Source organism: Coturnix japonica, chromosome 14 (assembly GCF_001577835.2).
Source record: "Coturnix japonica isolate 7356 chromosome 14, Coturnix japonica 2.1, whole genome shotgun sequence".
Classification (NCBI taxonomy): domain Eukaryota; kingdom Metazoa; phylum Chordata; class Aves; order Galliformes; family Phasianidae; genus Coturnix; species Coturnix japonica.
Genome location: NC_029529.1, coordinates 6,079,501 through 6,216,076, shown reverse-complemented (window position 1 = coordinate 6,216,076; position 136,576 = coordinate 6,079,501). Strand labels below are relative to the sequence as shown.

Sequence of the window (136,576 nt, the reverse complement as noted above, 5' to 3'; positions counted from 1 at the left end):
ACAACAGCTCTGGGGAGTAACAGAGCGAAGTCGCAGCCAAGTCTTTTGTTTAGAGGAGTCATCAACACCCAAGTTATCGCTGCCATTTGCATTCAGCTGGGGAACATGGCTTTACCAGATGCTCAGTCCCTCCCCACTGCTGCATGGCCAGCACACAGGGCTGCTGGGGGGAGCAGACCCCACAGCCAGACCCTCTCTGGTGCACTGCATTCCATTTTCCTCCTTCACAGCCAAAGGCAAGCAATAAAGAGCTTAAAACAACTTCAGCTGTCATGCTTTACATTTAGACGATTTGAACGCATTCTGGGTATTAAAAGGAGGACACAAAACCGAAGCAATTGCCCATGACATCAAACCTCTTCTAACCAGAGCTCACTCCATAGCTGAACCCTATGGCCAAGTAACAGTGGGGCCAGGCTCAGTGTGCCTACCCCAAGGGCTCCGCAGTGACACAATGAGCCCTGCAGCATCTCACACTGTGCAGATCATGAGGCTGGTGGCATCTGGTGCTGGGTTTGTGCTGTCTGTGTATCCTCTCTGCAGCACTAAGAAGTGGAAAAGGGGTTGCCAGGGCCAGGACAGGAGTCGCTGCTGGGGAGGGAGTTCCCTACATTAACTGAAAACAGATGGGGCTTCATTCAAAGGAACAACAATGAGAATATTTTCATTCCCATAGCAAAGCTAGCGAGTGATTCACAGCCTCTGTCTGTTTTCCTATCACAAGGGGCATGCCAGTCCTCCACCACGGTGCCCCCATTTGCACAGGGGGCACAGAGCATCCCATGGGGCTCAGCCTGGGACACCTGCAGACCCAGAATACCCCAAATAAAAAACAGTAACAAAAGCCTAAATAACACAGGTAAGAAACAAGAGTGAAACTCTTCCAGTCCTTTCTCATCAGGAATAGGGACAGCAGGAAGCCAACCAGGCTGAATGCGAGCAAGGAAAAGAGCTTTGGTCACATTTGTCTTATGAGAATTGCTGGTGAGTAACAATAATAATAATAATAACAATAATAATAATAATAACAATAAAAAAAAAAAAAGGACTTTAAAATAAGCTTCATAAAAGCAACCAGTGAAGAGCAGAGCACAAAGCATCTCACTTGGACACTGCAGGAGAGCTATGGGCACCTCCAAACGTCCGGGCAGGGCAATGAGCACCGCCTCCAGCAGGGCTCAGAAATTGCTGAAGATCTCCCGTTTCTTGTTCCAGTCCATCTGCGGAGCCCTCTTCTTCACCCGCTTGGCCCTCACCTTCTCCTTGGCCTCAGCTGCTGTAGGGCTCAGGCTCAGCCCACTCTCCTCAAACGGGTCCCTCTTCTCTGAGTCTCCATCCTGCAGGGAGGGACAGATGGAGTCAATGGATGACCTTACTGGCATTGTTACTCTGGCTGTTGGAGCCACCAAGCAGCATCCAAGCCTTGTGCACCCAAGGCTCTGTCAGTGTCTAAGGATGAGAACATGGTCTTTGGGCACCTAACCTGGAACACTGGCACTTATGTCTGAACAAGGCTAGGAAATCAGGTAATTACCCAGGGGTTGGAACTGGATGTTCTTGTAAGTCTTTTCCAGTCCCATCATTCTATATTCTACATCACCACACTGCAACCAGTGCTGGGTCAGAGCCCCCACCCCACACTTTCTGTGGTTTAACCAGCATGGGAGCTGCAGGGCCACAATCACTACATTGCAGCTGGTGGCTCCTTCCTGCCCAGTTGGCTGCACCCAGGACATTCTCCTTTGGGCACTGTACAGAAAGATGCAGCTTTCTATCTTCCTGATAGAAGTACTTTATGGGAAGAAAATCAGTGACTTTCTAAAGTCACTGCCACTGTTGCAATGTGCCCTCAAGCCAGAAGCCCCCATTGCCTATAGGCTCCTCTCCCCTCCCTTGTCCCAGTAATAGATTAAAGATGACAAACACATTGTACCCAGGGGTACAATTAATGCACAAGTCCAAATGCTTTGTGCTAAACATGCAGCACTGGGTTATCTCAGCCCTCACCCTTCCTTGGAATCTACAGGGCAGAGAAGGACCAGCCCTGCTGGGTGCTGCACCAGAGCTGCTTTCAGTGGGTGAGCTCCAGAGCAGGTACAATGTGAAGCTCCTGCACCAGCACCATGTCTATGGTTTGGGTAGATGGTGCAGCTCCTGGTCTTAATGCCCGCAGAAGTGCCCCAGTGCAGTGCTTTGCCTGCCCCATACTCACATAAGCACAGCAGGCAAACACAGAGAACAAAGATCTCCACGTTTTAAAGCCTGTCCTGCCCTCTAGCATTGCTGCCCTCACACACACAGTGCTTCCTGCAAGAGGACCAGCTTTGCTCTGGCTCACAGATGCAAACCGGTTCACATGCACTGTGCAATTGGGCCATGCATTATTTAATGCTCAGAGCAAAAGGGAGCTTGCCAGCCTGTAGGCGCCTGGCTCAGCCCTGAACACAGCTGCTGCTCACAGCCCCCTGCCCGGCTGGCTGTGGGTGCTCAGGGGGTGCATCCCCTGCTGCAGGGCTCTGCTGGCAGCACAGCCATGTGGCACCACACACCTTCATCCCTGGTGAAGGGGAAGGAATGCACCTCACATGGATTTATAGGGCAGGGCATGACAGAAAACTCCCTGTATTGATTGCTGGGTGGATGCAGGTGTACCTAAGCCTTCAATTTGAAACTGAAATTGCATGCAAATATGATTTTACACAGTACCGTGGCATAAACATGTACATACATATGTGAAAAGAAGGCAGCACGTGTTTGGGGTTTTTACCTCGGATTCCTTCCCAGGACTTTGAAGGTCACTGTGAGATGAAGATGTGGAACCTCCATTCAGCTGTGGGAAACAGAAACATTAGCTCAGGTTGTGTGGGGGCAGAAACAATAAAACCCAATAACCACATGGGGACAAACATCACAGCCAGTCCCAGTGCAGCACCCTATGCCTGCAGGGACAATGGTACATGCAGGGTGCTACTCCTGGTGAAAAGGCACAAATGGGGCTGAGCCCAGTCTTGTGCAAGCCTGAAATTATAGCTACAGCAGGAAGCAATTCTAATTAGCCAGCAGCAGTTAATTGAGCTCAATGAGCCTCAGCAAGGCTAGGAGGTTCCCTCTGCTTTGAGGCAACCTGGGAGCAGGTGGGGACTCACCTGCATCTGTGCAGATCCATTCGTCATGGGCTGAGGCACCACACCTGCGGACCAGGCAGAGGAAACAGAGTGAGTGCACTCATGGGGACGGCCGGGCTGGGCTCCATCACAGGGGCTGCAGTCCCAACAAGGCCCCAGAAGCCCCATGTGCCCCCTACCCCAGAGATGCAGCCAGACCCAGTGTGTGCCCCCCAGAACCGCAATCCCAACCTCATTCAATTGCTGCTTTCATCAGGAGAAAGCCCCTTCCAGCAGGGGTACTAAACCACTTCCCTCCCTAAGCTCTGCATTCAGTGCACTCCTGTTTTTGACAGCGAAACCATTTTTCCTGGGAATTGTTTAATCGGAAATCTTACAGACCAGCCCAACATTCTTTGCTGAAATCAGCAACTTGTTGGTGTTGCAATAGCATGTAGCAAGCAACCCGCTGCCTTTCATGGACCTTGGCACATTGTTGCCCACTTCCAATAATTTGTGTTAGTAATCCTCCATACAATGGCAAATTCAATGCAGATGGGCTGCTAGTTCCCACAACCAAGTCACTGCTCAAGGCAGCCTGGGACAGATGAGACACGGTGCTACAGATGTGCCAGTTGTGACAGGGCTAGTGACTGAATTATACTTAGCACAAAGACTTCCTGGGGGCACAGACCCCATTCTGTGCCCCTCCGTCACCCCAGTGGGACCCCTGAGCAGCCCCCAGCCTACAGCAGCCAAGCAGAGAACAACACTGTGTGCTCATTGTGCAACACTGTACCCAGTGAAGCAAGAGCAGCTTGTAACTGCAGCAGCCCAGGGCTTCTAACTTACAGCTCTGCAGCCATTGTGCATCACAGCATCAATAAGGTTGGAAAAGACCTCCAAGATCACTAAGCCAACCCCCACTCCATCCCACCCTACCTACTGACCATGTCCCTCAGTGCCACATCTCCATAGTTCTTATCACCTTCAGAGACAGTGACCCCACCACTCCCTGGGCAACAGTGCCAGTTCCTGAGCACCCTTTCAGAGAAGAAATGTCCCCCAGTATCCAGCCTGAACCTCCCTTGGCATAACACAGTGCCATCACCTCTCATCCTATCGCTGTTACCTGAGAGAAGAGGCCAACTCCTACCTCACTAAACCCCCATCCTCCTGGTGCAGGGAGCAAGGAGCCAGCGCCCAGCACTCACACACCCACACGCATGGCCCTGGCTGTGTCCCTGCTGCTGGGAACAAGGGCTCCTTTGTGCCTGTGCCAGCAGACCGGGCTCACACCGCTCCTCTTTGAGCCCACTTGGAGCATCTGACACCGCTCTCAGCCCTCAGAACTCTTTGACTCAATTTCTCTGGACCAATCTTCCCACGGAGCACCTGACTGAGCTCGGGTCGGATGGTGACAGGGTGTGGAGTGGACAGACTACTTTCCCTGCCAGGTTCCAGCAGCAAGGGAAACATTCCCTGCAGCGGACATCTGTGATCGCTGCTGTGTGAAGCTCATCTCTGCGTGTGCACATGGGGGCTGTTCTTACTTCTCTCTGCGCCCTCAGGCTCCTTTGCCAAGGGTCATCACGCCCTGCAGCCCCACAGCAGTGCTCTGCTCCCAGACACCGAGCAGCCCTGGGTTGTGCCACCAAAGCATCCCCACAGCTGGACCACTTGCACCAAGTGCTGCTGCACCCATCGACACATCCCACGCAGCATCGTCACCCCACAGCCGCCTTCTGGCAGCCAGTCCCTATGTTAATTATTCACGGTGTAAAAATAATGAGTTGTTTTGTGGCTGGGAGTATTCTCACTGTTTATAAATAGCTGGGTGGTGCTCAGGAAACCGCTCAGGGATGAGACAAGGGAAACATGACTCTGTCACTCCTGAAATCCCACCCTTGTCCTGGTGAGTCACAGGGGCAGAACCAGGCTCTCACCTTTGGTGTGCTCCTCCGTGGGGGTCACCCCCAGCTTTTTGAAGTACTCATCTGTCTCAGGGTCCACCACCAACAACCTGGCTTCGCTCTCTCTGGCTTTGATATGGGACACCACTTCTGAGTGCCGCAGCCCCTCCACATTTATTCCGTTTACCTGCAAAAAACAGCAGTGTTGGACTGCAGCAGAGACATCTCTGACACCCAAAAAAACCTCTGCACAAGCTCCATCTGTCCATTACAGGGAGTTGGCCAAATGACCTTTAAAGGTCCATTCCAACTCAAAGGATTCTATGGCTCTAATTCCTGAATTCCACCGGACCCCCAAACTCTGCCACCTCCTAAACTACATGAGTGCTCAGGACCACATTGGTTCCCCTCTAGCAACTTCAAGCCCAGTATTCATCTTCAGTTTGCCCCCAAAACCTCATCCTGCCTGAGCTCATCCCCAATAAGGGATGAGGGAGGATATCCCTTGTCCCAGCAGCCAGGCAGAGCACAGTGCTTGTCTGTCCCTGACGTGCTGACTCATTTTCCCTTCATCGCACGCGACCTGGGAGCCACCAGCAGATGAGATTTCTCCTCCCAGGCAGAAAGGGAACAATTGTGATTTCTAGGCATTGTTTGTGCTCAGAAATGAACACACCCATTGCCTGGGGCTGGCGCAGACCCTGTAGGAGACACAGTCCCAAGGAGCCAGCCTGGCTTGTAGCCATGCTCCATCCCCACCATCACCCCATAGTCACCCCAATGTCACCCCAATGTCACCCCAACATCACCCCAATGTCACCCCAATATTACCCCAGTCCTGCCCCAGGACTCACCCTGACCCATAGGGAGACCCCAAAGGGGACTGCCCTGCTCTCCCACCCCAACACTGGTACAGCAGGGCTGGGAACATCAATTATTTATCAGAGCCCCAAAGAGCTGGAGCAGGGGGGGGATCAGGTTTCTGAGCTCTCCAGCTCACCCCTCGCTGCTTTGTGCATGCCGGGCACTTGGCCAATGGATGATAAATAAATAACAAAACACCTCGCTGCCATGAACCGCAGCCATGGGTGTCCCAGCCCCAGCATTACACTGCCACAGTGCCAGGGCAGAGCCAGGCTGGGGTATGGTGTGGAGCCCAGCTGGGAAACAAGTAATGTCTGTCCATCTGTCTGTGCTGCTTTAAATGGGGGAACTCATTCTTCAGTAAAAACACCAAGAGACAAACAAGGCGAGGGTGATTCTGTGCAACATCAAGAATTCTGTTGTTCGGCATTAAGCAAAATCGCTTCCAAGAGTGGTTTCTCCCCCCATCTTTCACAATCCTATGCTTTAAGATCTCTCTGCCAAGCGTTTCCCCTGGCTCCAAACTCCTGCCCAGCAGTATGATGGATCTGATGGAAAAGGGCACAGGACTGGGCCTGGATTCAGCATCACGCTTCCCAGCTGAGCATCACATCCCTTCTGCACTCCAGCTCCTCATTTCCAGGAGGATTCATGTTGGTAGGACCCAAAAATGCAACAAAAGAGCCCCAAAGCTCCATGCTGCATGTGCTGTTACCTCCACCAGGCGGTCCTGGGGCCGCAGACCTGCTCTGGATGCTGGTGAGTCAGGGTCAACCGAGCGGATGAACTGCCCTGGGCGGGACTTCTCACTGTGCAGGTTGAAGCCATAACCATTGGGACCTTTCTTCAGGTGGCAGAGGCGCGGACACAGCTCTTTCTGTCCATTTAAATCCTGATTTAAAAAAGAAAGATGATGGGGGGTGGTTACGCGGGGGGAGAGGATAAGATATTGTGTTTGATTTATCGGCTTGGTTTTGTTCTGAATCAGAATTAAGTTGAGAAGGAAGCAACATATCTGCACACCATCCCCTCCTTCCAGCTCAATGGGGACAGGTTAACAAATGGATTTCCTCTCATTGAGTTTATTTTAGAAAACTGATTGTCCAAAACCACTCCAGAGAAATTGAAACAACAACAACAAAAAATGCATTTCCTCAGCCAACAGCAGCCCAGACCCACCCACCCCCCCCCCCACCACCACCACCTTAACTCCCAGCACTGATTGATGTTAGCACCGTGCCTGGCTCCCAGTGACTCCAACACGGCTCAAGGCTTCATCCTCACCTTGCTACTCATCCCTCCCTGCAGGGATGTTCTGAGCAAGCTGGGTGATGCCCAGATCTGGAGCTGCATCTTTGGCCACTCTGGGGATGGCACCAGGGGATGGGCAGCCCTGTCCTGCAACCAGCTCAAAAATGATCATGCAGAACTGGGAGTACTGAGCCAACAGGGCAGAGAGGGATCATCTGTGTGCCCACCTGGAGCCATGTGGCACAGCTGCTCTGCAGTCACTTAGCAGTGAGCCTATGGAAACATTGATCTGGGCAGAGTGGGAAAGCCCTACAGAAGTCTTTGCAGAGAGGAAGCATCAACCCTGCACATGGTGCTGCCCAAGGTGCCCACAGCACGTCCAGGCTGAGCTCGCTGCAAATATTAGCAGAGCACGTGAGGGCTTTGGTGCTTCACCTCTATCACGTGCAAAATGTTTTATGGTTCCTTGGGGCTAACAGGAAGCAGCACACAGCAGGTTTTATCCCACTGCTGTTCTCGTGCACCAGGCACAGTGGCACAGCCATGTCCTGGGCAGGAGCTGCTAAGAAACAGAAGTGCCTTCGGGGCTTTTTTAGGGGGTCTATGGTTTAAGGAAAACATTTCCTGCAGCTGAGTTTTGAATCTGCATTGAAAGCAACACTGCTCCCACCTGCTATCAGACCTCAGGTATCTATCTATCAGTAGGACGATCTCTTACAACCTTACATTTAAAATAATAAAAACATGTGAGAATTTCCCCAATGTTCCCAACCAAAACAAAAAAAAATGCTGGTAATGAATCCCCATCCCCCAGCTAAAGGCAACTGGTAGAAGTGGATGGGGATCTCCTTTGGGTACTTCTACCCAAGAAACACACAGGGCTCCCTTTACCCCTATAAATCCACTCAGCAGTGACCCCTCCATGCTCATTTTCCCCAGAGGAAAAGCCCCCATACAGCACACACAGTGTGCAGTGCTCGGGGCTCACTGCAGGCTCAGCCCTGCGTTCCCATGCCCCCGCGCTGTGGGTTCACCCCATCTGCAAACACTTCCAGCTCTGCGACAGCCGAGGAAAACAGGAAATGATTCAATGCTGGAGCGGGCTCGGTGCGACCTCAAGGGATGCACAGGGCTGTAAGTGCTGGGAACAGGGGCTGCAGAAAGGAACACATCCAGAATCACCTAGTGGGGCTTAGAAATAACCTTTATGGGCCATTTTACTCCAGTTTTAAGCATTCACGGCTCCAGCAGTGGTTCCAAAGCACCAGTCACCAAATGAGCACAGTACCAACAAGCAGGACTTAAGGCTCTACCAGCATCATCCCTAAAATAAACTGCACAGAAACTGCTTGGGAGAGGACTTCTGCAGCAGCTTTGTGGGGTACCCAGCACTGTGCCCTGTGTGGGTATGCTCTGCTCCCACCACCACATCCTGAAGCCAAGATCCACCACTGAGATGATTCAAAATCGTTCTCGTTTCAGCCCCAGCATCAGCTCCAGAGCTCCCCAGAAAGACCTGTCTGAGTGCTGCCACTGCTCCCAGTGCTCCCAGCAGCGGCTGTCTTCAGCTTCTGGAACACATAGGGCTCCAACAAACTCCTCTGGGACTGAGCAAACCCTCTGCTCAGCCTCAAGCACATGATGAAGCCCTCTGCACCGATGCACTCTATTCCTCCTGCCAGCTCTGCTATTCATTCACTTCACAACCTGTGCCAACATTTCCCTGTCATGTGCTAGGAAGAAGTTTCCTGAGCTCCCAGGGGTGTTCTGCCTTTGGGGCACCCCAACCACACTCCTCCAGATCCCACCTGACCTCAAAGACCCACAGACACTCCATTCCTTCCCATAGCTGCACTCACACGCTGCAAAGCCAACAAAAAATGACCTTGTATTTCTCTCTTCGCACGCAATCAGCAATCTTCTTTGGGGGCATCCAGATGCTACAGCACCCACTGATCTCATACATGGGATTAAAAAGCCATGGATGTCACATTTGCCCTATATTGCTGCTCTGTGCACACACCCACTGGTACAGATGTGTCTGTGCAGATAAGAGCTGCACCAACACAAAGCTGCAGTGCCACAGCTCCAGGCACAACTCCACCATACCAGAAGGAAGCCGTGCATTAAAAAGGCACAAACAAGACATTAAGTAACAATGAAACACTTCCAATTAAAAAGGGGAAAATTAAATAAATAAATAAATCTGTTTAGACGTTGCCAGTTCTCATGATCTCATTGCAACACCTGAGGTTTCCAACACCACCATCCCCAAGTTTGGACCGGGGGCTGTGGGAGAAGCATCCCACCCTGCAACAAAGCCCATCTGCCCCCACGGAACTCCCAGAACTCATCATGTCTTCATGCAATGGGGCTCACCCTGCCGGGATGCTCAGAATTGAATACTGGTTTAGCATCACCCTCCAGCCACCCACACTTTGTAGGTGAACACTAAAGGCTAAAACCCCTTAAGAATCCACACTATAGGGGTTATCCCAGAAACACAGCATTGGATCCAGCATGGATGATGGATCCAGAATGAGGATGGAGCACACTTGTATCACTCCCCTGGAAAGGGACAAAAATGATGGAGCTCCTCAGTGCCAGGGGGCCTTAGCACAAGCCCCCAGCCTCATGACCACAAGCTCTTTTTATCTGATGCAGTCAAACCATCCACTGCTACAGGAGCTGGATACCCTCCAAGTGCAGATTTCCCCATGACACATCCAGCTTTTCCACCTCTCCTTCAGTGGAGTTGGAGAAAACACAGGCAGGATCACTCCTGCCTAATTTGCATTGCTCACATACTTTCTTTCAAGCCAGCCCCCATGGTGTTTACCCTCTCCTTTTTGCAGGCAGTTTTGGTCAGAAAATGCTCACTTTGCTCACCTGCTTTGCTCTCACCCTGATGGCAGCACCAGCACCAGGAGTTACCATGAAGGGGAGAACTCAAAGCAGGAAGGGATCAGGGCTGCAGCCCACAAAACAACAGCAAAGGATCCCCAGACAGAGCATCCCCTGGTCCGCTCACCCTCTACCCCAGCTATCAGCAGGGGTTTGCTGCTCAGCTTTGGGAAGCACAGGCACAGGATGCTGCAGGGCTGCCTGAACCCCCTGATTTAACCCGGGGTGCTGGAGTCTCCCTGCAGCAGCATATTTCACCCAGCTCCATCCCACAGCCCTGGAGGCAGCCAGAGCCAAACACAGCTCCAGATGTTGGTGGAAAGTTATAAATAACAAAGGGGAAGGGGGGAGGGCCAGTTGGATGTCAGGCCCATGGAAGCACAGCAGATGTTCCCTCCTCGTGGTGCCGGAGAGGAGCTGGGATGTGTGGGCTGCTTGGAAAGGCTCCGGGGAGGAAAGCAGCATTTCCAGCACTCAGAGGTGCCACAGCCACACGGTTCCCTTTATTGGCTCTAATTAAAAGGTTTGAATGGTTCCTCTCCCAGGCTGGGAATAACCCCAGGGCAGGAGCAGCTCAGCTTCTACATGGTAATCACCCTGCTGCCATTTTTATACAGCCATAGCCCTAAATACCACCCTGCTCATCATGTCCTGGCTCAGACAGCCACAGCCAGGAGTGAAAAATCTCACTTTGTTCTGCAGCACAGGCTGAGCAGCTGACTGACAGCTGCTCCACAGCTCCCTTCCTTAAAGCATCCTCCCCACACCAGAACAACACTGCAGCCAGGAGAAAGTTCTGTGCATTCCCCAGAGGACAAACATCAGCTGGAAGGTACAAAGTGCCAAAGGACCAATGTACAAAGGGTACAGCAGTGCTAATGGCACCCTGAAAGTGCAGCCCCTCAGACCCAAACAGTGCAAATAGGCAGAGACCTAAAAACATCCCAAATCAGCCAGCTGCCACCACATAGCCTGGGCATCTCTGGCACCATACATCACAAAGGGGAGGAGACAAGCACCAGGACCCAGCATCCCCATCCCAGCTTTGTCACTGCTGCCCCAAAGCAGACCACAACACCACTGCCAGCTCTAAACGTGAGCTCCAGGCTTCTGCAAACTATCACAATTACTTCCATTATTTAGATTGCTTTAATTACCTCAATTGCGCCAGCTGGGTTGGAGCGATAGAAGCACAAAAATACATATATATATTATTATTATTGTTTTTTTAAGGGCAAAAGTCATGATGTGGATTTGCACTGTTTTCTTTAACAGCTCTCCTCCTGCAAGCAGACCTGCAGCACGCAGGTGCTCGAGGAATGCAGCTCTGACAGTGCTGCTCCAGGCGCTGAGCACACAAACAAGGCACGGCGCCGGCTGGATGCTGCCCAATGCACAGCACAAAGGGAGCAAACGAGCATCGCAGGCAGGCTCACAGACAGCAAAGTGATTCCAATTAGCAGTGGAAAGCATCCAACCCGGGTACTCAGCGGGACCTACAGCCAACTGCTGCTGATAGTGGAATTTGGATATTTTTGGTGAGTGAGGTCTCAGCTCCTATCAGGTCTGCTGCAGTAGAGAAAGCACTGAGGTCAGGGTGGTGACAGCATTGTCCCCATCCAATTGCATATAGGGACTGAGAGCAGGCTCAGCACCCAGCCATAAAGCCCCAGAGCAGGTTTGTCACTCACCTGGTCCTGCTCCGCCCTCGGGCACAGCCCTGCAAGGATGGGATGAGCCATGTACCAAGCACTGCAGGCAGCAGGACACCCATGTGCAGCATAAGCACTCTGGTTCAGCACAAAGCCCCTAAGCCTCAGCTGCACGGGGCTGCATGTTGCTGTAAGATAACGTTCCCTGTGCCTGCCAGCCCCAACCCTGCCAGCTCTCGAGAGCAGAGGCAGTGCCAAAATGCTGTGCTTCCTGGAGAGCAGTGGGAACCTCACTAAGATCAGCACCACGCTGTGCATCACCATCCCCAAGCCATGCTCTGCAGCACCCAGGTCTCCCCTGAACTGCACTATGTTATGATGCAGAGCTGATCCCTGGCCACAGCCCCTCCTGGGATACCCAGGGTTGGTACCCTCAGAAAACACTAAGCAGGAGGGAGCACGAGCAGGATGCAAAGGGCAGGAGCAATGATGGAGTCCCAGCCCTGCTATGACAGTGCTGCCAGATTCAGGCCCCCATGGGCATCTCACACCAGGGAGAACGATGTGGGGAGCATTCCACTGGCAGCCTGATTTCCACCCACGTGTCACCTCCCAGTAACTTGCTGCCAAAGAAACAAGATCATGGCCTCACTGAGTGCTGATGTCCTAAGGAGCAGGGTTAAGCCTGGATTCACTTCTCTCCACACTCCCCAGAGCTTTTCTGCAGCACAACAAATCCCCACACAGCACAGGGCATGCAACTGGGTGCCACAGCCAGACAGGGCCCTGAGAGCAACGCAGCTGCCCTATGCTGGGCACCACCATCCTCACCATGCGCCATGAGCTCAGCCCAGGCCTGCTGATACAAGTGCCAAGCACTGCAATCTCCATGTCATTTCTCAGGAATTCTTGCTAGCTGGGGAATTTCCTAGCAAGACACTGCAAGATGCAGCCTTCTTCCCTCCCCCTTGGCTGGTGTTGGAACAGATTCGGACACTGAGGGAACCCCTCTCCCTCAGCACATGCATTCCTACCCGACGGGGAGGGTGCAGAAGCACGTGCTTGGCAGGGAGCAGCTGGCCCCAGTGGTGGAAGAAAATCAGAGGGGGCAGGACAGAGGAACAGAAAACGCCACGTGCATGTGTTTGCTTTCAGAGAGAGAAACTTTTCCAGTGCAATCTGCCAAGGAAACGCACAGCCGGGAAGCCCATGAGCTCTCTGCTCCAGAGGGGAATCGCTATAGGATAACAGGGCAGTAATGCAAGTCCTTGTGGGCTGGGAATGTATCCACAAAGAAAAACATGGGATCGACATTCTAGCAATCCAGCAGAGCCAGTGGAGCTGTGTCTGTGGGTAGGAGGAAAGCAAGGAGCAGTGGCTGCACTGTGCCAGGCTGAGGGGAGGGGGAAAATGTCTTTCCCACATCCTTCCCACACCCACCACGAACCCCTCTCTGTTCCAAAGCCCCACTGCCACCATGCCTCCACATCACCCAGCACTGCTCCAAGCGCAGGCAACAGAGCACAGACCTGCCACCTCACAAGGCAGAGCTCCAGCACATCCCACACACGGGCTGAGATTGCTGACGGAGGAGCTGGGACAACAGCTCTTGCCAGAGCCACCCCCGTAAAAGCACTGACCTCACAGCATCAGCTGCCCTTTGGACTCCCCAGCTTCTCACCAAGGCCAAGCCTTGAGCAATCACCACATCATTCATTAATGCTGACCCCGTTAACTGCCTTTAATAATCCTGGTCATTAGCAGGAATCCAGTCTTATCAGCTTCATGTACCCACTGCATGGGGGGAGCACTGGCTGTCACCACGATGTCCCCAGCCCCACACTGACAACAGCTGCTCATGAAAACCCTCCTGGGGGTGGCAGAGCTCCCCTGTGATGCTGCAGGGGTTCACGCCATGCAATGAACACTGCAAGGCCACTCACTGCTAAACCCCAGTGCCTGCAAAACATGGTATAGCGCACAGCCCAGGGCTCCCATCCCTGCTGACCCCATGCAGCCTCCTCCAGCCCTAGGGTAAAGCCAAAGGCACAACCATAGGTGCTGCTTGCAACGCACCCCATGCCTAGTGCCCACCCTGCAGCCCCAGTGCCCAGCCCCATGCACAGAGCAGGGGGAACAGGCATTGCTCTGTGAGCTCCAGGAGCACCGGGGAAGTTCAATAGTTTACCACCAATATTTGTCTTGGCCAGGCGGCACGGCTTGCTGGAGGAAACGGGGCGGGGGGGAGGGCTCCCTACATCCTCTGCATTCCTTAGAATGAAAGTAAAGGCAGTGCTGCAGCACCCATGCCGGGTGTTAGCTCAATGGAAGGCCTTTTTTGATTTAAAAGCCATGCAATGAAACAACTGGGGTTGCAGCACCCACAGAATGAGGTACCTCACCCCTGGCTCTCAGCATGTCCCACTAACCATCCCCTCCTCCTTAAGCCCCACAGCTCACAGCTTTTGCACCAAACCTGCCCACAGCAGAGCTGGGCACACTACCCACATCCTATAGTTCTGACAAAGCCTCTCCTCCATGTCTGTAACCCAGTCTCTTCTCAGGTGATGTGAAGGGACGTGAGCTGTCACCAGCATTGGGAGAACACAGGACTGAACTGAGAATTGACATGATGGGGAACAGAGCAGCTTCCCATACAGCTGCACCACTCCACTTCAAACCCACATTTTAAACCCAGCTCCAAATGGCTGCAGAAGATCATAGAAGGGCTGGGGTTGGAAGGGACATTAGCAATCACCTTTAAGGCTGCAGGGCACCAAGCATTTATCACCACCAAGGCTACTGTGCTGGGGCAGATAAGGGGTAGTTGTAGCACAGCACTGCATGCCGGGCACGTGCAGCACAAGCACAAGGAGCCCTGATAACCACTGGTGCCAGCACCAAGCCCCGGCTGCAGACATTGATAACCATGGGGAGGTGAGCACACGGTTCCCAGTGCTCAGTTGATGCTATTTCCCCTTTCTGAATCCCCCCTGCTGCAGGCTGCCTCTGTGGGAAGAGCAGAATAGAAATGAAAGCCCCAAAGCAGCAACAAAAGCAGCCCCCCCCCCCAGGCATGGCCTGGGCTGGCAGGGAAGGGTGAGGGTTCTGGGATGCTCAGCAACCACTGGGCAGCTTTTATTCCTGCATTGGGGATGCCCCTCTAACATACTGCACACACACCCCATCCCCAGGGCACACTCAGCACCCGTATCAATGCAAGCCCCGTGCTCATAAACAGCTTCCAGGCAAGAGCAGGGTGTTTTTCTAGGCAAAGTACTATTCATCCTTCTTAGTACTAATTAGGGCTTGTCTTAATTAAATTCTGCTAATCGTGAGCACCCGCAGGGCCAGAATTAACCGCTTTACCTGGGATGCTCTTTGGATACTCATGAGGGATGCTCAGCCCACAGGGATGGGAGCACTGGGCTTGAATGCCAAGCATGGCAGGAGCAGCTGAAGCCCCATGAGCCCCATCAGGCACTTGCAGGGGGGTGACACAGTCCCATTCCCAAGGAACACACTGGGACACAAGGTCGACCCATAGGGTAGTGAGCAGGGATTAGCCCACCCGCTGCCCTTTGTGCTGCTCATTTCTTCAAGGGGATTAGGCTCTGTAAATCCCTAAGAGGGTTTAGTGACACAACACCGGGGACTCCTGCAGGGACAGGGGCTGTACTTAATGGGATTGGCAGCACTGAGGGTCTATGTTGCAACCCCACCAACTCACCACTGCCTCACCTTCTCCATCTGCCACCCCAGCACCTTGTGGAGTGCAGGGCACAGCTCAGTGCCCCTCAGCAGAGGGGAGAGAGCACAAAGCCATCCTGCATGCTGCTGAAGCACCAGTACCCATTGGAAACAATTCTTCCCCCACTGGTGACACTGCTCTGAACGTCGCTTTCAGGACTCACTGCTAATGGATCTCTGCACTCACCCCATAACAGAATCACACACTGCTTTAGTGGGAAAAGAGACATTTGGCCAAAAACTCAGCTCCAAGTCTGGCTATGGCTCAAGCACACGCAGCAGAGGAACCAAAACACTGGGGGGTGCAGGCAATGGCAGCAGTGAGATTAAATTACAACATGGATCCTGCCAGAACTAATTACATCTACAACCCAGGTTTTAATTCCGTATGTATAGAAACCTATAGACCAGGAGAAGCCCTGTGCTGATTAAGAATTTCGTTTTCTTTCTTATTTCCCAGCCTGGAGCCTCCAGAGGCCACCGCCTGTAAAACCTCCATGCTGAGAGACAGAGCCAAGAGCTGAGAGCCAAAACTGGACCTGAATTGAATGTGCTGAGCTCTCCTGTAAAGTTGGGTGAACCACTAAACCTCTCAGTCTCAGTCTCCCCAACCAAAGAGCAGAACAAAACACATTGAGAAGCAATGAAACAGCTGCTGCATCTCACTCGTGCGCTATGATGGCTGCAATCAGGGCAGGGATATTGCTTTGCAGATTAAAGAGAGCTCTTTAAACCCCCATTTGGAAGCAGCCTGCCTGCCCAACAGCTGGAAGCCGCATCCCCCTCCAGCCCAGGAATGCATGCTGCAAAGCCACCACACGCTGCATATTAGCTCCATGTGTTTTCACTCCCTACAAGCACTGATGTCACCCTGACACCTTCCCCCGCGCCTGCTGCCTCCCTTGGTCACAGCAAATCTCCAGTCCCATGCACCAACACAGAGCTGGGATGTGCCCAGAGCATCACGCACAGTAACACCAGCACAGGAGCCAGACATGCACAGCTGGGCACTGGGGATGGTGTTGGAGAAGCAACAGGACTGCATGGTCCCCACATCTCATTGGAGGGGTCTTAGGAATAAGTAAGTGCAGCACAAAAGCAATGTGGTTTTAAAGCGATGAGCTCTGAAGTGTTGAGCATGTTAGAAATCAAAGTACTTACAAAAACAGACAGATTTGCACAGGAAAACAAACTCATCACAAGAAACATCCTGCAAAATTAATAACTAAAGTCTGCCCTGCTGATCTCCAGCCCCACAGATTGTGCCATCCATAAGAGCTGCAGCCCATGCACTACAATGGGACCACCACCCTGGACCCAAACTACTCCCAGGGACACAGCAGTCACAGCACAGGCACAGCACTGCTGCCAAGGCACATGCAGAAGGCCCAGCTGCTGCCAGAACGATTTCAATTTATTGGAAACCATTTAATAATCACACTATTGAACGGAACCTCCGAGCAGCTGGCAGGGAGCAGGCTGTTATTAAAGCAAGCTACTCAGAGCATCCCTATGAGCAAGAGGCCAGGGCTGGCTGTGCTGGAGCTTGCTGTGCTCTGAGCCACTTTGCATTGGGTACTGATGTTTCAAAACATTTTGAAGGAAAGCCTTCAATTACCCAGGGATGCAGTCAGGAGGGATCATGGAATGCAGGACCAGTGGGATGCAGCAGGCTCACATCTCTGGTATCAGCAGCGTCATCACTTCAGGATGCACTCACCCACCCACACTGCTTTCCCCTCATGGGTCTCCAGGGCTGACCCCTCTGTCCCCTTGGGAGCACACAAGCCCCAGGAACAAAGGCTCCCAGCAGGGCGCAGCTCCTCCTGGCGCTATCTGCCTCTTGCTTTTGTGTTTCACTAAAAATATCCCACAGAGGAAGTTTGAGCCATGGGGTGGATGCTCTCCTCCGGGGATGGGCTTCCTGCACCACCCGACAAGAAAATCCCCCCCAGTGAGCTGCACATTGCCTCCACTGCCCTGCAGAGCCCCTTCTCCCAGTGCTGTAGCAATGCCCAATGAACCCTTCTCCTCCACAGATTCATCACAACCTGTGGTTCCAGCACATCTCACACACCACAACACCAGCCTAAGGTTGACTGTAGAATGAATAAAGTTAGAAGTTAAACGATTGCTGTTGCGCAAGGAGAGATCAGAGAAGATTAGAAAGCACAAGGATGGGACTGCCCCTATCCCCAGCAAGGTAATGGGACACAGGCCCACCACAGATCCATATGGCCCTCAGTTGCTTGTACAGTGCTGCACTACTGAGAGCTGCAAAAATACATCCAGCTCCTGGAAAGGTACACTGCAAAAACACGTTTCATTCCCCACCTTTTCACTAAGCACCATTTTCCTGGGTGGTCAGGGAGGGCAATGGTTTGAAAAACGGCTATTTGTGTGCATTCCCCCAGTTCCCATACCACTGTGAGCTGGAGCTGCTCCCATGTCGAGCGACACACGATGCCGGCGAGCACAGCTCCATCAATAATGCAGTGGGGTCAGAGCCAGCACAGGGCTGCCGGCTTCCCCACATGCCAGCTCTGCCTCTGGGACTGGATTAACATGCTAATCCCAAAAGCGAGCCCAGCCTCAGCTCCTGGGGCTGAGCTCCAGCACCACAGGGCGATGCCCCCAGGCTCCTTGCAGCCTTTCCCAGCAGGACACCACACTCCATCTCAGACCAACAGCACACAGCAGAGAAGTAACCCAAACTGCCGAGGGCACTGATGATGCAGCAGCTCCAGAGCAGAAATGGCTTGGTAAGGTTGGTGCTCATAAAGGAGTGCTCCTACAGCCAGGCTGCATCCCTGCATCATGTCAGGCTGCAGCCTGAAGCAAACTCAAATGGAAATAAAGCTGCAACTACTGCAGTGTGCACAGAAAGATGCTGCAGGAAGAGCAGAGGTCACAGCTGGGATGCAGCCACAACTCCCCTGCTCCATGTTGGAGGGTTCATCCGAGCCTTTAAATGCCTTGGACAGGGGAACCAGCAGAGTCCCCTCCACTCTCAGCCACTGGGTCTGAGCAGCACAGGATGCTGCAGGGAAGTGCTTTAATTTAAGCCATACACTTATTTGAGTTTTGTCACTTTTTTTTTCTTCCTCCTTTCTCTCCAAAGTTCATAATTACTGCAGACACTTCTGCTCATGTCAGGCTTTATTACATCTCTGCGGTTATTCTACAAGCCCTAAATTTTGGGCCTCAACTGAATTGGCAAAGTTCTCCAAAAACATCTGCGCTATGTTACTCCTCTCTCAGCACTCCAGCAGAAAAGCTGGCGGCAGGAGATGTTGCAATGCAGAGTTTTGTTTGCAATAGAAACAAAGCTCTTATTCCTGACCCCAAACAGAGGGGTAAATATTTACCACCCTGAAGTCAGCACCGCCCACACCTGCAAGACCCCTGGGCTCAGTGCTACTTGGGGAGGAGCACAACCATCCCCAGGCTCGCAGTGTATGGTGGGCTGGTGGCACACAGTGCTGCCACTGCAATGCCCTAAGTCCAAAGGGATCGCCCATTTTCCTGCTTTTCGTGGCCTGTGAAGGGAGCAAAGCTAAGGCTGCACCATCCATACAGCATGACCAATTTCCTCCAGGATTTCCAGTATCAAGAGCTAAAGGACACCACTCAGCAACTGCCCACATCACTGCTTGCTCTGCACACAGACTGTGTGTGGTACGGCAATGGGATCAAACCTCTGCCCGCAGCACTGAGCCCAACACTCAGCCCCAGCAATGCAGCCAAGCCCAACATGCAGCACAGCCCCAGCATTCCCATTTAACACCTGGACACTAATTCCCCTGCATTAGAACTGTGAGAACAATAGGTTGTTTGAGGCCAGGAGCTACTAAAGATGCGTGCTCACTATCCAAATGATAAAGGAGTCACGGCAGATCCTCTGCATCCCCAAATCGTGCTTTGGTGTGACAACAACAGCAATGGGAGAACTGAATTATCCCAAGCACGTCCCAGAGGCCTTGCTGTTGTTCTTATTTTTCCTGCAAACACAGCTGGAGAACAACAAGGCACGGATCCCAACAGCCACAGGCAGCCCTACACAACAACCCTGGACCTTGGCTGCCCACGCACCGCAGCAAACAGCCCTGCTGCCTCGTCAGCCCAAGCATTCATTTAACAGCACTGCCCCAAAGGCACCTTCGCAATAACAGCAGCTCCCAGCAGGCACATAGAGCAACACTGCAGAGATGGGGTCACATCTCACCTCCCTGCACGAGGCATTGGGGTAACCGGCTCTGTTTGCCTACAAGGAAAACTGCACCACATGGCAGGATCCTTCCAGAGGAGATTTTGGGCACTCAGGAGTGTCTCCTCCAGCAGTAAGGGAGGCAGCATTGCAGAATGGGGCCTTGCAGTCCCTGTGGCATCACAGCCCTAAGTCCCCACGGTGCTGTGCTCCACTGGGCGCACACTGCTGGCAGCCAGCCCTGCCACCCTGCTCCCTGATTTTAAATAGGTGTTGAATTATTCATAGCACTACAGTGCTTGCTGGAGGCACCGAGTCCAACACACCAGGTTGCACCTTAACCTCACTGCCCAGAGCTGCTGGCACTTCTTGCTCTAAAACAAGCATGGGGGTGGGAAGCTCATCACATCCCTGCTTCCACATTTCCTTCCTCATTTCCAGTTGCTCCCTGCTGTACTGAACAACTGCCCAATGCCTAGGGCTGAACAGACCTGGTTTAGGGGAGTCCAACTGCAGGGCTATCAGCCTGTCTGAATCCAGCACTGCAGGATGCAGGATACTGTCCCCCTTAAGCAAGCAAGGCTGCAATGCACAGAGCCAGGTTCTGCAGATCTAGCCACCTGTGGCCCCACTGCAGCAGTGACCTTGGACAGGAAATCCCACAGCACTCAGCTGTTCAAAGTGCTGCTGCAGGAGCAAAAACAGAGGAGCCACTGCAAGCACCCAATGGGCTCAGATCCACTCAGCAGCCCCACAAAGAGCCTCAACAGGGAGAGTGACAGCTCCAGGAGTAGTCATGGCTCCCATGGATGGAATCTATCTGGAACAGCTCTGTCCTGAGCTCTCCCCAAGGCAAAGCCCCTATGGGTCACTATGTCCTGTTTGGGACCTGCATTGGCTGGATACCAGCATGGGTTCTGGCACCACCAGCCTCAAATACAGCAGTTGCTCCATGCACTTACCCTCACCAACCCCACAGCCCCTCTGCAGGGGGGTTCAAGCACTCCCTCCCACTGCACCCCCCTGCCTTCTCAGTTCTCCCTGTCCCACCCTCTCCTTGGAGGAGCCGAAACCCAAAGGCCGGAAGGGACCAGCCCGTTCTCCGCGCCCAACTTCCCGTCAGCACAAACTGTTGGATTTCACCCAGCAAAAGGAACAGAGACAGGATAGGAAACCCCCAGCCTGGGAAGCCATGCACGGCTGTTTGCACTGCAGCCCCCCTCTCTCCAGTTTCTTTCTCCTGTCCCACCAGCCACCCTGGGAGGTTATGAGCAGCACAACACTGACCTCCATTGCCACCCAGAGCTCTCTGAACACCTTCATACCACAGCCCATCCTCCAGCACCCCCAGAAAGGGCAGCCCCCTGGACCAGCACAGCTCTGCCTGACACAAGCAACTCCATATGAGGGGGGGAGGGTCAGAGGCAGAACCCCATGCATAACTCTGCTTTCTGCCCTACACATTATCCCCATGCAGAAATTGCTTGAGCTGTTACCCCACAAGGGCTCCTGAGGACAACGAGTGCTAAAGCTGGATTTGGAAGCAGGGAAAGCCTTGCACAGCCTGGTTATAAGCAGCACCACGGGGCTGCAGGATTCACCCCCTCAGTGATTAAAGTGGGGACAGTCAGCTGCATGGTGGTGGCTGCCACGTTCACATCCCATGCATGGACAGTGCCGGGGCTGAGTGCTGCCTATCTGTGCGTGCAAGGCTGTGCCATCACCGCCCTCCCAGCAGAGAGCCAGCCATGGAAACTGGACATCTTCCACCTCAAATTCTTTCCTTGCTGAAAAGGAGTTTACCAATAAAAGGCGCTTACTGCAAAATCACAGCCCAGACTCAGACCACTTGAAAAAGAGCTTATTTCCTTCCTATTCCAGCAAAAGCTGAGAACACATTCAACCCAGCTGTTCCCTCCATCCTAGAAGTAACACAGAAGAAATGGACTGAGTTAAGGAGTCCAGCTCCACCACATCCACAGCCTGTGCTGCCTGTCCCCAAACAAGGGACAAGGACATCAGCCAGGGCAGCCTGGTTGTCCCCAGGGGGCTGGGTGCCCACCTCAGCTCTCTGTAGCTCCTCCAGGAGCAGCCAACACTGCTTCCAACAGAGCAAACAAGGCCTTGTGCAGCTCACCCACAGCTTTGGGACACACTGAGACGCCCAGAGCCACATACAGAAGGTTTGCTAACGGGAAGCACATTTGCAATGGGATGCATCCTGCTGTCCAACCCCACGCTGTGCCACCAGCTCTGCCCTCACCTTCCTGCTGCCGTGTGAGGAGAAGCTGTGTGAGTGCCGCTGCAGGCTGCCTGCGCTCAGCTCCAGCTGTGGTTTCCACACCTCCCCGTTGTCGCTGCCCACTGACTTGGAGGGTGAGATGTTGGAGCCCAGCAGGATCCCACTGTGTGCCATCTCCTCTGTGCATGTCAGGCGCAGGCTGCACAGGTACTCATCTGTCTCCTTGTCCACCACCAGCAGGCGGGTCTCTGTCTCCACTGCCTTGATACGCTGCACCACCTGCAAAGGAGAAGGAGAAGTAGTGAGCAGAAGCCCAGAGACTCCCCAGTTCTTGGAGAGCTGTATCTCCAGACCCCTCTGCCCATTGGTGCTCTCCTGCAGCTTCCATTTCACTGCACGGTGCACATTCATTACTGTTTCTATAGGCAACAGGGGAGGAGGGCAGAGATTTGGGATCCTTCAAGATAGCACAGCCTGCAGCCATGGGTGACAGTGACAATTCCTTCCAACACCACCTAAATGATGGATCTGCCCATGGCAGCTGCATACACACAGGTGGACATCATCCCCTCTGCTCCACTTGCAAGCCTGCTGTTCCATCACACAACACACATCCTGAATCCTGCTGCCTAGCTTCATCCCTCACAAGGGACATGCAGTTCTACCACATAAACAGCCCTGCAAACCCTCACCCCTTTACCTGAGACTTCTTTCTCCCCCCACACCCAGGGACAGAGCTGAGAACTCAAGGTGGAAAGCTGGGTTGCACCAAGAACCAGAGCACAAATGCAATGTCTCAACTGCCTTTGCTGCACTCTTCCCATTTGGACACTTTCCCCCCTCCCACCTCCCCCCTTCCCAAGCAGATTTATAAAAGCAACAATCTGATCCGTGCATTCATCCCCCTGCGTGACAGGACAGCAGAGATAAGGGAAACCAGCACCAGGAGATGAGCCCATCCCTGCTGGTCTCCAGCTCCAGGCATGGCTGAAAGGGACCATTGTCCTCACACAGCCTCACTTTTTCACGTTTTTTTGTGTGACTGCAGATCCTCTGAAAGGAGCTGGCGGTGTCAGCCCAGCAGGGAGGAAGGGGAGCACGGGGCAGCTCACACGTGGGAAAGTAGAGAGCTGTGCTCAGCTCTAGGGCAGTCAAGCAAGCACATGAGTCCAGCACAGCAGGGCAGGGTAGGAATAGGGAATAACTGTGGATATATGAGGGAAGAAGGCAGAAAAAGACTCCAGAACCCCCTGCCTGCAGCCTCAGGGTGGTATCCCACAGGGCATCACCTGCTGCCTGCACAGGCCCTCATTCCAAAGAGGAAGACAGTACCACTGGCAATGCAGCTCTACCACTCTCCCCAGCTGCAGGGGGACACTGCCAGCACTCATGGCCCTGTGACACCCTATGTGTGCTGGGGAAACCCTGAAGCAGCACAGGGTTCCTTACAGCTCCTGCCCTATCTAGGTCAGGCCAGCCAGATACTGCAACTGCCAAGGTTAGAAGTGACAAACGAGCCTAATGTGCAATTAGCCAGCGTTTATTTACTCCCCTGCAAGCTCCATTCAAGGTCAGCAGAGCCAGTATCTGCAAATGAAAAAAATAAAAAACCACCAAGACAAAATTTATAGATTGCAGACATGGCTGTGTGTGCCGAGCAAACCAACCCAGCAAGCACCAATGCCCACCACCCTGCACCAGGAGGGTTCCTACCCATAACCTGCCTGCAGGGTGCTGCTCCACCAAACCCTGGAAAACCCATCTGCTCCTTCTCAGATCCATTTCTGTGCAACACCAGGCGATGCCACTGACACTGTCAGAGCAGCACCTGTACCAGGGCACACCTCCAGAAGGGAACTGGGAACAGACAGCTGATGTGCAGGAACAGGGGTTGCAGGTGGGCAGCAATGTGGGGAAGCATGCAGGAAAAGCAATGGCAGAGTCCTGCACATCCCTCCCTCCTTCTCAGGCCCTACAGTTTGGGTCCCGCAGGCCCTATTGCAGCACAGTAGTTCTCACTACTGTCAAGGAGAAAAGTCACACAGATCCAACACAGCACCACAGATCTGTCACCAGCACAGGAGCTGGGCTGGTCCCTGCCAAGCACCACACACTGGGGAAACCACAGCTGCCAGGGCATGTTCCTCAAAGCTGCTGCACAAAGCAAAGCATCCTCCTTTTGGGAGAACCCCCCACACTGCCAATGGAGCTCAAACATCGTGCAAACTGCACTGTGAGCACTGAGGAGCTCATATCACAAGACCCTCAGCACCCCCCAAGTCCTTCAAAAGAGCTGCAGCACTGGGACAGCAAAGCTGAACAGGACAGCAGAAGCGCCCCAACCCAATACAGGTACCATGAAGTGCCGCCCATGGCACAGCAGGCCAAGCTGCCTCCAGCTCCCATAAGAGAGACATCCTTAGAGATAGAGCAGCGGGACTGAGAACAAAGCAGGCACCCAGCAAAGCACCCCATCTCCTACCCGCCTCCGAGCCATGGCCAGCACCCAGACCCGCAGCTCTGAGGACAGCTCAGCCTCTGCTCTGCATCCGGCACCTCTGGATGTGCTCCGTACAGCTCCCTGCCCCACATCCTCCATAGCTCCACCCAAACCCGCTCCCACCCTGGGAGCCAGCACTGGCCCAGAGCAGAGTCCTGCAGCCCCAGAGAGGGTGCTGGCAGGAGTTCAGTTCTTCCCTTCCGCTCTGGATGCGCTGCCTCTACGCACACAGCTCTGTCACCAGACTGGACCTAGGGGCCTTCTTGTGCCACCAGCACAGCTTGGCCATCTCTGGACTTGCTTTGCTGGTGCAGATGCATGAGCAGAAGGCATTCTACATGATACCATCACAGCGCAAGTTCCCACACAGCCCAGGATGTGCCATAGCTGCACAAAGGAGCTGCTCTTGGCCACCAGCACTGTGGTGGGCACCCTGTGAGCTGTTACAGCCACAGGACACAAATGTGTCCCACACACAGCCCCATTTCAGCCCCTACAAGGTTTCACTGTGCCATGGGATCAGAAGTACAGCACCCAACTGCTCTGCCCACCACCTGAAGCAGGCTGCAGTGCAGCATCCCAGGCAGAACAGAACACCCTGGGAACACATTCTGCTCCTTATATTACTAGCATTGGCCAGAAACAATTACACTGAACAGCCAGGCCTTGTTTGCTTCCAGTGCCATCCTGTTGCAGCTTCAGATGTGCATGGTGAAGTGCTTCTTGTCCAAGGACAGCAATCGCAACAGTGTGAGGAGGAGAGGCTGCAGCAGTGCTCAGTTCCAGCTGTGCTGAAGCACCAGAGCAGCGTCACCCATCCTGCAGCATGACCGTGGTTGGCATTTTATTGGGGAATATCATCCTCCTTGGCTGGGCTGGGCAAGAAAAGCAGGTCCTGGGGCATGCTCAGACACTGGTGCCATCGCAGCAGGAATAATCCAGTGCTATTTGCTCCCCAATAGCCCCAGCAGGTCACCCCATCTTATGCTCCACAGCAGCAATGCCACAGACCCATCCCTCTTCTACCAGCTGGAAACAGAAGAGGGAAAGTCTCCCCCACTCCTCTTGGCCTTCAAGAAGCCCCTGCATGTTTCAAAGCCACAGCAGGCTGCCTCGGATCCGCTATCGCTCCTTCCCCAGCATCCGAATTCCAGCGGGGAGCTGCAATGCTTTCCAACAGGGGAGCGCCGCCCGCCTCGCTGCCCAGCGGGATCAAAGCACGGAGCCTCCTTGGGTGGTTTTGAAATCACATTCAAGACAAACATCAACTTTCACAGAGCTGGCTCAGATTATCCAAACAGGCAAAATCAGCATGGGAACCTATGAATGTAATCATGGCGGGGGGAGAACTGAGGGCTTTATTGGAGTCACCTGAGTTGCTCATGGTGCTCTGAGAGGTTCTGCCTTGAAGCACATCCATGGCTGTAGGTGGAACTCAGAACCCATACACAGACCCCAAAAGAGTGCTGGATCTGAAGGCTGCACAAGAATACATCACTGGCAGCAGCACCAGGCCCCTGTGCTAAAGCCCTGGACCCAATGCACCGTGGTGCCGTGCAGTGGCTGCCACAGCCACTGCTTGTTCTCTGTGCTGAACTATTTAATAAACATTTGGTTTTACAAGCAGAAATAGACACGGCCTGAAGCGTGCAGCTCCTCCTGCAGAGCTGGGACCCAACTTGCTTGGATTCCCTCCAGTTCTGCCCGTGCCCTATAGCAGACACTAAACCCTACAAAGCCCTATCACCTTTCAGCCACTCAAACCGCTGAACATCTGCGGGGCTCTATCTGTAGATTTGGAGACATCCTTGCCCGGCCCAAGCTGCAAAAGCAGCAGCTTGCCTAAAGTGGCCGAAAAAAGCACCGAGCAGAGCCGGAAATAAAACCCGGGTCTCCCAATTCCTTTTCGCCACAGATTGCATAACACAGCAGCGCCCTGCCCATGCCAAAACACCTTCGGCTCTCCCACCTCGCTCTCCTGGCTGCCACGATTACAACATCCTCCTGCAGCGGGGACACGGCCGTTCTCGTGGGAACGAGGTGTTCCGGGCTGCAAGAACTCCACGCAGGCCGAGCCCTATGTCGGGTCACCCACCCTGCAGGGCAGCCCCGGCACGGCGCTGGCAGGGGATGCTCCAAGGGGATGCTCCGAGGGGATCCGGGGTGATGCCCGCACGGGGCACCGCGGCCGAGGTCTCAGCCTGGGGGGGATCCCCACGTTCCTCTCCCTCCCCCCTCCCAGTTCCCGAAGCTCCGGACCTGGTGGTGCGTTTCCTGCTCCACGTTGAGCCCGTTCACCTCCACGACTCGGTCCCCAGCGCGCAGCCCCGCCGCTTCGGCGGGTGAACCGGGCTCCACTTTGCGGATGAACTGCCCGCTCTTGCCCTTCTCGCCATGCAGGTGGAAGCCGTAGCCGTTCTCCCCTTTCAGCATATGGCACAGCCGCGGTTTCAGCTGGTCCTTAGCCATGGCCGGGGCGGGCGGAGGAGAGCGGCGGAAAGGAGCGGAGCAGAACGGGGGCGGGCGGCCGCGGGGCCCTTTTATGCGCGGAGCGGGGCGGGCGCGGGGCGGCGGGGAGCGGAGGGGCGGGTCCGGGCCGGGGCCGCGGTCGGGGCCGGCGTTGGGGTCGGGGCGCAGCGCAGCGCGGCCATAATGCGCGCTGCCCGGGAGTGCGGAGAGTGGGGAGGGGATGGAGCCGGGGATGGGGACGGGAGGGGCGGAGCTGGGGATGGGGACGGGGCGGGCGGAGCCGGGAGCGGGGCGGACGGATCCGGTGGTGTCCCGGGGGCGGATGGTGAGGGGATGCCCGCCGCGCATCGTCGGGCTGCGAGGATCGGGGCCGTCCGGGACTGCTCCGAGCGGAGTCGATAGGGACCGTGCAGGGCGCGGGGCCGCTCGGAGCACCCCGGTCTGGAGGGAGCGGGGGCTCCCAGAAGGTACCGCAGCTGTGCCAGAGCCAGGCCCTAATCCTAATTCGATCCCCCACGGGATGGGGATGCATGGAACGCAGTGCGGGACTAGCACAGCTCTCCGGGGGTAGAAGGGGAGGGAATGGGGACCCCTTGCTCCCGGGGAGCTGCTGGGAGGTGATGGGTTTAGAGAGGGGAGGCTGCAGCCCAGCCTGGAGACGCAGAGCCCTTTTGGGATGTCTGCTGATCCACCCTGCTGGGCACCGACGAAGCTACTGGCCTGTCAAGCTCTGGATGTTCATGGGAAAGAGTTCTGAGGTGGCACACAGCTCTTTCACCAACGACCACCATGGGCTCAGCTGCCTCAATACCTTTCCCACATCCCACTTGCCTCTGTGTCTGCAGAGCACTGAGATTCCCCCAACACTCCCCCCAGCTTGGTCCATGTGGAGCCTTGGACCAAAGTTTGATGTCCCTCAATGCCAGGCTGCAAGGATGGGCTCATCAGCTCCAGCTTCCAACAGCAGATCTTTGCTGCACCCAGCTAAGCTGCCCTCAGCTCACTGCCATCAGCTGTGCTGGAACACAGAGATTCCCATCTTCACCCCTTTGCATCTCTGATTTCATTTCCTTGAAAGCTTTTAAAGGAGGAAATGACCCAGATCTGTTGTCACAGCACTGGTACCGTGGGTCTTGTTCCAGTGTCACAGGGGCTTGTATCAATGCCCTAACTGCTTTCCTAGCAGATGTTACAGACCAGAGGAGAGGAGAGGACTGAAGTTCTGCATTGTCACTTTTCAATGGGATATTCGAACCAAAAAGAATAAAATAGCATTATTTTTCCACCTGCATTTCTTGCGGGCAGTGAGGATGTTTGGGTGCTGCACACCAGCAGGGGCTGTGCTGGACACAACGAGGTGGTCGCAGTGCATTGGGTGCCAGCTCAGCTCCGTTGGGTTCATCCCTTGCAGTGCTGCTGCTGAGGGTGAGCAGAGAATCTGAAGAGCATTTTATCTGCTGTACAACATAACCACTCCCTCGAGCCTCTTTGTGGAGACCTGAAGCTTTTTTAATCAGTTTAGAGGAGTGCGAATAATTGATTTTTCCGCTCTCTGGCCAAACCAAAACCAACAATAACAAAAAAAAAAAACCACTGAAGGGAGGGAGAGAGGAGAAGGAATCGCTTCAAGTTTATCTGAACCAAAAGAAGTTTTTCTTTCTATTCAGTGCCATAAAAAACCAGAAGGGAGAAAATCTTCTGGGTGGTCAGACAGAATGTTTTAACCCCTTTGAATATGGCTTTATAGGATGTGTTGGTAGCTTACAGGGTACAAAGGGGGAGAAATACAGAGCTGAAGGCAGAGCTGGCAAAGGGCACAAAGACCCCAGGAGCTGCTGGCGATATTCAGCACATATTGCACAGATTCATTCTTTTTCCATTCAAATTTTGGTGTTTTTATTCACCTCAATGTCCGGATCCTAATTTTGCTGGGGAAATTGATGGAACCTGTGTGCTCGTGGGCCTGGGAGGGCTGGGAGCTCTTTCTATTTGACATGTGCTTACAGCCCACTCACTGCTTGAAGGAGTTACACAGAACTACACCTGTGTACAGCTCTGTTTGCTCTCGGCCTGACGACGTTGTGTAACTCATGTGAAACACACACACCGTGACGAGAGGTTGCAGCAGGGCAGCAATGTGGGCAGACCGGCGTGGGAGGAGCAGGACAGTCTCATGGCTCAGAGCTCTGCCTACGTCCAGCACATCTCTGCTCTGCAGCCCTGCCTTTGAGGCTGTTGGAAGGGCAGCGGGGCTGGAGGTGAAGGCTGGTGTGTCCAGGCTGACGATGGCCTGCAGTTTCAATGCAATTCAGGTTTTGCACACCTTTAGTCCTGCCGCAGCAGGTGGAAGGAGAGTGATGAAGGCTCCCAGTGCTTCCTTCCATAAGCAGTACTCATCAGAACCAGTTTGCATCTCTGGAGTTGGAACTGGCAGCTGCTGCCAGGGCGATGCTCTTCCTCTGTGCACTCTCTTCCTCCCCCTGCTCTGTCCAGCGTCAGCAACAATGTTCACTCATCCCCCGCAGGCAGTTGTGGATAATCCATTGTCACTGCTGTAATTATCCCTGGCCGTTAGTAAGTGCAGTCCCAGTGAAGTATTCACGCTGCAGGAGGAACAGGGAGTGAGAGGAAACCTCCTGAAACGCAGCGTCTCGTTTTCACAAGGTTTCTGTGTGTGGCACTATTGAGCTGTAAACAGGTGAGATTGATAGGGATGGAAGGAGGATTAATCATCAGGAGGATTAATAACATGCTTTGAGAGTTGTGAAAGTCCAGACAGCTCAGTGATGCTCCCGGGAGCTGGGAGATGCCTCTTTCACAAGCTGGCAGATGGGAATCTGCCCAGGTCCTTTGGGATTTGCAAGCAGAGAAGAGAGTTATCAGTGCTGTGTGCCAGAGAGGGACTGACTGCACTTGGTGTTGTGCAGAAATGTGGCTGGTGTCAGTCCAGCCCCACCCGTCCCTATCCAAGGAGTACCTGGATATCTGCAGTGTAAGGCAGAAAATACTCGAATGCAGTTCCTAGGAAGGCATTCTGCACTCTCCTGACTTGTTGTCTGCATCATTCCAGCACACTATAATCAGGGAGAACTGGGCACTAAAAGGGCCATGAATTTGGTTGGTGCCCTCAGGTGGTGCTGCAAGCCATAGCAGGAAGGGCCCCGGGCATACAGCAGTGCCTGGGTTCAATGAGCCCACAGGGATGCCCGGTGCCTCTCCGAGCCATGCTGCAGATGCTTGCAATTACAACCCTGCTCGGTTTGGCACAGCACCAAGAACAATAGGCTCAGCTACTAAGCAATTAGCCCCGTTCGTTTTATTAAATAGCCAGGCCGTGCTAATTGCTTGCTTTGCTTCAAGCTCAGTAAATCAGAGCTGGATATGAATAGAAAGGAGAGCAGCACCGAACCCTGCAGTGGGCTCTGGGGCACCCATTCCTGGGTGTACCCATTGCTGTAGCTCTCACCCTATGGGCACCCACCCCTGGGTGCACCCATCCCCAGAGCACCCACCCCAGGCGAGGCTGGCAGCTGAGCAGCACAGGTGACCACGTCCACGGAAATACCAACAGTGCAGAGGGGAACTCCCAGGGCAGGAATGTGCCTGCAAGGGCTCTGCCAGACCTGGAAGAGAAATTCAGTGTTAATCCACATTTCACTCGACTGTAGCTGCTTCCTCCTTTCATCGCAAGCAACAGGAGCTGGACTGGATCCAGACCAAGTCAGCCATGTGGAAGAGCAACAGAAGCAGCCTGAGCTGAGGGTGTCCTGGGATCAGCCCTGCCCCTTGCAGCAGGGGTGCCCATCCAGATGCAGGACACTGGGTTAACTCCACAAGCTCAGTTGAAGGAGATCTCTGCCCGTGTCTCTGAGCTGCTCTATCCTTATCAGCACTCTGGACAACTTTGGAATAGGCTAAAGCACAGAAAGCACAGAGATAACGTTATCTCCCTGCTCTCTACATCTCTTACCCCTTATCTCTGGCCTTTCAATTTCTCAAAGCAGCATAAAGTGCGATGGTGTGGACAGGTCACAGACCAGCCCCGCAGCTGCTGCAGACCAATGGGGTAGGGGCTGGTATGACCCAGCACAGCCTGGTATGGCCCAACACAGCCTGACACCACAGGGACATCCAGGTCCATCACCAAGCCACTGGGGCTACCAGCCCTGCCTAGGGATCTCCATCCCCACCATCCCCACACCATAGCAGGGCTCAGCCCAGCAGGGTGAGGAACAGATCCAAGAAGGGAGGAAATTCTTCAGGGAGTTTTCTTCCTCCAGAGCACATGGAGCCCTGCAACCATTGTGTACATGGAGCCCACGTCGGTTCCTCCTGGGCTGCTGGTTCCTGCCAAGCCTGGGCCCTGCTGTGCCCGCTGCCCTGCTCGATGCTGCTGGGCTCCTGGGAGAGGCTGGGAGCCAGGAAGGAAGCAGAACCGCCCCAGGCTTGGACTGGGTGGGGTGGGATGTCTTCCTGCCTGCTGCAGCCCCCAGGGTGCACCTGCTGCTGGGCTGGAACACGAAGCACCCACTGGCATGGAGAGGTGGGTGGCAGCATCACTGTGTCCACACATCACGCATGCAGAGCCCTGCATGGCATGAAAGGAGCCCCAGAACAGCCCCATCCCTGTGGCACTTACAGGATGAACCTCACCATAGCGGTACAGCCTCATGTTTCTGATAAGGACTCTGCAGAGAACAGACCCTGTGCTCTCCATGGGGACTGTGGCGTGGGGACATGGTGTCAGGATACAGACCTGTTTCTCCTGCCTCCTTCCTGCTCTCCCTCATTTCACAGCACCCCATGGCCACAAGATGGCATGGCAAAGCCATCAGGTGCCATTGCTCCCCCCTGGCACCTCCTGCTCTCAGCCTCCCCACAACCCCTGAGGCTACACTTCATTTCAGTGTCTCCACGGGACAGCTTCAGGGTTCCACATCCCATCCACAACCCATATGGCTGTGGGTAGGAAAGAGGCAGAGCTCTGCTGGGGCTGGTCATAAAGGAGGGATTGCTTCAGTGCCTGTGGGAGAGGAGTAATTAAACACCTTGGGAAGGCTTCTTCCTGTTGGCTGGGATTGCTGACCCCCAGGGAGGGCCCAGATCTCTGCAGAGCACAGAGGAAATCACTTTGTGACCCCAGGTGAGAAATAACCAGCCCATGCTTCACAGCTTCAGGAGGAACAATTTTATGAGGTGAGTAGTGGAAGGCTGGAGGTTAACCAAGCATCTCCCTGGGATTGCCCCAGTATTGGAGCACTGCAGTGCATTTTTGCTGCACAGTGCAGCCACATCACCCACCCCAGCTCCTTTCATCGCCCTCTCTGCATCCTCTGTTGAACACTGACTTTTGCATTTCCCACCTTCTGCAGTCACCTCCACAAGAGCAGCAATCTGCGGCAGCTCCAGTGCCTGATGGGCAGTGCAACAGACACAGCCTGTTCAAGTGCCCTAATGGGCAGTCACACATCATTTGTGCCATCTGTGTACCATACTGTACTGATGATGAACAGAAACTCTTAAACCTTGGGGAGATTGAGAGGGGACTCAGTAGGACCCCAGCACAGGAGTCAGCCTCAACCCTGGCTCAATCTTTGCCATCTGAACTGACAACCAGCCTGGCAGCAACTCCCTCACGGGCACTGAAAGCCATTCACTATAATACTGCAGGAAAAAGACTGTGTCGAGAAGTTAAATCATGTCAGAAAAATCTGGGAGTGACCAGAATGCTGCAGTGCCTGCCCTGGCCGAGCCACACCAACCTATGCTAAAAGGATAAGAACATTGCACAATGGTACAAGTTTCCTTTGATTGAGTCTCAGTTTAATGAGGGCAGGATCCTAGGAAGCAAACAGTGTTTGTGTCATATTGCAAACAAGCTAGTACAGAAATCGAAAATAAATAAATAAATATCTTCCCTGTTCATTTCTCCCCAAGTTCATAGCACTAAGTTGACCTGAAAACAAGATGAATTTACCACCGCATTTGGGCAGTGGGTGAGAAAAAGATCTGATATACATCATATTATTATTATTATTTTGAATGCAATTGTCTGTATGCTTTCAGAGGTCAGAGCAGCCAGAGAAGCACCGATGGAACTCAGCAGTCACTGAACAGTCCCCATCATGGGCAGCCGGCACTGCTCAGCTCCTGGAGCATCCCTGCCCAGCCTTCAGCGCAGCACAGCGGGGTCTTCAATGGGGCGAGGCTGCAAGAAGAAAAGGGACCCAGTGTTATGTGATTATTATATACCACCCATGCTTCGTGCTCCCTGCTGTGGGCTCAGAGCTCACCTGATGTCATCACAGAGCCATTCTGCCCCAGTAATACACTATGTATGCAGACTGAGCTCTGCAGCTGCAAGCGCCCCTATTAACAGCTCAATCCTTGGCTTGGCCCTGCCTCCAGAGGAGATTTTACCATGAAATCAGAGCACTTCACCCTACACACAGCTCTGGGTCACAGACGTGGTGCCCAGCACTGCTCTGCCCCTGTTTCCAGCCGGGTTTCCAGCCAGGACAGCACAGGCGTAGCACAGGGCTGAGCTGATATGCCTGAGCTTTCCCATAAAGGCCAAAAAAAGGAAGGGGAGGGGGGGTTGTGGCTATGAGTTTTGGGGCTGATCCAACATGTTGAAGCATCCTCAGATTTCAGCTGGATGTTGGATCCTTACTGACGTAAGAGGAAAGAGATTTAATGTTTGGAAACAGCCCTCAAACAGTCCCACGCGATTAAGCAAAGCAAAGAGGGCAGGGAGAGGGTATCTGGGAGGGGTGATGCTGGGAGCTGCTCACCCCCACAGACACCCCTCTGTGGCACAGACAGCTCAGGGTTCAAGCATGTCTCCCCTCCTGTGATGGGCACGGAAATCACCCGGCCCCTTATTTCACCCTAAAATCCAAGCATAACCTCTCTGAACAGGTCTGACCATCCCAGCTCACCGTGCTGGGACCTCGTGGACCATGTTTCAAAATGCAAACTCATACTATCACATCCACCCGGTGACGGGGATGGACCCCCCCACCCACCACCACAGTTGCCGGGCTGTCCCGCAGGGTCCCTTCACTCCAGAGCGGCCGGTGCTTGGATGCTGCAGGCAGCGAGATGCTGGCGGGCAGCTCCTCGCACCCATCTATGCTAAAGCTCCTGAACACCGACCCCGCGCCCTAAGCCCCACGCCGGCACCCCGGTGGCCGCTCTCCCCGTCGGTTCCCGGCTTTACCTGAGCTTCACGGGCGGAGGGCGGCGGCCGGGCGGGGGCAGGACGCGGCCCCCCCCAACCCCAGCCCCGGCGGAGCAGGCGCTGCAGGAGGTGGCCGGGACCCGGCGGCGGCGGAGGGTCCCCCGCGGGGCTCCCCGGGGGCTGCGGGGCGGCAGCGGGCGCGGTGCCGCCGGGGCGGTGCGGAGGTTCTGCCGGCAGCTCCCGGCGCCAGAGGTACGGGGAGCGGCGGACGCCCATCAGCAGCCCCGAGGCGCGTCCCACCGTGTGGTACCGGGGGCTGGCGACGTGCTTGTACCAAGCTCCCGCCGGTGCCGCCGGCAGCATCAGCCCCAACAGCACCAGAGTCCCCCAAGCGCCCCCCGACAGCTGCCCCCTCGCCATGGCTGCGGGCAGGAGGCGTCTGTGCGGCCCCGGGTACCCCAGAGAAGGCAGCCCCACGCCCGCGCCCCGCCGGTTTATACTGGAGCCGGGAGGGGCACCCCGCGGCTCCGCCCCGGCAGCCCCCCACCGCCCCCCGGCAGCCCCGGCCCCGCGGACCTCCTCCCCGCCGCCTGCCCCTCCTCGCCCCCTCCTGTGGCCCGGATCGTCCGTTGTGAACATCCCCTGCAGCACCGAGCATCATTCTCTCCTTGAGCATCCTCCTCACATCCCCAAGCATCTCCCCTACAGCTTCCAGCATCTCTCCTATCTGTGAGTATCTCTCTGTAGCCCCAAACATACAACACATGGTCCAAGCAACGTCCCTATGGTCCTCTTTACAGCCCTAAGGGTTTTCCATGCAAACCCTTAGCTTCCCATCTTCAGCTGTGAGCATCTTCTGCACGATCCCAAGCTTCTGTCCACAGCCCTGTGCACATCTCTTCAGCTCTGGATCTTATCTGCACCCCCAGAACCAGCCTGACAGCAGCAGGATTTATTGCTAGAGGAAGAGAAACATCTTAAACAGACTGAAAGTGAGGAACCACAGAGAGGATCTGCCCCCACCACCAGCCTCACTGAGGGCCAGCTGCAAGGCACAGGGACGTGGCCTGGAGGAGCCATTGCAACACCCGATTCCCATGGGACACCTTCCAACTTGTGTTCCTCTCCCCCAAACCTATTGCACTTCTGCTGCATTCACAGCTGTTTGCAGTGGGGTTCGTGAGTGCTGCTGCCCTTCCTCATCTGCAACTCAGTTCTTCTTAAATGGGTTATGATCACCAGTTTCACAACTTCCCTCAGGTGACTTTTCCCCTCTAGATTCCCTCATAGAACCAAGTAGGTCAAATTTATGCTCATCAGAGCAATTCCAGTTCCTTCTGTTTATTACTCAGTCTGTTGGCTTATGCTGATTTATGTCTAAACCATCTCTTGGAACAGCAACTTGATTCATTTTGCTCTCAGCATCTTGCATGCTCCCATGTGCCTATTTCATTCTCTGCTGTTATTTTAACCCATTCCCATGCAGGCAGGCTCCCATTACCCAGCTCCCAGCCTCTTCCTTCCAGCCCGTGGTGGGCAGAAGTTCCTCGGGAGCAAAGCTTTCTTGTGCCCATCATGCTCAGCACACACAGGTTCTGTGCCCCTCAAGAAGGGAGTGCAATTCCCTACTGCTAAGAGGAGGGTTCTGGCCTTCACCCATGCTAAGTACAAGAAGTCACGTGTGTGCAGAGCAGGAATTGTTATTGATCTAGAATCAGAGAGTCAAACTTATCCATGGCGTAACTTCTTGGAAGCACCCGGATTTACAATAAGGACTGAGCCTGGTTCCATCCTCCCCGAGCAGATCACTGATGGACAGGCTATTTTTGTCACACTTTGAGTGCTCTGGAGATGATGAAAGGCCCCATCGCTCCCATGTTTCAAGAGAGACATTAATGAATGGCAGTGGTACAGCACACAGACAATCACATCTCAGCCCTGGATGCCAAACCTCGGTTCACGATGGGACACGCATTATTTCCCTCAATAAAAAGTCATTATATTTCCTCTCACCCTGAGATCAGGAGCCCCAAGCAACTGATGTCAGGTCTGGAATAGGCAGAGTTTTGCCTCCTGCTCTGCCCCAGCTCCTGATCAAGCAGGTAGCTCAGCAGCTTGTGCAGTGCTACATCAATGTGCAGACGTGGGCTTAAACTTCCTACCAAGAGAGAAGATTTTGCATTCCCAGACATCTGCCTGGAGTGTCTCCTCCATGTATTTTTGGCATAACTTGAATAACGTGTCAAGCTGACAAGCTCTGGGAACTGAGCTGAACTCTTTCCTCACCCTCACCATGCAAGCAGGTTTCCTACAGTGCTGCTCCAAGGTGGCCCCCACTATTATGATTTCAGCCTTTCAGGTCACTCCTGTAACACCCAGGCAGAGTCCAGCCAGTCTCAAGCCTGCTTGAAACACCCTCCTTCTATGTTCTCAATTAACACAGTGAACCCCAACATCACATTTACCAACAACATGGGGGCTGGGGCAAGACTGCTCCATTCCCCCAGAGCTCAGGCAAACCACTGGTGAAGTTACTCCAAATAGGTAGAAGTGAAGAGGGTTGGGATTTAACCACCTGGCTGTGCTGCTGAAAGATTCTTCTTCTTCATTTTTGGACCAAAACATCTTTTTTGAGGGGAAGGCTCCGCTTCCTCCTGCTCATGGTTCAGTGCTTGGTTCCACATCTCTGCAGGGCTCGAGCATCAGAGCATGAACCAGAGCTTCAGTCTGCCAAACTGGGGGGCAAGAGGGGTGAGCAGCCTGAGCGTCATGCCTTAACTCCTGCAATAAACCCAGCCAGCTCTTGTCGGAGCCCTGCCGCCACCCGATGTAACACATCGCCTCCCACCACAAACATTACTGCACCCATTCAGGATTTGTGGCTTTTGAGAATGATCTAAATGAATTTGATGTCCCAGAAAGAGGCACTTGAAAAAGAAACCGGCGTGGTTTAATGGTAGCATTTTCCACATTTTTATTATAATGACTCTGGTGTTTATTGGAAGGTTAGCAACTCATCCGAGCATGAAAACAAGGCAATTTAAAAGGCCAGCCCTATGATGGGGTCTCTGGCGCACTCAGTCATTACTGCTCCTCCTGTATATGACACTTTTTGGCCATTTGAGCTCTCCAGCATCTCACTGTGGGTGTTCGATGGGAGGATGGAGGCTTCATTTTGGATGTACACAAGAAGAGAACCTGTCTTCCTCTGGCTGCAGGGCACTCTGCAGAGCTACACTTCTAACTCCTAAGGTCCTTTTCAACTGGACTAATTCTGCTCTGGCTTGTTCTATGTCCCTCTCAACTTCCATCCCACTCCCATCCCCATCCCATCCCATCCCATCCCATCCCATCCCCTCCACCCTATCCTATCCTATCCTATCCTATCCTATCCTATCCTATCCATATCTTCTATCCTATCCTAATCCTATCCTATCCTATCCTATCCTATCCTATCCTATCCCATCCCATCCCATCCCATCCCATCCTATCCCATCCCATCTTGATTAGATTCCATTCTGATCTGTTCTGTTCCACTCTATTCTGTTCCATTCCATCCCATCCTGTCCTGTTCTGTGCTGTGCTGTCCTATCCTATCCTATTACACTCCACTCCACTCCTTTCCATTCCATTCCATTCCATTCCATTCCATTCCATTCCATTCCATTCCATTCCATTCCAGCCTATCCTATCCTATCCTATCCTATCCTATCCTATCCTATCCTATCCTATCCTATCCTATCCTATCCTATCCTATCCTATCCTACCTTATCCCATTCTGTTCTGTTCTGTTCCATTCCGTTCCATTCTGTTCTGTTCTGTTTCATTCCATTCCATCCTACCCTATTTCCTTCTATTCCATTCTGTTCTTCTATTCCACATATGGTGACACTCCCTGAGGTTGCACAAAGCGCTGTACTTCAGGCAGGGTGTGAAGCTCAGCACCAAAACAACCAGAGGCACAGAGCCCACCAGAGGAGGTGAGCATGGTCAGTTCCCTGCTGCCCAGGACCACACTCCATCTCCTTGCACCAAATCACTGCTGCTCACCCCTCACCAACTTCTGCATTATTTCAACCCCGTGTGACTGCAGTTTAACAGCAAGAAGAAACAATTCCCACAGCTGTGGCTCAGCAAACCCTGGTGGTTCCCAATGCAGAGCTCACCATAGGATCATCCCATGCGTTCTGCTCAGAAGAATGAACCATGCAGCGAGTGGGACCCACAGGTACCCTGTTATAACAGTTGCCACTCCTCACATCTCCTCTGCATCCCAATGCAATAAATTCAGGTTCAGAAGTGATTCCTCTCACCAGTGATTCAGATCGTGCTGATTAAATGCTGTTTCTTTGTTCCCCTGAAGCAGAGCAGCCACAGCTGATCCAAACAAACTGCAGCATCGCACTGTGAGCAGAGCAGCACCTCGATGCTGAGACCTCCCGTGTGCTTTGGAGGCTCTGGGGAGAAAGCGGAAGCAGAAAATGGTGTTTCCTAATGTTTCAGCTCTTCCTATCCTAGTGCCCTGCATTCATTATTTTATTCCTAAGAAACAACATATTCATCCCTATTTTTAGGCTTGTGCACTATTTTGAGAGATTTTTTTCCAGGGTCCAGTCACATGGAAGTTAAACAGCGAGCAGCAAAAGTCTCCAAAGGATAATAAACTATCTCAAATTACTTTGCTCATGGAACAAAGCGTGCTGCAAATGTCACACACGCTATTACAAGAGCAGCAGAAACCTTTACATGAAACAATGGATCCACTAGCACTGAGCTCAAAAAAAAAAGAGCCCGGACTCGCAGCCCTTTCACATAGTTCCATAGAACTTGGGGCTCTGAGCCAAGGGAACTGTGTTTGTTCCCTCCAACAGTGCAGCTGAGCTCACACCACTGCACCCAGCCCCTTCGATCGCTGCAGATTTCGAAGCCCTGCACAGAGAGTAATTAAGCCCCATTGCACCCAATTGAATCAGTGGCACCCAGTTGAGTCAGTGGCTTTGGAACCGAGGGATGGAGAGGGATTGACTGAATCAGTGGTGGGAGACAAACCCTGGGCAGAGGCACATTGGGCTCATGGGTTCTGCCTGGCCCGGCTCTGCAGAACAGCTCAGCTCCGACGTGACTCACTGCCATGGCACCACCAAGAGCAGTACGGACATGGCACAGCAACACCAACAGTCATGATGGAGAATCACGAGGCTGTGCCATGACATTGCCTTCAAAAGCTGTAAGGAAGCAGCAAAGACAAAAACCTGAAAAGCAGGCAGAAGAGCAGGGGAAAAAAAAAGAAAAAGGTTTTCTCAAATGGTTGTGTCTAAGGGAAGCAGATTTCTCAGCCCCCTCCATTCCATGATTCAGTCTTTCTCCTGGAAGTAATTTTCAATAACGAAAGTGAGCTAATACTCAGATGTGTATGCACGGAGTATATTTGGCTCCAGTCGGAGGCATGTTTACTGTAAGGGGGGAAGAGTTGTGAAATGAATCCGTTCTTTGACAGCTCTGAGATCTCTTAACCAAATCCCACACAACCCCAAAGCGTTCTCCTATTTTCTTTCTGAAGTCTAATTAGCTGAGGCTACATTGCACAGGCAGCTATATGCATGGAAGGTGACTGGAGCAGAGAGCTGCAAAGTATGGAGCTGAGAACCAAATTTGCCTGTAAGCTCCACCTGGAGCATGTTTAGTTTGGCATGAGTGGTGCTGGGTTAGGAGCTGTATTGGTGAAACCCTTTGAGATAGCAGAAAGGAGGCATATAGCAGCCTTGTGGATTATCAGTGTGAGCAAAACTGAACGAATGACAAATGTGTTGCAGTAACAGGAAGCAACGTCCTGCTGTCCATAGCAGCTACAGTGGCACAAGCAACCATGGGGCTGGTGCGGCCAAGCTGCTTTGCTTTGCCCGCTGATGTTTGCTACCTTAATGCTGGTTGGGAGCTGAGCTCTCCCTGGGCCTTCATTCTGTTCTGGGAATTTGCACGTTGGCTCTTCACCTTGAAAGCTTAATGCTGCTTCTTCCCCCCGCTGTTCTCTGAATTCCCGTCGAGGCGCAGTGCCTCCGTTAGCTGCACTTATTGTGCTCTCATCCCCCAGAGAGCAGTTGCTAAAGAAAACCCTACCACCACTGCCTTAAAATACACCTCTGCTTCCCAGCATGTACCTCTGTTTGTGCTGCAGGGATGGATCTCTCCCTGCTCCTCGCCCCCTTTAAGGAATCACTGCTTTTTAGAAGAGAGAAGCTCGTATTATCGAACTATGTTTGTTCTCAAATATAGATTTTGGAGGAAAATTCCCTTGTGAAATCCAAAATTGTTCAAAGCACGTTGTGCCTCCTGGCAAATCAGAGGGCAGAAGGGTGTGCGCGCCTCTCTGCTACCCAACTCCTAGAAACAAAAACAAGCTCTTGTTTAAAGTCATTGCAGGCTGGGGTATCAAACTAACAGAGCTGTTAGTTGGTCCCACAGATACAACTGTTGGCATGTTTGATCCCAAATGGGGAGCAAAAAAAGAGCAAACCTGCTGACACTGTGCAGCTTGAAATGCTACGCAACAGGTTGCAGTGTGCCACAGCCAACCAGCAAGAGCTCAGCAACAGGGAGAGCTCAGCAAAAGGGCTGGAAATGTAGGAAAAATGAGGAAGTTTTTGCTTTTAAATAAGATTTGTCAAGTGAAAGCGTATCTCGGTGTTGTGCTCTAAGTGCCTTCACTGTAAATGAACCGCATCTGCCTCAAGCTGCGAGGCTGAAATTAATCTTAGGCATAACCTTTAGGTCTGCACTTTGACAGTATTTTAGTGCTAAGTCATAAATATTTGATCTGCTGCTCTTCTGAATGAAATGGATTTGTTGTGCTCATCTGCAGGTCATCAATTATTCTGCAGTATATTCACTGCTGATTAAATGACTCCAAGAGTACCTTTTTCTTCTGATATTATTGTGTGATATTTAGGGAATAAGCACGGAAATTAACTGTCACTGGCATCAGTGTGAACCCTTAAATGTGGGGGGAAAACACCACCATCTTGACAACACATAGAGCCAAGTACCAACCAAGATGTTTGCAACAGACACTGAAGCTTAGTTAATTGAATATGATTGCATCTCTTTACGGCTTTAGGTCACACATAGTGCTCAGATCCGGACTCCATCTGCAGTCCAGGGAGAAATAAACCAACATCCTTAAACTATCAGCAAAGAATGATTCAATCCACTGAAAGACTATTATAAAAACCTCTTTGCACCGCGAAATAAATGACTGCACACCCATGAGTCACACAGGCTGGTTGTGTGGTTCTGCACAGTGACGATGAGCTGACAAACGGCTTCAGAAAGAAAAGTCTGGGCATTGGCTTTTTAGCAATTCTTCATTCTTCTTGCTGGAGTTCCAGACGTCAGGAAAGCAAGAGCATCTTCTGCAATGACACAGAGATGGCGCAGAGGTTTTCCTTCAATTTTACACGCCATGCACAGGGCCAGCACACAGCAGGGCTACTGCCAAAGGGTTCCTGCTCTTCCACAGAGCATGCAGTGAGGACCAGAAGCAGGATTAAAGCAGATCTGAGCTCTGCTGAAGGCTGCAGAAACCAGAAGTGTGGGGACTGTGTTTGTTAGGATTGTGTTTGTAGAAGGCAGGGCTGGAGCTGGCCCCCATCTTGCACCTTACAGCTCTCTATTAGAAAGAAACTTCCTATTGGTGGGAGGTTGGACTGGATGATGTTGTATGTCTTTTCCAGTTTATCCTATGATGCTTTGGTTCCATGACTCCTGCATTCACTTTAAAACCAAGGACTCACTGAGACTGCAAACAGCAACCAGTACGAAAAGTCACTCTGAGCTGTTGTATATTGTATTGCTGATGGGAGTTGAGCTTATTGGCAAATGGACACAAAACCATCAGCGGTCCATCTCTACTACAGGACCCAGAGCTGGAATCTGCCAAGCAGAAACTCCAGTTGTGCCCTGTGGCTTTGTCACACTGTTCGATGCGATGAGTAATATCACTTTTAAGCCTAATTATGCAGGTGTATTTATTATCCTGGGCTTGGCCATGGCGCTGGGGTACTTGCGTAATTTCACAGACGAGTGACACTTAAGACAGCACATTACTGTCGGCAGCCTCCATCTCATTTCATGCTAATTGCTCTCCAAAATGGTGTGATGCAGTTTGGGCACAAAAACATTTCCAACAGTATCATTAATTCGGAGGAGGGGGGTTACATTTCATGAAGTAATTGCAGCCAACATCCTCAGCCATTCCTAATTATTTAATACAGCCCCGTCCAAACCCACTTCGGTGTCGATTATCTGCTCTCTACTTTGAAGTGTGATAAATGGGTCTCTTTAGGAGGAAGTAAATATTACCTGCTGTACACAATGACCCAAAATGTGGAATTACTTAGTTGATCTGTTTTCCAAAATACTCATCTCATATATTACTTGATTTATTCTATAGCACAGAAGTTGCTCAGTGTTTCTGTGTTGGACAAGATAACATCATGACACACTGTGATGGACTCAATATGTTTTTTTAAATGATCATTTATGCATCAGAGAAATAAAGACCCCCCTTTTAAGACAACTGACAAGGAATTCAGTGAGAAGAAAGCAGGTCTGAATGATGGAGGTGCTGCTTATCCAGGTTTCCAGAGAGCAATAATGAACAAGAGTAGATCCTAAGAACTTACTGCACATATAATATGTGACTTAATTTGGTTTGTCACCATTTCCCTTCCTAGAAAAGTGACTTCATTTTGAGGTGTTCTATCACAAAGTCAACATGTTGTGCCAACAAGTGTAACCTGGGTGTCTGTTCACCATGTAGCTCCTTCAATGAGGCATTGAGTGTCCTGGGGTCACTCCTCAGGCCCCTCGAACACCACTCATAGGAGAAACACATGGAAAATGGGACCACTGTGTCATTTCCAGGACAGATGGCAGCATTGACTCAGGGGATGGGACTCCAGGAATGTTTGCTAATTGTGGTGCTGTGATGCTCATCTGGTGACACACGTGATGATGTGGTAGAACAAGTGCCCGGTGCCAAGACCTTGGCATTTCTTTGGACATTTTGACAGATCCAGCAGCATTCCTTTCTTTGAATTGAATCAGCACTTGATTTTCCATAGAAATGGGCTCTGCACTGAATATTTTGTGAGAATCCAGGAGAAAGAAAGACAGGACGTCACAGAAGCCTGAAATAAAACCCAGCTGGAGCCTATCTCTGCGCCATCTTCACCTCCAGAGGAACATGGCTGCTGAGCCGCGTTGCCTTTGCTCTCAGTGCTCCTGGAGCACCCTCTTCTGTCTGAGGGGCTGCAGCTCTGCTCTGTGAGCACCAATACAACACCAGCACCTTCCAGATGTGAGCTCAGCCCTCAAAGCAAGAGCGGGATCACAGGTTCCTCAGCCAACAACCTGACGTGGCGATGATCAACTCGAGCTCCATTACCTCGTTCCTGAAGCACCGGGCAGCTGTCGTGTGCTCGGATATTAAACGCATGAATCACTGCCTGCAATACGTACCCAAACAACATCGTTTTTTGCTCTACCTCCCCTATGAGGACAGGCTGAGGGAGTTGGGCTTGTTCAGCCTGGAGAAGAGAAGGTTGCGGGGTGACCTCACTGCAGCCTTTCAATACCTGAAGGGAACTTACTCCCAGGAGGGGAGTAAACTCTTGGAAAGGGCTGACAATAGCAGGACAAGGGGAAATGGTTTTAAGTTAAAAGAGGGAAGATTTAGGTTGGATGTTAGGGGGAAGTTCTTCACTAGGAGAGTGGTTAGGCCCAGGAACAGGCTGCCCAGGGAGGTTGTGGATGCCCCATCCTTGGAGGTGTTCAAGACCAGGTTGGACGGGGCCATGGGCAACCTGATCTAGTAAAGGTGTATGTTTGGTGGCCCTGCCAGGCAGGGGGGTTGGAACTACATGATCCTTGAGGTCCCTTCCAACCCGGGTCATTCTGTGACTCTGTGATTCTGTGTGTGTAACTAACGTATGCGTTAACACAAATATTTGTGCTATTGTTTTACTGTGTGCAATATTCTGTTTTCTCTGATTTTTTGTGTATGTTTTGGGGTTGGTTTGTCTTATCAGTCGCACGCAGCTTATCAGACAGCTCTATGAGCCCCTTCTGGTGTTCAGTAGCCGTGTGGATGGGTTGGGGTTGGGTTAAGGGGATCATGGAGATCCTTTATGACATTAATAAGCATCCACCATGAGGCTGTTAGCACCATAGGGGCATAACAGAGCCCAGAGCACAACACAATCACAGCACATCCCGAGCTGGGAGGCACGGATAAGGATCACGGAGCACAACTTTGCCCAGAAACACTCAAAATTAAACCTAAAACCCCACATAGCAATAGAGGGCCCCGGCAAGGAAGTGCTGCAGGGGGCGCTCCTCCATGATGGCGGCCCGGAAGAGCCGGGGGGCGGCCTAGACCGCGCTCTCTATGGTCGCCCTCTGGGTGACGCCAGGAGGCGTGGCGGACCGGATGTCATCTCAGGATAAGCGGCAGAGCGAGGCGGCGCTCTAGGCTAAAACTCTATGGTTAACCCAGAGACACGCCGTGCAGTGCGGCTCTCTATGGTCGGCGGTCGAGCAGAAAGTCGCTACGCGGAGTCTATCCAGGGCGGCGCTCTAGGCTTTCTCTCGATGGTGCTGGCGGTTGCTAGGTGGTGCGGGGCCTAGGCCGCGGCGGGTCGGCGCCGCCATGGCCGCCTCGGCCTCGGGCGTGGCGGCGTCGGGGCCGGCGGAGGGTCCGTGTGTGCTGTGCTGCGGGGAGCTGGACGTGGTGGCCTTGGGCCGCTGCGATCATCCCATCTGCTACCGCTGCTCCGTGCGGATGCGGGCTCTGTGCGGAGTGCGGTACTGCGCCGTGTGCCGGGAGGAGCTGGGCCAGGTGAGGCCTGGGGGGAACAGGGACAGAGGGGAGAAGCAAGGCCTCGGCCGGGCCGGGCAGCACAACGGCCGCTGAGGGGGAGGGAGGAGACGAAACGCGGACGAGGATCGCGGCGGTCGCTGTGTTGGTGTTGACGAGGCGCTGCCCCGCCGTCCCGGTCTGCTGTTGGGATTTGGGCCATCAGCGCGTCGCCACGCGGCAGTGATGGAGCCAGGGGTGATGGAGCCCAGGGGGTGATGGAGCCAGGGGGTGATGGAGCACAGGGGGTGATGGAGCACAGGGTGTGATCCTGATGGACGGGAAGACTCAACATGAGCCAGCAGTGCGCTCTGGCAGCTCGGAAAGCAAATGGGATCCTGGGCTCCATCAGGAGAGGGGTGGTCAGCAGGGATAGGGAGGTGATTGTCCCTCTTTACTCGGCTCTTGTGAGGCCCCATCTGTTGTACTGTGTCCAGGTGTGGAGCCCTCAGTACAAAAAAGACATGGAGATTTTGGAAAGGGTCCAGAGGAGGGACAAAGATGATCAGGGGCTGGAGCACCTCCCCTATGAGGACAGGCTGAGGGAGTGGGTTGGTTCAGCCTGGAGAAGAGAAGGTTGCGGGGTGCCTCATTGCAGCCTTTCAATATCTGAAGGGAACTTACTCCAGGAGGGGAGTAAACCTCTTGGAAAGGGCTGACAATAGCAGGACACGGGGAAATGTTTTTAGTTAAAAGAGGAAGATTTAGGTTGGATGTTAGGGGAAGTTCTTCACTAGGAGAGTGGTTAGGCCCTGGAACAGGCTGCCCAGGCAGGTTGTGGATGCCCCGTCCTTGGAGGTGTTCAAGACCAGGTTGGAAAAAACCTCTGAGATCCCACTGAGCACATCCCTCAGTGCCACATCTCTGTGGTTCTTAATACCTCCAGGGATGGTGACCCCCATCCTCTGCCCTGGGCAGCAGTGCCAATGCCCGACTGCTCTTTTGAAGAAGAGTTTCCCTGTAGCCATAGTGAGCTTCCCCTGGTGCAACTTAAGACCACTTAAGAGTACCTCTATAACACTGCTCTGTCTGTCCATCCCAAGGAAGGAGATATGGGCCAGTATGTGTCACATCACGTGCCCTCAAATGAGCTGAACACGTATGTAGGATCTAAGCCAGGATCTGTTCCCTTTGCGTAGTGTGTGGAGTTAGAAGAGCCATATTTAGTTCACCTGATCTCAGCTGGTGCTGCACTGGTTGGTGTATGTAAGTGTCACAACGTGATGTCCAGAAGAAATGGAAGTAACTTTAAAGATGGCCGGCATTGTGCTGTGTGATGGAGGAGAAAGCAGGATATACTTGTTATGGTAATGTGTGCTCTCAGTGGTGCGTAATTGCTGTGCTGGAGTTAGGCAGGATTGCTTGATCTATGATGTCACCCCGATGTGTGCTTGGGTCAGGCTTGGAGGACTGGTCAGCGTGTTTGTTAGACATGTGTGTGTTTGTCCTTGGAACTGCTGCAGGAATCTGTGATGGACTGAAGTGATAAAATCTGCTTTTCTGCTGTTTGTTCCTCCCTTCTGAAACTTTCTTCAGGTTGAAATGAAATGAACTTCATGGAAACAAATGGTTTTAAACATAATGTGTTTGATATTTATCCCCAGACCATCAGACTCGTAGTCACTTTGTTTTAAGCCTGACATTTCAGAGAGGTGTTTGCTTATGTGTGTGTGTATATACACACACGTATATGCTACACCAGCGCTGCCCAAGCTCAGTGTGTTCTCCAGCAGACCGACAGTAGGCAGCAGTGGGAGCAACCAGATCCTTATAGAATGGATGCACCGTACAAATAATTTGGGAAGTGATGTAGCAGTTTCCCTCACTCTACTCATATATGAGGAAAGAGGAAGCAGTGGTCTCCCCATCAGACCCTGAGTCATGTCACTTTCCCTTGCAGGCTGGTCTGTCTGTGTGCTCTCCTACTGGGAGATAGGAGGCAGCTGAGCGCAGGGCTCCAGGCAATGAGTGGGTTGCATTGCTTGGAGATATTTATACCCTGAGTGCGTGGTTGTGGTAGTCAAACATCATAAAGGACTTACCTAATCTAGTTCAAAATCCAAAGACCAGGCAAGTCCAACTCACCCTGTGTGCTGCTCTTACTGGAAGCTGATAAGCAGTTGTAATAGTTCAGCTGACGGTTGTAGGGACAGCGAGCAGTGGTGACACACAGCTCTGGCCCTGTTATCTGAGCCATTGGCTGTGGTGAGATCCCAATAAATGAAGCTCGTGCTGTGGAGTTTGTCTGCCACCCTGAATACTGCACAGCCTCTCTGATCCCTGTGCTGTGTTGCCCACAGGTCGTCTTTGGGCGGAAGCTGACATCTTTCTCCTCGATAGCACTTAACAAGTTGCAGCATGACAAGAAGTATGACATCTACTTTATGGATGGAGAAGTTTATGCGCTGTACAGGTAAGTACGAGAATCCTTTCTATAATTTGTCTTTAAAACATCACATTGTTGTCTGTGTTATGTGGCCAGAAGTGCCTTCCTTAATGGAACAATGTGGTTTTATGGAAATGCTGACTTCAGTGCAGTGTCCATTGGTCACTGGGCAGCACAGGTAGGAAGGGAGCAGCTCCTCTGTTAGATGTACAGAGCCTTTGCCACCAGGAGTTGCTTTTTGCTTCTTTACCAATGGAAAACTTGTCTATAATTTGCATTTCATGAGATCGGGCATTGGATTTTGGTGAGCAGAAGCAGTTGGAAACGTGTTCTGATTAATTATACACCAGCCCTGGGAATTGCTTTTGATGATACCATTTCTGGAGGGCTGCTGAGATTGCCCATAGAACAGTAATCAATTGCGAGCGAGTGGGGGTTCCCACTGAGACCAGTGCTCTGCCTTCAGCGCTTGTTGGGCATCATGCTTGCTTTTATCTCCCCACTCCATCATATACTTCAGTTACTGTCAGTATAAGTCATAACTAAATCAGATGTGAATGCAGCCCACATCAGCTCAATCTCCGGTAAGGCAGGAGTGTGTTGCACAGACGTGTTTCTGTCCACCTGCAGCTGCGTGCTGGTGCTGTGCTACTTACACAGTGATTGCTCAGCTCTCTTATAGTTCAAGCCTCCATGTAACTTTGTTCTTTTCTGTTCCTGACTGATGACAAAGTATTCTTGGAATAAACAGAATGCTGACCTTGTTACAAGTAGCAATAAGAATGCAGAATTCTTCCAAGGACAGAATGTTTATCTTTCAATAAGGATATCAATTTGCTGAAATGGAATTGAATAACTTTTAGCAAATCTTTCTTTGTCTCTTAGGAAGCTGCTGCAGCATGAATGCTTTTTATGTCCAGATTTGAAGCCATTCAATACCTTTGCAGATCTGGAACAGCACATGAGAAAGCAGCATGAACTCTTCTGTTGCAAACTCTGTGTTAAACACTTAAAGGTGAGTTGGTTCAATGCTTTAATGTGAGGGAAGGAGAGGGTGGTTCCTTGTGTGACCTGCAGCAGTACTTACAGGGGTGGGCAGAAGGAGATGCTGTCTCACTCTGCTGCCTGGGTTTCTCCTGTCTGCCTGCAGTCAGGTCAGTTGATTTCTAGTGAGACTTTCTTCTTCCATAAACTGATTAATGAAAGAGACCTGAAGGTTCTAAATGGATTATGTTTTAAATTAAACCCAATCACATTAATAAGCTTCTGAGGTTAGCTCCTCCCCCACGATGCCTGTAAATTCCAAGCCCTATCTGTCTGATAGGAAGTTAATCCTGTGTTGTAGACAAGCTTTGTTACAGCTCTAACTGCAGTGATTTAGATATCTATTAGGACTTATGATGACTTTATGAACTAAATCTGTAACTGAGAAAATATAAGTGGTGGTTCAGAAAGGAATGTGCATCATAGAGTGATGGATTTCTCTCTCAGCTCAGAGTCACTGTAGCATTTACAGTTGAATCATGTGCAGGATGAGAATCGATCCTAAGTGGCATGTCTGTATCAAGCCTTAAAACTACTCATCTTACTGCTGCCATCACTGGCCTTTTTTGTTTCTTAACCCGTTTGAAGTTTGCTTAGAACAGCTGCTGTTTGATCAGTCAGGCAATGCTTTTTTCAACCTGAAAGTCAGAATTCCACCTTTCCTTGGAGCTCAGGCTTTTCTTGTTTGGGTTTCTTTTTATTTCTCAGTGATGTGTCAGGCAAAATCAGCTGTTGCTGTTAAACGAATGTTGGGGCTGCTACTCTTTGTGTCTAATAGTTGTCAGCATTATTTATTGTTGTAGGAGGGAGTTTAATGCATGAGCATGTATTTTTAGAACTCATTACATGCAGTTTTATACATGCGTTTGTTTTCTGTGAAACCAATTGAAGATCAAATCAGAGAAATGCATTTACATTGTGAACATGTTCTGATTCACAGTTGGTTCCTGCAGGTCACACTGTAGGTTGTTGCCCAAAGAGGCAGGATCCAGGAGTGGTCAGGGTTGACTTGAATGAAGACCAACACATCTTTTTTGCAGGGTTATTTTTCACTGAACTGATTTGAAAGCTTCTGTAGTGTTGATACCCACTGCAGATAAGTTCTTAAACTCACAGAAGCTTCAGTCCGTCAGTGCTAGCAAAGCCAAGTGAACCTTTTCCCAGAGACAGTTAAGATTCCTTGTTAAAGAGACAAGAAATAAAAGATGTTCTGTTCTCAAGGATATGCTGATCTTCCTGGCATCTTCAGAACCCTTTCTACCAAAACAGCCTGTGTGTTGTGAGCCAATCTTCTGCCCCTCCCAACACAATGCAGAATTTGTTCCCTGAACAGAATTGTTCTCAGGAAAGGAGAAAGGGTGAAGTTGATCTGTTTCCAGTGTTTGGGGTGAGTGAAGTGTAAGTGAGGTGCAAGTTTGGATTTATCAGCTAAATCTTGGTTCCCAGTCACTGCAAATTTGAGTTGTGAGTTGTCGGATTGCATCTTTTTAAAGCAAATCTGTGACTGGTGCAGGTAAGTTGTGCAGAGTTTCCCTTACTCCATTCTTCTCTTCAGATTTTTACATATGAAAGGAAGTGGTACACTCGGAAGGACCTTGCTCGCCATCGAATCCATGGAGATCCAGATGACACCTCTCACCGTGGGCATCCCCTGTGTAAATTCTGTGACGAGCGTTATTTGGATAACGATGAGCTGCTGAAACACCTGAGACGAGATCACTACTTTTGTCACTTCTGTGACTCTGACGGTGCTCAGGAGTATTACAGGTTTGCAGAAACCATTTCATTTTTCTTTCTGTAGCTGAAACTTTAGAAGAATAGTTTGGATCTGTGAGTTTTCTGGAAAGCAGTGCTTGAAGAGAGGGTGCAGGAAGGTTGGCTATGGGCTCTCCTGCTCCTTAAACCAACAGCTGCAGTAACCACTTTCTGTTTAGTTCGTGTTTTAAAGTTTTACTCTTTGGTGTTCATGTTAAGCATTGGCAGATAAGAGTGAAGGATAATCGTATACCATTGGTAAAATATGTTTGGAGAATTGCAGCTCAGCCTCTTTTCTTTCTCCAGTGATTACGAATATCTTCGCGAACACTTCCGTGAAAAGCATTTCCTTTGTGAAGAGGGACGGTGCAGTACGGAGCAGTTCACCCATGCTTTCCGCACTGAAATCGATTACAAAGCACACAAAACAGCCTGTCACAGCAAGAACAGGGCCGAGGCCAGGCAGAACCGGCAGATAGATCTTCAGTTTAACTATGCTCCTCGGCACCAAAGGAGAAATGAGGGTGAGTGTGGCTGGGGGGCGTTGTGATGGCCAGGAATGTATTCATTCTTTTTGCTTTGGTATTCAGAAACAACTGGTGAAGACTTTCTGGCTAGGAAGTTTCTTTGCAGAAGGGTGAGAAACCCTGGAACCAGGGCTCTGAGAGGTTGTTCTTGAAATAGCCAGAAGTTGACAGAGCCACAGCATCATGAATGTGATTTCAGAGCTGGCTTTGCTTTGGGTGAGGAGATGGAGCAGACTTTTCTTCCATGTGGAACATACAGACTTTTACAATTCCTGGAAGTTTGATAGACTGCTTAATCATCAGAAGGAAATCAAGATAGATTTATTTGTACTAATGTATTTTTGCTCATTTTCGGGCATAGTATGGTGCCCAGATTAGAGAAATAACTGTCCTTCCTGTTCAGGTGTTATAGGTGGAGAGGACTATGAAGAAGTTGACAGGTACAACAGGCAAGGGAGGTCAGGCAGATTGGGTGGCCGAGGAAGTCAGCAGAACAGAAGAGGCAGCTGGAGATACAAGAGGTGAGTAGCACAGCATTGTGTGGATTTCTGTTGGCTGCTTAGTGCTCTTGCTCAATTTGCAATTAACAGAGCTCTGGTGAACGGGTTGGAAGGAAGTAGGGACAATATTTGGAAGCTTCCATAGTGAATCCTTAACTGAGAGTACAACTAGTTTTCAGTGCAAGCTTGTGTGCTGGCTGTGTGCCTGGTGAAAGTGAAATTACCCTGTGAAGTTTAAGCTTCCTGGACTTGCCAAAGAAAGAAACACTGATCTTCAACACATGGGTTAACTGAAATCACAATTCTTAATTTCAGCAACTATGGTTGTGCTAACTTCTTTTTAGAAGGATTTTTGTGAAGTAAGTGGTAAATCCTTGGAGGTTTAATGGACTTTTTGGTCTGGGTAACTGTGAAATTCCTATTCTAAGGCCCATGCTTTTTCATTGAACAAACAGATCTCTGTGTGGGCAGACTGAGTGCTTTGGAAAAAGAAGAGGGTTAAGTATTGAAATGAAAGTTTGCATTTATTTCTCTCTTCATGCACATAACACCTGAGTGCTTTTTATGTGCTGCGCCTCTATTTTAATTCTTACTGTCACTGGATGGTCAGCTGGTTCATTACTGGTAATTTCACTGGGGAAGAAGTCCATCTCTAAACACCTTCGTATCTTGGTGTTGCATGTAGATTTTGCATTCTTTGAGAGTTTGTTATGAGCCACATTTCAAAGGATCACTTTGGGCTACAAATAATTCTGTACATTTGAAAATAAGAGAAGAAAGTGTCAGTATCCTTGGTCTTGTCTCTCCCAGTTCACTCCAGTTTGATTTCTTCTATCTTGGATTGTTATCGCCACATGTAGAACTTGCAGATCCCTGATTAAAATGTCACCTTCCTCACTAAGGGTGTATTGGAAGAGTGGGTTTGTTTCAGCCTTCTCAGCAGGTGGCAGCATAAGGCCAGGGATGGACATCAGAGCTTACTGCAGAGAGGGGCGAGGTGGAGTGAGAGGCAACAGTGCTTCGTAATCCTTGCTGTTTTACCAAGAAAATCTGCCCTGTTCTGTAGGGAAGAAGAAGACAGAGACGTTGCAGCAGCAGTCAGGGCATCTGTAGCTGCTAAACGGCAGGAAGAGAAGAAACGGGGAGAAGACAAAGAGGACGGCAGCAGTAGAGGCAAAAAGGAAGACTTGAGAGATTCTGAAGTACCCAGCTCCAAACGTGTGCCAAAGTCTTCAAGTGAAGCTACGGGTTAGTGCTGAACATGTTCTGCAGCTGCAGGGAGGCATGGAGGTGTGGTGATGGGTCCTGAGATCAGCCTGGCCAAAGTGTGAATTGCCATACGTTGGTCTCAAAAGCCAGCGGATAAGGAGGGAGCTGTGCAGTGTCTTAAGCGTTGTTTTGGTATTACCGTTGCTCCAAATCCATTTTCCACTGTATTATTGCTCCTACAACAGGGTTCCTGCTCAAAATTTATATGCTTTCATAATGAGCTGAGAGCTGCTGAGAGCTTGGTTGTCTAATGGGTACAGCTCAGCTGGGGATGACAGGCAAGGCTATCTTGCCCTGCTGCTAGCCCAGCTTTTACTGCATGCATGTCAAAGCTGTTATCAATCTGTTCTTAAGCTGATGCAGTCCACAGCACTGCATTTTAAGACAAAGCCTAATTGGGAATGATTTATGTTTTGATGAAAACTGACTGCCCAGGAGCTAATTGTTTAGCAGTGTGGGCATCTGTGCAGCAGAGGTATTGAACAGCTCAGAGGAGCAGCTATCCAAGTGGCAAATCAGCATTCTGAGTCAGAATATCCTAACCTTGTGCAGGAAGCTGATTGCTGGCCTATGGGAGAAGCATAGAGCAGGCAGCTGGGGGCATTGGCTTCTTAGTCGTGAAGGAATCCTCTAGAGGCTGTCTTATCAACCAGTGTTTGCTCATATTAAGTTCTGTGAATTGCTTGTATGCTAGAGCCTGATGTCATAATGGTGAATGTGGTTAACAGAAGGAAATGGTGATACATGGACTTACTGCCCTTTTGGAATGTCGGTTAATGACATCAGCAGCTGCTGAAAATGGATCTTGGTAATGCTGCTGTCATATTCGTTGATAGCTTTCACTTTGAAACTGCTGGATTTTAGTTGAATGTATTTTTTTGCTCTTTCTGTCAATACCCCAAAAGAAGCAGCTGCTAATGGTGCTTTAAGCCAAGATGACTTTCCAGCAATTGGTTCTGCAGTGGGACCTCTACAAGGGTAAGTCTGTGCAAGACTGCAGCAATGAGAAAGCTGATTTAGAAACTTACTTGGGCGGTGTGTTTTTGGAAGAATTAGTTTGATGGATCACTTGAATTGCAGGTGCTCCCCTCTCTCAGTTTCCCGTCTGCTTTGACCCGTTTCTTTGTTAGCTGCTGCATGAACAGCATGGGCTGTTGCTTCAGTGTGTGCACTGCAGTCAGGAACACTGAAAAGTTCCCTGTAACTCCGCTCATTTTTAACTCAGTAGCTTGTCTTAAGGGAGCCATATGCTGTTGGGCTTTTTTAATTCATCATCTTGTTAAATGGGTGGTAACTCTATTTATGGAGTCTTTGCAGGATATGGATGCTAAAATGTACTAGAAGCCTGCATGTATGGCTTGCTGGTCAAGGTAAGGTGTTCATAAGACAGCAAGGTTAGTGAGACTGCTTTGAAGAGGACTCACCCAGACACGATTTATGTATATGCATCCTGTTAATGGTTATGCCAGCTGTGCCACTGTAAGTGATGGATTGAAGGAGAATGCTATTGGACGTGGAGCCTCTTTTGCTTGGTGGAGTTTTGCTGTCTGTGCAGTGGTGGTGTAACTAGGTGCGCATTTCCTTTCTTGCAGCTCTGCTCAGCTAGCAGCAGTTAAGCTTAAAGAAGATTTCCCAAGCTTGTCATCCTCTGCAGCACCTGCTGTCTCTTCTGGGATGTCTTTGACGTATACAGCGACTGCAAAGAAAACAGCTTTTCAAGAGGAGGATTTTCCAGCTCTGGTGTCTAAAATGAGGCCTAACAATAAAACAGTAACTAACATCACATCTGCGTGGAACAGTGGTTCCAGTAAAAATGTGGTCAAAGCCATTAGCACCCCTTGTGTAAATCAGATACCCAAAAAATCATACTCCTTGAATAGCACTAAAGGTAATAAGAAGAGCAATAAACTCTCTCAGTCAGATGATGAAGACGGCAGTAGTGGTTTGACAACCCAGGAGATAAGGAACACACCAACAATGTTTGATGTATCATCTTTGCTGGCAGCTTCTACCTCACAAACTTTCACAAAAGTAAGCAAGAAAAAGAGGATGGGGGTTGAGAAGCAGAGACCGTCATCCCCACACCTGTTACAGGAGACATCATTGCCCAGGTCATGTAATGAAAAGCTGCCAGAAGCAGAGCGGACATCAAACACTGCTTCTGCTCTTCATGCCTCTGACAGATCTGCAGCTGTCGTGAATGGTCATTCAGAAAAATCATTAGCAGTCTGTAGTACACCCAAAGAGCCCCCTGGCCTTAAAAAGCCCACAGTGACGAACCAGTGCCCTTTACCTCAGGAAGACTTCCCAGCTCTTGGGAGCTCAGGATCAGCTCGAATGCCACCGCCACCAGGTAGGCATTGCAGGGCAGCGACAGCTTTCATGGCTGTAGCTTAGAGAAATGTGGCTGAAGTTAAAGGGCAGTAACACAGTCTTGAAAGTCCGCTCTCTTTGTAGAGAAATATAAGGCACTATGAAGCACTTCTTGACCTGAATGTTAAGGCAACAGATTTCCACTTCTTTAATATTTAGGTTTCTTCTGAAATAGTGATGACTGCACTGTTGACTGTTACTTCTTAATGCTTCTGGAGAGTACATCAGACTGTTGGTGTTAATTTTACTTGCTGGTATGTGGGTGCCACAGATATGTGCTCTAACTTCCTGCCCATTTCTGCTTTCATTTAGGCTTTAACACTGTGGTGCTATTAAAGAGTCCTCCTCCGCCTCCGGGACTGTCAGTGCCTGTTAGTAAACCCCCACCAGGTTTTGCTGTAATTCCATCCACCAGTATCTCTGAACCTGTCACTACATCTTTGAAAGAGTAAGTAAAAGTCCTTTTGGTTAAAGTTACTTTACATGTTGCATCTCAAGATAGGCCAAAGAAGATTCAAACAGAGCACAAAACACTGAGTGGGTTACCGTAACCATGTGATGCTGACAGAAATTGCACATGTAGCTGAGTGGAGAAAGGGAGAAAAGAATAATCATATCATGTACGTCTGCAGCATATTTCCATAATGTGAACCAGTATCCAATTCCTTTTTTTTTTCCCCCAAATGCAGGCCAAAATCCAGCCATGGGACATACTTAATACCTGAAAACTTTCAGCAGAGGAACATCCAGCTAATACAATCCATCAAAGAATTCCTCCAAAGCGATGAGTCCAAGTTCAATAAGTTTAAAACTCATTCTGGGCAGTTCAGACAGGTGAGTGGGCAAGAACCTCTGCTCAATTCATGTGTAGCACCTGCTTGTGGTGGGTGAGTGGACTTGGTGCTCCACTGTAGCTCCTCTGTAGCATTGGCAAAGTGAGCGTGGTGTGGCCTGGCAGAGCATGAATCTTTTTATATCATTATTATTTAAGTTCCTAATCATTCCAATTTTCTTTTCCCTCAAGGGTCTGATTTCTGCAGCACAGTATTACAAAAGTTGCCGAGAGCTGCTTGGAGAGAATTTCAGGAAGATTTTTAACGAGTTGCTGGTGCTGTTACCAGACACAGTTAAACAACAGGAACTGCTTTCTGCTCACAATGATTTCAAAATCAAGGAAAAGCAAAGTTCAAACAAATCCAAAAAGAACAAAAAGAATGTTTGGCAAACAGACTCCAACTCTGATCTCGACTGCTGCATCTGCCCAACGTGTAAGCAAGTACTAACGCAGCAGGACATTGCCACTCATAAAGCTTTGCATATCGAGGATGAGGAGTTCCCTTCCTTACAAGCAATCAGTAGAATCATCAGTTAGCTCTTATGAAGACCAATAAAGCAGCTTCTGTCTATGAATATGCACTTTTTGGAATGAGATTTGACAGTGTAGTGTGGCTGAGAGCTGGTGCCGGTTGAGTACTGATACGCAGGTAACTGTTAGAGAGCCCTCAGTGCTGTTCATAAATACTGTGCAAAGGGATCACTGGATTGCGCCGTAGCTAATTAACATCCAAAGTCTGAGCTTCCGAAATGCCTGAGTAGAATTAGGCCAAAATCGCAGGGTGGGCAGGCAGGGGGCCACCTTTCTCCTGTAACATGCAATAGCTGAGAAGATACTTTCTGATCTGAAGTCTGACTGGGGACACAATAGGGGGAATATGCATCTGGCCTGGGGGGAGGGTTTCTTTCCTTAGGGAAGGGTGGGAGCGGAGGGTGGGGGAGATATATTGAATCACTGAAGTGAATAGAAGTGACTTCCCTTATATTCTGATTTTTGTGCTGTTTCTGTGACCACAGAAATGGAAGCAGTCAGAGGTGCAGAGATGCAGAGCTGCTCCTACTCGCTGGTGAATGGGGCCGTTTCAGTTGTGTGTGTGTAAATGCTGGGCTGCTCGTATAGCTAAGAATATTCCTGTCTGAAAACTGAATTAATTTTACTACTTGAAGAATTGGGACTGATCTGTGTGATGAGTTGAGCCTGAGGTTTGAAGTTGCCTCTGACCTTTTATGTAACATGTTCTTTAAAGAAACTTCTTTTGTAGCACTGCATGTAGAACAATAATGTTAAGGCTTTACTTTCTGTAAAGCACACTTCACAGTGAGTTTATTTAATGATTGCCACGTTTCTATTTCTTGGATGTATTAATGGTGGTAGCTCCAACCAACGGCATAATGGGACATTAAATGCTGCTGATCACTGACCATGTTTATCTGCAGTGCCTTTAAGTGCATTTATCTGTTTACAGTGGTCTGCACTAATGAGGATAATTTGTTCAGACTATGGAGTGTTTACATCCTGTATCTCCCTTGGTGATGTTGGTCTGCAGTAGCTTTGCTCACGTTGTTTGCCATCTGTAACTTCCACCTCTAGGAAACAGGAGCTGAATCTATAACTTCTCCAGCAGCAGCAATGATGTGACGGAGCAACACGTCCTCCCTGCAGTGCACTTCCATGGCTATAATTAAGCATCTGATTCTTGCCCATCTTTGCAGACCAGGTTTAGTTACTTTTAACATGTTGAGGTTAATTTATGTAATTTTTAAGCAACAAAACACTGCTTTTATATAAGCGTTTCTATAAAATTGAGCTCAGACCTTTACTGAAGAGCTACTTCTGGCTACAGCAGTTCTTCCTCACATTATGCTTGTTAATTTTGCTTGCTGTCAGGCTCCAAAATGCTTTTGGTTCCTTTTTCCAAGTAATTCAGACTGTTCTGAATACCTGAACGTGTTGTATTCAGCACCGGGGCCAGACTGCATGCCCTGAAAGGAGGAGGGAGGAGCGTTAGGCTGCATGGCTGTTGATAAAGCGCATGGATACATTGTGAGTAGTAACGCTTCTGTGTTCCTGGTGCGAGGCGCTGCCTCTTGAGCAGAGATGGGTGTACCACCACCACGCTGCTGCTCCGGTTTGGATGCCAGCTGCCCAAGTCAGCAATAGATCCACATCATCAACATAACATCATTACAGACCCCCTTGGGTCTGTAAAGCTCAGAGGAAACAAAATGCATATATCTTCTGCGGGAGTTTTTGATGTCTTCCCTTTATTTTCCTGTTTATTTTCTTCTGTGTTAGCAAATACGTAAGTTCCCAGCTGGCAGGTTGAGAACTCACGGTGCTGCTGTAAGTTTCCTCGAGGTGCTCTGTTCTCTTTGGCTTGACGATGCAGTTTCCTTGCTCCCTGTGCTCACCTGATTAAATAAAGCATTACCAAATTTGTTCAGGCTGCTTCCATTCGTTTTAAACTCTTTATTGAAAATAAGTTGCGGTTGGTTACACAGACACTGAAAATACATCATCACGGATCGCTCTCTCAAAAGATATTTTTATATATATTTATATATATAATATGTACAAAAGTTGTAAACATTTTTAACTTATTTCCATACACAGTCCACTGTATACGACAATCCACGTAGGGTTAGTGACAGCTGCAGCTCGTGGAAGCGGTCTGCTCATACAGAGGTATCTGCCAAAGAACTGAAATTTGCAAACCACATTTTGGTATCTTTGTTATTAAAAAGAATCTGAGGTTTAAACGCATATTGCAACAGAATACAGGCAGCTGAACTTGGGTTTCGTGTTGGTACAGTGAAGGCCATGTCTGAGCCTGTGGTGGTGGGAGGTCAGCACACAGCTTCTAAATGGGATCTAGAAAAGCATTGTGAATAAAACAGAGTGGAACTCGTCTGCTCTCCCCAGGAAGACAAAGAAGGCTGAAAGGAAGTCTGCAAATATACACAGCTTTTAGAGAGAGGAATATTGATTCTATGCTTTTACTAATGAATAGGCAACGATCACAGTTGGTTTAATTCTATTCAACTGCTCTCACGGCTGCAGCAGGTGGGGGGAATGGGACAGTACTGTGAAGGGGATGGGTGACTCCCAGTAAAGAAAGAGCAGCTGATGGAGAAAGCAGAGAAGTGCTGTAGCTGTCACTGTTGTAGCACAAACTCAGCGCTCTGTGCAGCTACCTGCAGTTTGCCCAATGGGAAACTCATCTTGCTAAGTGCCTCACCAAAGCAGCAACTCAAATCCAACTGCTCGTAGACATGGTTAAACTGCAGGAGATGGTGAAGCACATTGTTGGGGAGATTTTTTACTGAGTATTGGTTGAGCAAAGCTTCTACCTTGCTAGAATAGAAAGCGAGTGAAAGAAGCATGAAGAGTGATGGTATGATTGTCTGAACCTCAAAAGAGACACTGCAGGGATCCAATAGTTCCCCTATCATGAGCCCACAAGTCTGTGCTGTTACAGCCCATACCTGCACACACTGACTGACCCATCACAGAGGTGCTACAACGGTTAACAGACAGCACTGGTAACACAGAGCACAGAGGAAGCACTGCAGAGCCTCACAAAGTGCTTGGAAACAGGACCCCGTGTGAGGGGTAGGTATGACTCATCACAGCCAGGGAGAGGGCCATGTCTCACGCTTCCTTTAATTAAGGTTTTAATTCAGCAGGGCCTTGTGCTCCCAGCCTGGGGGATGGGGAAATTACACAGGAGCTGAGCAACAGTCGCCAACAAACCAGGAAATGTTTCTCTTCCAAGGTGTCTAAAACTGCTGTTCCCAATGCATGTGTATCTCAGGTGTCGCAGTGCCACCTTAATTACATTTTATCCCAACCCTGATGCAGACTGAGGAGTGACTGTGGTGACCTCATCTCTGCTGCCTGCAAATCCTGCACCAACTGAGGGATGCTCGCTGGCTCCTGCAGCCCCTGGAGCAGGGGGAGGTTTCTCTGGCAGCGTTGTCATATCCAGACCACAGCCATGGAGCAGCACCTGCTCTGCCTCACCCCTGCCAGGAAACCCAGGCACCAAATCCCCTTCCTCCTCCTCTCCTGCCGAGTACAGCACATCCAGGTCCTCACACACGCACAGCACCGAGCAGAGTTTAAACATAATAACGCATTCTGGGCAGCAATGACTGTAATAAGAAGCTGACCTTGAGAAGAACGACGGTGCCCAGCCTGGGGATGAAGTCACAGTTGTGCTGCTGTCCCTGTGCCATAGTGGCTGCTCTTAGGTCAGTGATGGGGGTGCGTGAGGGTGAGTCCATGTCCCACAGCCACGGGGTGGGAGGGGGTGGAAAGAAAAGAAATGCAGTGTAGGCCTGGGGTGCGTACATTCAGATGTTGTAATATTCGTAATATTCAGCACGTTTACACCACTGATCAGGACACTTCTCGCAGTCAGACAGAACTTTAGTTCTTTACGGTTACAAGGAAACTCTGGAACAGTTATATAGTTAGAAAAAATACAATGTACCGAACAAACATTATCTCACATACAATCAATTTAAACATTTAAATTGATTATAATTTTGCTAAAATATTAACACAAGTACTGTTTGTGCTGCTAAAATTTCAGTGTTCCCTCTAAGGAAAATATTGCTACAGTTCTACTGTACCCTGTATTAAAATCTTTTGCCCTTTTATTTTCAGCAAGACTGGCTCTAGAAAAATCACAAGGGTTAGAGAATTAACTTAGGCTTATACTCTACTGGGGTTTGGGTGTCCCCACTCAATGCATAAATTTCTCATTGCTCACCTACCTCAACCAGCACAAGCTGATACCCCCCAGGGCACCTTTCTTGCTTCTTGCATCAGCTCCAGGAGCCTCCTCCATCAGCAGTGCAGCATCCTCCTGCTGCTGCAGGGAGCAGCTATGCTGGCAGCAGGGCTGAGCTGTGGAGCTGTCACTGTAAGGGAAAGCTGTAAGGGATGCCAGGTCCCTGTATCACCACACATGAAGGACTGGGTTCTGCAGCAGCATCTGAGCTGGGAAATGACTGCACAGCTCCATCGGCATTGGGTGCTGCCGGGCAGATCTGGATCCAGGAAAGCCAGCGCTCATTGTGAATGCAAGTTTTAATCTGACCTAAATAGTGGAATATTCAAGTTATGCATTTTGTCACTGATAATGACTGCCTGTGATGAGGTTTGCTGCTTATTAATTAATGCATTTATTTGCAATTTAGCAGCAGAAATGAGCTGTGCTAACGATGACGACAAAAAACTGCTGGATTTTTTTGCTACAAGAACAGCTGGGGCAGTACTTTATCTATTGCTTGCGAGGTCAGAAGGCAACACACAGCTCTGCCAGCAATAACAGCGCAGCGTAGGATCCCTGCAGCCAGGTGAGCTGGGGGGACTCAGCCAGAGACAGGCCCACTGCTCAGCCACCATGCTCTGTTCTCAGCAGGTGATGAGCATCTGCTGCACTTTTCAGACTGACTTGGTATTAACAAGGCTGTAGTTCTGCTGTTGGAAACCAAACTTGGCCTCCTCCTCAGGTGTTTATCTCTATTCTCTATTCTCCCACTATGGGCAAACATGTGCCACGTGCACTCCCACAACAGACTTCAAAGCCCATCGAGTCCTTTCAGTGCTTGCTTTGAATTCTGCATCGCCAGGGACTGCAGTGCAACACACACATTTACACCTGAGGATTTTGCTGCAATTACGACAGATGGTGGCTGCTCCCAGTAGAAAAACACGAGCTACATTCTGCTTCCTAATTGATTTAGAATTTGAGTCACTGAGGCACCCACACCTTTTGTGTTGGCAGCTCTGGGTCTGAAGGTGAGCAAGAGTTCAGTGTTGCCAATCAGAACTATCTGTAAATTTGCAAACTTCAACAACTCCACGATGAAGTGGAACCGAAACACGCCATATTTTCCACTGATAAAAGCCCATTTCTAATTAGCAGACAACTATTGCTAAATTCTTTTCCAAAGCAAGTTTCAAACCCAGCTTTCTATATCCTCAACCAGAACTGTGTGGAAGCACAGAAGCTGTCTGGATATTCAACATAAAACCCAAGCTTCTGTGCCCCCATACCCTCCCTGCACCCTGAACTATGTTTTAAACACCCGTTTGGTCATGGATTTTTGTACAATAAATATATACAAATAAAAGTAACACAGACACCACTTATTTCTTTGTAAATTTGGCACTTTCCACGGCCTCTGCTCTATGTGCTGTACATGAAAGTTCTACCAGCAGTGGGACTAGCTCAGGGCCAACCACCCCAGCTGCAGCCCCCCACACTGCAATGAGGCCACATCTGTGTTAGCTCTGGAAGAACGAGATGAAAAACTCATCAGCTACCTCGTTTTCTAGCAGGAAAAGGTATTTTTGGCTTTCCCAGGCACTCTGTGGCACCTAGTGACCAGTGGTGCTAAAACAAGCCTCAGAGAAGGTACTGACTTATCTTCTGCCACACGGAGTAGCGACCTTCTTTCTTCCAACTTAGAGGGAACACTGCTTTTATAAAACCCTTGGACAGGTAAGACAAGAACCAATACCACTGTACAGAATTCACTGCACAACTAGCTAATAGTAAGGAACCCAGCACTGACTTGCCACATTAAGGAAATGGTACTGAATACATTTGCAATCAACCGGTTAACTGTACTGCACCATAGGACTCGGTCTATTTGTACACAGCCGCACGCCCTCCTCCCTCAGTATGCTGGCACTTGGTAACCTTTCGGGTTGGCGTCCGAGGTCTCAGTGAATGGGGGACTCTGGTAGGTCTCTTTGCTCTCGATGCCACTGCCAGTGGGGTACCCAGGGTATGCAGCATTGGGGTCAGTGGCAAACTGGTCGGTGGCAAAGAGCGACATGTCGGTGCCCAGGCGGTACCGCTGCAGCGCCTTCAGAGCCAGTGCAACCTGCAAGGGATGAAGAGATTTGGGGGGAGTGCCAAGCATGGTGGGTGACTGCTGCCTCCTGCTCCTCCACAGCCATAGAAACCACTGGCCCAAGAGAAGCCAGGTGTGCAGGGCACGATGGTTCTACACCACCGTGCACCTCTGTGCCACACCACACTGCCTTGCATCAGCACTCTGTGCTTCCTTCTGTCCCTCTGCCATCCTTTCCCTTCCTCTGTGCCTCCCAAATCACAGAAGAGGCCTCACAGAGGTGCTTGCCCTTCAGCCTCCTCACACTGCTCATATTCATGCTGCAAAGCAATACTTTCCATGGAGATCTATGAGCTCCCCCCATGCAAAACCAAAGCCCACACTGTTTTCACATCAGGTTCCTGCTGTCATCAAGGAGCTGGCACCCTGAAACCCACTACTGCAAGGAGTGGAAGCTGTCCCAGGCCAGTGAAATAGGTCAGTCCTGCAGAGACTCCTTCACCCTTTTCCAGGTTGCAAGTATTCAGGTCACAAATTGTAGGAAATGGAAGCAGCAGAGCTGTGAGAGTCCTGCACTTACCTTTATTTCAGGAGGTTTCATTAACAATTCAATTAATTTTTGGATGACAGACTCGGGATAAAAAAACCCATGCCTACAGTCACCAAGACTGGCACACCCTCAGCACCCCCTGTAATCCCTAAGGGCAATGGGTGCTTCCCTGCTCTACACTCATGAATCCTTGGCACTTCCCCTGACCCAAAATTATTTCCCTGGCCCTGGCACCAGGGCAGTGCTATGCCCAAGAGCTGCAGGCACTGCTGGGCACAGGTTGGGTCTAGCAACTGTCAGCAACTGACCTTATGCTGCAGCATTTTGCACTTCTCCTGGGGAAAGCAGCAGAGAAGTCAGCCTGGCTTCCCCTAGGGGCTGCCAAAATCCCCCACAACCCTATGGGACAGGCTCATCATGGTGTACTTCTCCTGGGGACTCATTCGCTTCAAACCAAACTCCTCCCTGGGGTCTGAAATGAGGGCAGCACGTGGGCAGTAATATGTTTTTGATGGAAATGCAACTTGCCAGCTTCAGGAGAAGGAGAAGTTTGGAAGTTCCCAGGAAGAGGAGACTGGAGCTGGGGCTTCCTGGGTAAGAAACCACAGTTCAGCTCCCTGCAGAAGGAGAAGGATGGACTGCAGGTTTCTTCAGTACAGCCCTTCACCACTCACCAGGATTCACTTCCCCAAACTGGGCCCCAGATTCCTCCTTCAGCTCGGTGCTGAGCCCATAGTAGGTTTCATTTCTTCTCTCCCCAGTCTAGCTCTAAGTTAGGTTTTTTTTTCTGTAAACATTAAATCTGTGCCTTGTGGATATCCACAAGCACAAGGCTCAGCTCTGGGGATAGGTATCTATCCCAGGTGGTGTCTGGGCCCTCACCGTGACAATGGCAGGCAGCACTTGTACCATAATGCCCTGGGTGTAGTGCTGTACGCCTACATAAAGAGTTGCAGGTCTCAGGAGTAGGGGCAGAGCACCTGAAAGGTCCAGAAACTGAACTCACCCAGACAATGATGGAGAAGAAGGAGAAGGCGATCGCTGCCCGGGCAGCATCTGCTCCTTGTGAAGCCCCTTTGCTCATCGTTGTCCGCTGCCACTGGTTTGCTAGGAAGCAGAAGGCTACAAACCACAGGAAGGACAAGAAACCTGGAGGAGAACAGAGATAGTCAGTGCTGATACTGCCATCATCTCCTCTGCTGCAAGAACCCCAGAGATCAGGGTGCCGGATGCACAAACACTGCCACCAAGATATTCAAACAGCAATAGTGGTCCTGGGTGCCTTGTCCTGTGGCATGACCCAAACAACGCTATTTTGAAAGAGGTGAATTTACAGTTGCTGAAAAAACTGAACCAGAGGGAACCTGTAGCACCATCCTGCCTGTTGCCTACCTTCAGTTTAGCTCACCTAAACCTTCCTTTGATCTCAAGCTTTGCAGGGACAGCACAACCTCTACGCATGTCCTTCTCGCACTCGCTGGGACTGCACCCTGCACCAAGGTGCTGCCAGCTCACTCCCCAGCACCTTGCTGTGCCCACCTTTTGCTTCCTGGACACCTGTGGCTTTCAGAACCTTAGGGCTGGGCACTGCACAGCTGCTCAGCAGGTGGAGGGGGCTGTGTGCCTGCTCCCAGCCTAACTGCACCCCAGGGATCGAGCAAAAAGGCTTCGGTGATTATTTCCTACTGGAACCAAGGCTGGCTGCAGCTCCTCTAATTCAATCACCAACCAACAGCAGTGCCTGATGTCAGAGAGCTCAGAACAGTCACAAAACTAGCCACCAGCACACACTGTAATAAGCAGTAACACTTCACACAGCTGTGAAAAGAAGCTGCATAACCTGGAGCCTTCCATGATGCTGTTTTAAGGGCCTCCAGCTTTCTGAGCATCCCCAGCACAAAGCTCCCTGCATTTGCTAAAGTGCACGCAGAGATCCAGGCCCAGCAGCAGAATGCTGAGCAACGAGCATCTTCCCAGGGATTATCAGCACATCAGAGTGAGCAGCCACGCTGCCAGCCCCATGGGCATAGCACAGTCTGGCTGCAGGGAGAGGAAAGAAGCTTCTTTTTTCCCTCTTTATCTTACCAGCTCTTAAGCACGATAAAAAATGCATGCTTGTATCCAAACACTGTGCAAGATTTATAAGGCTTAGCATACATCTTGCCTTTAATTCAAAATTTGTGCCTAGCTGCAGTTTAGGACAATACACTCCTTGTTTCCTTTTCTTATACAGCTGGACCTGGAGAGGACACTTGAGCCAGCCCAGCCATGCTAGGCTCTGAATCTGCTCTCACAGCAACACACCCTCCAGCCAGGATCACACACACTTTCCTCTTCGAAATCCCAGACTCACAAAACAGCCCTTTTTTTTGCATAAGATGGCTACTGCCTGCTATCAAAGCCACTTCTGTATACACATTCTCATTCTCAGGACGATCCACTTCTCCTCAGTGGTAAACAAGACCTCCAATGCCCACAGAGCAAAATTCAAGAAGTTTCTTACTTCAGATCTACACATTTCTGGACACAGCAGTGTTGGGAAGAAGAAAAATCAGATATGAAATGGGAGAGCAATTCATAGCAGATTAATCTGCAGCATTGTTGGATGCTCAGGGGCATCCTGTGGGGCCATCCAGGGCTGGAACAAAGGGACAGCAGGGTCCTCCAGCAGGATTAGGCTTCATCGCTGGTTTACAGGGGGTGGAATTGCTTGCAAGAACCTCAGTGTCACAAAGCTGATGCTGTGCCACGGCCATCACACAGAGACTCCCCTTCACCTAGTGCTCTAAGCCCCATCTGTCAGTGGTACCTTCCAAGGTACTTTCAGGACTTAAAATGACATCATCCACATCTCTGACCGTGCACCGGCTGTGCTGGGAACTGCAGCTAACAACTTCCTCTGGAACACAGATACTGGAACTGCTTGATCTGCCCAGTGCTGACTGCTAAGCTCTGAGACCTACAGTAGGAAATGCCTGGATGGTATTGCTTCTGCTGCTGCCCACATGCACCTCACTGAGGTTCTATGATGCACACAAGCCTCTGTTGTCCTGACATCTGGACAGCTCTGCTGAGTTCCCAAGAAGAAAACTGGTTCTCTGCAGGCCCTGGGAAAGAGAGAAGACAGTATTGCTGCCAGTGGACAGAGTCAGGTATTGAGAGCACCTCCAAAAGTACCAGGCGGTGTTTATGCCATTTGGAAAGCTGACACATGCCTGTGTGTGAGATCAGGCTTCCCAGTGAGCAATAGGAGGAACTATTTTTGATCTGTACCAGCACCCATTTTCATTTGTGATCATGTTCACCCTCTGTTAGCACTCCTGTGTGATGAGACTGTACCCAACACTGTGAATCACGCCTGGGATCACTGCTGTCTCCTCTCATCTGCACATCCCGGGGTTCAGGCTGCCCTGGTGCCAGGCTGGGCACCGTACCATGGTTTCTCTGTCATGTCCTATAGCTTTGGTATATTTCTAGGATCTAGTGGAAATTTATATTTGGGAGGTGTGGGTTTTTACCCATGGATTTTAAGACCCCAAGAAAGGAAAGCTGAGCTGAAATCAGGTTGCTGTGGCCACAAGCACCGCTCCTGATTCTTGGTGGAAACATGCACCGGAGCAGCTCTGTACCCTCCAGCATAACAGGGAGAAGGAAAATACCAGGAATAGCTGTAAGAGCCAGCAGATAATTATAGTTTTAGGATTTGCAGACAACAGAGTGCAAACACCAGGAAATATATATTACAGTCGTAATTACAGCATAGATCTGAGCAACGCACATCTACAGGAGCAGCTGTAAGAGCAGATGGAGGATAAAGTTGCAAGTGCCACTGACATAGCACTGTGGCTGTCCTGCTTGCACCCAGCATCACCTACCTGTGGACTATGGGGTTTCAAGAGGCAGAGCCCCCAGTGCCCTGTGGGGCATCCCCACTGTGAGGACTGTAATGCAGGCAGCCAATGCTCCTTGTCCAGCTGGGATAGGAGCAGCAAGCTGACGGTATGAGCTCTCTGACCTACCACTGATATGGTGTACAAGTCCTCCCTCCTTCAAGTGAAAGGAAACTGCGGGTTTGCAATTTGAGCAACTCCTACCCTACCCTTCATAGGCAGCAGCTGCCACTTCTGCTTCCATGCAGCCAGCACCAGGCGCTGGGGGAATCCAGGCAAAGGGGCAGGAGTGACCTTCTTCTCTCTCATCCCACCCACTCGCTGCTTGATGCTCCTCTTATATCCCAAATGCATTTTCAGCTTTTATATTAAAGCACACATTAATGCAGAGATCACATGCAGAGAGAAACGATGAAACAGTCACAAGTGGAAGGAACTCAAGAACCAAAGGGGAAAAGAGAAAGGGTGCAGCATAGAAGTCCCACAGATAAAGTCCTAGAGATAAACACAGAGGCAATCAATGTAAATTACTCACAGTTTGCACTCTGACACATGTGTACAGGTTGGCTCTGAGTACACAGAGCCCACAGGCTGCATGCACCAGGCTGCTTGAGGTCACATGCCAGCAAAACCCTGCATTCGATCTGTGCTGCAAGATCAGCTTCTGGAAGCAACCGACTGCCTGGAGTTTTTGTGTGAGTGGGTGTACAGGCTACAGCAGTACAGAAGGTCTGGGGCAGCTGTAACTATAGAAAACTGAAGGCACAGAAATAGGAATGGAATAAGATACAGCGGGCACAAATCCATCCTAAGATCATCCATTGAAATGTGAAAACCTGCAGCAGAAGGGTGTTTTGCACACCAAGTACTGTGTGTACCAACAGCTGATGCCACTGCCTGAATCACGGCGTGATTTGGGAGTGCAGATCCTCCTGAATGACAGACCAGTCACTCGTGGTTTCTAGAACTGATGTAAGGGAGTAGTGGGGTCTGAGTGCCTTTGTAGGAACACTAGTAACAGCTCCACATGCACAGCTCTGGCCACCCGTGATCAAGAGAGATGAATCCAGGCTGAGGTAAGAACTGCAGGCATGCAGAAGGGAACGGAGAGTCCATCTGGTGTGAGGAGACATGCAGTGAGGCTCTCAATCAGCAAATGAGATCTCCAGGAAGGAGCTTGATTAAGGTATGAAGAAAGGCACATGATGCAAAACAAGGGTCGGAGTTGAGGAGCTGGAAGGTCCCTTCTACACCCACATCCCATGCCAAGACCCTCAATGCAAGCCAGCACAAGCAACAGGGGAAGGTCAGACACAGGGCAGACACTGGCACCCAGCTGAGTAAGAAGTGCTGCCATTCTCACACTCCTCCCAGCAGCACAACTTGCCTGTAAGCGGTTTGCTTTGTAACATGGAAGTGGTCTGCCCGTTCTCTACCAAAAAGCACACAGAGGGGAAGAACCAAGAGAGGAGGAAGGACCCATGCAGGTGACACAAGGCACTCAAGAGTAGCACATTCATCCCTTGGTCCCAGCAATAAAGTCAGCACTGGCAGGTCAGATGTATTTGGAATTTGTGGATAAGGGAGGATTTAGGAGGATTTACCAGGACAGAGCCCTGGTGTGATACTGAAGCCTATCCCCATGAGCAGAGCAATGTCTGTGGGACAGAAGCTCTGCAGGGCAGAAGCCCTTCTTCTGCAGCTTGCTGCAGAGCCCCATGACTGTGCACACTATGTGTGACAAGGACAACAGAGGACAAGGCAGAGATGGCCCCATTTCATGCAAGCCTGGCAAGGGAGATTGCAGCTGTTACAAGGTGAAAGGCAGGGGGAGATCACAGTCTTACACCGAGACACACACCCAGGCAGAAGATGGATGTGGATGCTCTTCTCCCACTTGAAATGAAGAGCTGTAGGCACCAAGCCCCACAGAAGGGGCTGCAAATATCAGCTCACAAGGGCTCTAGCACCATAGAAATGAGCTTTCCAGCAAGAGGACATCCTTAACTACAAGCAAGCATAGGCAGATGATGACGGATGTTTTCATTTGGGACCAGAGAATCATCAGCTGTGTCCGTGCTGGATAAATCACCTTCAGACTTTGCTAACACAAGAGCCTGGAAATTGAGAACATCAGCTGCAAACTCAGCCAGAAAACTCCCAGAGCAGCCAAGCAGAGGACAGTGTCTCCCAGCACTGCACAGCCCATTAGCTCCTGTTCATGTGGCTGAGCCAAGGGCTTGAGACAGCAGACAATTCATGCAAGTCATTGGGAGATCCACAGCTACTTGCAAACCCCAGCCCTGAAAGCAGTGAGGTACGGCAATGGTGTCTCAGCTCCTGCTGTAGAAGCACACTTCTGCTTTGTGCAGAAACACGTGCACTAAGTGAAAGCAGATCCAGATGTAACTGTTGATGTGACTTTTGTTAAGAGGCAGAAACAGGGTACAATGTCTTGTATGGTCTCTGAGACATGGCCACCAAGCCTTGCTTCCCTGAGTGACCTCAGTGATCCCAGCTTCAGAAGCAACACAGGTGAGCAGGACACCCCACTGACCTCAAACTACCACAAACCAGCTTCCCCACTCATCCTTTCCGTAAGACATGAGTTGTGCCATGCCCTGAGAGGAGAGAGCAGGACTAAAGCATGGAGCTGCAGACACAACGATGACCCTGCACACCCCATGGAACAAGCAGTGTCCATAACAAGCATAGCAAAGCCAAAGTCATACCTGAAAAGCCCAGGTCCAGTAGGACAGCTCGTTTGCGGTCCTTCACGCTACTGATCTGCTGGAACTGGAGGTCCACAACAAGGAAGAAGATGCATCCAAAGAAGGCAATAATGCCAATGGCAATGGCATAGCTGCAAGCACTCTCATTCTCGTTGAAGATGCAGTGTAGCTCAGGGTCTGTGCCATCCTTGTTCACATAGCACTCATTCACAATGGAGCCAAACACCACGATGGAAAAGATCTGCAGAAGGAAGAAGAAAACACAACTTGCAGCTGCTTACATTAAACTCTGTTTTCCAACAGCAACATAATTGGATTCAGTCTTGTGAGGCTCCACGGCAACATGGCATGTGTTAGATTCCCACACTCAACTCGCTGGTGGCCCTATGCAATGGGCTGGCGGATGGCATCTAGGTCTCCTGTCATGTGAGCCTGTTTGTTTTCAGTGGCTTGGCTTGCAGCATGTTTTAAGAGATAGGGAGGGAGAAGGGAAAACTAAACAGATTGGCCAGGTCTCTGCACAGTGTTTCTGCTTGTGCTGCTCTGCACCATCAGGCTGCACTCAAAAAACCCCCTTGTGTAACTGCAAAGCAGAGAGAAATGAAGTTACAGATAATGGAGCTGCTGAATGCACACTGGAGGGTGGATGGGGTGCTTGGGGACATGGAGAACAGCTCACCTAGGTGTCTTGGGAAAGAGACAGAGGTTATGATTGTGCTGACATGCAAACAATAGGGCAATTTGGCGACAGAGAAGAGGCTGAAGGATGGTAGTGCCTGCATCTGTTGTGCAGTGACCCAGTTCCAGCCCTGCAAGGGACAGTAGAGAAGGGACTTGCTGGTGGCCACCCCTGTTGCTGACTGTTGGGACCCACAGCAGAGCCAACAGCAGAGCCCCAGGCCCCAGCACACAGCAATGGAGAAAAGCAGCTGCCCCACAGTAGCTTCAATTCCAGCTCCCCAGGGCTTTGCCTCACATCCTGGCTGCAGGAAGGGAGCTGGGCCATAGCATGCGGCTGCTTCCATGAACGCCATTCACAGTGCTGCATGCCTAGGTAAGTCCCTCGTCCCTCCAAAACCAAAGGTAGCAAGCAGAAGCCACAGGATCAGCTGCATTCACTCCATTGCAGCCTGGGAAGCACTGTGCTGCTGCTTCCATTGCTGGGCTCAGAGCAGCAAGACCTGTGGACACCCTTGCACCACACTGTGCATCTTTGATCTTGTCACTTGCTACCAGCACCACAGGATCCCTGCATGACTCCTTGCCCTGCTGGCTCCCAGGATGCAGCCAGAGGCCACATATGCAGGCAGAGACCATACACAGCTCCTCACTGCTTCCTCTGCAGTCACAGCCCCATAGTAAGAGCACAAGACCGAGACAAGCGACAGACAGATGCGGCTCACAGCTACCTACAGCCCATGGCCCTTGCAGTCACTGTGCCTGCTAACACTTCACCTTGTTCCCCAGTATGTAGAGGCAGCAGAACCACCAACAAACAAACCATTCAGAAAGCTTCCAGCACACTGCAGTATAATGCTGTGACAGCATAAGCACTGGCTACATGTCTCTCTCGCCTGGCTGCCCTGCATGGACAGCCCTCTTTCCTCTCCTCACATTCCTCCCAGCTGGGGTGAAGCTGGGACAGAGACAGTTCCAGCTGAAGGTACTTGCAAATGCAAGCGTCTCATCAGCAAACCTGTCTTAGATCCTCTCCACTAACTCCCCTCCATATTGGAAGGAACAACAAAGAAGCACATCTACGAGAGTGCAAACATATGACAGATTGTTGCAGGGTATTTTCTTTCTCTGTGGAGTGTCATCTGAAATAAATGTTGAGTGGATGCAGTACAGTCTCTGGAGAACATCCTGCCTTAGGTATGCAGGCAGCTAGCAGAGCACCTGCCCCATACTCAATCCCCATTCCACAAACCCACCAGCAAGGACAACCAGGGACAGAGTTCACCTCTGAACTATCAGCCAGGAGCTCACTCCTCTTGCACTTGCAATTCAAGTTACCTCACTGCTGGGCCATGTTGGGTGATGGAGATGCTCTAGGACCTGCCTGTCAATTGAGCAGGCATCCCTGTGCTACCCTGACATCCTGCTTTCCTTCCAAGCATCCCCTCATCTTAACCAAGGCCTGAGGTTCTTTCCCCAATCTTCTCAGCTCCAAGCACCACCACAAGCTCCCTGCTAACGTGAGTCACCGTCTGCATTTGCACTCAGCTTCTCGTTCTCTCACCATGATGGCTACATCATCACCTAAAGAACAAGAGGGCTGCATTGTACGAAGGAAGCAACAAACGACAACAAACAGCAATAATAATTTTCCCAGAGCTTTGGCAGCAGCTGTAATATCAGCAGTAGTAAAAATCTGTTCATAAATAATGCAAAATTGTTATTTACTATCAGAAATAGCAGCAGCATTTATAAAACAGGCCCTGGAATAAATAATGTGATTCTGGAAAACATGAATAATTGAGAACCTCTGATTCCACTGGATTATTTCTCTGGCAGGCCAGTGAACTTGCACTTAGCTTCTCAGATAAGAGTTTTACTAAATCCTCCCAAGATTAGAAGCCTGCCTTACTCCTTGGTGCTTTCAGAAGCCTCCTGTGCTCGCAGCCTGGCTGGGTGATGCAGTGCCAGGGTTGCCAACGGTGTTGGTGCTGTTCCTGGGGGAAGGCAAAACCTGTGCTGAGCAGAGCACACCAACAGGATCATGGCTGGAATGCAGGATCAAATACACAGGTCTGTTCAAGGAGGATGCCCAGCGAGCAATCGTGAAGGAGCACAAAAGCCAAAAGGTGCCTGAAATGCACACAGCACACCTAGGACCAATGGAAATGTCACCAGAGATGGTACCTGTAGATGTCTCACTGCTTTGCTTTAAATTCCATTGAGTTTTGCTCCACTCAGTGCAGAGAACTGCATCCATCTTGCAGCCAAGGGATCCCACAGGAAGGGGTTGGCTGGGGGCCTTGCAGGAGCGTGGGGCTGAGAGCTGAGACACCCACGGGATAAACAGCCCAGCCCAGCAACAAACTGAGCGCACATGTTGGATGGAGGTACTCAAAACATCAGTGCTGACTGATGGATGCCTGTCAAAACATGCTTTCAGTGAGAACAAGTCTTTCCATGTTTTTTTCTCCCCCTCTCCTCATGATTGATATTAATTTTCTTTAAAAAAGCAAAACAAACCAACAACCGGTGCTGGTAATTCTCATTTTAATGAGAACAGATTTGGTTTTTTGCTATGTGTGGGTTAAAAGAAAGTTGAGGAAATGGGGGTAGATGGGGGAAAGTAAAACCCATAGGATTTTTTCTTTGAAGTTGATGAAAAACAAGTGTCAATTCCTATCTACCTTCACAGCTCTCACTTGCTCAAGCTCTCAACCAGTTCATCAGAGACTTGAGAGAGAAAATGCATCGCTCTATGACCTATTGCTCCAGCAGTGCACTCCAGAGGCCCTGGGGCATGCAGGTGACAGTGCCCAGCTGGTGGGCAGCACACTGCTGAATGATACCTAGCTTTCTCCTAAAGAAGAGAAGGAACAGCCTGCTGCAGGGCTTGCTCACCCCAGGCTTTTGCCATCTGGATACAGGTGGCTGTCCAGGCTGCCCTGGCTTGGGTCTGCCATCACACTTCACAGATCTCCATTCCCTCCTATGGCACGACCCCAGACTTGCAGGTATTCTATCCATAGTGCTTTCAGCCTTCTGTCACCCAGGCACCTGAAATGTGCATATGGAGTCCTGGCAATTTAAGCACGGTCATCACAAGGAAAACAAAAAGCAAAAAACGCGAGAGAATGAGCTGAAAGCATCATCGTGTGAGCTGTCAGCCATTTTAAGGTGAGATGTTTCCACTGTCGATGCACTGTGCTTCAATTGGGGGCCTATGAAAAAACACTGCCAGAAGGTGTGGGGTTGTAGGAGAATGCAGAACCTTGCTTCGGTTACACACACAAGCAACTGCTAATGTCAACATCAAGGAAATGTAATGCACAGAGAAAAATGATCTACCCCTAATTCACTCTGCAGTAGCTCTCAGTCAATGGTGATAAGCACAACCCAAATCTGGTCCCTGTCCTCCCCATTTCATCCTTACAGCTATCAGTAACAGCAAAGTTTTCAGCACGCAGCTGCATAATTTACAGGGGAGCATGAAGGCCAAGAACCACCCCAGGCACTGCCAGATCTCCCATGAAGACTGGGGATGTGACCACAAAAGAAAGACCTGACGCAGTTTCTGGCACAGAACCGGATAGCGTGATGCCGACCCTAATAGGGTTATGGACATGTCTAATGGGCTAATCAGCCTGTGAAGGATGCATGTTGATGACCACATGACTGCTTTTTACTGAATTACTTGTTCTAATGCGGCAAAAGATGTTGGTTGAAACACAGCATCCATTCAAAGTTCCTGGTCTAGTGGCACAATCTGAGCACACATCAAACGGACAGCATTTGGAATCAGTGATGACAGGAAAACGATAATTCAGCTGCATTTTAAGCTCAGATGTGGTGAAACTTCTGTATAATTTCATTAACAAAAATGTAAAACTTAAGTTCAGCCTTTAATCTACTGCCCATGGAAAAAGGAAATTAAGATGGAAATCTGGTGACCTTACTGAAAGCAGCCAGCACTAGACAAAGCCCAGGGCAGCCAAGATCACAGCACAAGCTCTGAGCATTGCTGCAGGCTCGTGAGGCACAGCCCAGCCCTGCAGCCCCTCTCTGAGAGCCACATGCCCTCCAGGCTGGGGGACCTTGCAGCTGGGGCAGAGGTTCCTCATGAAGGCAGGAGGGCTGCTGTGCCCAGGGTGCAGCACAGTGACCACCCCAAAACCCTGCTCTTCTGCTGCTGCTTGGCTCCTCTGTCCCTGAGCTGTTTCTTTTTTCCCTGATGATAACAGACACAGCCTTTACAGTGAGCACATGGCAGGTAGCAGCACCTTTCACCCTCCCAGAGAAACCAAACGAACCTGAAAGAGAGCAGAAAGGGCCCACTGCCCCCTCCAAGAACTGCCTCCTATACATAACACATCCAACTCAGCTCTTTCCCTACTCATCCCTCTGCAAAGTACACACATCTCGCTGAAAGATAATGATTTGCCATATTATGGACTAATACACAACCCATTGAAAAGCCAGCACATGAAGATTACTCCCAGATCTGAGCCAAAGCAGTCTCTTCCCCAATAAGTTCACTACTGCATACCCAAGGTTATGTGGATTTCCACTCGCTGCTATGTCCATGGCTAGGCAATCAGTTTTGGCTGCTGCTGGCCCATCCTCTAATAAAGGTTATGCTCTTAAAGGCAAGGAAAACTTAAACAAAATGCTGGGCTCAATGAGCTAGCACTGCACAGGAACAGCTCTCAGCCAACAGGTGATGAACTACGCTCCCATTCAGCTTAAGGAAACCTGAAAGGCTCCAGGCAGAGCAGGGCAAGTGCCAGCTGCAGGCAGTGCAGTGCTATGGCACACACCCTGGGTCAGTGGAGCAGCTCTGAGTCACACCAAAGTCACCGTAGGGAAATGCTGAAGTAGCCCTTGAAGCTGTAGGAGACTTGCAGAGATCCAGCATGGCAGAAGAATCACACAAAGCACACATACTTGGGCTGCCAGCTCTTGGGGTGAAAGCTGACACGTCAAGGAAAAAGGCTTTTAGTGTTGCTTTTACTGCAATTCAGACAGATTACTAAAAACATTTACTTCAGTTATTTAAAAGCAGTTATTTACCATAACTGCTTTTAAAAGTCAAATCTAACGCTGCATTAAGCAAACAATTCCCCTTAAAAGCTGCACGGCTACTTAGAAGCACGGACAGCCATGACACTACAAAGAGGGGAGCTCTTGGTTCTGCAGGCAGCCCTTGGTGAGCATCGAAATTGTTTTGTTGTGCAAAAAATGCCCAAAAAGGAAACCACAAGAATGATCACATCTTCTCCTGACAAACTGCATCAGACAGGGGGAAGAGATGAATGAGGAACTGTCAAATGGTTCTTTCCAGCTTTTGGTTTTACAGTTTATGCCAGGAGAGGTTTTTTCCCTTTCAGATCTTCAGAATTGCTATGTATGGAGAGGTCACGGTATGAGGTAGGATCAGGAATCCCCTTTCATCAAAACTTATATTTGGGAATTTCTAACCTAAAGTCACCATTCACTCATGGGTCACTCAGATGTTTGTCAGCACCAGAGCTGAACCTGCAGCCCCAGACCAACCGCTGGAGCCGCAGAACAGAGCTGGGTCCTGCTTGGCAATGACAGGTTGTGAAACCCCATTGGCAGGCAGTGGGTTGACTGGCTGCCCAAACAGGGTCTCCACCAACCACATCTCATTTGAACCAGCACATCCCAAAGGGCCACCAAGGCAGCACCCTCATCCAAAGGAAAGTCCATTCAGACAGACCTGGACAGGTTTGAAATGCAGACCCACAAGAACTGAATGAGGTACAACAAGGCCCAGTGTGAAGTGCTGCACTTGGGTTGGGGCAATCCCAGTATGTGTACAGACTAGGAGAACTCATTCAGAGCAGCCCAACAGAGAAGGACTTAGGTGGGGGTCCTGGAAGACAAGAAGATGGACATGAGCCAGCACTGTGCACCTGCAGCCCAGAAGGCCAACCTGGCTGCACCAGCAGAGGAGTGACAGCGGGGCAGGGAGGGGAATGTCCCCTTCCACTCTGCAACTCTTGAGGCCCCCATCAGGAGGTCTGCATCCATGTCTGTGGCCTCCAGCACAAGACAGAAGTGGGGCTGTTGGAGCAGGACCAGCAAAGGGCACGGGGATGCTTAGAGGGCTGGAGCACCTCTGCTGCAAGGACAGGCTGTGGAGCTGGGGGTGTTCAGCTTGGAGAAGCTGGGGTGACTTTAAGGTCCCTTCCAACCCAACCATTCTGTGATTCTGTAAATGGCAGCAAGGATTAAGCCTCCAAGGTTTGCTCCTACAACACAGGTTAAATGTGCTTAAAAAGATGTGACAACAAGCAACAGGAAGGGGAATCACATGAAAAAAGATGCCCCAACACCTACACCCAGCTCAAGGGGTTTCTGAACAAGCCCACAGGCTGTGGTTATGGGCAGGCCAGCAAAGGTGGGCATTACAAAGCAAGTAATGGAAGCGCTGTAGTGGCTGTGGGGCTGTGCTGCACATCCCAGCCTGGCAAAGGGAAGCATCAGGGTGGAACAGAAAGGCAGCAAGATCTTAGACAGATGCTGCTTTGTAGTGCATCGCCTGCCGCCTCCGTCCAAGCTCTCCATCTTAAAACAGGCCGTGGGTTTGATCTGGCACGAGCACTAAAGCTAAAAAGAGCCTTGGCACACTTTGCTTTGCAAAAGCTGCAAGAACAGTGGCCATGCATCAGGCAGAACGGAACTGGCCCCAAATGCCCAGCTCACACCAGCCACATCCCTGCTCATGCTGGAGAGCAGCCAGTGGCAAACAGCTGGGTCACAGCATCACAGCATGGGGACTCCACACCCCTGTGCTGCATCTGCAAGGGAGTGGGTCCACAGCATCTTCCAGCACATGTGAGGCAAGGGAAACATCCACATGGTTTCAGCATGTACTTTCTAGGCCTTACTGAATCTGACAGTGCGCTGCAAACCGTGTGCATGTCATGTTCGTGAAAGCCAATGGACCCCTCCACCTGCTTAGAATTGATCCATTCTGTTGTTGTACATGCCCAGTTTTCTGAACTCAGACCCACAAAATGAATGACTTCTCTACTGAACAGCCAACAAATATCTTCTAAGCTGGGATTTTTAATTCATCTCCCATATGCTGTTCCTATTGCCCCCTAGTCCAAGGAGGGTGAGCTCTCTGGCTGGGTGCTGGCAGATCTTTTTAAAGGGAATCCAACTCAACACCTGTTGGCCACTGATTTATCTGACCATGCCCAAACCAACACGTTGCCAATGGTTTGCCATGTGGAGGATTCCACTGGGTCCCAACCAAGTCCTCCAGATTGAAATGATGCTTCTAGGAAACGCCTGCCAGCAGGAGCCTCACAAATGCCACCCCACACCAGGATGCTCCATATCCATAATCTTCACTTTCCTTCACTAATGGAGCTAAGGGCTTTCTGAAAGCCCTGGCAGGTTGACTGGCTCCAATCCAGCCAAACAATTAAGCATGTGGCTGAACTTCGAGCATGTGATTGCAGCTGGAACTGCTCATGTGCTTGAAGATAAGTGCATGTTCCCATGTTATGTTGTTCAGTCACCCCAGGGTCCCCTTGCACACTGCCTGACAGCAGCTAGAGGGGCAGCCCCTTCCCTCAAACCTCCCCTTCCTGCATGCATGTGGCACTGCTGAAGGTGACACAGAGCCAGCAGCCATGGCCCCCATGCACAAGTGAGGATGAGCCCCCAGGGCCCAGCTCTGAGAACCAGAGCCTGCAGCAGCAGGGTTGAGACTCCACACTTGGGGTTTGGGGCATTGCAGAGCTCCCTTGGCCATGCATGCTTGCTAATCGTAGCAGGCGAGAGCTGGACACTGCAGCCTGGCAGCACAGCTCTCTGGCTGCTTATTCATGAGAGCAGCAACGGGTAAAGACTTCACCGAGTGGCTGCAGCACAGATCCCACCTCTTGTTCCTTACTGCACAGCAGAACTCACATATGAGAAAGGACCAGCAAATATGACATCCATCTGGATGAACAGGGGGGAGCCAGGGCTGGCTGTAAGATTTCTTCTCTCTCACACATGCACACAGAGAGTATGGATGGGAAGAAAATGTCCTCTGCTTCTGTGCTGCACCCTGCTCTCTCACACTCAAGCACCAGGGATAAAAGCACTGCAGGGCTACGGCATCATCCACCCGCTGCACCGTGCCCGTCCCCACGGAACTTCCCACGGGAGCCAGCAACCAAAGCGCTGCCGGCTGCACACCGCACGGCCACCGCACACCGCATAAGCGTGCACAATACCCGGGTACCGCAGACCGCACGGGCATCGCTCTGTGCCCGGTCACCGCACGCTGCCCGCCTCGCCTTACCCACCCAAGCCGTCGCCCGGAGGATGGTTTGCGGCTGCTTAAGGAAATCCACAGGATCGACGGCACCGCCGGCCCGGCCCGCTCCGAAGGACGATCCTTCCATCTTCCCCCACCGCCCGCTCCGCTCCAGCGCCGCTCCGAGCCGAGCCGAGCCGTGCGCGCTCCCCGCGCCGGCCGCGCGCCTGTCCGCCCACCCCCCCGCGAGCCTTTCGCGTGGGTTCGTCCGCAGCGCCGCGCGCGGGCAGAGGGAAGAACCACCCGCGGCGTGGGGGGGGGCAGCGGCAGGTGAACGAGACCGGAGTGATGAGAACCGCAACGAGACCACCTCACATCGGGGGAGGTCGAGATCACTGCGCCGTGCTGGCACTGAGTGCCATGGCCACGGACAACGTGCTGCAAACGGGAACACCGTGCAATGACCACAGACAGCACGAGATGGCCATGAGCATCATGATACAGACAGGGACAGCATGCAATGGCCATGAGCATCATGATACAGCCAGAGACATCATGCAATGGCCATGAGCATCATGATACAGACAGGGATACCATGCAATGGCCATGAGCATCATGCCACAGCCAAGGACACCATGCAATGGCCATGAGCATCATGATACAGACAGGGACAACATGCAATGGTCATGAGCATCATGATACAGCCAGGGACATCGTGCAATGGCCATGAGCATCATGATACAGCCAGGGATACCATGCAATAGCAATTGGCACCATGCAATGACCAAAAACATCATACCACAGTCAAGAGACACCATGCGATGACTGTAAGTGTGATGCTACAGCCAGGGATACCATGCAATGACCACGAGCACTATGCAATGACTGTGAACACCATGTTATAGCCAGGAACACCACGCAATGGCCATGCTGCAGCCATGGGCACCGTGCTACAGCCATGATGAAAACACTACAATGGGACACTATGCTGTAACTTGGGACATTGTGCTGCAACCATCATTACTGAGCAGCAGTGCTATAGCTGTGGAACATGTGTTGCTGCTGCTGGAGTCCCCATGGTGCAGCTGCAGTCACTGTGCTGTGGCTGAGGTCACCTCTCGGAACACGGCCAGCCTGCAGAAGCAACCACATTGCAGCTGGGACACCTTACTACAGCTACGGCCACCACACCAAATTGAGGTGTATAGCCAGGGCAACCCATGCTGCTGGAGCAGAGGTGCTGTGACCTCAAGCACAAATGGGGCCACATCACCACACAGACCTGGTGCAAAGTGGTAGGAAGCAAAGACAGATGGAGCTCCCACTTTGCTTGAGTGGGAAGGGAAACAACCAGAGTCATGGGACAGGATGAGGCCAAGACCCATCCCTTCCCCAGGGAAAAGACGAAGGATAGAAAGGACAGAAAGCCTGCAGAGGGAAACCCTCAATTATTACAAAGGGAGTTTCCCCCCACAGCTCCAGGACCTGGCTCCTTAGCTTTCGTAGCACCGTGACGATGATCCTGGTTCCATAGATACCGATACCATGACAACTCTGACATCATCTCTGCTTCGGACAGGAACTGCAGGGAAGGCGCAGGGAGCAGTACGCATGCACGGCTGGCACTGAGCAGGCCTGCAGGCAAAGCTGGGGGCTGCAGGTGCTCCATCACCACCTCCCCCCAGATCCATGCAGCTCGCTGTCCCTGTAGGGGGACCTGTGCTGTTGCTGTTGGATCACATGGGGTATGGGTGGAGCAGGAGTGCTAATCCCTCATTGTGCAAAAGGCTGCAAAAAGCAAAGGACTGCCAAATGCTGGGCCACAGCTCCAGCTCACTGGTGCCTTCTGCACCTTTGTGTGTCTGTTCTTTCTGGCAGGTGGGATTAGGGTTTATTTCTGACTCTCAGCAGGAAAAGCATGAGTCAGCCTTTCATTCCTCAGTGTCACCAGCTCAGTGCAATTCCCATTTTACTAACTAAAGGGTTATCACAAGTGAGACTTTCAAACAGCTTCAGAAGTTTACACACAGCTGTTCCAGTGACCTCAAAAGACATTTTAATGCTTTGAGAAAAAGTCATCTTAGCCCATGGTTGCAGCTCTGCTTTCAGTGCCACAGCTCCATTGCCCAGCTGGGCCATCAGGGCATGTTCTGGACAACACGAAGAACAACAAGACCAGGGTACTGCCTGAATCTGTTTAGTAGCCATCTCTAGTCTGCATGTAAACTGTATTTCTATTTCTCTTGCTCATCAGACATAGTGAAACAGCAGCAATAGGCAAAGATCTTGAACACTTTCCTCATCAAATAGAGAAAAAGAAGAGCATTTGGAAATGCACTTCCCAGAGTATTTATGCAGCTTTCCCAAGTTGTCTGCATTTACTGTGCCCCCCAGATTTCAGTGACAAGGAGGAAATGGAGCTGCAAGCAGACAGGTCCCTGAGATCTGCCCATTTTATACAAGTTCAGTGGTGCAAAGCAAGGGATTGCCTCATGCTGCCTGTAGCCACAATGACTCCCAAATCTTTGCCTCCAACACACACACAGAGTTTGGTTTTCATGGGCGTAAGTACCCAGATGCAGTGACCCTGAGGAAACAAAGATGAGGAGCCACCTCCTTCCAAACCCATTCAAATCAGCTCTACCCACTCAGCCAAGGGCTGGTTTCAGTCGGTTCCACAGAGGTATGAGTGACAATGCTTTGTCCAAGGGTATATATCTAAACATAAACAATGTATGGCAGCTTGCCACCTTGTCAGCTGAATGACCGTAAGCCATGCCAGCATCATTCTACGATCCAGAACATTATTTGGAGAAGTTTCCTGGCATACTGCTGAGGTTAATGCATCCTGCTCCATAATGTAAGTGCTGCCACTCCTGGGATCAGGATCTGGTCAGAGGGAGTCTGGCCATGGACAGGAAGAGTTAACACAAGTTCTTCCAGCAAGACAGATCAGATTTTCTCTGTGGCAGAGGGGAGCAGTGGAATGCCCCACTGCTTCTGCAAATGAAACAACTCATTGGCCTCGATTACTACTTTAATAACCCCAAAGAAAAATACTGATGTGAAACTGCCCAGCCCTCAGAATTGCTTTGACAATGTATTTATAGCCAAGCTGCTTCAGCCCAGCAATTTAGATGAGCTGAAAGCAAGCACTCTGCAGCAGCAGCATGGCCTGAGGGAGACAGGCAGGCTTCAGCCATGGTTTGCAGCCCATTGATTTCAGCAGTTCCATGAGGCCTGATGCCTTTTGTACAGGCGCAGGTGGTAAAAGAGCTTGCCCTTTACATTGCTTGAATAGCATGCTTGAAGCAGTCCTTTTGATATATGTTCATTTACTTCTTCCTCTGAAATACTTTGCTTTACATTCATCAGAGGTCGGCTAATGCTGCTTCTGGCCATTAGTCTTTAGAAAACAGGACAGTCAATGGAATTATTTTTGAAAAGTGATTAGAAAAATCAGCATCCAGTAACAGAGAGAACAGAAATCCTGATTATCAATACCTTAGAACTGCATCACTAGAAAGCTACTTCCTGCCATGCGCTCTAAGAGATCAGAAAATAACTGAAAGATCCCTTATCAGATGGTTACTCACCCACTTCTGAAATGCGGCCATTTCTTAAGTGGGATTCAGCACTTACCATGGAAATATAAGCAAAAAATAAGGGGAGATCTGGGTAGCAGAATTCAATTAATCAAGACAGCATTTGTTTAGAAGAGATGTCAGAACTCGTGTAAAAAACGAACCAGGTTTCCGAACGCTTTCAGTGTTGAAGTTGCAGGCTTGATGTCTTATCTGCTAAACTTCTTCGCTTCTTCTCAAAATCTTTCATGACACAAAACGTTTGGGGCTTTCTGCACATCAGTAATCTAATCTGATTCAGTACCTGGGCTGAACTCTGCTATGCGACAGCATACAAACAAACTGGGAAGAGCGAGGCGAGATGGGAAATAAGATCCCTAGTTATTTTCCAAACTGATTTTGTTAGGACCACAACAAGTAGTCACACTGTGCAGGTCCTGGTCAAAAAGTTGACTTCATTGCTTGTATTCTGCTACCTGCATGGTGCTGTTACAGCTGAGGAGGTATGATAATGAGAACAGAGCTGACAGCTACAAGGATACGGGGCAGCCTCCGAACAGCTCAAGCTATGCCCTGACATGCACAGTTCCCACAGTTCTCATTTGAGTTACATTAAGCTCTATGTCCAACAGAGCTCTCCCAGCTCAGATATTGTATTATTGTTTCTGCCTGAGCTACACTGCAGTGCAACATCCATAGAGTGAGTCCTAAGCAAAAAAACAGCTAGAACATTAGCACAGTGAACATGGTACTAGTAGTGACATACCAAAAATAAGAAATGCCTTCTTGCTTAACACAACAAATATCAAACAGGGTCCTTGGACTGTAAAGAAAGATGTAACCTGACATAAAAGAGATCTGTGGGACAGATTAAAATGAGTGATTTTATTACAGTGAACAATCTGGGACTGCACAGTGCAAACACATCAGAATAGCCTCCCTCAAAGAGTCTGCCTTCAAAATACAAAACACAGGCCAAGACTGGTGAAACTGCTATTTATATCCCCATTTTGCAGAAGCTGAAGTGTAGCTACAAAAGACTTACCTGGAATCTAGCAAGAAGCTTGTGGTTAAGAATTCAACTTTCGAATCTGCAGCCACACTCTCTGCCCACATGGGCCTCATTTCATGTATCTCACATACCTCTTACCCCATCTAAGGAGCATCACATGAAGCACAGTCTCAGTACCCACTATTCACACTACCGTGAGATTTATGTCAGTGATAGAGGAAGCGGGAAAAGCCTAGTTTTCCCTGACCAAACACTGTGTTATATAGGAAAGCCCACACCAAGCACCAGGACATAAGTTATAACTAAAGCTTGGCATTCTGGGTATAACAGAAGCTTTGAGAGAATGCATGAGGTTGCTACCTGGTGTCTGCTGTGGGAAAGACAGTAATTCAACTCAGCTGTTCCCTTTCTTGAGGGACCTCTGGGGGCTGCCACAGCTGAAGTCATATGCCTGTAACTCATGCAATTAGAGAAGAGGTATTGCACGTATTGCAAAGTAACTGAAGTCACCAAAATCTCCACCCACAGACCCACAAAAGGGACAGAAGCAGCTTGACGTTCTAAAGAAGTGGAAGAAATGGAACGTCAACTAAATACACACTTTGTTGCCCCCTACTGTTCACATGGTTAATGTGCAAAGCAAATTTTCTCAGTAGTTAACACAGACCTGAGAAGAACATTGCGGTAACAAAAGACAGAAGCCAAGATGCACGATGGTATTGCAATACTTGGGAGAAAAAAAAATCTTGGGCTAGGAAGAGACTTCTGCATTTGGAGTGCTCTAAAGAAAACCCAACAGCCGGCACAAGGACAAAGCATAGAAACAGAGGGCACCTTTCAGCAGCAAGCAATGAAGCAAGGTCACAGTAAAGAGGCAGAACTCAACAGGTTTGAATGCCAGAGCTACTGTCTAGACAGTGCTGGATGCTGTGAGCCCATCAGGGCAACTTTCAGGACTGGATTAGCCTTCACTAACCTCGACTATGAATTCATTGTGCATTGATGCAAACACCTGAGCTGGCAAGAAAGTAGCAACAGTGGTTACATACACTTCCTCCCAACATGTGCCAACCCAGACCAGTGTCCCAGCTGACTCCAGTGCTGACAGTCTTGTTTGCTCTACCTGATGACCACCTTATGTGCTACAAGTTTTGCTTTACTTCTTTTACCTCCATTCTCCTATTAGCCTTAAAAAAATCAGAGTTGACTTCACACAACCCTATTGGCAGTTTCTACTGAAAAGCTTATTCCTGACTATACAAAATATTGAGTAATTCCTCTCCATCACTCAGACAAAAACCCATTTGTAGGATGGGAAAAAAGAACAACATCAACAAAACAATGCTGAAGGAGAGGGGAGCAAGGGGGAGAGCAAGCCCCTCGCCCTCTCCAAGACTGTAAAACTGCAACATGAAGAAATAACACCCACAACCTGTAGCAGGCTGCAGAGACCTGCATTCAAAACCACTCTGGAGAATCTTAATGCAAGTAGGAGACTGTATAGACCCAACACACTGCAAAGGAACAGCTAATCCCTGAAAAAATATTAAAGGCATAGCGCTGCTTCTGTCAACATCTGCACTTGCCACTTGCTCAAGCAAATCTGCTTCCCATTCATGAAGACAATCCCCTTGTGGCTCCCTGCTCTTTGCTCTTGGAGGAAAGAGAAGTCAGTTATGAATGAAAACCAGTCCATGAAAACATTAAGTCCTTTGCGAAGCTGAAAGATTACCTAGGTGACAACCACACAGCAGCAGTGACCAAGGAAGGTCTCACAACATCTTCTTAAGCACCACCCGCTCCTGACTGCACTTTTTTTTGCAAGGGTTCCTCGTACTGATAGGAAACAGCTTCCCCTCACTATCTCTGCATGGCTGTGGAGTGAACTTGCAGTTAAAGACTTTGCCCTCCGGTGGAGGGCACCCTCAACTGCCATCCTGCTCAACTGCAGCACGATTTAAGCCATTACAATTGTAATGCTACCTTCACTGCTGTTAGAAGCATATCACAAAGTGTCCCACCGGTCCCAGATAAAAAAAATAAAACATCTCTAAACTAACAGGCGAGGACCTGGTCTGCAAAATCACTGCTGCTTCTTATAGCTTTGTGCTTTGAAGAGAATTAACTCAGAAGCACAACAGAAAAGAATGAACTGCAGCCCCACCTCAACCAATCAATACGCACAGAATCACTCTTCAGCAGAGCAGTCAAACACAGACAGGAGAAGGTTAGACATACCAATACGCTGTGATACCTCTTCCTAAGACTTCACGCAGCAGGGAAGCTAGGAATAAACTCAGTTGCTTTATTATTTTCACATTGACAGGAAAAATAATTTGAATACAGTTATTTTTAAAACTAGGTATAATCAAGTGCATTTAGGAGAGAATTCACATATTCCCCCTTCTTTTTATGTACACAAATCTTCAATAGAAATTCCATACATACAATTAAATCTTTAAATGTGTTATAAATGAGCAGCAAAATATCCTCCCTTGGACAGTCAATTCACAGAGATGTCTGAGAAGCAATAAGTCAGAACTCTCTGCAAAGCCACAAATATGAGAGAACAGAGTGCAAGCATAAATTTTTACCAAATGGCTATTTAGCAAAGTTACAAACTGCCCTAATAACATCCTGGCAGCCAGAGCTTGTGCCCTCACCGTATGGACTCATTCACTGAAAATGATGGTTTCAGCTTGAAGGCTCTTCCTCCTCTGCACCACTGTCAGAACAAAACAGTACCTGCTGGCAGGAGCTTTTCCTTGCACACAACTCCACCATCTCCTTGGACAACACAAGGAGACCAAGGTTCTGTGTTGCCATGGCCACTCTCACTGATTTTGAGAGGGATGCACAATTTAATTGTTTTTTTTTTTTTAACTCTCCACACTGTTAAGACATGGACAGAGCAGCAGCCCTCCTGCATGCAAGAGAGAAACTTTCTGAGCACTTTTAATAGCCCACACAACACCATGAGGTAGGAAGTCAAATTGCATATACTTCATAAAACACTCAGCACTTCTGTTGGTTTTGTGTTTAGGAACACTGACAAACAAAACTTCCCAGAATAACCAGTCCATAAAAATTTGTGTCTTACTGTTTTAACAGGTCCAACTTGAAAAGGCTTTAGGACACCATAAAACATTGAAATATATTTCCAAAGTTCTAATTGCTTTTCTAAACAGTAAGGAGTCCCACACGTGAACGTTTGGAGATCAAAGTTCTCACATATAGGCTATCGTCACCCTGATACTGTTATAAAAGTACCATTACCATGAACCTCTCATTCTATCATCAAAAGTAAATTTACATACCAACTGTAACGCATGAAACAAGGAAGCTTACTAAATCACGCAAGGAAAAGCTCTGCAGGAAGTACAGAAGGAAAAGGCCCCTATTATCATGATCTGTGAAAACTCCTGCAAACTTTCCCAGACAAAAATGCAATAAGGGCAAAATATCTCTGTATATTTTAAGAGTTTGAAAGTATTAAGACTTATTTGTGTGGCTTTGTAGAGAAATGCATTTATATTCATTGTATCATTTATGCTGCTATTTCACTTGAAACTCAAATTCACACTTATGCGTCAGTAACACTGATGCAATATAGCTGATGTAAGGAAAATGCCAATAGAACAAACCAGTTTCTACAGAGGGAATCCTTGGAGTCTTCTGTACAATAATTCTATCTAAAGCTGACATCAGTCTTAAAGAAGACTCAAATATCATAAGGGTATTTAAAGTCCTTTTGTTCCAGAGAGATTTTTATCTAGGCGAAAACACCAAAATATCAACTAAATCAATAAGTAACAATCACGAATTGCAAAACACAAATGATGCCTTAGAAACACTATATGCTAAACAAATCTGAATATGTTTCATTACAGATACCAGTCTCAGATCGTTACAGCAGTCTTTGCAATTGAAATCATAGAGATGAAAAGTTGTCAGTTTTAAAAGCAAATAGCTCAGTAGAACTTGTCAGACTGCTTCTGGATTGAAAGAAAAAGAGGAATCAATTTAAAACATCTGAATTTAACCCAGCTGATACTTCTTGATAGTTCTTTTGGTCCTGTTCTAGTCTCTTTTCTATGATACACTCTTATGTGATAAACTGAAACAGAAATAAAATGAGAAATCAAGGTTCTGTGATTTTAGCATTTAAATTAAATGTACCTGCTTTTTAGCAAGTCTAACAACAAGCATCAGAGATCTCTAAGAAAGCTTAAGGGATATAGACAGCAGGAATTTGCCCTATCAGAACAAAAGAAGTGAAAATGACAATGAAATTCCAAACACATCAGGATAGTAACTGCAAATAAACATGAAATGTCACAGGGCAGCTCTCTACAACTGCGTGCAAGGAACAGGAATTCAAGTCAAAGATACAAGCAAATGCCCCTAAAATAAGGAAATGTCATGAAACAGTATCCACGGGTTTGTTGAGTAACTCAGTTTCACTTATTTCTGGCAATTCCTGTGCCACATGTAAGGCCTCAGTTCCTCAGACAATGCATTTGATACGACCATTTATCCAGGTGCTACGAGCATAAGATTTTCAAACTGGCTTTCAGAGTTGGTTCCACCTTTATTTCCACAAGTCATCTCAGTCATGCACACACACGCTCACACATATTTACTTGCACATCTCTACACAGTGTCAAAACAGCAGAGTGAATCTGTTGGATTTCCAAAGCAGTCCCCTATGGATTAATCACAACTACCATCTTTCCAACCATCTCGCCAGCGCTCATCCACACGAGAGCAGTCAAATTCAGATTTGCCCAGTTTCCTGTTCACTTCATTGTGAAGAAGACATAACCACTGGGAGAAGTTATTTCTGTTGCTAGTATCAGGCTGATTTGTTCGCAATCTGCAAACAGGGAAGAGGAAACAAACGTTACTGCTTTAGTCACCAATTTCAATACCCAAAGCAGGTACATAGCACGCAGACAGCCAGTCTCCACTTCTGTTACCATGAGAACTCCAAATGGACCCCAAGACAGAGCACACTGTAATCATCAGAGGCCAAACATCCACACTAAAATGCCAGTGATCACAACTGACCTGGTTTCAGTCAGTTCCTAGTCTTGTCAATTGTAAAAGGCAGAGGAATCAAAAGGCTTAGCTGTGATAAACAGCAAAAAGTACTTGTGATCATCAATACATTGACTTTTTAAAAGGGTTTTACCAAAGCAATAAATGAAAACCATTAAGCAGTTCTTTTGCCAAGTGATACTTAATAATTCGGTTTCAAGCCTTTTTTGCACGTTCATTATCCAAAATAAAAGCAAAAAAAAAAAAAAAAGTTCAAATTTTTGAGAAACATGTTGACAGCGACAGAGGTAGAAAATTACCCGATACCACAGCTCATTTCAAGTGTCTGCCTCCAATGGTGGGAGGTTGTGGCTCTTCTGAGATATAAGCACACACAGAATCACAGAATGACCCGGGTTGGAAGGGACCTCAAGGATCATGTAGTTCCAACCCCCCTGCCTAGCAGGGCCACCAAACATACACATTTACTAGATCAGGTTGCCCAGAGCCCTGTCCAACCTGGTCTTGCCTACCAAAAACTGAATAATTCCAAGTCCCAGTTTATCCCACGATTGTGTGCAAGTCCAGTCTAAACCACAAGGCCATAAAATGCCTCAGGGAGGCCTTGGAGGCAGCACTGAACCCAACAGCACTAGACAAGGTATTTGTCTTCGGAATAAGTCTTTGATCTATGCAACGGAAGAAACCAGTTCAAGTGCCTATAAACCCCAACAGCAGGAAGAGCAAAGATATGCAAACACCCACAGCAGGGCAGCATTTCAGGCCCCTTCAGCAATAACAAAAAATAAAAAAAACACAGAAGAAACCGATGAGGCAACTCACCTTTCCCTCAGATCCTCAGCACACTGCTCACACGGGTAGAACTTGGAGAAGAGGCGGATGAAATCCTTCATCTCCTGTTGCTGAGTTCTTGAGGGCCGTTCGGGGTAGTATGCAGCCATGGTGTGAAGGAAGGCCCAGGTGCTGCGGCCCAGCTGCTCGCTGTCCAGGGGGCAATCAGGGGGTGGCTCCTTCTCTTCCACTGCGGCCTGAGGAGGGAGGGAGAGAGCTATAGGAGAAGGCAGCAGGGTGCAGGGATAGCAACAGCGCCCAGTGCCACACGCATGAAGGGAATAAAATAGGAGCCCCCCTGGAACCTCCAGGGATGGGAAGCGGGAGGGTGCAGCCCCACAGCCCGCCTGCCTTACCACGCCGCCCGCCTGCTGCTTCCTCTGCTCTCGGAGCCAGCTCTTGAAATCCGTACAGGCCCTACACGGCTTCTTGGGTTGTTCCTCAGCTCCGGAGCCGGCAACTCCGGGCGGAACGGTGAAAGGAAAAGCGAAAGATCCGCCTTCAGTGCCAGGGAACGATGAGGCGCCGCGGCCGGGCCTGCCCTCACTGGGCGCCGCCATCTTGGCGCCGCAGTGCACCGTGGGCCGGGGGCGGCCGTGTCGTTTGGCAGCGAGGGGGCGGTTTGGGTCTAAAAATCATGGAATTGTCCCTCGAGATTCTGACGGGGGGTTTTGTGGATGTAAATCACAAAGTTGCTTTTTTCCTTCTCTTTGGTTCAGCCCTGCTCCCATTAGGTCAGCACCGTCCTCCCCTGTCCAACAGCTGTGGTGAAGGAGCCCTCCATAAGCAGACATGGCCGCACATCTCCACACACCGATCCTTCCTGGATGTTCTGTAGTTACTTGAAATGCACCCCGAGTCTTGTCTAAGTCATTAATTTAAGTGCTGCAGGTTCTGCAGAGACACCACTTGTGTGAAAGGGGCTGGGAAAATACTGCTCATTTCCAGCTCTTACATTGTGATGTACTTAACGTGCTAAAACAATTTTGGTAGATAACACAGCAAAGAAAACGCTTCAAAGAGCTGCCCTTAGAAATAAGACTTCAAAACTTAGTGTGCTCTGCGTGGGAATGGCATTTTGTTGCAGTTATTCACGTGGGAAGGAGAAGAAACACGAGCAACTGCAGCTACTGGCTTTGTCTGAAGTCATAGACAACTATAGATACAAAGATATATCGTGCATGAAAGGGTCAACCTAGTAAAGGAAAAGATATTCTTTATATTTGTTTTCCTTTTCGCCAGTAAATATTTAAATGATGCTTTAAATTCTAAAATAAGGAGTATGCTGGTATCTAGGAGAGACACGGGGGAATTTCCTGCAGTGCTTTACTGCTCTGCCTCCTGGCAATTACGTTTTTGCAGAGACATTTATAAGTCAAAGCTGTGTCCTTGATTGGCTGTTAACGGCCTGTTTGCTTTCTTGTTAGTGTTTCCATTTATTTAGTCAGGTAAAATATCAGCAAGATGGATTTTTATTTGAAGGCAAATAGTTCATAAAGGTAAAGAAAGCTGTCACCTAAGATGCTATCTGTGCTCAGTGTTGCTCCGTCTGCCCCTTTTCTGGTCAGAGAGAGCAAGAAGAGCAGAAATGTTGCAATGCTCCTATACAAATCACAGTGAGGAATACACTTTCCTGTCTCTAAGCGCAGTCTGACCACCTCCTGCAGTGGATATGAAGCACCCTGGTACTGCCCAGGTGAGGCTTCCTCAGCCCCAGTCCAGGCATGCGATAACCTGCAGCAGGCTCTGCTAACAACACACCCATATCTTGCATGATGTAATTGTATCTGGAAGACAGGGCTCACCAAAGCCTACTGGACAGGTACATCTTCTGTACAGTCTCTCAGTGACTGGAATAGGGGATGTAATGACGCTAATTACCAGGAAGTGTTGGTAAACTCTGTGCTGGAGAAAAAAAGTAAAGGGTGTGTTTGTGTTTCTGAGTGGAAGACTGCTGTTTGATGTTCTGCTCTTATCTTGGCATTCACTAAACTGGCTCAGTAGCTGGCAGATGATAGCGAGCACACAGGGAAGGAAGCAGAAGCAGGAGCTGAGCTGTGTGTGAGGCCAAGCACGCATTCTGTTGCTCACCCTCTGGGCTGAGAGCAGCAGCAAAGTAGGAGGGGAGAACTAAGGAAGGGAGACTCTGAGGAAGGCCAAGCAGCTCTTCTCAGTGCAGTTGGGCCCCCAGCTGTGTGCATTTGGGTATGGTTATGTTGGCAGAAAACCTGCTAATTTTCACAGGTAACTGATGCAACTAACAGACAGAGGACACAGCTTTTGCTGCTACCCTAATGGCCCACTTTCTAGGATGCAAACGATATCAAAAGGTAATAGTTCAGGCCGCCTGCTGGCATGTACTTGTCTGTTACCAGATTTTGAGCTGAGAATAGGGAGTGATACTTGCAGAGGCTTTTGCTTCACTTGGGAACTTAAACATCACTGACTTTTCATGAATGTGTTTTAAGTGCTTTAGAGAATTTTCACAGAATCCCAGACTGGATGAGGCTGGAGGCATCTCTGGGTCCCTCTGGTCTTACCCTGCTTCAGAGCAGATGCCCAGCATCACATCCAGGTGGGATTGGACATCTCCAAGGAGGAGACCCCACAACCTCCCAGGGCATCCCCATGCCTCTCAGGACTTCCCCTATACCTCTCAGGACTATCACTGTGTTTTTGGGATGGTTGCGTAGATACTTACAGTTGAATATAACTGTTGCCCTGCCAGGAAGTTGACACCTGTGCACAGGTAAGAATGTGAGCCTCAGGTCCAACTAATTAGAAAGACAACACTGAGAATTAGTCACGCGGTTTGCTGAGAACTCACAGTGAACTAGGAAATAGCAGCTGAAAAACACGATGTATATTTCTAGGCATATGATTCATATATATTGAACAGCTTTGCTTGTACACAAGAAACAACTCACTTGCAGAGTTTCATAAGACACGAACCTGTCTCCTGTCAGCAGGAAGGAGCTCACAGCTGTGCCTCACATCTCACTGCCACAGACATCAGACCCTGACCACATCTGTCCTGGGATACTGAGATCTGTTCAGCAGTGCTCTGTATAAGACCAGTGCTCCTGGGGGTTCTTTTTCCTCACCCTTCTGCAGATCTCCCTGACTTTTGCACGATTCCTTTCTCCAGAAGTAGATCAAAGCAAAATGGACAGCAGTAAATCTTAACAGGTGGAGGAGGAAGAGATTTTCCTCATATAACAATTACTATGAAAGTGCATTGACTCATTAGGGATTAACATCATCAACAGTTTGGTTTCCATTAGACTCTTCTCTCTACACTACATTGTTCAGTGAGGATTAAACACTGCTTTCCCTGCTTCACGAAAGGGAATAGAAACAAAAAGGTGCCGCCTCCATTCTGAAATAAAGATGAGTTTTTAACTTGGACTCCCGGTGCTGAAGGAAACTCCAGGGAGATAAGTAAGGCACTTTGAATATTCTATTTGGTGGTGGGGAATGAGGAAAAGATAACAGAATGATGAGCATCTCTCTGACTAATCTACAAGGAATACAATGGTTTTATCTGTGACCAGATTTTACCATACTTAGTGTGAAGGAAGAATAGATTTTGCCTTGTGAAAACAGTATTTCTGCTGTGGCCGATCCTTGCTTGGTTTCCATTGGGTTGTGTTCTTGAGGATGTTCCCCACAGAGTTCCTGAGGTTCCATCCCACCCCACAGTGGGGCTCAGCAAATACACACTGTGCTCTTACCGTAAAAAAACATTCCCCAAACACCTCTTGTTTCTTTGTTCTAGGAAATAATGCTAGGAAACTTAAGCCATAGGCTTAAGTTTCATCTTTATCCTTCCTGGAAGTTTTATTTTTGAATCACATTTTTGCCCTTTGCATAACCTTAGGAAAACACACAACTTTTACAAAGGAGCTATGAAATAGTTGCAACAGGTGCTTTGTAAATGTCCCTTTAGTGTTTTATGGGTTACGAGCATATCAGTTGAGGAAGACAGCTTTCTCCCCTGCCCTTGGCGGTTGTGTTCCGAGGGCATTTAAGGGAAAACCAACAAATCTGCTCTGTACTTTCACCCTGTGGGTGTGAGGTCTGGGGTTTTTACCAACTGGGTCTAGGATTGTGCTGCCAGTAACCTGGGACCGCTCTAGACCCCAGAGCATGGGGACAACAGTGGGGGTGCCCATGGCAGGACATCAGCCTGCACTATGGGCAATTTGCTGTGATCCAAATGAAGACTCCACTGCTAGGTATTGCAGAATGGACAGAGAGGTCCCGCAGCCCCACTGCATCGGGCTCCAGCTATTACACACACAAGATCATTATCACAGCTCTTCCTGCTTAGTCCCTCACTGATTATCATTAAGGAAATCTTCCATGAGGGACTGAGCCACTGGTGAAGTTCAGCCCTGGATATAACTGTGACCTGAATTGGATTCAGCTGCACACTGAAAAATGCCTCATTCTATGCAGCAGTTGCAGGAATTAGGAGGAAATCAAATACCTTCTTCTGGATAAAGTACTGTAAAATCTCTCATTTCAGACTTTGTGAATGTTGGACTTCTTACTGTTTATGAGGTGAAGGGTATTATTGTCAGCTCTGGTGTTTGATTTTTTTTTTTTCCCTTTAATCAGTGTCTGTTTCTCTATTTAATGGAAGTCTAAAACCTCTTTGTGCTCTTAAGAATCAGCTTTTAGCAGCTGGCCTTTTCATTAGAGGTGCTGATAGGTTATGTGCTATCACAGGTGACCTTCAAGAACAGCGAAGGGCAGGTTTTGATCCTGAAGGTGATGGGGGAGAAGTCTGAGCTCTCATACCAGCATCACTCACAGCAAAGGCCCCCCTCTGCCTTACCCATGGCACAGCACCTTCCTTTTGCTCTCTTTGTCTTGCAGCTGTAGGATCTTATCTGTGCTTTGAGGACTTTTCCTCTTTGCCTTTCCCTAGTGACATTGCAGGGGATCACAGGGTCCATCAGTTCCTCCTGTGTGGGCCATAAAAGGATAAATGCATGAGTTTGGATCTTGCACACCTGCAGCCACGAGCAGCTCAGACCTAATCCTGTATGTGGAAGAGAATGTTTGTAATACGGGTCTTCTTTTTTTTCATGCATGTGTATTTCTGAGATGATCACTGCTTGTTGGGCTTTGGAAGCAGCTGCTGCAAGGCTCGACTTGTGGCCCTTGTGGATGTAGGATTGGTTCAGATGATTGTCTCACTCCTGTTTGCCCTCCAGTTCAAAACACTAAGAAGTAATTGTGGAGAAAAATCTATGCTTGCACTCTGCCCTCTCAAAGCTGGACAGTCCCCTGCTATGCGTTACCTGCTATTTGATGATCTCCTTTGTACTCTGTAAATCCATCAGAGAAAAATTAATTGCTGTATCTCAGAAGCTGTGTAAATATAGACTGATGATGCAATGACAGCACCTGATACTTGGAGTTGAATGCTATCCTTCCCGGCAGTCACTCCTGACTGCAGTTAATAGTTACACACCTGTAGGTACAGATTCTGAGCAGGATGATATAGAAGTAGCAGGAGCCATATAGTAGTAGTAGTAGGCACAACTTACTGTTGAAGAGATTTGTGCCCAAATGAGCCCACACAGAAGTGGAGTTAGTAAATGCTTCTGGTTTGTTCTCCATCTATCCCTGCAGGCATGGCACTGAGCTGCAATGGCTTTGGGGTGGTTTGAGGGTGCTCTAGTACCATGGGTGTTAGTTTTGCTCATGAGATCCCTGTCACCATGCAGTCTATCCCAGAACATCAGCTCTCCATGCAGTGGTGGATCTCCAGCCCCAGATGGTCGCAAGCCTCTACATAGTCTCACCCTTCTGTTGTGGCACTGGATTATGCTTTCTATGTGGCAAAGCTTCTGGAATTGTCAAAAACGAGGCCATTACCTCCTCTTCTTGCTTTACTGGCAATCACAGTATTTACAGACACAGAATGGAAAGGTATCTAAACTTCCTTTAGTGGTCTGATACGACTGAAGACTTTGATTGTCTTTGGCTTCTCCCATTTAGGGTAAACAGTTTTAAACCTTCACACTTTTGGAAATGCATTGTGCTTTGTGTTTGCTCTGGGACAGAAAACCAACACGGCGTGTTCTGCTTGGTGTTGGCCACGCAATGGTACCAGCACACATGACTCCATCCCAAAGCACAGTTATGCTGCTGGAAGAGCTGCCACCTCCATTGGTGTCTTGCAAATGCCAACAGCCAAAAGAGCAACCCCACTGGATGCAAAGATCTTCTCTTGACACAAAAGCCAGCCAGGTTTAACAGCATGTGACTTTGCTGGACCAGCTGCAAGCAGAGATGGACGATCTGACCTTGGTGCAGCAAGTCTGCCTTGTACAGCAGCACCTATGTCATCCTGTCAACCAGGGAGTGCCCAGAGAAGGCACGGAAGGGATTTTCCCACCAGATGTGTGCATGGGACTGAGGTGCTCGCTGTACAACTTTTCTTTAATAAAGGAGAACAGGGATCCAGCAGCAATAGATCAGACTTCACCAACACGCCTCCTCTGCCCTCAACAGCCGCCACTTTGCAGGACAGGGGCAGCCTCACGTGTTTTCATGAAACCAAAGCCCTAATCAGTGTATTTTCCAGCTGCCCAGAAGTTATTTTGTCTGGCTTCCCAATGGGATTCTGTGTCGTTTGATTGTGGTTTTTTTTCTTCTTTTTTTTCTGATAGATGAAAGGTCCTCTGCACCTGTTGCTGAGGGATTTAAGAAGCTCGGTGTAATTGGAAAATGAAAGGGAATGCAGGGCTGAGCCTCTCCATTTGGGCTCCAATAATGATAATGATTCAAGGCTTCATCAAAGAAGGGAGAGCAGGCAGGGCAAGCGGCCAGATCAGACAGATGCCCCTAGACCAAGCCATAACCTGAGGCATGCCACAGCCACAGGTCAGCAAGAGGACGGCCATCCAGGGCTGTAATTACCAATCAGGCAATGCCTTGAGGGCAGCAAGGAGCCATATTTCTGCAGTGAAGCAAATCCATCTTCTTGCTGGGCTTTTCCCACCAGGCAGGCTGTGCTGCTGGCTGCCATGGCTGAGCCAAGACCCCAGGGCTCTCCTGGGAGGTGTTCTCCACCTCCCTGTCCATCACATTGAGTGCAGGTGGATTCCCAGGCCTGAGGCAGGACCTCAGGGTGCCTTAGGTGCATATTTACACATGAAAATCTATGGGATTTCTTCCTGTAAGCCCCTGGGACTCATTCATCCTTGCTGTGGCAACGATAGCATCAACATCTCCCATTTCTTTGTGAGAATGCATGAATGTGAATAGGGCTATCAGGGCTCCTTTTACTAAACAGGTAAGAATAATTAGTGAAGAAGACAGATCTGTAGCAGCTGCTTTGTGCATGGAATCCTGGCTGATTTGCGCTTTGCAACCATGTCTGTGATCAGCTCAGGGGAATGCTGTGATTGCAGCCCAAGCTGTTACAGCCACAGGTGGCTCCCATAAAGGTGCTGGTACAGCAGAGCCATAAATGCATCCATTGAAGGAAATGCAGTGTGCTGTCTGATAACAGCAGCTGCTACTGCTGCCGCCCAGAGAGCTCTGCTAACACCCAGGGATGATGAAGCCAATGATAATAGAAACCCAGGGATGATATAAACCCAGAAATGATGAACCTAGGGATGACAAACCCCCCTGGCAGCAGGGATGGGTCATTTACTGGCAGTATTCTCCAAAGGATGCGATAAGATAAGACGCTTTTCTCCAGCTCCATGACCTATGCCCCACCATCTGTGCTCAGTATTTGCACATTAAAGACAGGGGAGCAGGGAAAAGGCATGCGATAATTTCAAAACGATGGAGTTTTTCCTCAAGCTGCTGGGCGGAGGAGGAAGCAGGGAAGGAGCGTAGCCCTGAGTGCTGGTGCCCTCCCTCCAGCCCAGTGTATTTAAGCTGCAGGAGGCCGTGCCCTGCTCAGCCTCCAGCTGCAGGACAGGCAGTGTGGGAAGATGAGCCGGTTCCCAGTGGATGTGAAGGCTGTGGGCTTGATGCAGTGTGGAAAGCAGAAGGTATTTTAACTTAATGTGTTGGCTTTTGTTCTCCTTAAACGTTACCTATTTTTAGTTATTTCAGCAATATGCATGCTCAATATCCTTCAGTGTTATTAAAGTGTTATTATCTAGGACATGGGTCCCTTAGACTTGTTTATAATTGTCTGTCTCATAAGAAAATGGTTATCCTGAACTCTGCTGTTTCAGACTTCTTTTTTCCTGTTTTTAATGCTCATTTGGGACCCTAAAATTAAGGAAATATTTTAATAGGTTTAGTGTTTAATTTCATTTCTTATTGAGACCATCTGGCAGCCCAAAGCAAAAACTAAATCAGAGCTCCTGTCAAAAGCTCATTGCTTGAAAACATCCAATATTGACCATTATGATAAGGATGCATTCTATTTCTCTTCTGTTTTTTCAGAAGTACATGATGTTCGTGTCCTGGTCAGATCAAAACAATATTCTTATATACCGGACGCTTGAAGAATTTAAGAGATTCCATGTAAGTGAATAACTCCCTGAAAATAACATCCACGTCCCTGGGAGGGAGGAAGGAGCCCAGCATCTCCACTCACTGCTTTGTCTCACTTCTAGAAAGAACTGAAGAGGAAATTCCCCATTGAGAGTGGATCGCTTAAGAGATCTGACCGCACTATACCCAGGTTTAAAGGTAAGGAGGAGAACACACTGAGTAAGGGACCAACAGACACAACGCAGCCATTGGGAACAGCTGTTGTGGATGACATAGACTTTAGTCACTGGACATCATTGACATAAAATAGCACAGAAACAACTGGTTTTGGGGTATAAATGTACTTGGTAGATGAGTATTGCACTTCTATTAGCTCAGAGCTCTTAGTAACATTTACACATGAACTATGACAAACTTAGGTATGCAAAAGTTTTATCAAGAGCTATTTGAAACAAGGAGGCAGAGGCACCTGTGTCTGCTTTGGGTGCAATAAGCAGGGCACTGCCATGCTCAGGCAGAAGACGCTGCTCTGGTTCAGGTACGCTATAGTCTTGGATCAACTTTGCTCTTGTTACTTTAAAGATATAAATGGGAAACAGAAGAAGAGTGGGAAGATAAACAGGTCCCTGGAGCGACTGAAATTGCTGGAAACTTACTCACAGGAACTGCTGAAAGTGGATGCGAAAATCTCCCAGGGTGAAGATGTGGTTCAGTTTTTCAAGGCACAAACTCAAGACCTCGACCCCTGCTTTCCTGAAGACAGGTGGGAAACCCCATTTGTACTTTTTTGTTTGTGTATCTCTGCATAAAGGAGAAATGTTGTAGAATACAGACAGAAGAGAAATGCCAGTTACATTGTGGAGCAGAAGAGCAGAGGTTTGCTACTGTTTTGATACCTAAACCTCTCTTAGTCTACTGAATAACCTCGATTTTACTGAGCTTTCAGTAAACCAACATCAAACTTTGCTTTTCAGTGTTGTAATCATGCCATCAGAAATTGGAGGGGAAAAGAAGAAAGAGGTGCAGCAGCAGCAGCCGCTCTCCATTACGTACCCTCAGGTGTCTGAGAGCTACCGCTGCATTGAAACCTTTGAAACCAAAGACACAAAGAACAAGACTTTCAAAGTCGCTAAGAAGGACGTTGTTGAAGTGTTACTGAAGGACATGACTGGTAGGTTTGATTAAGATCCTTCCACTTCAGGGGTGGATGCTGAAAGATTTCTAGATTGATTTAAGGCTTGGAAAACATTAAGGCTGTAACAGCAAGCAAATGGGTGACATTGGTACATGTGGGGTGTTTAACTGGATTTAGATAGGAGGAAACAAGTGGTCTGCTCTTTTCTAATTGAGGGGTGCATGAGTCTGAGCTGAGACCTAGGACCTTACTCCCAGCAGAAAGCTTTTAATGCTCTGCAGAGCCCAACACACCTGCATGGTGCATCCTAGTCTAGATAGAACTCTGCCAAGTACCAGCACTGTGTTGGTCTCTGGAACCTATGGCTCCTGCCTGTGTCCCTACACTGGGACATTACTGATCATCTCTCTGCTTTCTGCTGGCTTTACAAACTTTGTTCTGTTTTTTTGCTGCAGGCTGGTGGCTTGTGGAAAATGCAGACAAGCAGATAGCCTGGTTCCCAGCCTCGTATCTGGAACAGATCAATGTTCACAAGGACATCCAGAATGTTGGGAGCTCAGATGAGGAGGGTGAGTACGCTTCTGTCTGAGGCAGCAGCTCTAGTTTCAGGATCACACCTTGCTCACCCATCATGTTCTGAAGTCTCCCTAGGCCTGGGGCTGCACAGTTAGGCAGAATTCTTGCTCAGCTTTCCCTGTTAAGACAACTGTCGCCTTCCCTTCTCCCCCCAGGCAGTCTGTACTTTGTCATGCGGGCCTATGAGTCACAGAAAGCAGATGAGCTCTCTCTGAACAAAGGTGTGGTGGTGGAGGTGGTCAAGAGATCTGACAATGGCTGGTGGCTTGTCCGGTAAGGAGACTTCTCCAAAGCTGGTTTGAGATGAATACTTTCCCCTTCCTGATGCCCTGTGTACACACAAGCCTTGTGTGCTCCCCCACTTTTGTCAAGGCCAGAACAGTCCTTCAGTGTTGCTTTTCAACATTTCCTCCTCAGTTACAATGGGCGCACAGGATACATGCCCTCCATGTGCCTCCAGGCCTACAAGAACCCCCACCACAGGCTGCAGACCATCATGAACAGCGGGCTCCACATCTCCACACCCAACCTCTGCTCCTTTCCGACTCCCCAGCCCCTGCGAAACAGCACAGCATGGGACTGCACCTCAGGGGACGGCAATGATGAAGATGTGAGCTTAAGAAGCAGATCACAATCTCTGCCTAGGGTCATCTCCACTCCAGACCTGGAGTCTGACAGCTCCTCGCTCAGCTCAGGCAGTGAGCCCAGAAGTGTGCTGAGCTGGAAGCCAGACTTGTCCAGGTCCCTGCCTGAAGTGGAGCAAGCAGCGAGCCCAGTCCTTGGACATACCTCAGCCACACACAGCAGCAAATCTCCACGCCTCACCTATAAGGACAGGAACGACTCAGGCTTTGTGGAGCCATCTGCTACTGACCTAAGCTCCCTCACTGACCCAGAGGTGCCCACTGGTGCCCCCAAGGTGCCCACGCGCCCCTCAGCTCATGAGATCCTCCAGAGGTGCAGCTCAGTCACCAAGCGGGCCCTGCAGCAGTCAGCTGCCTGCCCACCCCTCCAGGCCCTGCCTCCCCTGCCCAGTGCTGACTAGAACCCCATGCCTCATATTGCAGGGACCACTGCTTTCAAGGCTTGTAGACATGGCTTTGCTGGCTTAATACTGTAGCATGCACACCATGGCCAGGGAGCTTTAACGAGGGCACACTACTGTTACTAGCAGAGCTGCAGTAGAATGCTGCACCTCCTGTTTAGCATAGGTCACTTATGGCTTAGTGGCTTAGTTCACTCCCTTGGGCACGTTTTTATCCTGTAACACCATTTATCAGAGCACCACAATTTTCTTGCATTAATCCTCATACTGCAACTACCTGACAGTGCTGGAGAACAGAGGAGTGAAACCCACAGCTACAGCCATGTGAACAGCATTTATCTGAATCCCTGGAAAATATATATTTAAGTACTATTTAATTTTTTACTTTAATGTTACGTGAACTTGGGTAGTAGAAAACTGGCCAGGCAAAGGTGAATTGGCTGGACCCTTTGAATGGCTGAGGACAAAAAACATCGGTAGTGCCTATGAATGTCATCTCTTACCTTGCCTTAATGTCATTCTGCAGACACAGAGATAAAAATGGCTGCAGTACAGTTTGTTTGCTGGCTGGGTAGGGTGGCTGAGGCTAGAGCTCACAGTTACAAGCAAAACATAAAGAGGGGGTCTGATAATTATTGAACCTTACAGTACTTCCTGCTCTAAATTCATCTGCTAAAACTGAGATGGAAAAAAGTTAAAGGAAAACCCATTACTTTTGTATAGATTGCTGCCTTTAATTTTAGTGAGCCTCCCATGCCTGACTGTCTTTTTTTTGTTGTTTTTAATTGGGCAAGTCAGCCATCTTGCAGGTGTTTGTACTGTTCTAAGTTTTATACGTTTGTCTCTGAAATAAAATGCATACAAATATGCAGAAGGACTGTGTAGTTTTTGTACTTCTAAGACTTGCTTGTTGGAGAATTAACATCGCATCCCTGTGCCTGTCCAGTGCTGCATTTGAGGCAGGAAAGGTGGCAGACCTGCCTCAGCCCAGCCTATATTTTGCCTAGGTACAAGGCTCAGACAACACTGATCTATGCACACCTAGCTAAACTTCAGCTGAGCACTCCTATTATCTGGGCTGTGAAAATACAAAGGGAAGCCACAACTTACCCAAAGGAACAAATCCTTCCTCTCATTAAATCCAAAAAAGACTGAACAATGGTCTTGTTTTAGAAATTCAATTAAAAAATAATAATAATTATTAAAAAATACAGAGTATTCCAGTTGCTGTATCTGGTGGGAAAGCAGTTCGGATGTCTGTCAGGAAACAGCAGCTGATGAGGGAAGAGTCACAGAATCACATCTTCCTGATGTGACACATCAGACAGCTTCATGTTCTGCCACATGAAGTCAATGAACATGGAGGCCTGCAGCAAGCGGCTCAGCCTCTGAAAGTGGCGCTCTGCAAAGAAAGAAAACTGATGGTTGGTATCACAATGGGAGAGGTTTATCAGAAATGGGTACAAAAAACGTCTCTTCTGTTTAGAAGAGAGCAGGCGGAGCATTCATAACATAAGAGGAGACCTCACAGAGGCACACACTGTGGACAAACTCTGTCCAGGCCAATAAAAGGAGACCAGGAGGCACTACTTCAACACCAGGATCTTAGAGTGGCATGAGTTGGAACGGACTTCAGAGTTAATCTACTTCCAACAGCACTGCCACAGTAAGGGACACCTTCCAGACACAGACCAGACTGCTCAAAGCCTCAACCAACCCAGCCCTCAACCCTTCCAGAGACAAAAGATCCACAATCTCTCTGGGCACAAAGAGCACAAAACAGGAAGAGAGTTCAGATCTCACATGAGGAGGGGGCAGCTGAGATTGCATAGAAATCAAGTTCCACAGCACATCACCGCAGGCACCTCCCAACAGATCTGGACTGGATTAACTTGCTCACTGCCCAACTGTTCCTGCAGCACCACTCACCGGTGTAAGGCAGCAGGGATTCCACAGCAGATTTAATGCCCGAGTACTGTAGGAGGTCGTCTGGTGCTTCGTGCTTCAGGAGGGTTTCAATGACAGCTTGAGCCTCGTGGCAGTTTCTAGAGTTCGTATTCCACGTCACCAAGAATGTTAACACTGCCTCTAGGGAAGAAGGACATCTGTGCACATTGACTGTGCAAAAAGCCATCTCTTCTGTCTCAGAGATCAGCATTAATTTCACTTCAGACAAAAGCCCCAGATCTGAAAGGTTTTAGCTATAAAACCGTGCAGTAACAAACCTTTCTGATCCTTCCGCAACCGAGCAATGTTCTCTTCCAAGCGCTTTCTCCCATCGCTTTCCTTGAGGATGGCTAAAAAGAAGAAATTAAGGGTTAAGGAAAGAAAAAAAAAAACTATTTCAAGAACAAGAGCCATGCATTCCTCTTACACAGAAAATAACATCCCCTGTGACAGGTCCAAACCTTTAGGAGTTATTGGAGAAGGGTAAAATAGAAGCTTACAGATAATTTGACTTTAGTAATTAAAGTCTTTAATTTATCAAAGACTTCAGACTATAGTCTGTGTCTGACTTCAGTATCTGGAAGAGATGCCCTGGAAAGCAGAGAGGGTGGAAAATAAACATTCGGTGTATAACACAAACTCACCTTTAACAACTGTCAGCACTGTGTGTGGACGATCCAGAGAGATTGCCAAACCTAATGCTTTGAGGTACCTTTTCTCATGGAGCAGGTTAGAAAGCTCTTGTTCTCTGGAAAACAGATCAGTCAGGAGTATGAGACAAGCATCTGGTTGGCGGAACAGAATTCAGTACAGAAAGTGGCTGATTTGGCAGCAATGGTGCGGAAAGGTTTAATGTCATGAAGTTAATAGTGCATGCCAGTGAATGGCTGAGTGCCCACATTGTGGAGATAATTACCCACGGCACGTTCAAGGCATTCTTGAATTACTTAATGCTGCCTGAAGTGGAACAAAATGAAAGTAGGTTTCAGCGGTTTGACATGACCTATCTTAATAGCATATAAACATGAAACCAATCCATTATCAAGATGACAATATTATAGCAAGGATTTGCAGGAATTAAACTTCTACGAAGCAGAAAAGCCTAACCATGCCATGGCAGCATCTAAATCTCTACAGGACGGCCTTCAAATTAAGGGGAGTTGGATGGCTCCAAGTGTGGAGAGTTTAACCAGACACAATGCACCCTTCATGGCCCACTACTACCCAAAATCAACTTACTTCATAATCTGCTCCTCCCGTTTAGCTTCTGCCTCTTCCTGTTCAATTTCAGTGACATCCTATAAAACCAGGATATAACTTTGTCAAACCTTGCTTTAATTCAGATGAAAGAGTCACTAAGTGATTGGAAAATCATCTTCCGCAGCAAGATCTCTGGGTCAAGTAACTTACATTTTAAATCCACCAACTCACAATTCCCTCCAACCCCTCTAAAAGACCAGTGCTGGTAAGGTCATTTAAAGACCAACTCCTGTTCCTTTTAAAGCACCAACTGGAGAAACGCAGTGTGGCCAAAAAAAACCCAAACCAGACCAAATAATGCCAAAGTGTGTAAAATGAGGACATGTATCATGCTGGAATGGTGAGGAACAAATCACTGAGATACTGAATGCTACAAATGCATTCTGATCAGTAGCCCAGAGAAGAGACACAAAGACCCAGCCCTGTACCTTCCATAGTGTGATAGAGGAGTCACTGGATGCTGTCACGACCATGTCGTCCTGCTTGTTAGAGTGAAGACCCCAAATTTTATCTTCATGGCCATCCAATGTTTTTACACACTCATTCGTTTTAATTGTCCAGAGTTTTAAGAGACCATCAGAACCACTTTCGGAAGGGGAAAGAAACAAAACAAAACCACAAGCTCAGAGAATCGCTGGATAGACCCATTCTTGCTCTACCCCACCCAAAATATTGAATAAGCTCATCCCGATACCTATCAAATCTGAGCAGAATTAACCAAACATCTTAAGAGATCTAAAGAATCTCAACTTGTTCCTGGTAGTACTAGCATCCCTTCAGGTGATTCCATCTTGGAGTACCCTATTACCTACACTTCTTCATATGCTCTGTTGGTGTTTCTGGTCTGTTACATTTCAACCTTTCAATAAGAAAGGGCAATTCAGGAGATAAACTGCATTCTTTCCTGCTTCTAGCTAGAGAACAAGCCCTGTGCAGCTAACAGTAAGAGTTTAGCCCTGGCTGCTCTTGCCTCACTGAAAGCACTAAGGTGGAACGCATCCTTAGCTCTGCCCTGTGGTGTATGTCACTAACCCAGCAACGTCAGTGGAGCTAACTGGAAACCATGGTGTAACTGCAGAGGAAAACAAGCCACGTCTCTGCCACGTGACATAAAATTGACACCTTCCTATAAGTCTTTCTAAAACTACATCCACTTCACAATCTTGCTGCTCATACCAGTTATGTTTTCTGACTAATTCTGGCTTCTTGTGTAGGCACTTACCCACTGAGCAGCTGTGTTCCTCGGCTTACAAAAATGATCTTCAGTACAGAGGCATCGTGACCTTCAAAGGTCTGGAAAACAAGAGAGAAGCTCCAAAGTATTAAAGCTGTTGCCAAGTTTTCAAAGAAGATCTCTCCTCCAAGAGAATAATATTTACTACAAAAGCCCAGATAGGTAAATTCTTTAAAACAATAATAATAATCAATCTCTATAGCATGTGAGAGTTGCCTAGAAGAGCAAGGGGCAGTCTGAGCTGTTGTTACCTTCAAACAACTGAAGTCCTGAAGACCCCAAAGCTTCAGGGTTCCATCTGCTGAAGAGGTGGCCAAAATCTGATCCACCGGAGAGAACTGCACACACCAGATTCCACGCTTATGTCCAGTGAAGACACCTAGCAAGGAGCAATCAGAACAGGACCACAGCTTGGCCAGCCGATCCTGCGAGCCCGTGGCAATGAGCTTGTCATTGGGAGAAACTGCCACGCTGTTTATGTCCTAGAAAAGTCACAGAAATAGAGAGAGTAAAGCAGTTCAAGTCTTTGCTTTTGCTGTCATACAGCTAGGAATCATAGGGTATAAAACAGGAGAGCACTTAAGTACTAAAAATATGCTCTCACATCAGGTGGAACTTTACCTTGTCATGACCTCTCTCAGTCACTTGTGCATGAAGGGTTTCTGGACTGGAGATCAAGGCTGCTTTTGCTTTGGAAGTGAGAGATTCTGGGATATTCCACACTTTTATTGTGCAGTCCTGGCTGCTGGTCACTATGAAGCTTTCTTTCAACCTGAATGGAAAGAATAAAAACATGCCAAGTGAAAGAAAGCAAAACAGTGGTTTTCACTGCACTGGGAAAAGGCTTTCTCCCCAGCTGGAATCTACACAGTCACTCTGCTGTGACATTACACAGAGTGTGAGTGCTTTCTTCAAGTTGTTTTTCATTTTACTTAAGTCCCTGGGATAACCTCCCTCTATTCAGCCATTAGCCAAAAGCACTGTAAGCTTTCTAAGGTATATGGCAGCTTCTGAACAAGCTGGGCTTCCACACTGCTAGGCAGCATAATAAGAGCTGATAAACAGATACACTATTTAAGCAAGCACCTTCATAGGCACACTCCCTTCCATTCCCCAGTCATTCTGTCCAAATTACTTGAGTTTTATCTGGCAAATTAAACAGCTGCTGCTCTTTAAGCCAAACAGGAAGTAGACTGATAAAGAAGAGCTTCACAGCTTATGGACAAACGTGCATCCAAGAAAGGAAACCACAAACATTCTTCCTTTAACTCAGAACACCTTGACAAGCTGGATTCAAACATGACAAACAGTATTATTCAGAATCAGATATTCACCAAAACATTCACTGAGAACCAGCAAAGCAGCCATGACTCATGCTTGCAAAGGTAAAACTTTGTTTGACTCTTATTACCTTGAGCAAGAGACAGTGCCTACCCCATGAGCATGACCCAATCCTTGGGCCACACAGACCACCCTTCCTTCCTTATTCATCCGCCATACTCGAATGCTTTTGTCCTGTAATGGGAAAGAACAGACAAGTGATCAGCCCTCCGCACATCTACTACATCCATAAGCCTGTATTCAGTGGCTTTTAAGCCTGTATCTTTGCCTGCATTCACCAAAACAAGGGAGCAACATTTAAAAGGAACAACGGAAGACTCTTGTATTTTGGGGATGTAGCAGTCATAAATGCCATCTCAACAGAAGCCCTTTCTGCCATACAGGAATATAACAACTCTGTCTACAAAGATCACTAGCAATGAAGAGTTTAATTCAATGAAGAATGCCTACGTACCTTAGCACAGCTTACAAACATCAGGCCTTTCCTGAAGACATCCAAAGCAAGAATTGTTTCTAAACAGAGGAAAAAAAAACAAGGATAAAGAAATACTTCCACATCTTCCACCCACCCACATCAGAGCTGACCACCACATACACACACACACACACCTGTGTGGCCATAGAGGATCTGGCAGTGTGATGTTGACAGCTCGAACACTTTCAGCTGAGGGCTGTTGGTAGCCACAACAATGTGAGAATCACTGGGTCCAAGGAACTTCACATCCAGAACCTCATCATTGTAACCCACAAGCTGAGGATGGCAGAACAGAAGAAGTTTAACAGAGAGAAGCATCAAATCGTACCATTCCTAATGAGGCCACATTCCCATTTTCTTTCACTTAATTCTGCAGGCCAAGATCCTACTGGAATACAGAAAAAGATTTTTGTCTGGGCCTGTTCTGCTTTCCATTTGACTTTATTTGTGCAATACCCCTCCAACTCCAACAGTGAAACTGGCTTTCTGGTTTGTAACCAAGGAACAGATCAGGAATAAGCTTTCAGCAATAAACCTTGTTATTTCAAGAATAAAGCTTTCACCAGAAGAAGAGCTGAGCCTAAAACACTGATAGAAGAGAGGCAGAGGGTCGTTACCTGCTTCCTGAGCTGAAGTGTTTGAGCATCATAGAAAACAATGTTGTGCTCCACAGACACTGTGACAATCTCATTTTTCTCAGGCACGAGCATGCAGTGGGTCAGGCTGTGGTTGCTGGTCTCCTCCTCTGACTCCATGGGCTCAAAGGGCACAGGCTGGGTGTACACACAAGCAGCTGTAGCAACTTCCCAGATTTTCAGGACCCCTAGTAAATAACATAAATTCGGGCAGAGTTGCTATTTCAGATAGTGATTGTTCAAGGAATATAAAACGAATCTTGGCACTGTGTACTGGAAAGAGCCACACAGCTTTAAGGCCTGAGAAGTCCTCCTCATCTGCTATCATCGAAGGAAATCAGAAGAAGGCTTTGCTCTCCATCCCCCAAGAGTTCAGCCCAACTCTTCTGCCACACAAACCACATATCTGAGGAATAACAGCAACGTAGCTCCTTAAGCACAGTCATTCCTCAAACTCTAACTCCAGCAGCTACGTGACAGGACACTCACCTTTGCTGCCAGCTGTGAGAAAATGCAGCCCCTGTTTCTTCACACCCAGCTGAGAGAAATCTCCTTGTTCAGGCAGCAGGATGGCAGCTTCCACGCTCTACAAAGGAGTTGGCCAAACATCAGCTTAGCACAAAGGGTTAGAGTCCCATTGCAGCAAGCACAGAATCACCAAGGTTGGAAAAGACCCACAGGATCATCCAGTCCAACCATCCACCCATCACCAATAGTTCTCACTAAGCCACATCCCTCAACACAACATCCAAATGTTCCTACACAGCCCAACACAGTTCATCCAAACTGTGATCTACAAAGGATCTCAAAGGAATAAAAGAAATGCAGTTTCACCTCATAGATAGGGATGGTTCTTTTACTTTCTCTGGTTTTCAGGTTCCACACCATACAGATTTTATCACGGCCAGAACTACAAGATAAGAAGAACTGATATGAATAAGTCCATAATGCATTATCAAGCTGAGACTGAATACTTCTAGCAGTTCTTACCCCTATACAACAAACTACCCCACCCCATCCTCGCTCAAGCACCCAATCTCTGCCAAGAGCCAGGGTTAATGAGAAAGCTAAGCCTCTGCATTTCTTACCTAATGAGAGTGTTTCCATCTGCAGTGAATGCCAGGGAGGTGACAGCACTGAAGTGGCCATCCAGCACAGCCACGCACTTGCTGGAATTTAGATCCCAAATTCGGATTTTATAGTCCATTGAAGAGGAGAAGAGTTGCAGACGGGAGATATCAGGATGGAACTCAACAAGGCTAGAGAGGAGATACACTTAAATGGAGTAGGAATGAGCTGCCTGTTACCTTCTTTGCATTAGACCAATATTTAAATAGAAATGCATTTTACACAAAGAATTTGACAATTCACAGCATCAAGGCATCACATTAAATGACTGAGAAACAGGGCTCATCCTTACTGTACAACTCCTGAAGATCCTTTCAGGTTGTGTGTGCAATACTGCTTGATCATATCCCAGATCTTAATGGTGCTGTCACAGCCACCTTGGAAAAGAAGAGCATGAAAGAATGAAGAATGGAGTTCCAATACAGCAACAGCTGTAAAACTTAATGAGTAACAATGGCAGAAGAAAAATGAATCCAGAACAGCCATCCACACCAAGAGAAGTTCACAAGTACATATTAGGGTTCATGCCTGTCCTCCATCTTCAAGGAATCCTAACTGTGCATTTAAATCTACTAGGCCACACTATCTTGCTGATCCCCAGTAATTACCAGCACTTTACCAGCATATTCCAGAACAGTGGAAGAACTTTGTCAGTAAGTCACTTTATATAAAGAGAGCCGCTTATGATTCTGTATGGAATAGAGAGCTCACACCTCCTGCTGCACTGAGCTAGGCTGAAATAGGAACATACCCGTGGCTAACAGCGTTGAAGTAGAGTCAAAGACCATGGTAGCCACTGGTGCTATGTGCACTGCTTTCCATGTGCGCACACACTTGTTCTCTCGCCAATTCCACTGCTTCAGCAGCAGGGCTCGGCTTCCTGTCACAAGAATCTATGGAAAAGCAAGGCAAAGAAAAGCAAGATCAGCCATTTCCTTCAGTGTCCATACACAAACAACATGAATATTCACTACTATGATGTTCTCAGTATCTTGATATTCATTCATAAGACTGACACTTGTTCCAAAACATATTAGGAAATGCATCTGACGCTTAACGAGTCTCCACAAAGACCTCTTCAAAACTGAGAGACAAGCATCAGAAACAACAGGAAACCTCTTTAAGAAGCTCTGACCTGCAGTGCTTCAGCAATCCAACTCTGGATTTAAATGGAACGTCAACTAATACATTCTCTGTGTGTATACAGAATAGATTAAAATGGATTCCTATCCCTGGATGCATCTTTGTTGTTAATAACAGTAAAACAAGATAACAGTACTTCCTATATCTGACTTGAAGCCAGAAGAGATGAGAGACTCCAAGATTTCCCTGGGGACATTTCAAGGCAGGACACTCCTCAGTCTTTGCTGGCTTTATCAAGAGGCCCAAGAAAGGAAAACACAGAGTATAACAGAGCCATACACGTACTTCACCATCAGTGCTGAGTACAAACGAAGTGATGTCCTCCTGGTCATCCTTGAAAAACAATAAAAGAAAACCACAGTTACTCATCTCTGTGTTGCTTAGGCGTGCTCTCAAGCCTTCCCTTGCCACAGCTCCTACTAACCCACAGACCCACAATGACAGACAATGCAAACACCAGCCAGGTCTGCAGCTCTCAGCCCCCTCTATTTCCACTCCTGAGGGCTTCAAAACACCCCAGTCACAACCGCATCCCATGGAGCTGTGCTTAAGGCTCCCTGGCTCCCTCACCTGCTCGAGGCTGTGCAGCACAGCTCCCGTTTCCACATCGATCACGTTCAACTTGGTCCCGCAGGGGCAGAACATGAACTTCCCATCGCGGCTCAACTAGGAATCAAAGGATGGGGAGGTGAGAGCGGAGCGTGGGGGCGGCCCAGCCCCTTCTAGAGCCCGGCTGTAAGCGGCCATTACCTGAACCCGGCCTCCTTTGTAGAACGGCTCGATTTTCCTCGACACAGCATAACTGAAAGGGGGAATTAAAGAAATAGAAAGGAAATGAGATCGTTAAAGCGAAGACAGCGCAGCTCGGCCGCTCGCCCCAGCCCCAGCCCCGCTCACTTGCTCTTGAATCGCACCGCGCTGCCCGCCGCAGCCGCCATGACACCCCCCGCTCCGCGTGCAGGCCACTTCCGGGTTTTAAAGGGCGGGACTTCCGGCGCACTCTGATGACGTAAGAGCAGAGTAAGGAAGCGCCCTCCCTCAGTGTCACGTGGTACGGAGCTGCTTCTGTGTGTGTGTTGTGGTTAATGAATGGATGTTAACGAATGGACGGCGGATGGAGCAGCCTCCTGCCCGTCCTGGCTGTTTAACAGCACCATCCCACACCCTTCAGACCCCACACAGGGCTTGTGGACTGTAAGAAAGCACAACAGGACTCGAATAAGCGTTCAAACGAGTCAATCTTTATTGAAAGCACTCCGCTCCGTTGGTACGAGCGTTCTTTTATCCACATCCCGCACATTTTCTTAGTATTCCAACCCTAAATCATCATCCGCCCTTCACATGAAGGTGCTTTTGGTCCTATCTTCACATGGAGGATCCCAGCCGGGCTGTTCCACCTGCAGGAAGACTCGGAGCTCACACACGGTGCTCACACACAGCCCACATCACCCTACAATGCCGCCCCAGCCGCCCCTCATTGCCGTTATGGGAACACGGGTTTCACTGCCCACACACCGTCACCGTGGGCGATACGCTCTGCTGCTCCCTTTGCTGTCGGCACCGTTATCTCACCGGAGGCCACGGGAGACCAAAGGTGATTTTCAGACCGTGCCAAAGGCCCCTCATTCAGTACCCACCCCCTATCATAGTATCACAGTATCGTGCGGGTTGGAAGGGACCTTAGAGATCATCGAGTCCAACCCCCGGGATTCGAGCCTCTGTGTAGCAGAGCGGCACTTCTACCACCTGCGCCACAGGGGATTCGAACCCAGGGCCCCCAGTGTTGCAATCAGCACTGCCTACAGCCAGGCCCTCAACAAAGCCTGAACAGCTCTAAACGCCGCCAAAAGCCAAGAGAATCAAATAGAACCGAACGAGCTGCGCCCACCCACCCCCACGCAAACAACCCCACTCACTTACGTCCGAGCTCATTGGAGCGCAGCTCCACGTGTGCGCAGCTTTATATTCTGAGCCTACGCATGCGTAAGCTCGGCGCATGCGCACAGCTTCCGCCCGGCCCTCCCGCCCCGCACTCTGTATAAGTAAGCAGATCGCGCCCCCTTTGCGCTGTAGTGTATTCCGCATTCAGCGCGCGGGGTTGACACTTCAGAGAGGTGTTCTCGCGAGAACTTCCTGGGTATAAATACCTACCGGCGGTAAGTGGCGGCCTTCTACTATTGAAACACGTAAGTATGGCGGGCGATGGAATGGCGTCTGCGTGCGGCCTCCGCTCCATCCGCGCCCATCGGCGCCTCCTGCGGCTCGGGGCCGGCCGTACCTCTCCGGATGGATCCCGGCCGGGCTTTGCGGCCTCGCCGTGTGGTTATTTCGACCTGATGGTGGCGATGTTCTGACTAATTCACCTCTTTCTATACAGCAAATGGCGGACGACGCCGGTGCTGCGGGAGGAGCAGGAGCCGCCCGAGGGGGATTCAGGGGCGGCTTCGGGACCGGGCTGAGGGGCCGCGGGCGAGGCCGTGGAAGGGGCCGAGGGAGAGGACGGGGAGCCCGAGGGGGCAAAGCGGAGGATAAGGAAGTAAGTGGAAGCAGCAGGGCAGGGTTATGTCGGGCTGTGCCCTGTAGTGCTGCCATACAGCCCCCCCACCCCATAGGAGCTGCTGTAAAAGCCCTTTGTTGTTTACTGCTTTCTTTTGTAGTGGATTCCTGTCACCAAACTCGGTCGCCTGGTGAAGGATATGAAGATCAAGTCTCTGGAGGAGATCTATCTCTTCTCCCTTCCCATCAAGGTGAGATGCTGGGGATGCTCGGAGCTGGTGAGCAGCTTGTAGCAGGATCTGAACTGTAAAGCTGGCATTAGTTGCCTTATTTATTACTTACAAAGCTCAAGTTGAGCCACTTTGCTATTGATTTTACTCCGGTTTGTAGATAAGAGCAGCGAGATTTGTGTGTTTTTTCTGTGTTATTTGGATATTGCAGCTTAGCAATGTGTGATTAAATGGTTGAATCTTACAGGAGTCAGAGATCATCGATTTCTTCTTGGGGTCTTCTCTAAAAGATGAGGTGTTGAAGATCATGCCTGTCCAGAAACAGACTCGTGCTGGTCAACGTACCAGGTTTAAGGTAATTTTGTTATGTCTTTATTCTTCAGGGACATCCACAGCCTCTCTGTGCAGCCCATTGCATCACCCTACCAGACTCTGTAACTTCATAAGTTGTAGGAGCTACTTAATAGCTGCTTCATTGTAGTGTGCTGTAGCTGTTAAATATTAGTATGTGCTTCTGGTTATCTGTGATGAGATCCTGCTGAGTTGTTGTGCTGAGAGAGCTCTCCTGTATGGCAAAACCTCGGTTGAAAGCTTCCCTTTGATTTTAGGCTTTTGTTGCTATCGGAGACTACAACGGCCACGTTGGTCTGGGCGTTAAATGCTCTAAAGAAGTAGCTACAGCTATTCGCGGGGCCATCATTTTGGCTAAATTATCCATCGTCCCGGTGAGACGAGGATACTGGGGGAACAAGATCGGCAAACCTCACACTGTGCCTTGCAAGGTAAGAGCATCTCGCTGTGCATTGCATGTGAGTCACGTTGTGTGTGTGCTGTGGAAGCTGTAACCTGTTGTGTTTGTAGGTTACTGGGCGCTGTGGGTCTGTCCTGGTGCGTCTGATCCCAGCACCTCGAGGTACAGGCATCGTGTCTGCCCCTGTTCCTAAGAAGCTGCTGATGATGGCTGGAATTGATGACTGTTATACATCAGCCAGGGGCTGCACTGCCACGCTGGGCAACTTTGGTAAGTGTGAGGTTATTGTGTTGTAGTTCAGCTCTGTGTGTGTTGCTGTTTTCATTACTGAAAGGGAAGTAACTTAAACCCGTGTTAAATTGGAAGCTCCTCATCTCCCAATCTGCGCGGTTGCACTTTTGTGAAGTAGTGTAACTGTCGTATATGGAGAGAGAAAGGAAACTGAATTTTAAGAGTATAACACAGGGATCCTCTTCTGGTCTCTCTGTTCCCTCTGAAATTCTACACTTCTGGAGCTGTGTAAGTGTGTACAGGAGCTCATTTCTCTAACAGTGACGTGCAATGTTTAACTTGTTTCCATAGCTAAGGCCACCTTCGATGCCATCTCCAAGACATACAGTTACCTGACTCCTGACCTCTGGAAAGAGACTGTATTCACCAAATCTCCTTACCAGGTAAACATGCAGCTCTTCCTTCAGTGGGTTACGATGCTGAGAAGGTTATGACAGTGGTGTACATAAATGAAATGCTGTTTTTCTTTCTATCCAGGAGTTCACTGATCATCTGGCTAAGACCCACACCAGAGTCTCAGTGCAGAGAACCCAGGCAGCTGCTGTGGCAACTACTTAAAGTGGTTTTTGTACAAGACAATAAAGTGGACAGTGGACAAGAAATTGGTTTGATTGGATGCTTTGTGCGTTGGGCAGATCGGTTACATCTGTGCTTGGGATCTAAGTAGGCTCAGATCTGTGGGAAGCAGCCTGAACATCTGCTGGGTAGAATAGAATGTTTTACACTAACCCTTGTTAATCAGGTATTAAATCCTGAGCGGGGTTTGTAACTAAAAAGAGGGGAATATAATGTGCCTTTATACTCCTTTCACAGCACATTTACTCTGAGGGTGCTCCCTAATGATTTGTGGTAGTGGAGAAATCCAGCAGGGACACCCCCAGGGTTCCACAGCTCATATATATGGGTGCCTGGAGCTGACTTTGTTCAGAGGGTGGTAGCAGCCAACTGGAATGCAGAGCTGGAAAAGGAAGAATTCTAAGATTCTTTTACATACCTCTGCAAAGAATGAGTCTGTGCTAATGGATGGTACGGCAGATGTTTGGGTTTGCAAGTTTATTATAGAACATCACAGTTCACAGGTGTAACACAAGGATTTGAGAGAAGCACCAATGAGGGAGGTGCTAATTAATTCCATAACCGGATCTACTGAGACGCGTTTTCTTTTGCCTTCATTTCTTCTATCATCCTGTGCTTCTGCTTCATCAGACACTTCCTGGCATTTCCATGGACACCAAGATCACCATCTAAAAGGAAAAGTAATCATGGGGGTGTCTGAAAAGTAACACTCAGCTGCTAGGAGGAACTAGATCTGAGCCAGGTGAAGTCTGGCACTCAGGGCAGTGCAAGCTGCAGTGCTGAAATGCACTCAGCTTTGGGTACTGCGAGAGCATCAAATGCCTTTGTACTGTGCTTATTGAAATGTCATTGCCTGGGCTTAGTGGGTCCAGCACATCTGAGCCCAGATCTGCAGTGTCTGCCAAGAGGGAATTTTAGCACAAAGATGAGATCTTTGAGCTCTTCTTTCCCCGTGTGCTGTCACAGCTATAGTAGATGTGAAGGCTGCTGTACTCACATCTCTCCTGATAGGCTTTGGTGACCTGTGCAAGCAGCTCCGCCTCCTTAGCGCAGTTCTGAAACTGGTTTGGTCCTTCCCTGTGCTTGCACGCACCGAGCCTTTCCCGGATTATCTCCACGATCTGCTGATCCACCAACCTGTGTGGGAGACGGGAATCACAGAATTGTAGGGGTTGGAAGGGACCTCCAGAGATCATCGAGTCCAACCTCCTGCCAAAGCAGGCTCCTACACCACATCACACAGCTCGGCGTCCAGGTGGGTCTTAAATATCTCCAGAGAAGGAGACTCCACCACCTCCCTGTGCAGCCTGTTCCAGTGCTCCGTCACCCTCACTGTAAAGAAGTTCTTTGGCACATTCGTGCAGAACTTCCTATGCTGTACTTTCATCCCATTACCCCTAGTCCTGTCCCCACGTACTACTGAAAAGAGACCAGCCTCACCACTATGGCTCCCACACCTCAGGTATTTATAAACCTGGATCAAGTCCCCTCTCAGCCTTCTTTTCTCAAGGCTAAACAGACCCAGTTCCCTAAGTCTTCCTCATAGGGGAGATGCTCCAGGGCCTTCACCATCTTAGTGGCCATTTGCTGGACTCTTTCCAAGAGATCCCTGTCTTTTTTGTACTGGGGAGCCCAGAACTGGACACAATATTCCAGATGAGGGTAGGAATACAATTGCAGTGCATGGACTACGGAGGAGCAGAACAAAGGGGGTGATAACATATAGAAACACAGTGCTGCATGAAGCAGGCTGTGCAGGATGACACTAATACCAGCAAAGCAGGCTTGAGGGGAGAGCAGCGTTGTGTAAAGGGATGTAGGGACAGTGGCTGAGGTAACCATTCAATGCCCTAAAATCCACATGATTTCAAGCCAACCCTATGACTCTCACAAGAATGGGAGCGCTGTGTGAGTGCCCTGTGGGTGCAGCCCCGTGCCAGCCGTACCTGTCCCTCCTCCACTGCGCTTCAGCCTCGTAGAAGCAGAGATAATCCCCCTCCTTGCACTCGCTCAGGTCGGGCACACGGCGGAACTTCTGGTGGTAGTAATAGCTCTTGTTCTTGGCTTGTTGCCGCTCGATCCACTCTGTAACAGCAGCGATGCACCAGGTCAGGCACCTCACAGCCGGGATGTGCTCAGCTCTATCCCACTGTGTGTCACCACCCCAGCACCTGAGCCCCCACCCCAGTGTCCCCATGTCAGTCCCGGTGCCCCCTTCCCGTCCCGTCCCCACACGGGGTGAGGCCCGCATCGTCCGGGCCCATCTGTACCTCGTACGAAGGTAACGGGCGCATCGATGATATAGTTGAAGGCGGTTTGGATGAAGGTGACCGGGTTGGGCACAGTCGAAGTGCTCTCCCGTACCGGAGTGCGGCTCGGCGGTGTTTTATACACCTCCAAGTCCGGTTCGTCCGGCATCGCGGCGGCGGAGCTCGGCGGAGGACGGGGACCAGGACAAGATGGCGGCGCCCCACACAACACCAAAGGGCGCAGCTCTGCGCATGCTCCCTTAAAGCGCGGTGCATGCTGGGAGTTGTAGTTGAATTGCCCGCGGCCTAACAAAAATGGCGGCCGGGGGAGGGCTGGCTTCGTGTTGGAGTTGAGGAGTGTAAGCCGTAAACTGAGACACCAGCAGTTGACCTTTCCCACATCCCAGCTGTTAGAGTAAAGCTTGGCAGCTTTGCTAAGCCTGAAATGAATATCGCACCCAATGAAACCAGTGGCTAAATTTGTGTCTTAAGTATTAAACAGGAGAGGCGCGTAGTGAATTGCCTCTTCCTGCCGCCGACTTGGGCTGAAGACGTCCCATGGTTGGTACAGCTCGGCCCTTTGGCATTGCATGGACAGGGGCAGCCAGCAGGGCTGGGTTATATTGGTTATTATATATATATATATACATTATATATATATATTATATGGACCTAATGTAACTCCACTTGGGTTGGAAAGAAGGCTTGGTGGAAGGAGAAGCCACGTGCTCCAACTCATCTGCAAGGAGGGAGTTGTGGGTATAGATCTAACTCTAAAATGCTGTTGCTTTTTTCTCTGCCTGCCACAACGTGACCTTGGGATTGGGGGTTGTATGTTTAACTCTAATAATTTGGTTTCAAGGTACGTATTTAACCTGCACGTTTTCTTATTACTGATTCCTTTAGGCATCCTTTCTGGTTTCCATTTGTCCAGAAATGTACTGAATTCTTTGGTGTGTGTGGTAAAACCTTAAACAAAAGCCTGTGCTGTGACAAATTCCTTCTCTCATGTTGAAAATAAGAAAGAGCCCAGAATCCTTCCACTATTCACTGATATTAAAAGGGATCTTTCCCCTTGTACTCTGGGCTCAGTCCTTTCTGTATCTTCTTGGACCCAATGGTGAGTGTGATGCTTTTTGTTTCTCCTTTCCACAGTCCCACCGCAAATTCTCTGCTCCTCGTCATGGCCACTTGGGCTTCCTTCCTCACAAGAGAAGCCGTCGCCACCGAGGGAAGGTGAAGACGTGGCCTAAGGATGACCCCACCAAACCCATCCATCTGACAGCTTTCCTGGGCTACAAAGCTGGCATGACACATACCCTGCGGGAGGTGCACAGGCCTGGACTCAGTAAGGATTGGCTAAAGGAGGAGGTCTTATCCAGGAGGAAAGAGGGGAACAGGCTTGTTGTTGGGAAAGGCTGCTCATGGAAATGGGTGGTGGAGCACATATCTTCTTGGCTATGTTCTGTAATGCTGTCCAGATATTTGATAGCCAAAGGTTATCACATTGCCTATGTGAGTTAAGCCTGGGGATTTCCTGGAAGTCGCCACACAAGTTTGTTGGTTGGTGGTTTGTTGGATCCTGCTGGCAGAAGCACCCTGACAAATGCTGGGCGCTGTGAAACATCCTGGTGGGGAATTTTATAATGTTACCCTGTGGGATGACTATGGGATTGGAGCCAAACTCCAGGGTATCCCAAATATTGCTCTTTCCAACATGCAGAAGTTGGGTTGAGGTGTGCTGGGCCATGGGATCTATCCTGTTTTGTGCCTGAAGGTCAAACCCTGTATGAGTCTCCAGCAGGACTTATGGATGAAGGAAGAGCTGGAAGATGTAGCAGTGAGAATAGTGTATGACCTTGCTTCCAGCACACTGCTTGCTTAGTGAGCCAGATGCATAGACTGCTAACGGCTCCCAGGCAAGAATCTGATTTCTTTTCCCTTTGCTATCTTGCAGGGACCTCCAAGAGGGAGGAGGTGGAGGCTGTGACCATCATTGAGACCCCACCAATGGTAGTGGTGGGAGTTGTGGGGTACATAGACACACCAAAGGGCTTGAGGAATTTCAAGACTGTTTTTGCTGAGCACATCAGTGATGAGTGCAAGCGTCGCTTCTATAAGAACTGGTATGTGCCTCCCTGGGTGGAGGTCCCTGGGGTCCCTCACAGGCTCTCTATATTGCCTGGGTGTTGCAGACGGCTCAGCTACTAGCAGCTGGCTTTGGGGTGGAATGAAGTAGCTATTTAGTCATACACAGAGATACTGCAAGCAGCTTGATGCTGGGAATCAGCATATGCATATGTAAATTTATTTTAATAGCTGAACCGAGTTAGTGCTTTCTGCAGTATCATACCCAGTGCGTGCTGCAGGTCCGTTTTAATTAGTGCAGGTTGGGCCTGTTTATTCCTCATTAAACTGAGGTGTTTGAGCTTAGGCACCAAGTGAACACGGGAGGAAAAATAGATTTTTCAGGGGGAATATTGATGCAGAATGTGACCCTTGGCCCTTGTAAACAGTAACAGCCCGAATCCCACACCAACAGAGAGGAAAATGGAAACATGAATTTCATAACCATGGGAATCGTGTCTCCTGCAGAAGTGCCTGTTGGCCGTCAGATCCACCCACCACATGCTTCCAATCCTTGTTGGAGGCTGTGTTCTCCTTTCTCCACTTCGCTCTGATTTTGTGCTTGTATTTTAATGGCACTGAGCCAGTCAGTGGGAGACAACTGGATTCTTCATGCACAAAGGTCTGAATTAGCAGTCCTTTTTGAAGCTCATTATTCGCTTTCTTCTTCCCATCTCAGAGCCCTCTCTCATGAGCCTGGCAGCCAGGAATGATTCAGGTACCCACAAGAACTTCATGCCTCCAGGAAGGTGCATGGACCTTCTGTCCCCCATGCTGTTTAGTCTGCAAGGCGCAGTGAAGAATCAACTCACTGTTGAGCTCTTGATAGATGTTTTATGTTTCTGTCGTAGGCACAAGAGCAAGAAGAAAGCTTTCACCAAGTACTGCAAAAAATGGCAGGATGAGGATGGCAAGAAGCAGCTGGAGAAAGACTTTGCAGCTATGAAAAAGTACTGCAAGGTCATTCGTGTCATTATGCACACACAGGTCAGGGTCTTCCTCAGCTTGAGAGAGTGGTTATGGCTGGGAGGTTGGCACAGGGTGTGTCATGATGGGGTCAGAGGAGACAGCCTGTGGAAGCAGATGAAAGGCTGTGGGGAAGAGCATGCAGACAGTGGGAGGTGTTGGCTGCCCTTTCCAGCCACCTCCTGACACCAATCCTGTCCATCTGAGCCGGGCTCAGCAGAGCTCCCTGCCTGGATATCAACACAGGGTGAGCCCTGTGTCAGCAAGAGACTTCGGGCCCCATGATCACCTCAAATTAGCAACTGGTGTCGAGTGTTGGGGAAAAAATAACCCACAGGCAGACACAGTTTTGCCAGATGCAGATTGCTGGATATACAGGGCCCATTTCTGTGCTGATCCCTGGGGTCAGCAACTGCACTGAAGCCTGTGGCAGAGCTAAGATGGTTTAACTTCACTTGTGGCTGGTGCAGATCATCAGCAAAAGTCCCACTGTGGCAGGAGCGGGGAGGATGGAGGCTTTGCATGGGGAGGGACACTAGCTGTCATAGAAGGGGTTGACACTGTGGTAGGGAGGGGTGGTAGGGAGCTGGCTCTGCTCACTCCCTGTTCCTCTCACTAGTGATGGGTGTTGCAGCCCTGTCTGCATGTTCAGGCAACATTTTGCCCTAATGCACTGTCTTAACACAGATGAAGCTGCTTCCACTGAGGCAAAAGAAAGCCCACGTGATGGAGATTCAACTGAATGGTGGGACAGTGGCTGAGAAGGTTGACTGGGTCCGTGAGAGGTTGGAGAAGCAGATCTCTGTGCACAGTGTCTTCAGCCAGAACGAGATGATTGATGTCATTGGTGTGACCAAGGGGCATGGGATGAAAGGTACAGAGCGGGAGGACCCTTGCCAGGGGATTGGCTTTGTCCTTCTCACCTTATGCTGTCCATAAGGTAATGCTATGGGGGGAAGAGTGTGAGCCGTGCTGAGAACCCACCAATTTATTGTACAGAGAGTAGCAAAGAGCCTGTGTATCTCAAACACAGTGTGCATTTCCACTCTAGCAGAGTCTGGTTTCCTTTATGTCAGTGTTGTCTGCCATGCCCAGAGTCTTCCCAGAAGGCCCAGGAGTGTAAAGGCACTGCACTTCTAGTAAGACCCACATGTGTGGAGATGTGGGTGTTTCTGTGCATGTGTGTATATGCTTAGCAGGAACATATCGCAGTTTGATCAGATCCATGGGAAGTGTGAACAGTTCTGTGCTCTGGTCCCTCACTGTAGTGACAGCTCTTGGTCTCCTTCCAACACGGTGTCTTCTGTGAACTTCAGAACGATGAGACTTTCTCCTTACTTTGCATTCCCTCCAGCACTTAGACACCAGCCCTGAATCTCCCCTACCCCCCATTGTTCTGTTCAATGCCGGTCTGGTCATGCTTGCAGGGGTGACAAGCCGTTGGCACTCTAAGAAGCTCCCCAGGAAGACACACAAGGGTTTGCGCAAAGTTGCCTGCATTGGAGCCTGGCACCCAGCTCGGGTTGGCTACTCTGTTGCTCGGGCTGGCCAGAAGGGCTACCACCACCGCACAGAGCTCAACAAGAAGGTACGGCCCAGCACTGCACCTCCCTTCCATGACATCACCTTTGTTCTTTGCAGTTCCCCTGCAGTTTCTTTTATGTTACCCTAGAGATGCGCAGGGCTCTCATTCTGCATGTCTCTTCAGGTGCTTGTTGCCTGCTCTAAGGGTGCACCATAGGGCACATCTCAGTGATAATCATGTTTGTTGTCCTTGTGACATCCATCAGTGCGAGGACCCTGAAGTCACCATTGCCATTTCCTTCCTTTTCTCAGATTTTCCGCATTGGCCATGGGATCCACGTGGAAGATGGCAAAGTGGTGAAGAACAATGCCTCAACAAACTACGATGTCACAGAGAAGACCATTACACCTCTGGTAAGGAGTAACAGGGCTGAAACTGGCCCTGGCTGCAGGAGTCTGAGTCAGAGAAGTAATTCTTTGGCAGGACACAACTGCATAGGAAATGATTTGAATTCCACTGAAGGAAATACAGTCAGTGTGGCTGAAATGCTCTGGTGACACTGGGTGGCTGTTCTGAAGGGTTTGCAGCTTAGATAGCTTGAAGGACTGTTGGTCCTTCCTCTACTGGAAAATGTCACCAGCTTGTCGTGTTCCCATCCGATACTCCTGTCTGTCTGCCAACCCTTTTTGTCTCTTTCTCCAGGGTGGCTTCCCTCACTACGGCGAGGTGACCAATGACTTCATCATGCTGAAGGGCTGCGTTGTGGGCCCAAAGAAGCGTGTGCTCACTCTGCGGAAGGTGAGACTGCAGCTGGTGCTGGGGAGGGACTGACTGTAGCTCTCCACTAACAGATGCACCACATGCAGAATGATAAAGCCCGTGAGTGCTGGGTAGTGAGACCGGTTGGGCTCTCAATGCTGTGTGCAGAGAGTGTGTGGCACATGAGCATGGTGCTCAGTGAGACCATTTGCAGAGTGGTTGGCTATGGCAGTATGCAGCTGAATGTAGATGTACCTTTGGGGGTGTGGCTGGGGGAGCTGCAAGTGGAAACCTTGGCCGTAAACAGATGGTGAGGAAATGAAATGCAAAGCAAAGAGCAGGCTTGTTTCAGAGCTGCTCTGCAAGCAAAGGTATCACCTGCCATCTGAGCACCAGAGTATTGCTCTGCAAAAGCAGATTTGCATGGAGCTAATAGTCTAATGGATGCACTGAGGACACGTGAGCACACATCAGAGCAGACATCCAGATTTTCTGTAAAGATAAGCCTGACGCACTGTGACTCTTCTCTTTCAGTCCCTTCTGGTGCACACAAGCCGCCGAGCTCATGAAGCCATTGAGCTCAAATTCATTGATACCACATCCAAGTTTGGCCACGGCTGCTTCCAGACAGCTCAGGAGAAGCGTGCATTCATGGTGAGTTACGTCCTGCACCAGCCCCAGCTGCTGGGCCGTGCTCACAGCTGGGACTAAAGCAACTGACTGACTCCAGCCAAGCATCTGCTTCTAGACATAATAACAGCCAATTGAGTGATTGGGACCGTCTTGCATAAAAGACAAACATGAATTCAATTCACACAGCAGATATTATGCTAAGGAAGAACATGATGATAGCGTGAGTGATCCAAGACAATGCAACTAGCAAATAATATACCATATGGCCAACCAGTTTCCATTCACCATGGGATGTTTTAAACAAGCAGTTAACTTGGCAAACACTGTATTGGACATATGGTCCCTTTCACTCGCAATTGTGCACTTCTTTGATTTGTTTGGAGTGATTTAAAACTTTAATGTTCTTAAGAGGAAAAGGTTGGGTCAAATTCAGCCACAAATTTGTGATTTTTCTGTCAGGAAGCTTTCAGAAAGGCCAAGCAATATATTTTTCTTAAATCCAAGGCAAAATAAATCCAAAACAAACGTAGCTTCTTGAATACTTTTGCAACCTACACCAGGCTGGTGCCCATGTCTGAATATAAAATTGAGGAAGTGTTTAGTGAGCTGGGCCTGCAGCTAGCAGGAAAAAAAGAAACAACTGCTTCATACCAGGCAGACATAAACTGTGTCTGGATGTGGTCTGTCAGCTAGAAATCCTGCATGAAGCTCGCTAAGCCTCCTTAGCCTCGGGCAGGGGGGTTGGTTATGCAGAGTCTTAGCAAAAGTCTTTTAGAGGTTAAGCCATTTTCCTTTAGCTCAGCATCAGGAGCTTGTTCTGCAGTGAGAATATTTGTGTTCTGCTCTTGCTGTCACTGTAAGTCCTGTCTAGCTGTGACATGGAGCTCAGAGACGGGGGATGGTGTTACCTGGTTGTGGGTTGTTTATTTGCCATTTTCTACTGTGGGGTGAGAGGTTCCCCCATGAATAACATGGCAAAACTTTACATTAGACTAGGGCTACCAGACGGGAAACAGAGGCCAGCAGCCTCCACACAGCTCATACAGAGCCTTGAAAACCATGTTTGTGTGCTGCTAACACTTAGACCTCTCCTCACTGCTCTCTTGTAGGGTCCTCAGAAAAAACACCTGGTGAAAGTGAAGCCAGGTGCACAAGAGCTGTAAGGGATGAGATACACAAGGCTTCCTAATTGGACAAACTTCAATAAAGGGTCTTCAAGCTGTGCCTGCTGCCTGTCTTCCCTCTGGAGGAGTGTCTTGCCCATGTACAGTGTGCTTACTATGGGCAGCAGTGTGTCCTCAAGGCACCTCAGCCACTGGGGATGGTACAAGTAGCACCTGGAACAGGTTCTTATGGAGAGGGGGCTATCTGGGAAGCCAAGTGTCTACTCTGTCCCTCTGGATCCTCCCTTTCCATGGCCCAATGAATTTTTTCACTGCATTTATTCACTTAAACCACGGTGAAGGAATCGCCTTCCTCTCTTCCAGAGCAGAGCAGGTGCCAGCAGGGAGTAGAAGGCCCAGCCTCACTGACAGTCTGTCCCTTTGCCATTTACGAGCTCTTCTTGTTGAGCTGGAAGCACAAGCTATGGAATTCTCTCTGCACAAGACCCCTGGGCCCATCTGGCTCCCTCAGCAGCCCTAGGATCTCACATACAATAACACAGCTGATAGGTAAGACTGGCCAGTGATGGATTTATTTGGATTTTGGATTAGTTTCTCACCCATTTTCCTTGCAGCCCAGCTGCTAGTGGGGGAGTGTGGTGCATCTTGGAGTTGGGATGCCTTGGATCCAAGGTGATTGTGACTCATTGAGTGCAGAACCCATCTGGGTGTCCTGCACCCTCTTTGGGAATCAGACAGTGGCAAGTCCAGCCCTCTGCTGCTCTGGAGTTGTCCACTTGGTTAGGAGGAATCCTGAGATGCTGGTGGGAGGTGCGTGAAGTTCTTGGTTGTTCAGCAAACCCTTTCCCCTGGGTCTGCTTTGTCTCTGAAATTTTTCTTGCAATATTTGAAGAGCAGGCTCATCTACAAAGTGCGGGATGCTGAGGATGAGATGAACTGAGATGCTCGGGTCCCATAGTATAGTACTGGATGTCACCACGGGCCACTGTGCTGTGCCCCATTGAGGTCCCTGAGCCATTTGCAGTGTCTCTACCCTGCCCACGGGGCTGCACTTCAGAGCTTCTTCTCTCCCCTGGCTGGTACGTCCCTGGGCAGCTCCCCAGTGAGTGGCTGAGAATTCAGGCCAGAACGCATGATTGGAATGATGAGATCATCCATGTTTGGCATCACCAAAATTTTCTGTGAAGAGGAATCCAGAATAACAAGAAATTGATTTTGAGTACCACAGCTGGCAGGGTTTGCTCAGCCCTTTAGTGAACCCAGCCCTTGAGGTCAGGCACCTGAAATTCATGCTTCAGCTTCTTCTCAATCCACTCAGTGACATGTACGAATGTTACCTCCCTCTCACCCAGCTTTGGGCACACCTTCAACTCCAGCTGGGGTGGGACACGGAAGCTGTACCTGTGAGAGAAGAGGATGGAGGCAGAAAGCATCATGTCCCATACATGTGGCACAGCCCACATGACCAGGTTGCCAGAGGCCACACTGCTGGATTCTGGGGACCTGTGTCCCAGGAGAAGATGGCCAGGCTGTGGTAGGAGCTATGCATCCCAGTATTGCAGCTTGACCTGGGTGGAGACCAGGATGGTCTGAGGGTCCCTTTGGGAGAGCAGCCCTGGCTAAATGGGACCTGAGATGAACCCACACCCCAGCCCTGGTTTCTTGGCCAAGCCATGGGGAGATGGGGAGATGGCAGGAGGATGAACATGGCCCAGAAGGAAGGAGAGCTGGTACCAGACACGGTCAGTTGGTGGTGGTGGCACATTCACAGTCAAGGTGCCTGCCAGCTCCTGCACTTCCACCATCAGCAGCAGCGGTGTGTTGGAAACTTCCTCAATCTTCTTTTTGATGAACTCATTTTCTGTGGCCTTCTGGAAGTACTTGGACTTGGCAATCTTATCCACAAAACGCAGGATCTTCCGGCCCGTGCTGTTACTGCTGACATGGCTGAGACGAGGGGACCCGCATGATGAGACCTCTCAGAGATACGAGTGCCTTCCCAGGGGTCACCATGAGGTGGTGGGGTGCCCGCCTGTACCCCGCAGCATCTCAATCCCAGAATTTCCCCCTCACCCTTCAGTGCTGGGTGGCAGGACTCGCTCCCCTGGGGCTCCAGCAGATTCTGCAGTGACAATGTCCTCCTCATCGGAGGAGCCGGCGCTGGATGACTCTGCGTCACTGTCTGCCAGCAGGATGAGCCGAGGTTTGGTCCTGTGAGCCCATGGCTGCATCAGTGCAATGCCATGGGAGCAGCACCCTCTCACCTCACTCAGGTAGAGAAGGATGTGGGTGAAACCCAGCCCTGTGTGGGCATCTTACCCTTCTCCACTTGGCTCCACCTGGCCACTGTCCTCTGCAGCACCGTCTTTCCCCAGCTTGCAAAGGTTCATCTTTGTCTCAAGGGTCATCTGCAATGAGCCACTGTAGGTGACCTCCATATCCACCCAGAGACCTGCCAAGGAGAGAGGGAGTGAGTGCTATAGTGGCTGCTTGTGTGCCTGCTAAAGCCTCTCTGCTTGGGATCCAGGCTGGCACCTTGATAGTAGCCACCATGGAGCCAGCCCTGGTGTTCCTGCTGCTCTGCAGGGTTCTTACCTCGGTCATTGATGGTGGGCTTGGAGGCGCTGAGGATGGAAGGGATGGATGTGCCCATGTCCAGCTCTGTCAGCTTCAGCTCATTCATGAAATATGGGAGCTAAAGGAGGGAAACCACATGGGGATGGTCATTGCAGCCTGGCACCCATGAAGGAGATAGGACAGGGCTCCCATGGGTGCTGCAGTCTCCTGTGACCATTCCTGCTTCTCACCTTGATCTTGCTCAACTTTTTCTGGATCTTGCAGGATACCTGCTCAGCCCAGTATCGCTCCCGGAGGAAGTCCCAGAAGATGCGTCCTACCAGTGCATTCACCCAGGCCACGCAGCCCTCGCTGCACCCAGCTGTGTCCTCACTGAGCTGTGAGCAGGGAGAAGCCACAAGTGCTTGGAGTCAGTTAGGAGCCAGTGGGTTGGGGCCCTGTGCTGCAGCTCAGCTGCTCCAACTGCTGTTCCATGAGGGAGGAGATGAACACCAGGGCTGGCAGACAACAGTGCATGTGATTCATTGGCTCTCCTCAGTGCTTGCATCCAGCTCTCAGGTCTCACCTTGGTGGCTGCAGGGCTGCCCAGTGTGCTGTGAGGGGGGCTTTGCTCTGGGCTGCTCCCTGTCTCTGCTGGTACAAATTGGGCCATGTAGGTGCTGTAATCCAGAAAAATCTTCTGCTGAAAAATTCCAACCAGTTCCTTGGATCTGATGGCAGAGGGGATGTCCTCAGTGCTCCCACTAATGCTGCTGGCACTGCTCTGTGCAGCTGGTTCTTTGCCTGGGGACATGGGGACATGCACAGGTCTGGCTGCAGCAAGAGGTGATGTGTGCAGGATGACGTGCCATGATGCACTTGCACTGATGTGCTGCATGGCTGCCATGCACACACACCTTATGCTGCAGAAAGGGAATCCTCCAGGCTGGAGGGCTCTGGGCAGGTGAGCCCCGTTCCTGCTCCTCTATCTCCCTCCCCATTCACTGGTGCCTACCCAGAGCCCATCCTCCTGGCACATGGCTCTGGACCCCTCCCAGAGGCCACATGTTACCTGGCTTAGCTTCACCACGGCTGCTGCTGGGGGTCCCATGGCAGGCTCGCAGGAGATGATGGTACCACTCCTCCTTCTCCCTTCCTGTCCTCCCAAAGAGGTACAGGCACCTTTCCCTGCAGTCCCCTGGGACATCCTGGCCAGGTGCCTGTGGCTTCCTCGTCCCCTCATCCCCTGGAAGCTCTGTGCCATGCTCATTGCTGCTGCCGTGCTCTGTGTCTGTCTGCTCTGGGAAGAGGATGCAGATGGGGTACTTCTTGTTCCATAGTCGCTTTCGGGCCAAGCCGGGGGGGCAGAGGGAGACCTGCAACACCAAGAGGAGCCATGAGGCACTGCAGGGTCCATGCAAGGGGACAATCCCTGCTCCCAGGGCACCTTGGCACCGCTCATATCGTAGCAGCGATGGCTGACGAAGGCGACATCGAGGATCTCCTCTGCAAAGGTGGCCTGACGTGGGATGTTGCTTTTGGGGTAGGACAGCTTGAGGGTGGCCCCATCCAGCGTGGCCAGCACTGAGTGTGTGAGTGACGGGTGGTACAGCTCGTGATCATAGCTGTGCAGCTGGTTCAGCCAGCCCTGCAGGGATAGAGCCAGCCAGCTGTGGGCTCCCCATACCCACCCCACAATGCCCACTGCTGCCCTTCTCCTACCTGCAGGCCGTGGGCTCCCCGTGGGGTGTGTGGGAGCAGCTCGTGGCGCAGACGTGGCAGCGGTGGCGGCTTAAGCAGGAGGAGCAGGACAGCGAGCAGGCCCAGCAGCACGCCGCAGGTGAGGCCCAGACAGAGGCCTGCAGCATAGGGCGGCAGCGGCAGCACCAGGTAACCATAGGTGAGCAGTGCGACACAGGCCAAGGCCTGGCCTGGCACCGTGCCCCCCGGCAGGGCTGATGGCGGTGGCTGCTCCGGGGGCTCGGCCTTGTGCTGTGCCACCTCCACCACCTGGATGACATCCCCGTAGGAGCAGATCTCATAGCGGCAGTTCAGGGTGGGTTCCCAGGGGCTCCAGTCGCACGCCCGCTGCCCCCCATCCCCTCTGCCCCCTGATTCCCCTCGCCCCAAGCTGCCCTCTGCCTTTGCCCGGCCTGCAGGGCTGCTTTCCTCGGCCATCAGGCGGCTCAGACGGCTGAGGGGCTCCTGCACGGCCTCCGACAGCCGCCTCCTGGTGTCCTCCAGCCTGGCCTCCCGCAGCCGGAGCAGCGCGGCACGGCTCTCTGATGGGGACACGCTGGGGGAGGATGGGGCCGTGCGGGACTTAGATGGGCCCAGCTGCGGTTGGGGACCCCGTGGGACGTCAGCCAGGAGCATGGAGAGGGGCTTCGTGTCCCCCTCCATGGGGAATAGGGTCCCGCTGCCCTCTCCACCACTGCCATTCTCCCTGGTGCTGGAGGGATGGGACTTTGTCCCACTGATGTCCCTGTGTCGAGGAGAGCCTGGGGATGGTACCAGGGTTGGAGAAGCCTCCGCCGCCACTGCAGCCTGGTCTGCCATCGCTCGCATCGCCGGCGGTGCTGCCGAGGGAAGAGGAGGGAGCAGCTCAGCTCAGTGCCACATTGAAGTGCAGCACATCGCTGCCCAAGAACCCAAGGCTGCCACGGCCTGGATGCCTCTGGGGACACAGAGCTGCCACTGCCAGCGGGCTATTTGGGGTGCTTGACCTCCGCCGCTGCCCCTCCGCTTGCAGCATCCCCACAACAGGAGCAGGGATGAGCCTGAGGCTGCCTCGTGCCTGGGATCTGCTTCGTTGGGATCTTCAAAGCACTTTTCTACCATGAATTAATTACAGGCTGCGTCGCAGCTGCCTTCAGCTCCGTTTATATAATCTCATGCTTCGTGGCTTTCACTTTGCTCCTCATTTACATGAGCCAACTGTTAACCCCAAATAATCATGAAGGATGTTCAGAGAGAGCACACTGCAGCTTCTGGAGCTAACAGCCCACGGGATCCAGTGCAAGATTCATCCCTGCTCTGCTGCCATACTCCAGCAGGATGTGCCCAGTCCCAAGAGTGCTCTCCTTGCATTTACTCAGCGAACCCAGCACCTGTGCTCTGGGGCAGGTGCCATTCAGCCTGTAGCACCAGCCTGATGGTTCAGTGCCACCCACAGCCCTCCTCAGCCCTCAGCAATACCTACCAGAAATCCCCAGTGTTCGGAGGGAGCTGCCCGGCTGTTGCTCCCTATGCCTGGTCAGGGGCACTCCAGCTCTGCTGTGGTTACCGCCTCTCCAGAATTCTTGAGGTTATAGAAAGCTTAAAAAAGAAAATGGAAAAGAAAATGACTGTTTCCTGAGAGACCATTAGTACTGTGGAAGACTGAGATAATAATAGCTTGGGTTTATATGGGAGTTTTCATCTGGCAGGGACGTCAAGTACAGCGGGGGCTACGCACACTGCAGTGCAGCCACCTCTGGGGTGCGAGGGAGGCTAGGACTGTATGGAACAGTGGGAATGGAACCACTGCAGTGGTGCTGCATGGGATGTCCTATTGAAGGAGCTTTGCTTGGGGCATGTGCCACTGGACCATGGCTACAAAGGTCAGAAAGCCTCTGAGCCAGACCCATCCTTCTAATTTCTGACTGTTTCTGCTTCAGATGCAAGGCTGTGAGCGAAACCTGGTGCAAACAAACACAAGCTGCAATCTGTGCCTGCCAGGTGCCTTTGAGCATCTCCCCCCAAAATGCTCCCCTGACACACACAGCACTGAGCACTTTTGCTGTGCTTCACTACTCAGCGTTGGCTCACACCAACAAATGACACCCACACCCTCCCAGGCGGGCCACTACCAAAGTAATGTTTGCTTCTATAGTAAAATTGAGGAGAGTTAATTGTCAAATTAATTTCCAGCAGCCTTCTCCTGTTAATGAGAGCTGCCAATGGCTGCTCACTGGAACAGGGCTGGCACTGCTCATGGGGATGTGGCAGAGCTCTGCCTCATCTCTGAGGCTTCTTTCAGCCAGCCAAACAAGTTGGAAATCCCTCTTCTAATTATCTTCACAATATACGGCTGCAGGAACCAAACTGTCCAGGCTATTAGAGCTGTAACTGGAGAGCTCCCCGCATTGTCCCATGATTAAGGACTTTGATGGAAGTCACACTGCAGGCTAAGGACATAAATCTGACAAGTGCAGTCAGCTCCTCAGCAACAACGGACAGCTTTGAGCATAAGCATGGATTCCCCTCCTCACAAGCCTCCAGTTAGCACAAGATGGGCTGGACAGGTGATGCTGCTGAATCAGAGACTTTCTAGCTGTATGAGGCTGGAAACCTGTGCCCAGAGGTGCATGCAGTGTTTGGAACACTCCCTGCCCCTCCCTCTCGTTTGCTGTCAGTGAATTACAAAGGAGGCACCTTCTAAAACACACAGCCACAAGGAGCGTCCTCAGCTCCCCCAGCCCTGCCCCGTGCCTGCCACAAACCATCAATCCCTGGGGCTCGAGTGGAGCGTGCTTGAGCCCGAGACACACGCCTGACCTAATTTGAAACGGCAGCATCCAGAGGGAGTGCTGGGGTCTGCACATGACGACCCCCCGGCTCTGCTCCTGACTGAGAGATGTGGCCGTGTCCGTTGTCATTAAGGATCAGAGCCCATAGGAGCACTTTGCTCCAGGCCTTGGGGCTCCTGCAGCAGTGGCTCCTTGAGACACTCACCTGCACTTGTACTAAAGGCCCTGGTGTTTTCGCTCTTGCAGCAAGGAAGCGCAATCTCAGCGAGAGCCCATGGACTGAATCATTCAGTAATAACTCAGACACAGCCAGCAGCTCGTGGTGCCAGGTATATCAGAAGGAAAAGGAAGCGACGCACAGCTCATCGCCTCCCACAGCCTGCAGTTCACCTTCACAGCAGAGCTATTCCCTTGCAGCACATCGGGCTGCTGCCACCTCCTTCCCCTGGAGCCCTGAGCTCAGCACATCGCACACAGCACCACTCTGCACTCCCATACCTGTCCCGGACGGCAGCGCTCGGTGCCGCCGGGATGGGTCGGTCCGGTGCGGTGGAAGGACGAGCGATGCCGGTGCTGCCGTGGAGAACGGTGTCGGGGGAAAGGGCAGGTGTGGGGCAGTCCCGGTTCTGGAGGAGGAGGACAGGATCCTGAGCCGCTGCTGGTATCAAAGGGCTGATGTCGATGCTGGGCAGGGAAGGTCGGAGTCGGGGCCGGAGCCGGCGCTGCAGGTGAGCGGTCGGACCTGCTCCCGGTCTCGGGATGGGGTCTGGATAAGCAGTGGTCGGGCTGCGCTTTGCCCCTTCCAGCCGCCGGTACCGGAGCATCCGCAGCACCGCGCCGGGCCCCGCTCCGCCCCGCACCACCGAGCTCCGCCCCGGGGCCGGTCCAGCACGGCTCGTTCGGCTCAGTGCCCCGCGGGAGGGGACAGTGTGGGCCAGCAGTTCTGAGTCCGCCCTGAAGCCGGTCCCGGTGCTGCCGCGGGTTAATTACTGTCAGCAGCCAACCCCCCTTCGCATCCCTCCCTGATCCTTCAGGAGCTAATCCTCCTCCCCATCCCTGCCTGATCCTGAAGAAGCCGCCCGTGCCCGGCTGTAGCCCCGCCGTTAGGGGCTCAGGAGCCGCGTGTCGACCCCACTCGGCACACGGACACGCGTGGTGCCCTGGACGGGGCTCACAGCTCCCAGAAACCCAGACACCGGTGCGGGACCCCCCCGGGGCTGCGTCACGGCGCCACCTCGCGGCCTCGTGGCCGTGCCGGTACCGGGGGGCGGTGCTGGTACCGGGGGTGGTACCGGGGCGGGGCCGGGCGGCAGCGGACGGAGCCATGTCGTTCTGCTCGTTTTTCGGAGGGGAAGTGTTCAAGGATCACTTCGAGCCGGGTGAGCGGGGCCGGGTGCTGGTGCTGGTGCTGGTGCTGGTGGTGGGGGACCCCGTGTAGGAATGGCGGATTCTGGCCCCCACGGCCCCGCTCGCTGCCGGCTCTTTGGGGCTGGCGGTTGTCCGTGGTGGCTGAAGTCCAGCACACGTGTTAGTCCCGTGGTGGTTGACGTGGGCACGGGGCGGCTGGGGACGAGCGGAGATCCCTGCGGCTCATCTCGTGCCGTCCTCCCCAGGTGTGTATGTATGTGCCCGCTGTGGCTATGAGCTGTTCTCCAGCCGTGCCAAATACGAGCACTCATCCCCCTGGCCGGCCTTCACCGAGACCATCCACGAGGACAGCGTGGCCAAGCGCAAGGAGCGTCCGGGGGCCTTAAAGGTGATGACTACGAAACAGCCCCCCCCAAATAAACCCCCAAATCCTCTTTTCTTAACATCACCTGTTCACTTGTTCACATCATCATGTTTTCACTTAAACCCTCGCTTTACATTGCCAGGTGTCCTGTGGCAAGTGCGGCAACGGGCTGGGCCATGAGTTCCTCAATGACGGCCCCAAGCGGGGGCAGTCCCGGTTCTGAATATTCAGCAGCTCGCTCAAATTCATCCCTAAAGGTGAGGGATGGGGTTTGGTGGCTGCCTGGGGGGGAGTCTCTGAAGCCTGGCCATGCTGCAAGGGGATGCACTGCTCTCAGTGCTAAACAAATCCCAAACATCTCAGCTTGGTCAGGCTCCATGGGGACTTTGCAGGGTGACTGAGGTGGCTGCAGGTCCCTATCCTGCACAGCAGGACAGGAGGCTGCTGGAGGATGGGGCTTTTCCTTCCCAACAGCAGTCATGTGCAGGTGTGGGTATTGCCTCTGTTTGTGCATAGGGAGGAAGTGCAGGGAGGACAGTGCTTCCTTCCTGTATGGTTACTGTGCTTCTTGCATAATAGTGTCAGAAAAAATATAACAAGCAATTTCAGAGGCTGCATCTATGTTCAGGGCAGCTCCCAGCTGTGCTGTGCTGTTCAGTGTATTGGACTGCAGTGCTGTGAGTGGCAAAGTAACTGCATTAAATGGGCTGGGGGCTCTGGAGCAAGGAATGCAGGCCCTGATTTCTTTCTTCCTCTTCTTTTAGGCAAATCAGACAAAGACCCACAGGAGAAATAAGCGAGCTGCTCTACATGGCCAATGCAAGGGGCTATTCTCACAGCCAGGGTGTCTGGGGGCAGAGACTGTGATGGGGCCCCTGGTTTCCCAGTCTGCTTCCCTGCTCCAGGTCACCTCAGTCCTGGGTGCTGGGAGGGAGCTGGGGGTGGGGAGAAGGGCTGCTGGGCTGCACATGCTGGCAGGGCTTGTTTGGCACAAACTGTGCTGAAGGCTGCAGCTCTTTGTTTCACCTGCCCTCTCCCCCTCCCCAACCATCCCTCCTCCCAAACATCCCTTCCTCTGCCCATGGCAAGCAGCACGTGCCAGGTCTGTCACCATCACGGCCAAGAAGGGTGGGCTGTGACCCATCGCCGCTGCCACCCAGAGCTGCTCTGCTGCCATCTCCTGCTGGATTAGCTGAGATCAGAATCCGGGTTAATCTCTGGTGCTATTCTGGGCTGGGATCATGGTATGAATTGTCCTCTGTAAATCCCCCTGGGATGTGAGGGCAGTGATGTTTTGTGATCCTGCTGGATGGCAGCCAGGTGTTTAGCCCTTTGCCCATCTTGCACATAGCAAAGGCTGTTCTGGATTCACTGTGACCTTGGGGTTTGGTTCCGGCCTCCCACCATTTGTGTCACTGTGCTGTAACCCCAGTGACGTTAACGGTTCCCCCTGCTGCAGGGAGGCCAGAACCAGCCCTCTGACTGCACCTCACACTACTCAGGCTTTACAAATCACATTTGCATTCTCTCCACACTCAAAAGGGCTCTGGCACTGATTCCTCCTTAATTCAGGGCCTGATTTGTGGCCTTCCCTCACCATCCTGCTTTGTTCATTACCCAGAAACCAAATCCTCCTCTTTGACATCAGTGCAGAATGATTTTCCTTTGTCTGACCTTTAGGTCTGGCACTACATCTCTGCTCAATGCATGGTACGGTTCGGCTGCACTCAGGGCACTTTAGAGGCTTCTCTCTGCATTCATTTCATCTCCTCAAACCCCTCTGGCACCTAGAAGTGCACTGTGCCAGCTCCTCACTGCTAGCCAGGTACCTCCAAATACTGAAAATAAAGCACTGATTCACTGTATTGGAGAGATAGTTGTTTTTTTCTTCTAAAAAGCATTTCTGCTGGCACCATGGTGCTGGGGGGGGGTTCATCCTGGGGCACTTCTCTGCAGGTTTTTGTGGTGGTTGAAGCACGGTGAGGCCCTGCAGGAGGCAGGAGCAGGGCCTGTTCAAGGCATTACTACATGGATCCATTCTGCCTTCCCAAAGTCCTGACCAGTGACCTGCCAGCAGATTTCTTCTGTGTCTCTGGACCTCCAGACCTGAGATGTGAAGGGCAGATATGGAGCAGCAGAGCACCCAGCATTGGGGCTCTGCAACCTGAATGGTTTGGAGTTGGTGGGGGCTTTATTATCTTTACCCTGGCTTTTGCTGTCTGAAAAGGGAGATGCTGATGCTTTAGAGACCTTTGGCCTTTGCTGGGGTCACCATTTCGTTGTTCCTTAGATTCATGTTTTAGCTCATCCACAGCTGGGTTTAGGTAACAACCTAAACAACACAGTGTGTTCTCGGTGAGCTTCCCAGCTCCTGGCTGGGGCTGGTTCTGCCAGGCTTTACATCCCCACGATGCTGCCTTTGTCCCCAGCTGTCCTGGGGTGAATTCAGCCTCTCCTGGCTCTGTTACTGACTGCTAATCAGCTTCCGGCTCATTGATCCCTTGATCTGCTGCTTCACCTCTGGCCTGGTGACCTCAATCAAGATCCAGAGGTTGGAGGGGAGATTGTCCACATCCTTAGCCCCATCTTCATCCCCAGCTCCGTCCCCATCCTGCTCCCCCCACCCCAAAAGTTGGATTTGGGCTATCAGAACTCTGCAGTGCCACTGGGAGCGGACAGCAGGGACACCCCGCGATGCTCCGGCGCCTCTTGCAGTGCTCGGCTGCAGACACAGGAGGGTGCCAGCGCCGTTCCCAGCCCCTTGCAAGGCTGCAGCCTCCCGCAGGTCCCCATCAGCTGTGCTCAGTTCTGCTTTAACGAGAAGCTTTTGCTTAGTTGGGCAAAAGAGGCCCCAGATTGGCGACGTGGCTTTAATGCCATCAAGGGCTCCGAAGACAGAAATCGAATTACTTTAGCAGGCCTATGTAAACTTCCCCGGTTGTTTAAAAGATCATTAATTTCCTCCCCTGTAGCCTCCGGCTGACCTCCATTTTTAATTGTTTAATTATTTTTTTTTTTCTTCCTATTTGCATGTCATGGGGCGGAGCTGCCTCTTTGACCCCCCTTGGCACAGCTCCGGCAGTGGAAAGGCGAATAGCCAGAGCCCGGTGAGCCCCAGATTAATTTTCTTAATAAAGCCAGCAAGCCCTATAGAAATTACGTTACGCAAGGAAAAAGAAAATGACCTGCAGGCATTAGGAAGCTCTAATTACTGTTATTCCTTTAAGCAGGCTGGCTGGGTGGGGAGCCCTCAGCCTGCCAAGGGTTTCTTTTACTGTGTGTCCTCAATTTTGTTTCAGCTGGGGTGGAGGGCTCAGAGAGGAGCGCACCTGTTAATGGAACACATCCACCAACAGCTGGAGGGAATGAAGGGCTTATTTCACTCCACTCACCAATAATAAACTGGTCTATCTTAGTGCCAGGCTGCCTCCACCCTACAGCCACCACTCACTTTCATTGCCCTAATCCACAAAGTTTCCTCCATCCCAGGGAACCTTCCCAAGCCATAACAGGGAGAAATTCACTCTCAGTTTGTGGTGTGTGTTAATTAGGGAGATAATGACTGGAGCTCGTCAGAGCAGGTCTGAGCTTGCTAGAAAAATGTTTAGCCCAAGGAAAAGAGAATTATTTTTTCTTCCCTGGATGCTGAGATCTGACTTTTTAAGGCAATTAGTGAGGGTTTATTTGTTAATCAGTCATACTTACATGATTGCTTTGGGGTCTTATCTCTTGCTCCCAAGTGCACATCGCTTCTAATCATAATCTGTGTTTCTGATGTGTGAAATGCCTGTTCCTGGGATGCTGCTGGGCCTGATGAAGCTGCACTCATCCTGCCCCATCCTGTACCTCCTCCTGTGCTGTTTCCCTGTAGAGCACCCAAAGAGCTGAAGGCTTCATCTGCATCTTAAGCACATCCTGGTTTCTTCAGGCTTTCCCTGCTTGGATCTCCCAGGGCCTGGGATGAAGCACCCCTGGTGTGGGGAAGGAAGAGCATCCCACAACCCAGCATGGAGCTGCTTAAAAGCAGGACTTTTAGAACTAGATAATCTCTAAGATCCCTTCCAACCACAGTTCTATGATCTTTAAGGTTCCTCCCAACCAAAGCCATTCCATGACTCTATTAAAGGTGCTGGGGATGCCCCAGTGCCATTGCAGTGATCCGTGGGGATCTCACTGCAACCCCCTTTGGTGCAGGGTCCAACATAACCCCACTGCTGTTGCCAGCAGCAGATCTCACACCCCCAAAATGACATTGGTCCACTGATAAATGTAACTTTTGCTTAAAAATGTGAAAAGAGCCATTCATGCTCACGCAGCTCTGCAGGGTACATTGGACATCAGTGGCCACAGGGACACTGCAGGCACAGCAGGACAGCAGTGCTGGTGTCCCATGAGCCACGTGGTGCTTTTAGGTGCTGCACTACCACTGTCTGCAGTAATGATTTGTTGCTTGTAAAACTACCATGATTAACAGTTTAGCCTCCTAGTTTCATGTCTTATCATGTTT

The 136,576-nt window shown here is 50.0% G+C and overlaps 12 protein-coding genes and 1 non-coding gene across 15 annotated transcripts in view; 5 read left to right on the top strand and 8 right to left on the bottom strand.

Moving 5' to 3' along the window:
• SLC9A3R2 (SLC9A3 regulator 2) overlaps positions 1 to 26,939 on the bottom strand; it is a 27,856-nt gene extending 917 nt beyond the window's left edge. Inside the window, exons 1-7 of one of the 2 annotated variants that reach the window (XM_015876602.1) lie at positions 26,647 to 26,939; positions 21,909 to 22,166; positions 6,597 to 6,773; positions 5,051 to 5,204; positions 3,147 to 3,190; positions 2,768 to 2,830; positions 1 to 1,337 (exon numbers count right to left, since the gene is read on the bottom strand). The exon at positions 1 to 1,337 is cut by the window's left edge and continues 917 nt beyond it. In XM_015876602.1, coding sequence (XP_015732088.1) covers positions 1,179 to 1,337; positions 2,768 to 2,830; positions 3,147 to 3,190; positions 5,051 to 5,204; positions 6,597 to 6,773; positions 21,909 to 22,166; positions 26,647 to 26,856 — 1,065 coding nt within the window. In that variant the 5' untranslated portion in view covers positions 26,857 to 26,939 and the 3' untranslated portion in view covers positions 1 to 1,178. Of the gene's footprint in view, positions 1,338 to 2,767; positions 2,831 to 3,146; positions 3,191 to 5,050; positions 5,205 to 6,596; positions 6,774 to 21,908; positions 22,167 to 24,369; positions 24,502 to 26,646 lie in introns of those variants that run through there. The other variant, XM_015876603.1, reaches the window with a different exon arrangement.
• Positions 26,940 to 32,651: 5,712 nt separating this feature from the next.
• Positions 32,652 to 35,775, bottom strand: NPW (neuropeptide W). The gene is given in 4 exon segments (XM_015876493.2): positions 32,652 to 33,064; positions 34,079 to 34,591; positions 34,594 to 34,681; positions 35,768 to 35,775. Coding segments are annotated over 4 exon segments (645 nt in total). The 3' UTR covers positions 32,652 to 33,028.
• Positions 35,776 to 44,543: 8,768 nt separating this feature from the next.
• ZNF598 (zinc finger protein 598) lies at positions 44,544 to 58,081 on the top strand. Of its 2 annotated transcripts, none has more exons than XM_015876842.2 (12): positions 44,544 to 44,936; positions 47,255 to 47,367; positions 48,226 to 48,355; positions 49,940 to 50,151; positions 50,446 to 50,663; positions 51,070 to 51,187; positions 52,233 to 52,414; positions 53,344 to 53,413; positions 54,028 to 54,788; positions 55,121 to 55,256; positions 55,498 to 55,642; positions 55,833 to 58,081. In XM_015876842.2, the coding sequence occupies exons 1-12, from the start codon at positions 44,748 to 44,750 to the stop codon at positions 56,178 to 56,180; spliced, it is 2,622 nt and encodes an 873-aa protein (XP_015732328.1). In that variant the 5' UTR covers positions 44,544 to 44,747; the 3' UTR covers positions 56,181 to 58,081. The 2 variants fall into 2 exon arrangements, with proteins under 2 accessions (XP_015732328.1, XP_015732327.1); XM_015876841.2 differs by having other exon boundaries at positions 44,545 to 44,936; positions 53,341 to 53,413.
• Positions 58,082 to 58,097: 16 nt separating this feature from the next.
• SYNGR3 (synaptogyrin 3) lies at positions 58,098 to 79,015 on the bottom strand. The gene is made up of 4 exons (XM_015876843.1): positions 78,702 to 79,015; positions 69,691 to 69,931; positions 64,075 to 64,217; positions 58,098 to 62,548 (listed from the first exon to the last, which is right to left on the bottom strand). Exons 1-4 carry the CDS (start codon positions 78,798 to 78,800, stop codon positions 62,339 to 62,341), a joined length of 693 nt encoding a protein of 230 aa, XP_015732329.1. The 5' UTR covers positions 78,801 to 79,015; the 3' UTR covers positions 58,098 to 62,338.
• A 6,518-nt stretch (positions 79,016 to 85,533) lies between these two features.
• GFER (growth factor, augmenter of liver regeneration) lies at positions 85,534 to 89,735 on the bottom strand. The gene is made up of 3 exons (XM_015876917.2): positions 89,497 to 89,735; positions 89,132 to 89,337; positions 85,534 to 88,124 (listed from the first exon to the last, which is right to left on the bottom strand). Exons 1-3 carry the CDS (start codon positions 89,698 to 89,700, stop codon positions 87,962 to 87,964), a joined length of 573 nt encoding a protein of 190 aa, XP_015732403.1. The 5' UTR covers positions 89,701 to 89,735; the 3' UTR covers positions 85,534 to 87,961.
• Positions 89,736 to 96,621: 6,886 nt separating this feature from the next.
• NOXO1 (NADPH oxidase organizer 1) lies at positions 96,622 to 101,254 on the top strand. The gene is made up of 8 exons (XM_015876916.2): positions 96,622 to 97,170; positions 97,574 to 97,654; positions 97,747 to 97,822; positions 98,207 to 98,387; positions 98,599 to 98,795; positions 99,215 to 99,328; positions 99,491 to 99,608; positions 99,753 to 101,254. Exons 1-8 carry the CDS (start codon positions 97,111 to 97,113, stop codon positions 100,378 to 100,380), a joined length of 1,455 nt encoding a protein of 484 aa, XP_015732402.1. The 5' UTR covers positions 96,622 to 97,110; the 3' UTR covers positions 100,381 to 101,254.
• A 275-nt stretch (positions 101,255 to 101,529) lies between these two features.
• On the bottom strand, positions 101,530 to 110,566 carry TBL3 (transducin beta like 3). The gene is made up of 22 exons (XM_015876915.2): positions 110,441 to 110,566; positions 110,294 to 110,345; positions 110,114 to 110,209; positions 109,829 to 109,876; positions 109,152 to 109,293; positions 108,693 to 108,777; positions 108,361 to 108,531; positions 108,107 to 108,182; positions 107,762 to 107,858; positions 107,255 to 107,460; positions 106,772 to 106,913; positions 106,617 to 106,675; positions 106,233 to 106,336; positions 105,443 to 105,593; positions 105,073 to 105,303; positions 104,810 to 104,880; positions 104,016 to 104,172; positions 103,567 to 103,625; positions 102,972 to 103,075; positions 102,606 to 102,677; positions 102,310 to 102,468; positions 101,530 to 101,782 (listed from the first exon to the last, which is right to left on the bottom strand). Exons 1-22 carry the CDS (start codon positions 110,479 to 110,481, stop codon positions 101,670 to 101,672), a joined length of 2,436 nt encoding a protein of 811 aa, XP_015732401.1. The 5' UTR covers positions 110,482 to 110,566; the 3' UTR covers positions 101,530 to 101,669.
• A 458-nt stretch (positions 110,567 to 111,024) lies between these two features.
• On the bottom strand, positions 111,025 to 111,153 carry LOC116654096. Its single transcript, XR_004309005.1, has one exon. It is a non-coding gene; the product is annotated as a small nucleolar RNA ACA64 (small nucleolar RNA).
• Positions 111,154 to 111,897: 744 nt separating this feature from the next.
• RPS2 (ribosomal protein S2) lies at positions 111,898 to 113,913 on the top strand. Its single transcript, XM_015876937.2, has 7 exons — positions 111,898 to 112,079; positions 112,201 to 112,290; positions 112,517 to 112,624; positions 112,878 to 113,051; positions 113,131 to 113,290; positions 113,603 to 113,694; positions 113,789 to 113,913. Exons 1-7 carry the CDS (start codon positions 111,924 to 111,926, stop codon positions 113,867 to 113,869), a joined length of 861 nt encoding a protein of 286 aa, XP_015732423.1. The 5' UTR covers positions 111,898 to 111,923; the 3' UTR covers positions 113,870 to 113,913.
• A 422-nt stretch (positions 113,914 to 114,335) lies between these two features.
• On the bottom strand, positions 114,336 to 116,406 carry NDUFB10 (NADH:ubiquinone oxidoreductase subunit B10). The gene is made up of 4 exons (XM_015876938.1): positions 116,158 to 116,406; positions 115,834 to 115,972; positions 114,885 to 115,024; positions 114,336 to 114,555 (listed from the first exon to the last, which is right to left on the bottom strand). The coding sequence occupies exons 1-4, from the start codon at positions 116,303 to 116,305 to the stop codon at positions 114,455 to 114,457; spliced, it is 528 nt and encodes a 175-aa protein (XP_015732424.1). The 5' UTR covers positions 116,306 to 116,406; the 3' UTR covers positions 114,336 to 114,454.
• A 185-nt stretch (positions 116,407 to 116,591) lies between these two features.
• Positions 116,592 to 123,370, top strand: RPL3L (ribosomal protein L3 like). The gene is made up of 10 exons (XM_015876935.2): positions 116,592 to 116,697; positions 117,292 to 117,484; positions 118,094 to 118,262; positions 119,115 to 119,250; positions 119,917 to 120,103; positions 120,657 to 120,817; positions 121,066 to 121,167; positions 121,457 to 121,552; positions 122,048 to 122,167; positions 123,256 to 123,370. The coding sequence occupies exons 1-10, from the start codon at positions 116,695 to 116,697 to the stop codon at positions 123,307 to 123,309; spliced, it is 1,221 nt and encodes a 406-aa protein (XP_015732421.1). The 5' UTR covers positions 116,592 to 116,694; the 3' UTR covers positions 123,310 to 123,370.
• Positions 123,371 to 123,820: 450 nt separating this feature from the next.
• On the bottom strand, positions 123,821 to 131,128 carry LOC107320748 (testis-expressed protein 2-like). Its single transcript, XM_032447534.1, has 13 exons — positions 130,836 to 131,128; positions 129,029 to 129,144; positions 127,549 to 128,405; positions 127,274 to 127,474; positions 126,899 to 127,202; positions 126,413 to 126,630; positions 126,078 to 126,224; positions 125,866 to 125,965; positions 125,590 to 125,722; positions 125,344 to 125,481; positions 125,005 to 125,217; positions 124,551 to 124,671; positions 123,821 to 124,449 (listed from the first exon to the last, which is right to left on the bottom strand). Exons 3-13 carry the CDS (start codon positions 128,392 to 128,394, stop codon positions 124,324 to 124,326), a joined length of 2,547 nt encoding a protein of 848 aa, XP_032303425.1. The 5' UTR covers positions 128,395 to 128,405; positions 129,029 to 129,144; positions 130,836 to 131,128; the 3' UTR covers positions 123,821 to 124,323.
• A 461-nt stretch (positions 131,129 to 131,589) lies between these two features.
• Positions 131,590 to 133,934, top strand: MSRB1 (methionine sulfoxide reductase B1). Its single transcript, XM_015876939.1, has 4 exons — positions 131,590 to 131,716; positions 131,951 to 132,093; positions 132,212 to 132,326; positions 132,834 to 133,934. Exons 1-4 carry the CDS (start codon positions 131,662 to 131,664, stop codon positions 132,863 to 132,865), a joined length of 345 nt encoding a protein of 114 aa, XP_015732425.1. The 5' UTR covers positions 131,590 to 131,661; the 3' UTR covers positions 132,866 to 133,934.
• Positions 133,935 to 136,576: the final 2,642 nt, after the last annotated feature.

Bases quoted from the DNA above. Each gene is read 5' to 3' on its own strand.
- SYNGR3 (XM_015876843.1), bottom strand. From the start codon at position 78,800: ATGGAAGGATCGTCCTTCGGAGCGGGCCGGGCCGGCGGTGCCGTCGAT. The intron at 69,932-78,701 runs GTGGGTAAGGCG...TTCCTTCTGCAG, and splicing joins TCCTCCGGGCGACGGCTTGG to ATCTTTTCCATCGTGGTGTT. The intron at 64,218-69,690 runs GTATGACTTTGG...GTTCTCCTCCAG, and splicing joins ACTGGACCTGGGCTTTTCAG to GTTTCTTGTCCTTCCTGTGG.
- NDUFB10 (XM_015876938.1), bottom strand. From the start codon at position 116,305: ATGCCGGACGAACCGGACTTGGAGGTGTATAAAACACCGCCGAGCCGC. The intron at 115,973-116,157 runs GTACAGATGGGC...CTGCTGTTACAG, and splicing joins GCCCGTTACCTTCGTACGAG to AGTGGATCGAGCGGCAACAA. The intron at 114,556-114,884 runs GTGAGTACAGCA...TTTTCCTTTTAG, and splicing joins CAAAGCCTATCAGGAGAGAT to ATGGTGATCTTGGTGTCCAT.
- GFER (XM_015876917.2), bottom strand. From the start codon at position 89,700: ATGGCGGCGCCCAGTGAGGGCAGGCCCGGCCGCGGCGCCTCATCGTTC. The intron at 89,338-89,496 runs GTAAGGCAGGCG...CTCCCTCCTCAG, and splicing joins AGCAGCAGGCGGGCGGCGTG to GCCGCAGTGGAAGAGAAGGA. The intron at 88,125-89,131 runs GTGAGTTGCCTC...CCCTGTTTGCAG, and splicing joins GCTGAGGATCTGAGGGAAAG to ATTGCGAACAAATCAGCCTG.
- LOC107320748 (XM_032447534.1), bottom strand. From the start codon at position 128,394: ATGCGAGCGATGGCAGACCAGGCTGCAGTGGCGGCGGAGGCTTCTCCA. The intron at 126,631-126,898 runs GTAACATGTGGC...CCATGTCCCCAG, and splicing joins CCGTGGTGAAGCTAAGCCAG to GCAAAGAACCAGCTGCACAG. The intron at 126,225-126,412 runs GTGAGACCTGAG...CCCTGCTCACAG, and splicing joins GCAGCCCTGCAGCCACCAAG to CTCAGTGAGGACACAGCTGG.
- NOXO1 (XM_015876916.2), top strand. From the start codon at position 97,111: ATGAGCCGGTTCCCAGTGGATGTGAAGGCTGTGGGCTTGATGCAGTGT. The intron at 97,823-98,206 runs GTAAGGAGGAGA...GTTACTTTAAAG, and splicing joins CACTATACCCAGGTTTAAAG to ATATAAATGGGAAACAGAAG. The intron at 98,796-99,214 runs GTAGGTTTGATT...TTTTTGCTGCAG, and splicing joins GTTACTGAAGGACATGACTG to GCTGGTGGCTTGTGGAAAAT.
- RPS2 (XM_015876937.2), top strand. From the start codon at position 111,924: ATGGCGGACGACGCCGGTGCTGCGGGAGGAGCAGGAGCCGCCCGAGGG. The intron at 113,291-113,602 runs GTAAGTGTGAGG...TTGTTTCCATAG, and splicing joins TGCCACGCTGGGCAACTTTG to CTAAGGCCACCTTCGATGCC. The intron at 113,695-113,788 runs GTAAACATGCAG...CTTTCTATCCAG, and splicing joins TCACCAAATCTCCTTACCAG to GAGTTCACTGATCATCTGGC.
- TBL3 (XM_015876915.2), bottom strand. From the start codon at position 110,481: ATGGCGGCTGCGGCGGGCAGCGCGGTGCGATTCAAGAGCAA. The intron at 108,183-108,360 runs GTAAGAAATGCA...CTTATCTTGTAG, and splicing joins GATGGAAACACTCTCATTAG to TTCTGGCCGTGATAAAATCT. The intron at 103,076-103,566 runs GTAAGTTGATTT...TCTGTTTTCCAG, and splicing joins CGGGAGGAGCAGATTATGAA to AGAACAAGAGCTTTCTAACC.
- ZNF598 (XM_015876841.2), top strand. From the start codon at position 44,748: ATGGCCGCCTCGGCCTCGGGCGTGGCGGCGTCGGGGCCGGCGGAGGGT. The intron at 50,152-50,445 runs GTTTGCAGAAAC...TTCTTTCTCCAG, and splicing joins GGTGCTCAGGAGTATTACAG to TGATTACGAATATCTTCGCG. The intron at 54,789-55,120 runs GTAGGCATTGCA...GCTTTCATTTAG, and splicing joins TCGAATGCCACCGCCACCAG to GCTTTAACACTGTGGTGCTA.
- RPL3L (XM_015876935.2), top strand. The intron at 118,263-119,114 runs GTATGTGCCTCC...TTTCTGTCGTAG, and splicing joins CGTCGCTTCTATAAGAACTG to GCACAAGAGCAAGAAGAAAG. The intron at 120,104-120,656 runs GTACAGAGCGGG...TCATGCTTGCAG, and splicing joins CAAGGGGCATGGGATGAAAG to GGGTGACAAGCCGTTGGCAC.